A 144,179-nucleotide genomic window follows, 5' to 3' on the forward strand; every position below is an offset into this window, starting at 1 on the left:
GTCCAGTTTTCCCAGCACCATTTATTGAAGAGACTGTCTTTTTTCCACTGGATATTTTTTCCTGTTTTGTCGAAGATTATTTGACCATAGAGTTGAGGGTCCATATCTGGGCTCTCCACTCTGTTCCACTGGTCTATGTGTCTGTTTTTATGCCAGTACCACGCTGTCTTGGTGATCACAGCTTTGTAGTAAAGCTTGAAATCGGGTAACGTGATGCCGCCAGTTTTGTTTTTGTTTTTCAACATTTCCTTAGCAATTCGGGGTCTCTTCTGATTCCATACAAATTTTAGGATTATTTGCTCCAGCTCTTTGAAAAATACCGGTGGAATTTTGATCGGAATGGCATTAAAAGTATAGATTGCTCTAGGCAGTATAGACATTTTAACAATGTTTATTCTTCCAATCCAAGAGCATGGAACAGTCTTCCATCTTTTTGTGTCTTCTTCAATTTCTTTCATGAGTGTCTGTAGTTCCTCGAGTACAGGTCCTTTACTTCTTTGGTTAGGTTTATGCCCAGGTATCTTATGGTTCTTGGTGCTATAGTAAATGGAATCGATTCTCTAATTTCCCTTTCTGTATTTTCATTGTTGGTGTATAAGAAAGCCACTGATTTCTGTACATTGACTTTGTATCCTGCCACGTTACTGAATTGCTGTATGAGTTCTAGTAGTTTGGGGGTGGAGTCTTTGGGGTTTTCCATATAAAGAATCATGTCATCTGCGAAGAGAGAGAGTTTGACTTCTTCCTTGCCAATTTGGATACCTTTTATTTCTCTTTGTTTTCTGATTGCTGTTGCTAGAACTTCTAATACTGTGTTGAACAAGAGTGGTGAGAGTGGGCATCCTTGTTGTGTTCCTGATCTCAACGGGAAGGCTGCAAGCTTTTTCCCATTGAGGATGATATTTGCTGTGGGTCTTTCATAGATAGATTTTATGAAGTTCAGGAATGTTCCCTCTATCCCTATACTTTGAAGCGTTTTCATCAGGAACGGATGCTGGATTTTGTCAAATGCTTTTTCTGCATCCATTGAGAGGACCATGTGGTTCTTCTCTCTTCTCTTATTGATGTGTTCTATCACACTGATTGATTTGCGAATGTTGAACCAACCTTGCAACCCAGGGATGAATCCCACCTGGTCATGGTGGATAATCTTTTGAATGTGCTGCTGGATCCTGTTTGCTAGGATCTTGTTGAGAATCTTTGCATCCATATTCATCAGTGATATTGGTCTGAAATTCTCCTTTTTGGTAGGGTCTTTGCCTGGTTTGGGGATCAGGGTAATGCTGGCTTCATAAAAAGAGTCTGGAAGTTTTCCTTCTGCTTCAATTTTTTGGAACAGCTTCAGGAGAATTGGTGTTATTTCTTCTTTGAAAGTTTGGTAGAATTCCCCAGGGAATCCGTCAGGTCCTGGGCTCTTGTTTTTTGGGAGGTTTTTGATCACTGCTTCAATCTCATTACTAGATATCGGTCTATTCAGGTTGTCAATTTCTTCCTGGTTCAATTTTGGGAGTTTGTAGCTTTCCAGGAATGCATCCATTTCATCTAGGTTGCTTAGCTTATTGGCATATAACTGTTGGTAATAATTTCTGATGATTGTTTCTATTTCCTTGGTGTTAGTTGTGATCTCTCCCTTTTCATTCATAATTTTATTAATTTGGGCTTTCTCTCTTTTCTTTTGGATTAGTGTGGCCCATGGTTTATCGATCTTATTGATTCTTTCAAAAAACCAGCTTCAAGTTTCATTGATACGTTCTACTGTATCTCTGGTTTCTACCTCATTGATCTCTGCTCTAATCTTGATTATTTCCCTTCTTGCATGTGGAGTTGGTTTGATTTTTTGTTGATTCTCCAGTTCTTTAAGGTGTAGAGACAGCTGGTGTATTCTGGATTTTTCAATGTTTTTGAGGGAGGCTTGGATGGCTATGTATTTCCCCCTTAGAACCGCCTTTGCTGTATCCCATAGGTTTTGGACTGAGGTTTCTTCATTCTCATTGGTTTCCATGAATTGTTTAAGTTCGTCTTTGATCTCCTGGTTGATCCAAGCATTCTTAAGCAAGGTGGCCTTTAGCTTCCAGGTGTTTGAGTTCCTTCTGAACTTTTCCTTGTGATTGAGCTCCAATTTCAAAGCATTGTGATCGGAGAATATGCAGGGAATAATTTCAGTCTTTTGGTATCGGTTGAGTCCTGCTTTGTGACCCAATATGTGGTCTATTCTGGAGAAGGTTCCATGTGCACTTGAGAAGAATGAGTATTCTGTTGTTTTAGGGTGGAATGTTCTATATACGTCGATGAGGTCCATTGGTCCAATGTTTCATTCAATGCTCTTATTTCTTTATTAATTTTCTGCTTCGATGATCTGTCTGTTTCTGAGAGAGGCGTATTAAGATCTCCTACTATTATTGTATTCGTATCAATATGACTCTTTATCTTGATTAATAGTTTTCTTATGTAATTGGGTGCTCCCATATTGGGGGCATAGATATTCACAATTGTTAGATCGTCTTGGCAGATAGTCCCTTTAAGAATTATGTATGGTCCTTCTGTATCTCTGACTACAGTCTTTAGTTTAAAATCTAATTTATCTGATATGAGAATCGCTACTCCGGCCTTCTTTTGAGGCCCATTGGCATGAAAGATGCTTCTCCATCCCTTCACTTTCAGTCTGGTGTATCCTTAGGTTCAAAATGGGTCTCTTGTAGACAACCTATGGATGGGTCCTGTCTTTTTATCCAATCTGCAACCCTGTGTCGTTTTATGGGCGCATTTAGGCCATTCACATTGAGAGTGATTATTGAGAGATAGGTTTTTATTGACATCGTGTTGCCTTTGAAGTCTTTCTGTCTATAGATTGTTTCTGTATTTCTGTTCAATGATATTCTTAGGATTTTTCCTCTTTTATAGGACCCCCCTTAATATTTCCTGCAGTGTCGGCTTGGTGGTCGCATAGTCTTTTAAGCCTTGCCGGTCTTGGAAACTCTTTATCTCTCCATCCATTTTAAATGTCAGTCTTGCTGGATAGAGTATTCTTGGTTGCATGTTCTTCTCATTTAGTACTCTGAATATATTTTGCCAGCCCTTCCTGGCTCTCCAGGTCTCTGTGGAAAGGTCTGACGTTATTCTAATGGGCTTTCCTCTGTATGTAAGAAGCTTCTTTGTCCTAGCTGCTTTTAAGAGGGTCTCTCTTGAAACATAGTTCCCCATTTTAACTATAAGGTGCCGTGAGGACTTTCAAGAATCTAAAATCTTGGGAGGAAATCTTTCTGCCTCTAGTACATGAACATTGTTTCCATTCGTGAGATTGGGAAAATTTTCATAGACAACTTCTTCCACTATATCTTCTAGACTTCTTTCTTTTTCTTCCCCTTCAGGGATTCCAATAATTCTGACTTTGGAATGTTTCATGGCATCATTTATTTCCCTGATTCTGTTTTCGTGGCTTCTGAGCTGTTTGTTCCAGGCTTCCTCCTGATCCTTTCTCTCTATCTGTTTGTCCTCCAGATCACGAATTCTATCTTCTGTCTCAGTTACCCTAGCTTTTAGAGAATTTAGATTGGATTGGAACTCATTGAGAGCATTTTGAACATCATCCCTGGTGGCTTTCAGTTCTGCCCTAACATTGTGAACATCATCCCTGGTGGCTTTCAGTTCTGCCCTAATCAATTCTGTTTGGTCATCCATGGCTTTCTCCAACCTAGCTATTGCCTGGATAATTGCTAGTCTGAATTCCTTTTCTGACATATTGTCTATGTCGATAGCCATTAGCTCTGTTGCAGAAGGCCCATCCTCTGTATTTTTCTTCTGTTGGGTATTCCTCCTCCTAGTCATTTTGGTAAGAGATGACTAAACAGATGCAGCTGGACTTATCGATTGTGGTGCAGTCAATGTGCACCCTGGAACGCTTCTGTGCAATCAGAATTCCCCACCCAAATGAGAGAAAAACGAGAAGAAAAAGAAATAGAGAAGAAGAAAGAAAAAAAAGGGGAACGAAAAAAGGAAAAAAAAGAGAGGGAGAGATAGGAAAAAAAGGGAAGATACAAGAGAAGGCTCAGCCCAAATGGGCCACAAGGTAAGATTTGTGGAGTATACAAACAAAAACAGACAGACAAAAAGAGTGATAAAAGTATATGACAAGAGAAAAAATATGTATATATAAGCAAAAAAAAAAAAAAAAAGGGAAGAACCTCATCAGAAAGAACCCCAAGTATAAGGTTTATATATTATCAGGACAAACACAAATTCACAGAAACACTGACAGAAGGAAAAATTGGGAGAATGGTTATAGATTCTCAGTGTGGGTGAGGAAGGTTATTTTTATTCTTCCTGAAGGTATCTTGATGTTTTTGTTAAGGGACTCAACTTTCCTAAGTTACAGGGGGATTAGAAACTGGTTTGCCTATAGGGGTAGCATTGATTGGGGAAAGGGGATTACCTTGAAGTTTAACTCTATATGTATAGTAGAAAATAAAAATTAAAAAAGAATAAACTAGACTAAACTAAGTTAAAATTAAAAAAGAATTTAAAAAATAGAAAAACAAAAGAAAAACACGGGTGTATGTATCAAAAAGTTCAGGTTAGAAGGTTATTAAAGAATTTGATGTACTGGACATCTCAGTGTGATGGTAAATAGGTTAAAAAATTATCTCTATGTATAAAAAAAAAAGAACCAGAATATTGGTAAAGAGTTAAAAATAAAAGTTGTATTTATGAAGTAGTGGTGGTTGTTCTCTTGTAGTCTTTTTTTTTTTTTCTTCCTTCCTGGTTGGTTTTCTGGGAGAGGGGCCTGCCACGTGGGTTTTCAAACAATGATGTTCCCTGAGTTAGGTCCTCCTGCTCCCCTCAAGGGGGTGAGCTCTTTTTTTTTTTCAGGAAACTGTTTTTTTCAGCCTTTTGTTCTCTGGGGGTTTTTATGTTCTTTCATCTGCTTTCTCTCGCCTTGACAGCTTTTGATGGTTTTTGGAGGTTTAGAGGAGAGCAAACAGCACCCCAACCTCCCTCTCAGAGAGAAGCCTCAGACTGTTTTGCAAAAGCTGCTGGCAGAGTCGGTTCTGAGTCACTGTCCCTGGGGATGCAGGAGCTCCTCGTTGTACCCAAAACCAGGGCAGCGGTGGCTGTCTGGGCAGCTCCAGACCGTCAGAGAGGTTCGGAGCAGAGATCGCACACTGAGGAGATTTTCCCGCTGTCCCGGGCTGGGAATGTCTGGTTTTTCGGGCTGCCAGAGCTCCAGGCTAGCGCCTATGAGCACCTATCCCAAGGGAGGGTGTGGGATGCGCGCGTTTCAGGATTGCCGTCTGGCCGGGCTCCCAGCCCCTCTCGGGAGCCAGACCCCACTCGTTCTCGGGCGCGCTGGCGTTCAGGTGCACTGGCTGCTCAGGGACGGAGACCTGATTTCTCCGCCGCACTCTCTCTGGCTCCGCGCCAGGGGAGGCTGTCCTGGGTCCGGGGACTTAGGTCCCTGACCCTAACTGCCCAGGTTCCCACTATTACCCCCCGTGATCCTTTGCTGTTTGTTTTTTGAGTGCTTTCAACCAGACTCCAAGTTAATGCTGGTCTCCAGACGCAGAGCACTCTGGTGTTGGGGTGTTACTTTCCGATTGGTCACCTCTGGTGGCTCCCTCCCCCTTTTGTTTATCTTCCGATATCAGTGGGACGTTCCCAGTCTGCTTTACCTGCCACTGGCGTCTTCTGCTCCTGTAGAGATCCAGATATGTATAATTCTGATCTCAGGCTGATTTCATGGGTGGTCGGAGTTCTTTGGTAGGTAATCAGCTCACTTTAGGGTACAGGTTGAAATGGTGCCTCCTCCTACTTCCCCGCCATCTTCTAAAGTCCCATAATTCTTGATTTTAACTATAAGGTGTCGTGGGGACTTTTGAGAATCTAAAATCTTGGGGGGAAATCTCTCTGCCTCTAGTACATGAATGTTGTTTCCATTCGTGAGATTGGGAAAATTTTCATAGACAACTGGTTCCACTATATCTTCCAGACTTCTTTCTTTTTCCTCCCCTTCAGGGATTCCAATAATTCTGACGTTGGAACGTTTCATGGCATCGTTTATTTCCCTGATTCTGTTTTCGTGACTTCTGAGCTGTTTGTTCCAGGCTTCCTCCTGATCCTTTCTCTCTATCTGTTTGTCCTCCAGATCACTAATTCTATCTTCTGTCTCAGTTACCCTAGCTTTTAGAGAATTTAGATTAGATTGGAACTCATTGAGAGCATTGTGAACATCATCCCTGGTGGCTTTCAGTTCTGCCCTAACATTGTGAACATCATCCTGGTGGCTTTCAGTTCTGCCCTAATCAATTCCATTTGGTCATCCATCACTTTCTCCAACCTAGCTATTGCCTGGATAATTGTTAGCCTGAATTCCTTTTCTGACATATTGTCTATGTCGATAGCCATTAGCTCTGTTGCAGAAGGTCCATCCTCTGTATTTTTCTTCTGTTGGGTATTCCTCCTCCTAGTCATTTTGGTAAGAGATGACTAAACAGATGCAGCTGGATTTATCGATTGTGGTGCAGTCAAGGTGCACCCTGGAATGCTTCTGTGCAATCAGGGTTCCCCACTCAAATGAGAGAAAAAAGAAAAGAAAAAGATATAGAGAATAAGAAAGAAAAAAAAGGAAAAGAAAAAAGGAAAAAAAAGAGAGAGAGAGAGAGAGAGAGACAGGAAAAAAAGGGAAGATAAAAGAGAAGGCTCAGTCCAAATGGGCCACAAGGTAAGATTTATGAAGTATACAAACAAAAACAGACAAACAAAAAGACTGATAAAAGTATATGATAAGAGAAAAAATATATATATATAAGCAAAAAAAGGGAAGAACCTCATCAGAGAGAACCCCAAGTATAATATTTATATACTATCAGGACAAACACAAATTCACAGAAACAGTGGCAGAAGGAAAAATTGGGAGAGTGGTTATAAATTCTCAGTGTGGACGAGGAAGTTTATTTTGATTCTTCCTGGATGTATCTTTATGTTTTTGTTAAGGGACTCAACTTTTCTAAGTTGCAGGGGGATTAAAAACTGGTTTGCCTATAGGGGTAGCATTGATTGGAGAAAGGGGGTTACCTTGAGGTTTAACTGTATATGTATATTAGAAAATAAAAATTATAAAAGAATAAACTAGACTAAACTAAGTTAAAATTAAAAAAAATTAAAAAATAGAAAAGCAAAAGAAAAACACGGGTGTATGTAGCAAAAAGTTTGCATTAGAAGGTTATTAAGGAATTTGATGTACTGGACCTCTCAGTGTGATGGTAAATAGGTTAATAAAATTATCTGTATGTATTAAAAAAAAGAAGAACCAGAATAGTGGTAAAGAGTTAAAAATGAAAGTTGTATTTATGAAGTAGTGGTGGTTGTTCTTTTGTAGTCTTTTTTTTTTTTTCTTCCTTCCTGGTTGGTTTTCTGGGGGAGGGGCCTGCCACGTGGGCAATGATGAGATTCATTTCAGACAATGATGTTCCCTGAGTTAGGTCCTCCTGCTCCCCTCAAGGGGGTGGGCTCTGAGGAAACTGGTTTTTTTTTTCAGGCTTTTGTTCTCTGGGGTTTTTATGTTCTTTCATCTGTTTTCTCTTGCCTTGACAGATTTTGATGGTTTTTGGAGGTTTAGAGGAGAGCAAACTGCACCCTGACCTCCCTCTCAGAGAGAAGCTTCTGAATGCTCTGCAGAGCTGCTGGCAGAGTTGGTTCTGAGTCACTGTCCCTGGGGATGCAGGAGCTCCTCCTTGTACCCAATACCAGGGCAGCAGTGGCTGTTGGGGCAGCTCCAGATCTCCAGAGAGGTTCGAAGCAGAGATTGCACACTGAGATTTTCCCGCTGTCCCGGGCTGGGAATGTCTGGTTTTTTCCGGATGCCAGAGCTCCCGGCAAGCCCCTGTGTGCACCTCTCCCAGGGGCGGGTGTGGGACGCGCGCTTTTCAGGAATGCCATCTGGCCAGGCTCCCAGCCCCTCAGGGAGCCGGACCCTACGCGTTCTCCAGCACGCTGGCAGCTCAGGGACCGGGACCTGATTTCTCCACCTCATTCTCTGGCTCAGCGCCAGGGGAGGCTGTCCTGGGTCTGGGGACTTAGGCCCCTGTCCCTAACCGCCCCAATTCCCACAATTTCCCCCGTGATCCTTTGGTCTTTTTTTTTGAGTGCTTTCAACCAGACTCCAAGTTAGTGCTGGTCCCCAGATGCAGGGCACTCTCGTATTGGGGTATTACTTTCCAATTGGTCACCTCTGGTGGCTCCCTCCCCCCTTTTGTTTATCTTCCCATATCAGTCCGAAGTTCCCACTCTGCTTTACCTGCCCACTGGCGTCTTCTGCTCCTGTAGAGATCCAGACGTGTATAATTCTGATCTCAGGCTGATTTCATAGGTGGTCGGAGTTCTTTGGTAGATAATCAGCTCACTTTAGGGTACAGGTTGAAATGGCGCCTCCTCCTACTTCCCTGCCATCTTGACTCTCCTTGTTCTTTTTTTTTTGTCCTTAGTTTTTCCACCTTATCATTTTGTCCAGATAAGAGTATATGAAGGAGCAAATAAAATACTAAAAGGGTCACAAAGACCACAGGAAAATGTGCTTTAACCAAATCAGAGGAGATGCCAAATCCTGGGGGGGAGAAAGGTGATAAAAAAAAAGGGTTTTGAAGGGACGGGGGTGGGAGGTTGGGGGAACCAGGTGGTGGGTAACAGGGAGGGCACATATTGCATGGAGCACTGGGTGTTGTGCAAAAACAATGAATACTGTTATGCTGAAAAAAAAATAAATTAATTAAAAAAAATTCAGAAAAAAACATTAAAAAGGAGAACAAATAAAGAAAAATTATAAAAAAGAAAAAAATATATAGACTGGTGACTAGAACAGGGTCACCCACTTAATTTTGGGAGTATTTTGGTCTCTTAGAAAGAACTACCTCCCCAAATTTTAAAGAATGAAAAACGTATATAAGGGTAAACACAATGAAGGGATGGAATATGCCTATAAAGATGAAAATTTTTTTTTTAGATTTCTAAAAAAGGAGTTGATAAAGTAAGTTGGTTGGGAGAATAAAGAAAAAGAAAGTGGAGAGAATTTGCTTGGGCTGGAGACTAGAACATGCCTAGAGCTAGATTTAGGGTATATTTTGATCTATTAGAAGAAGGTGTACCACAATTTTTTAGAAGAAAAAAACCTATGTGTATACAAAAAATAAAGTTAAATACAATGAAGGGTAAAATATGACTATAATAATGAAGGTTCAAAAAAGATTATTATTATTGTTATTATTAAAGGTATTGTTAGGATAAACTATAATCTCAAAGGGTGGAGAAAGCAGGGTCTTCTACTGTTTTCTTTTCTTTTTTTCTAATTTTTAAAAGATTTTTATTTATTTATTTATTTGACAGACAGAGATCACAAGTAGGCAGGAGGTAGGCAGAGAGAGAGAGAGAGGTGGAAGCAGGCTCCCTGCTGAGCAGAGCGCCCAACTCAGGGCTCCATCCTAGGACCCTGGGATCATGACCTGAGCCAAAGGCAGAAGCTTTAACCCACCGAGCCACCCAGGTGCCCCTTCTACTCCTTTCTTATCGGATTTAGGTCTGTGTCTTAGAAGACATTACATTCCAAAGTGCAAAGAAAACAAAGTAAATATATATATATATATATATATATATATATATATATATATATATATTTACAGTCTTGTGGGATCTATAACTTCTCATTCATGTGTTCTTCCAGTCTGTCTTCTGGGATAGGGGCCTGCTGTTTTGCTTTTCATGTCCTTTGCCTGGGTGGAGTTACAACACTCTTTGTCAGGGGAATGGGCTCAAGGTGAGCTGGTCCTCTGTGTGGCTTTTGCTTCCTGGTGGCTTTCTGTGTGTCTTCAGAGGGTCAGAGCAAAAAATGGCTGTGCAAGGATCTCTGGCTCAGAGCCCCAAGATTGTGGTCCCCCTTCTTCAATAAAACCTCCAGGCCAAACTCCCCACTTCTGTGTGCACCAAACCCACAGACCCCTGTGAATCGCTCCCACTGCCATTCTCTACAGGCAGAAATACCTGGGGTCTGTGAGCGACACTTCAGTCTTTTTGAATGCAAACAGTTGTGGGCTCCCATGTGCACCTCTCTCCACTATTACTCCCAGGTCACAGCTATGTGCCATCCCACTGTTCTTTCCAGGGCCACTGCCACATCAAGAGGTGTTGCCCAGTCATGCAGGCAGCCATTTTGTATCTCCAGGGGAGGTTAAGTTGTCCACATGTTCCAGTCCTCTTCAGGGTGCTCAAGCAAAGACCAGTATCCCTACTGGCCTGGCTCACAGTTTATGGTGACTGGCGCTGAGAGTCCCTTCTGGGCTCACTGACCATAACTAATTTTCCTGCTCCACTGCTTGGGCACTCTATCAGCTGAGGAACACCCATTCTTTCTGTGTCTCCTGGGATCCTGAGACCACAATGAACCACCTAGAATTCTGCACTATTCATTCCCTGGGCCCCTTTCAGAAAGGGATGTCTCTCGCTGGAGCAGATTTCTAAGGGTTCCAATTTTGCACTCCAGTGTTATATCATTTTCTGGTAGCCAGCTTATGGAGGCTCCCTCCTCCCTCCATTTATCCTCTGATATTTCCCCACAATTTCATGGTTTAGCACCTTCTACCTTTCAAAAAGCAGTCATTTTTCTGCTTGTAGAGTTCCAGATATATTTTCTTTTTCTTTTTCTAAAAATTTTCTTTATTTTTAAAATTTCTTCTCAGTGTTCCAGAATTCATTGTTTATGCACCACACCCAGTGCTCCATGCAATATGTGCCCTCCATAATACCCACCACCAGGCTCACCCAATCTCCAGATATATTTTCTTATATCTCAAGCTGAATTTTTGTGTGTTCAGAATGGTTTCACAGACACCTAGTTTAATTTCAGGGACCAAATAAAATGAGGCCCCCTGTTCTGTTGCCATCTTGCCTCCCCTTGCCTTTTTAATGTTTAATTACAGAAATGTTGAATCACTCTATTATTCAACTGAAAATAATATTACATTGTACCTTAACTAACTGGAATTTAAACAAAAGCATTGTATTTTAAAAATTGAGTTGTTTTGTTTTTTTGCTGTTGAATTTTTGTACATTTTTTGATGTTAATCTATTATCAGATATGTGTTTTGCCAATCTTTTCTCCACTTGTTGGCTGCCTTTTACTTGAGTAATATTGCCCTTCGATGCACAAATATTTTTAATTTTGCTGAAGTAATTTTCTTCTCTAGTTGACTGTGACTTTGGCATTTTATCCAGGAAATCTTGGTCAGAAATCCAGTCATGGATATGTACATCTGTGCTTTCTTCTAAGTGCTTACAGTTTTTTTTAAAATTTATTTGACAGAGAGAAAGAGAGAGATCACAGGTAGGCAGAGAGAGAGAGAGGAGGAAGCAGGCTCCCCGCCGAGCAGAGAGCCCGATGTGGGGCTCGATCCCAGGACCCTGGGATCACGACCCGAGCCGAAGGCAGAGGCTTAACCCACTGAGCCACCCAGGTGCCCCAGTGCTCACAGTTTTATTTCTTGTGGTTAGGTCTGTGATCCATTTGGAGTCACATTTGTAGATGGTGGATAGAAGGATCCCTCTCATTTTTTGCATGTGGATATTCTGGTTTCCCAGCACCATTTCTTGGAAAGGCTTATCCATTTACCTTTGAATTGTCCTGGCACTGTTGTCAAATATCATTCAATTTATAAACCAAGTTTATTTCTGAGCTTCCTCCTGTTTCAATGATTTGTATTTCTACTTATGTTGTTGTTGTTGAAAACAGATCATTTAATAATGATAGTGTGGTAACTCTGAAATCTGTATTTCCCCCATCCCTAGGATATTTTTTGTTGAATATAATCTACATACAGTCTTATTTTAGCTTCAGGTGTGCAATGTAACAATTCATCAATTCTATACGCTGTTCAGTGCTCATTGAGATAAGTGTAGTCCTAATGCCCTATATCTATCTCCCCTATCACCCATTCAACTGTGAACTCCTCAAGAGAAGGAACCTTGTCTTGTACTTTTCTTCATTCCCAGGACATAGTTTAGTGCATAGTTTAGTACCATATCATAACTGCTACTTAAGTGTTTGCAAGATGTCGAAAGAAGCAAATGGTTGAGTGATATTAAATAGACATTTTGTACAATGAAGGAGGAAGGGGAAGCAAGACAACAAGAGAAGCACTGTGGTGGCTGGTGGATCTATGATCATGAGGCAACAGAAGAGTGTCTGGATGGGAGAAAGAAAATATTGAAGACACAAAGAATCTCTCCTTCAAATCAGAATTACAGGGTAGTTTGCCTTATTAGTGTGATTCTTATTGAAAGGAGAACTCCTTGTGGGACAAAATAGTTTAATGAGATAAGAGACAATCATGGAATGGCCAGACTGTATCCCAGTTCCAACACTGAAACTAGCTTGCATTTTGTTTTTCTCTCCTAGCTCCAGAGCACCAAGTCTCTGAAGAGAAAGTCTTCATTCTTTTAATGAAAAAAGATTATTTCATTAACGAGACTCATGGGAATTCACCCCTACAGCCACAGAAATTTAAAATACCTCACTGCACCTACTGAATATGTCTCTTCTAATCTCAGGTGATATGAACACATAACTGTCTTCCAGAGTCTTCATGAGTGGGGCCATGTCTCTTCCTTTCCTGGGGGCATAACTTCCAACCTCATCAATCATCCATGGCAGAAACTGGGTCAGTGATCTCACACTGTTCTGTGATATCTTTTGGGTGAGCCACATGTTTTATGGTGGGAGGGACCATTTCAATCCATAGCTATTTTGGGGACACCAAGAGGACAATAAGTAAAGGAGGGTTTAGTGATGCCAGATCCTGCCTATTAAGACTTTGATTCTGTGACAAAACTCTGAATACACTAAGCCATCTTTCCCTGATCTGTCTCTTCCAGATTAGTGCTTAATGACAGGGATGTCATTCCTCAATAGTCTTTCCTCCATTTTCATTGATTGTTCTTACATTGTTGAGAGTATCTGTTTATTGTTATTCAACCATTTGTATTGCAGTTATTTAAAAAAAAATTCAGCAATTAATGAATGTAGACACTATGGTTTATTCCGGGAATAAATGAATGACTATGACATTGTTTCTTCTCTCAAGATACTCACTGTGTAAACAAAGTGAGAGATGTAAAAATAAATAAATGTGATATCATGATGTTGCATTGAAATTTGTAGAAGTATCCAGAAAAGTTGACTCTTTAATTTATTTTTAATTGCCTTAAAAAATTTGACTCTCTCAGGGGAGTTAGTTAAGTCCACAGACAAGCTTATAATGGGACTGAGCCTTGAAGGAGCTGTTGGAATTCTTCCAGGGGGATAATGGGTGTGATCAGTCCAGGAAGAAACATCAAAGGAGGAAATTTAGAGACTAATTAAACTAGAAATTGTGCTGCTATGATTAGAAACCGTTCTTACTCACCACCAAGCTCAGAGTCTACAGTCTTTCATGGTTCATCTCCCCCTCCTATTTCCCCAACTCACTTCTCTTCTCCTTCTCCCAATGTCCTTCATGTTATTCTTTATGTTCCACAAGTAAGTGAAACCATATGATAATTTACTCTCCCTGGTGGTGGGTATTAAGGAAGGCACATATTGAATGGAGCACTGGGTGTGGTGCATAAACAATGAATCTTGGAACACTGAAAGAATAAAATACGATAAAATAAAAAAATATTGATGTATATAATGCAAGAAAGAAAAGAAAAGAAAAGTAAAGAAACACTTCTTAGTGATCTGACCAATAATCAATAGATCAGTAGCAGGGTATGCAAAATGAACCAACATGAACCTGGCCTGGTAGGAAACAGTATGTTAAGAATCAGGCATTTTGGCTAAAGGATTGAAATTTAATGCTGAAATTAGAGAGGCATAAGTGCAGGTTTAAATGTCAGGGGATAGCTATGTGCAGGTCTGCTCTATGGAAAATGGCACAGGTTAATGTGAGGAACAAACTATTGCTGTGTTCAGAGAGTGAGAGGGACATTGAGGAATAGAAGTAGAACCATGAGCATGAGATGGGAGGCAAGTGATGGGTCTCTGAGGGATGGACATCATGGATACAAAAATTCAGATGAATAATATTTTATCGTGTGTATGTAACACATCCTCTTTATCCATTCATCAGTAGATGGACATCTGGACTACATTTTGGCCATCACTGCCATTTGCAATGATATGGATGGGACTAGAGTGTATTATGCTAAGTGAAATAAATCAGTTAGAGAAAGATAAATAATATATGATCTCCTCATTTGTGGAATTTAAGAAAGAAAGTCACTGAACAATGGGAAGGGAGAAAAGAAAAAAAGGAGAGAAAAAAAAGCCATAAAAGAGTCTTAATGGTGGAGGAAAAACAGGGTTGATGAATGGAGGCAGGTGGGTGGGGGTGTGAGGGGATGTGCTAGATTAGTGATGGGTAGTAAGGAAGGCTCTCATTGGGATCAGCATTGAGTGTCTTATGTAAGTGATGAATCACTGAATTCTATTTCAGAAACCAATATTGCACTGTATGTTTACTGACAAAATTTAAATAAATAAATTTAAAAAATCAGATGAATATTTTCATTCATTATTAAGTGTTTACTAGAAACTATGTTGGTCATCTTCTTTTCATTTCTATGAGGTAATTAATACTACAAACAATGACAGACATATTATAGCCATTATTTTATTGAAATCTCAAAAGCTATGAAAAATTTGGTATCACTCTTATTTTACAGTTGAAAACCACCTCTTGAAACATCATTTGCTCATTTGTTAATATTTTTTTTTTTTTATTTATTTTTTTTCAGCGTAACAGTATTCATTCTTTTTGCACAACACCCAGTGCTCCATGCAAAACGTGCCCTCCCCATCACCCACCACCTGTTCCCCCAACCTCCCACCCCTGACCCTTCAAAACCCTCAGGTTGTTTTTCAGAGTCCATAGTCTCTTATGGTTCGCCTCCCCTCCCCAATGTCCATATGACTCTTAATCTCACAAAACAAACTGGGGGTTGCTGGGGGGAAGTGGGATTGGGAGAGGGGGAGGGGGCTATGGACATTTGTTAATATTTTATTGCTCTCTCTGACACACACATATCTTAGACACAATCTGGTGAAGGTCAAACACATATCACTACTTCATAATGCTTTCAACAATGCTCGCCACAAGATAATTGGTTAAAATATTTCTTAAGTAAACAAAAAAAGTCTCAGGAAATTTATAAAGGACAATATTGCTTTGGGTAAATGTTTTGATTCAGGACTAGGACTGCAATTATTTTCAGCATCATGAAAAGTATGGAGTTTTTGAGATCCTTGATATTCTTAGCTAATTTTTCTATATTGGTAGGTAATGTGTAAGCATTAATGAAATAAGCATGTTGAAAAAGCCAATTTCACCACACAAATAACAGAACTACTCTTTCTTTCTTTCTTTCTTTCTTTCTTTCTTTCTTTCTTTCATTTATTCATTTATTTTTGAGAGAGAGAAAGAGAGAGAAAGGACAAGCACGGTAGGATAGAGGGGACATGAGAGAATTTGAAGTAGACTCCTGTCACTGCAAAAAGTCCAATGCGGGGCTTGAACGCACCACCAAGAGATCATGACCTGATCAGAAACCAAGAGTTGGTTGCTGAACCAACTGAGCCCCCCAGGAACCCTTGTGACTTTATTATGCTCTTGTCTCTGTTCCAGCTGTTTTCAGCAGTTACATGGAACAAAGGAATCAAACTTCTGTTTCAAGATTTATTCTCCTGGGGCTTTCAGAGGAGAGAGAACTGCAGCCACTGCTCCTGTGGCAGTTCCTGTCCATGTACCTGCTCACCTTCAGTGGGAACCTGCTCATCATCCTGGCCATTGTCACAGACTCCCGCCTCCACACACCCATGTACTTCTTCCTCTCCAACCTGTCCTTTGTAGACATCTGTTTCACCTCCACCACCATCCCCAAGATGCTGCTGAACCTCCAGATACACAGCAAAGTGATCACCTATGTAGGCTGCCTCAGCCAGATGTATTTTTTCATGCTTTTTGCGGGAGTAGACAACTTTCTCTTGACAGTGATGGCCTATGACCGGTTTGCAGCCATCTGTCACCCACTGCACTACATGGTTATCATGAACCCCAAGTTCTGTGGCAGCCTGCTTCTGGCATGCTGGGTGTTGAGTGTTCTGGACTCTCTATTACATGACTTACTGGTTTTGCAATTGTCCTTTTGTACGCAGTTAGAAATTCCTCACTTTTTTTGTGAACTTAATCAGGTGATACACCTTGCTTGTTCTGACACCTTCTTCAATAACCTGGCAATTTATGTTACAAGTGGACTTCTGGGTTTTATTCCACTCATTGGTATCTTTTATTCTTACTCTAGAATTGTAACCTCTATTTTGAAAATTCAGTCTTCTGGAGGCAAGTATAAAGCATTTTCCACGTGTGGGTCTCACCTCTTGGTTGTCTCTTTATTCTATGGTACAGGCTTTGGGGTGTATCTTAGTTCTGCAGCTTCTCAAAACTTGAGGACAACTGCCATAGCTTCAGTGATGTACACAGTGGTCACACCCATGCTGAACCCCTTCATCTATGGTCTGAGGAACAGGGACATAAAGCTGGCACTCAGAAAGCTCTTGATCAGGAAGACATTCTCTGCATAGAAGGATCCTTTGTTTCAAGATAAAGATGTGAGTAACAGGGCTGAAGACCCCAGATGACCAGATCATGATTTTTGTATCAGTTCATGGAAAGATGATCTACAGTTTATCTTTCTACACAATTCCTTCTTTTAATTTTTTCATACATAACAATGAACTGTTTATTTTTTCAGTTCAAAGTTTTAAAAAAATTGTAGTTAGTTAACAGATTGTGTATATTAGGTTCAGGAATAGAATTCAGTAATTTACCACTTACTTGCAATGTCCAGTGCTCATCACAACAAATGCCCTCGTCAATCCAAATCACCCATTTAGCACATCCACCCCCTATATCCTCTCCAGCAACCCTTAGTTTGTTTTCCGTTTTTAAGAGTCTTATTGTGGTCTATTTTTAAAAAAATTATTCTTAAAATATTTATTTATTTATTTGTTTCAGAGAGAGATAGAAATAGCATGAGTTGGGGGGGGCAGAGTGAGAGGGAGAGAATGTCAACCAGACTCCATGTTGAATGTGGAGCCATTTGCAGAGCTTGATCTCACCACCCTCAGATGATGACCTAGGCCAAAATCAAGAGTCAGTTGCCTATCAGACTGTTCCAACCAGGTGCCCCTTATCTTGCCCAATTTTAAGGTACCAATTTCAGTTCCAATCACAGTCCTAATGGGCTATAGTAACCTGGCCAGCAACATCACCTTAGAGTCTTTGGGTTCAGTTTGGGGGAAAAAGTATTGCATTTGTTGCTATTTTACAATCTTCACTCAGGGGAAACTGGTTCCATCAATTGAAGATCTGGGTCAGTGATTGATCTCAGGTCTGAGAGTGAAATAGAGATTATGACCTATCAGTGCAGTGACACGGTCACTCTTTTCTTCATGATTTTTAGAGGGATTTTGTTTTGTTTTCTTTAGTTACACAAATTGGATGAGCCCTGAGTAAGCTGCCCATCATTTTTGTTTTATGGAGATACCATGAATAATTTGCCATTTTGAGAAATCTCTGTCTCTCTCACAATTTAGATGAGAATGATGAATTCTTACATGACCCATGAATATCAAACCTCAGAGGGTTGTGGGCTGTTGACATTGATTGTTGACATCCCCCAGTTCGGGATGTGCTGACCACAGGACAAATACATTTCAATTTTGAGCATGTTCATGGCAATGATCCTACAGGGGAGAAGTTCTGTAGAGCTTGTCAAGGAGGCCATTACAGCCTCACCAAGTCATTTCTCAATGATCTTATTTTATGACCTCTGAATCCTTATTTTGGGTATACTTTGGGATTGAGGTGTTGAATCACATAACATAGGTTTATCACATCACAACACCCTTCTCTTCCTCTACATCATATAAAGATATTTATGGCATTGACATTCTTAGAGTATGCCAATTTTTTTTCATCCCTTTTTCCATCATGGTAAAATATATATGAAATTTATTATTTTGAACATTTTGAGGCATTCAATTATGTGGCATTAAAGACTTTCTCCCTATTGAGCAACCACAGCCCCTATCCATCTCCAGAAGTTTCTCATCATCTCAAACTGAGCCTTTTGTTCCCATGGAACACGAATTCTCCATTGCCCCTCTGACCAGCCCCTGGCTCCCACCATCTTACCTTCTCTCTCTAAAAGTGGGTCCTATAGGTGCCTCATATAGATGGAACTGTATACTATTAGTCCTTTTGTGTTTGGCTGCTTTCACTTAGCATAATGTTGGTGAGGTTCATACATGTCATAGCCTGTGCCAGAATTCTATTCTTTTTACAGAATAGAATGAATGACAAATGATATTCCACTGTCTGTGGTCACCATGCTTTATTCATGTGTGATTTTGTTGAGGGAGATTGGGGTTGTGTCCACATTTTGGCTACTGTAAATAAAGCTTTATGACAAGTGGTGTCCAAATATCTGTTCTAGTCACTGTTATAAATTCTTAGGGGGCATATAAGTAGGCATATACCCACAGGTGGAACTACTGGATATTATGATAATTCCATGTTTCAGTTTTTGAGGAACTGGCACACGGATTCCCACAGAAGCTGTGCTACTTTTAAAATTCTCATCAGCAAAACATCATCAGGTTCCAATTTCCCCACGTCCTCACCAACTCTTATTTTCTGTTTTAGTTTGAAGATAGCCATCCTAGTGTGTGTGAAGTGGTGTTACATTATTGTTTTGGTTTGCATTTCCCTAAAGATAGTCATGTTACCCATCTTTCATGTACTAAGTATTGATTCTTATATCTTCTTTGGAGAAGTGTCTCTTTGTGGGTGTGAAGTGGTATTACTTTATGGTTTTGATTTACATTTCCCCAATAATTAACGACGTTGCACATCGTTTTTGTGTTAAATATCAGTTCCATATCTTCTTTGGAGAAATATCTATTTGAGATCATTGCCTGTTTTTTTTTCACCATTAATTTTATTTTTTAAATTATTTTCAGTTTTGATTCTGGTGTAGTTAACATACAGGGAAATGTTAGTTTTGGGTGTATAATATAGTGACCCAGCACTTACATAGATCACCCAGTTGTTGGTCAGGGGAAATGCACTCCTTAATCCCCATCACCTACTTCACCCATGTCCCCTATTTTCCCTCTGGTAACCATCAGTTTGTTCTCTAGAGTAAAGAAACTGTTTCCAGTTTGTTTCTCTCTCTCTTTTTCCTTTGCTCATTTGTTTGGTTTCTTAAGTTCTTCATATGAGTGAAATCGTATGGTATTTCTCTATTGCTGACTTATTTCACTTAGCATTACATTCTGTCGCTCTGTCCATGCATTGCAATGGGAAGATTTCATTCTTTTTTATGGCTGAGTAATATTCTATTATATGTATAAGTATATGACAAATTCTTTCACTATTTGTCTGTTAATGGATTCTTGGTTTGCTTCTATGGTTTAGCTACTGTAAATAATGCTGCTATAAAAATGTAATCCTTTGAATACTTTTTAAATAAAATTTTGGTAGTAGTTACCCACCCAGAAGTGTGTTTACTGGATCATAAAGTAGTTCTATTTTTAACTTTTGAGGAACCTCCATACTGTTTTCCATATTGGTTTCACCTGCTTGAATTCCCACCAACAGTGCAAGAGAGTTTCTTTTTCACCAAATCATTGCCAACAGTTCTTTCTTTTTTTTTTTTAAATTTTTTTTTTTTGGTGTCATTTGTGAATATCTTCTCCCATTCCGTGTGTGGCCTCTTTGTTTTGTTTTAACTGTTTCCTTTGCTGTGCAGAAGCTTTTGATCTTTATGAAGTCCCAAAAGTTCATTTTTGCTTTTGTTTCCTTTGCCTTTGGAGACATGTCCTGAAGGAAGTTGCTGTGGCTGATATCGAAGAGGTTACTGCCTATGTTCTCCTCTAGGATTCTGATGGATTTCTGCCTCATGTTGAGGTCTTTTACCCATTTTGAGTTGATCTTTGTGTATGGTTTAAGACAATGGTCGGGATTCATTCTTCTACATATAGCTGAACAATTTTCCCAGCACCATTTATTGAAGAGACTGTCTTTTTTCCACTGTATATTTTTTCTTGCTTTGTCGAAGATTAATTGACCAGACTTGAGGGTCCATATCTGGGCTCTCTACTCTGTTCCACTGGTCTATGTGTCTATTTTTATGCCAGTACCATGCTATCTTGCTGATCACAGCTTTGTAGTAAATCTTGAAATCCGGCAATGTGATGCCACCAGTTTTGTTTTTCTTTTTCAACATATCCTTAGCAATTCGGGGTCTCTTCTGTCCCATACAAATTTTTGGATTGTTTGCTCAAGCTCTTTGAAAAATGCCAGTGGAATTTTGATTGGAATGACATTGAAATTATAGATTGCTCTAGGCAGTATAGACATTTTAGCAATGCTTATTTTTCCGATCCGTGAGCATGGACTGGTCTTCCATCTTTTTGTATCTTCTTCAATTTCTTTCATTAGTTCTGTAGTTCCTTGAGTGCAGATCATTTACAGAATTTTTAATTTTTTTTATTGTGTTGGTTACTCAGATTGAATGGGTCCTTAGTAAGCTGCCCATGAATTTGTTTCATGGCTCACTCAGTTTATAAGAGAATGGTGAACTCTTACATGAACTATGAACACAATATCTCAGATGGTTGTGGACTGCTGACATGACCTGTCTGCCAGTTCAGAATGGGTTGTCCTTAGGACAAATGCATTTCAGTTTGAGCTTGTTCATGGTAACCACGTCTTACAAGATTGTATGACTCTGTAGAGCTTGTCACGGAAGATATTACAGCCTCACCAGGTTATTTGTCAATGACCTTATGTTGAGTTTTATGTCCTCTGAAATCTTATTTTAGGTATACTTTGGGGTTGAGGTATTGAATCACACAAGATAAACCATTACAATTGCCTTATTTCCTGAACTGTGGATTCCCTCTTCTATATCATATGAGGCTATTTATGGCACTGAGAATCTTCTAAAGAATTTTTTCATCATTTTTTGTCATGGTAAGATATATATTAAATATATTATTTTAAAATTTTACAGCATCAGGTGTCTCATGGTTCAGTGGGTTAAGCCTCCTCCTTCAGCTCAGGTCATGATCTAGGGTCCTGGGATCAAGCCCTGCATCAGGCCCTCTGCTCAGCAGGGAGCCTGCATCCCCCACTCCTCTACCTGCCTGTCTGCCAACTTCTGATCTCTCTCTCTCTGTCAAATACATAAATAAAATCTTTAAAAAAATTAAAGTATTCAGTTATGTGGCATTAAGGACTTTCTCCCCATTACACAACCACTATCTGTATCCATCTCCAGAACTTTCTCAACATCTCAAACTGAACCTTTGTCCACATGAAACAAACTCCCCTTGCTCCTATGCCCAGCTCCTGGATCCCACCATCCTACTTTATCTCTCTAAAACAGAGTACTGTATTTACCTCATACAGATGTAATAATATAATACTTGTCCTTTGGTGTTTAGCTTCTTTCACTTAGTTTAATGTTGGCAAGGTTCATCCATGTTGTATCCTGTGCCAGAGTTCCATTGATTTTACAGGCTGAAGGATCTTTCACTGTATGTGTTCAACACACTTTGTTCATCCACACCCTTGATGGACCTTAGGGTTGTCTCCACATTTTGGCTACTGTAAGTAAAGCTTTACAAAAATTTGTGTACAAATATTCATTTACTAATATAAATTCTTTGGGGGCATATAAGTAGGAATAAACACACAAGTAAAACTAATGGATCACATGAAAATACTGTTTCAGTTTTTGAGAAACTGGCACACTGTATCCTGCAGCTACCATGCCACTTATTATTTGTCATCAGGAAAGAACCACTGGGTTCCAATTTCCCCACATCCTTGCCAACTCTTATTTTATGTTTTAGCTTTGAAAATAGCCTTTGTAGGAGAGATCACAAATAAACCAAGGAAGTAGAAAAAATCATCAGAAATTATTACCAACAGTTTTATGCCAATAAACTAAGCAACCTAGATGAAATGGATGCATTCCTGGAAAACTATAAACTCCCAAAATTGAACCAGGAAGAAATTGACAACCTGAATAGACCAATATCTAGTAACGAGATTGAAGCAGTGATCAAAACCTACCAAAAAACAAGAGCCCAGGACCTGACGGATTCCCTGGGGAATTCTACCAAACTTTCAAATAAGAAATAACAGCTATTCTCCTGAAGCTGTTTCAAATAATTGAAGCAGAAGGAAAACTTCCAGACTCTTTTTATGAAGCCAGCATTACCCTGATCCCCAAACCAGGTAAAGACCCCACCAAAAAGGAGAATTTCAGACCAATATCACTGATGAATATGGATGCAAAGATTCTCAACAAGATCCTAGCGAACAGGATCCAGCAGCACATTAAAAAGATTATCCACCACGACCAGGTGGCATTCATCCCTGGGTTGCAAGGTTGGTTCAACATTCGCAAATCAATCAATGTGATAGAACAAATCAATAAGAGAAGAGAGAAGAAACACATGGTCCTCTCAATTGATGCAGAAAAAGCAATTGACAAAATCCAGCATCCGTTCCTGATTAAAACGCTTCAAATATAGGGATAGAGGGAACATCCTGAACTTCATAAAATCTATCTATGAAAGACCCAGAGCAAATATCATCCTCAATGGGAAAAAGCTCACAGCCTTCCTGTTGAGATCAGGAACATGACAAGGATGCCCACTCTCACCACTCTTGTTCAACATAATACTAGATGTCCTAGAAACAGCAATCAGACAACAAAGAGAAATAAAAGGTATCCAAATTGTCAAGGAAGAAGTCAAACTCTCTCTCTTCACAAATGACATGATGTTTTATATGGAAAACCTAAAAGATGCCACCCCCAAACTACCAGAACTCATACAGCTATTAGGTAATGTGGCAGGACACAACATCAATGTACAGAAATCAGTTGTTTTCCTATACACTAAAAATGAAAATACAGAAAGGGAAATTAGAGAATCAATTCCATTTATTATAAGACCAAGGGCCATAAGATAACTGGGAATAAACCTAACTAAAGAGGTAAAGGATCTGTACTTGAGGAACTACAGTGCACTCATGAAAGAAATCGAAGAAGACACAAAAAGATGGAAGACCATTCCATGATCATGGATCAGAAGAATAAACATTGTTAAAATGTCAATACTGCCTAGAGCAATCTATACTGCAATGCCATTCTGATTGAAATTCCACGGTATTTCTCGAAGAGCTGGAACAAAGAGACCTAAAATTTGTATGGAATCAGGAGAAACCCCGTATTGCTAAGGAAATGTTGAAAAAGAAAAACAAAACTGGAGGCATCATGTTGTCCTATTTCAAGCTTTGCCATGAGTCTGAATGTTCAGCAGAATCTTGGGGATGGTGGTCAGGTGAAACAAATATCAGCAAAGGACAGGTTGCAGAAGAAGAAGTACATGGGCGTGTGGAGACGGGAGTCTGAGCAGATGGCCAGGATGATGAGAAGGTTCCCAGTGAAGGTGACTAAGTATATGGACAGGAATAGCCCAAAGAGCATGAACTGAGCCTCTAACTTCAATGAAAATCCTAGGAAGAGAAATTCTGAAGCACATGTTTGATTTCCTGATTCCATGTGGATGAAATACTAGAAGGAAAAAAAAAAATCCAGCATTCAATGATCATCACATTGATAGCAGAGAAATGTGATTGCCTTTCATTTCCAGTGAATGGATTAATAAAACTACCCTGTTTTGCCATGGTTGGTGAATTTGAAATGATTCCTTCCTTCCCTTGCTACCACTGCCATATGGAAATGTAGTCCTAGGTCCAAAGCAGTCATAACCCTAATAGCCCAGTTAGTAAGAGTGCAGTCCATGGACCAGCAGGAGCAGCATTGTCTAGAGCTTTTTGCAGTCTAAGGTCACATTCAGACTTGCTCACAAGTCACAAGATTCAGACTTGCAGAATCCACATTGTGACAAGATTAAGGGGGATTCCCCTGCTTATTCATGACTGAGTAGCATTGTTCTAGAACATCTGTGGCTTTCAGTCCTTCAACTTTTATCTCCTCATATTTTCCCCTACTCCTTCCCTCAAACCTCCTTACTTCATATGTGGACAAGTAAAGGAGGACAATAATGAGTTCTTTTTAATGCCATCTGTGTGGAGTCAATAATTTTCAACCAACAGTCTAACTACTCCAAACACCGTGTATGAATCTTACATTCAGTTTTTTAGTGCAAATATCTTTAACTTTCACAGTGATTTGCATTGCTTATGTGGCCAGATTATATTATTTTGCATAGTCATTTTGTGGCACTCTTTTCTATGTCATTGGAAAGGTCACATTATGCCTTCTTTCATTTTTCTGTAGAATTTCTTTAAATATAATTTTTAAAAGTCTTATAAGTACCACATCTTAGGCTGATACTATATTTCAGCATTTTTTTTGGTTTGTTTTCAAGGTAAGGATTCAGAGATTGAGGGGTCCCTGGGTGACTCAGTTGTTAAGCATTTATCTTTGGCTCAGGTCATGATCCCAGGGTCCTGGGATCCAGCCCTGCATCAGGCTCTCTGTTCTGCAGAAAGCCGGCTTCTCCCTCTCCCACTCCCCCTGCTTGTGTTCCCTTTATCACTGTGTCTCTCTGTCATATAAATAAATAAATTAAATAGTAAAAAGAAAAATAAAAGGATTCAGAGATTGGTACACATGAATAATCACACACCCACACTTCCAAAAGACCTGTCTGGGTACCTGGGTGGCCCAAGTCAGTTAATTGTCCAAGTCTTATTTTTGGCTCAGGTGGTGATTTAAGGGTCATGAGATAGAACCCAGTGTCTAGCTGAGCTATCAGTGTGGGTATTAAGACTATCTCTTCCTCTACTTCTGCCTCTATCCACATGTTCTCAAATAAATCAACAAATCTTTAAAAAAAACCTTAAAAAGAAAAAGCGCCCACAAAATAGTTAAATATTTAATGTCAGAAAATATTGATAGAGTAGGGAACTCCAACTCACAAAAGCATTGAAAATACTGGAGACAACTGTCAGTATCAATATTATCAGGAATCTAAAATATAGTTGATGGTTTCAAATGAGGAAGTGAACATTTGGTTCCTCATTAAATTCCCTTACTACATGTGTGAATCCACAAACAGAGGAGTTCTTTTATAGAGGGAGCAACTTTCTTCAGCTTTGGCCTCTCCTTTGAAGAATGCCCAAAGAAACAATCCCAGAACCCCTAAGATGGGGTTTCTCCTCACCCAGAAGGAATGAAATACACATTGGTTTGATGCCCAATGAAATCCTGGTACCTTGGTTCAGAGTTATGCTGATGCCCCCTGAATGCACCCAACCTCACCTAAAACAATCCCAAGAACATTCCCATGTCTCTTATGTTGATCCAGTAAGGGAGAACCCAAAACCAGAAATTATTTCAAGGTTGAGAGACAAAGAAAAATGACACCCATCCAGAATCTGATAATGTTTTCAAGTTACAAACTTCAGGGTGCTGAGATCTGTCTTGTCAAATTCAGATAGGATCAGTATATAAAAATTACAACAGTTCCAGGCTATATTAATTTGAATATCAAAGTAGGATCAGATGGTGACTTGTTATTTGGAGCCACCAAAATTAATATTCATGTAGGTAACCAAGATAGCACGATTAGTTGTTACTACTCAGGAATCTGAATACTCTTCTAGCTCAGATGCAATAGGTACCTTTATTTTATTATTCTTCATTTTATTTTATTTTATTATATAATTTAATTTAATTTCTTTTCAGTGTAACAGAATTCATTGTTTATGCACCACATCCAGTGCTCCATGCAATACGTGCCCCCCGTAATACCCACCACCAGGCTCACCCATCTTCCCAACCCCCGCCTCTTCAAAACCCTCAGATTGTTTTTCAGATCCATAGTCTCTCATGGTTCATCTCCCCCTGCAATTTCCCTCAACTCCCTTCTCCTCTCCATCTCCCCATGCCCTCTGTGTTATTTCTTATGTTCCACAAATAAGCAAAACCATATGATAATTGATAAGCAGACTCTCTCTGCTTGACTTATTGCACTCAGCATAATCTCCTCCAGTCCCATCCATGTTGATACAAAAGTTGGGTATTCATCCTTTCTGATGGAGGCATAATACTCCATAGTGTATATGGACCACATCTTCCTTATCCATTCATCCGTTGAAGGGCATCTTGGTTCTTTCCAGTTTGGCGACCGTGGCCATTGCTGCTATAAACATTGGGGTACAGATGGCCCTTCTTTTCACTCCATCTGTATCTTTGGGTTAAATATCCAGTAGTGCAATTGCAGGGTCATAGGGAAGCTCTATTTTTAATTTCTTGAGGAATCTCCACACCAGGACAAAAATACACAGAAACAGTGGTTGAAGAAAAAGATGGGAGAATGGTTATAAATTCTCAATGTGGATGAGGAAGGTTATTTTGATTCTTCCTGGATGTATCTTGGTATCTTTTTTAAAGGACTCAACTTTCCTAAGATAAAGGAGGATTAAAAACTGGTTTACCTATAAGGGTAGAATTGATTGGGGAAAGGGGATTACCTTGAAGTTTAACTCTATATGAATATTAAAAAATAAAAATAAAAAAGAATAAACTAAACTAAACTAAAATAAAATTTAAAAAGATTTTAAAATAGAAAAGCAAAAGAAAAACACAGGTATATGTATCAAAAAGATCAGCTTAAAAGGTTATTATGGAATTTGATGTACTGGACATCTCACTGTGATGGTAAATAGGTCTCTGAAAAACAACCTGAGGGTTTTGAAGGGGCGGGGGTGGGAGGTTGGGGAACCAGGTGGTGGGTAATAGGGAGGGCACCTATTGCATGGAGCACTGGGTGTGGTTCAAAAACAATGAATACTGTTACACAGAAAAGAAATAAAAAAAAGTGAAAAAAATGAACTATTATCTTTCAGTGCACTGGCAAAGTTCAATCACCATAAAATAATTTCTTCTAAAAAATTTATCTATAAAAAATGAACCAGAGTAGTGGGAATGAATTAAAAATAAAAGCTGTATCTATGAAGTAGTGGTGGTTGTTCTGTGTCTTTTTGTTGTTGTTGGCTTTTTGGGGAAGAGGCCTGCTAAGTGGTTTTTCAGTCAGTGTTCCTTGAGTTAAGTCCTCCTGCCCCCATCAAGGGGGTGGGCTATGAGGAAACCTGTTTTTCAGGTTTTTGTTCTCTGGAGGTTTTGTTTGTTTGTTTGTCTGTTTTTTCCTTTGTTTTCTCTAGCCTTGGCAGCTTTTGATGGTTTTTGGAGGTTTAGAGGAAAGCAAACTGCCCCCAGACCTCCCTCTCAGAGAGAAACCTCAGTCTATTCCCCTCTGGATGCTCCAGAGCACATAAATTGCCCCTCTTCCACTGGCAGAGCACCTTTCCAGTCAAGGTCTTCGGGGTCAGAGGAACTCCAGCTTGTACCCAGAACCTCTATAGCCATGGCTGTCTGAGCAGCTCCAGACCGCCAGAGAGGTTCCAAGCAGTGATAGCACACTGAGATTTTTCTGCTGGCCCAGGCTGTGAGTGCTCAAACTCTCTGGTCCCAAATAGCACTGGCTGGTGCCTGCAGCACCTCTCTCAGGAGGGGTGTGGGGTGCGACTCAGACTCTGGTAGCGGGGCACACATGGAGAGTGCAAAAGACTGTGGTTCTGCCAGCTGGAGAGGCTCCATGCCCCTCAAGGGATCCACCACCCAGACCTTCTCAGGTGGGCTAGCAGCTCGGGAGCAAGATGGGGCTTCTTTGCTGCACTCTTTCTGCCTCAGCGCCAGGGGTGGCTGTCCTGGGTCTGGGGACTTAAGCGCCTGTCCCTAACTGCCCAGATTCCCACAATTTCCCCCCAAGATCCTTTGCTCTTTTTGAGTGCTTTCAACCAGACTCCATGTTAATGCTGGTCCCCAATGACAGGGCACTTTCATATTGGGGTCTTACTTTCCAATGGGTTGCTTCTGGTGGCTCCATCCCCCTTTTGTTTATCTTCTGATATCAGTCCATCAGTCGGATGTTCTCACCCCACTTTACCTGCCCACTGGCATCTTCTGCTCCTGTAGAGATCCAGAAGTGTATAATTCTAATCTCAGGCTGATTTCATGGGTGATCAGAGTTCTTTGGTAGGTAATCAGCTCACTTTAGGGTACAGGTTGAAACGGTGTCTCCTTCTCCTTCCCCGCGATCTTGTCTCTATCCATTTTGGACTTTATTATAAGAATGCCTGATATTTCCAGAATCCTCCAGCCACTGGGAAACCAGGAAGGAAAAGCAGTAATGACATGGGAAAATTCATGGGGATGGTTATACAGAACCAACACTTACTGGCTCAGATTGAACCGAGTTCTTTACCTGTAGTTTCTCACCTCTTCCATTTTCTGTTAAAGACTCCCCTGAGTCTCCCTTCCCATCTAAAGGAGGCTACTCGGCTGCCAGGAAGTCCTGCATGAACTTGTTCACCCAAACTCCATTAGCACTGGTTCTGCCACTGAATCTTCTGTGTTCTCCTCCTTTCTCAAAAAATGTTCTCATCACCTATTTCACAGAGAAAATTGGAGTCATCAGGATGACACCTTGTGAACTATATGCCATTGGCCATACCACCCAAATATCAGCATACATCCTTTCGACATTCCTGGATCATTACTGCGAGTTTCTGTGTTCCTCTAGGAAGAGGGCTTCCACCTGCTCTTTGGATCCCATCCTTCATACTTTATCAATTATCTTTAAATTGTTGTTCACACATTCTCCCCCTCTCTCTTCCCTTCCCTCTGGGATGATATCGACAGTATTTCTCCCATAGTCATGGAAACATGTTTGACTCTCTTCTATCTAAAAAACATATACTACTTGCCCCCTTTTAAGCTTCCAGCCAAGAGTTGACTTCTCTCTCTGTCTCCATTTCCTTGCCTGAAACTTACTCCTTCCTCCCTCAACCCTTCCAAATATGGCTCCTTTTCCTCATGATGTTGCCCTAACAAAAAACTCTTTTAAAAAAATTATTTTTTTTATTAACAAATAATGTATTATTATCCCCAGGGTCACAGGTCTGTGAATCACCAGGATTACACACTTCACAGCACTCACCATAGCACATACCCTCCCCAATGTCCATAACCCCACCATGCTCTCCCTAACCCCCTCCCCCAGGCAGACCTCAGTTTGTTTTGTGAGATTAAGAGCCTCTTATGGCTTGTCTCACTCCCGATCCCATCTTGCTTCATTTATTCTTTTCCTACTCCCCAAGCCCCCCACCTTGCATCTCCACTTCCTCATATCAGGGAGATCATATGATAATTGTCTTTCTCTAAGCGTAATACCCTCTAGTTCCATCCACGTCATCGCAAATGGCAAGATTTCATTTCTTTTGATGGCTGCATAGTATTCCATTTTATATATATATACCACCTCTTCTTTATCCATTCATCTATTGATGGACATCTAGGTTCTATCCATAGTTTGGCTATTGTGGACATTGCTGCTATAAACATTTGGGTGCATGTGCCCCTTCAGATCACTACGTTTGTATCTTTAGGGTAAATACCCAGTAGTGCAATTGCTGCGTTGATAGGGTAGCTCTATTTTCAACTTTTTGAGGAACCTCCATGCTGTTTTCCAGAGTGGTTGCACCAGCTTGCTTTCCCGACAACAGTGTAGGAGGGTTCCCGTTTCTCCCAATCCTCACCAGCATCTGATATTTCCTGACTGGTTAATTTTAGCCATTCTGACTGGTGTGAGGTGGTATCTCATTCTGGTTTTGATTTGTATTTCCCTGATGCCGAGTGATGTGAAGCACTTTTTCATGTGTCTGTTGGCCATCTGGAAGTCTTCTTTGCAGAAATGTCTGTTCATGTCCTCTACCCATTTCTTGATTGGATTGTTTGTTCTTTGGGTGTTGAGTTTGCTAAGCTCTTTATAGATTTTGGATATTAGCCCTTTATCTGATATGTCGTTTGCAAATATCTTTTCCCATTCTGTCAGTTGTCTTTTGGTTTTGTTAACTGTTTCCTTTGCTGTGCAAAAGCTTTTGATCTTGATGATGTCCCAATAGTTCATTTTTGCCGTTGCTTCCCTTGCCTTTGGCGATGTTCCTAGGAAGAAGTTGCTGCAGATGAGGTCGAAGAGGTTGCTGCCTGTGTTCTCCTCAAGGATTTTGTAAAAGGTATCCAAATTGGCAAGGAAGAAGTCAAACTCTCTCTCTTCGCAGATGACATGATTCTTTATATGGAAAACCCCAAAGACTCCATCCCCAAACTACTAGAACTCATACAGCAATTCAGTAACGTGGCAGGATACAAAGTCAATGTACAGAAATCAGTGGCTTTCTTATACACTAACAATGAAAATACAGAAAGGGAAATTAGAGAATCGATTCCATTTACTATAGCACCAAGAGCCATAAGATACCTGGGCATAAACCTAACCAAAGAAGTAAAGGACCTGTACTCGAGGAACTACAGAACACTCATGAAAGAAATTGAAGAAGACACAAAAGGATGGAAGACTGTTCCATGCTCTTGGATTGGAAGAATAAACATTGTTAAAATGTCTATACTGCCTAGAGCAATCTATACTTTTAATGCCATTCCGATCAAAATTCCACCGATATTTTTCAAAGAGCTGGAGCAAATGATCCTAAAATTTGTATGGAGCCAGAAGAGACCCCGAATTGCTAAGGAAATGTTGAAAAACAAAAACAAAACTGGCGGCATCACGTTACCCGATTTCAAGCTTTACTACAAAGCTGTGATCACCAAGACAGCGTGGTACTGGCATAAAAACAGACACATAGACCAGTGGAACAGAGTGGAGAGCCCAGATATGGACCCTCAACTCTATGGTCAAATAATCTTCGACAAAACAGGAAAAAATATATAGTGGAAAAAGCACAGTCTCTTCAATAAATGGTGCTGGGGAAACTGGACAGCGATATGTAGAAGAATGAAACTCGACCATTCTCTTACACCGTTCACAAAGATAAACTCGAAATGGATAAAAGACCTCAACGTGAGACAGGAATCTATCAGAATCCTAGAGGAGAACATAGGCAGTAACCTCTTCGATATCAGCCACAGCAACTTCTTTCAAGATATGTCTCCAAATGCCAAGGAAACAAAAGCAAAAATGAACTTTTGGGACTTCATCAAGATCAAAAGCTTCTGCACAGCAAAGGAAACAGTCAACAAAACAAAGAGGCAACCCACGGAATGGGAGAAGATATTTGTAAATGGCAGTACAGACAAAAGTTTGATATCCAGGATCTACAAAGAACTTCTCAAACTCAACACACACAAAACAGATAATCATATCAAAAAAAGGGGAGAAGATATGAACAGACACTTCTCCAACGAAGACATACAAATGGCTATCAGACACATGAAAAAATGTTCATCATCACTAGCCATCAGGGAGATTCAAATTAAAACAACATTGAGATACCACCTAACACCAGTTAGAATGGCCAAAACTAGCAAGCGAGGAAACAACGTGTGCTGGAGAGGATGTGGAGAAAGGGGAGCCCTCTTACACTGTTGGTGGGAATGCAAGTTAGTGCAGCCACTTTGGAGAACAGTGTGGAGATTCCTGAAGAAATTAAAAATAGAGCTTCCCTATGACCCTGTAATTGCACTGCTGGGTATTTACCCCAAAGATACAGATGTAGTGAAAGGAAGGGCCATTTGTACCCCAATGTTTATTGCAGCAATGGCTACGTTCGCCAAACTGTGGAAAGAACCAAGATGCCCTTCAACAGACGAATGGATAAGGAAGATGTGGTCCATATACACAATGGAGTATTATGCTTCCATCAGAAAGGACGAATACCCAACTTTTTTTTTTTTTAATTTATTTATTTATTTATTTGACAGAGAGAAATCACAAGAGAGGCAGGCAGAGAGAGAGGAAGGGAAGCAGGCTCTCTGCTGAGCAGAGAGCCCGATGTGGGACTCGATCCCAGGACCCTGAGATCATGACCTGAGCTGAAGGCAGCAGCTTAATCCACTGAGCCACCCAGGCGCCCCCGAATACCCAACTTTTGTAGCAACATGGACAGGACTGGAAGAGATTATGCTGAGCGAAATAAGTCAAGCAGAGAGAGTCAAGTATCATATGGTCTCACTTATTTGTGGAGCATAACAAATAACATGGAGGACATGGGGAGATGGAGAGGAGAGGGAGTTGAGGGAAACTGGAAGGGGAGATGAACCATGAGAGACTATGGACTCTGAAAAACAACCAGAGGGTTATGAAGGGGCGGCGGGGGTGGGGTGGGGTGGGGTGGGAGGTTGAGGAACCAGGTGGTGGGTAATAGGGAGGGCACATACTGCATGGAGCACTGGGTGTGATGCGAAAACAATGAACACTGTTATGCTGTAAATAAGCAAATAAAAATAAATAAATAAATTAAAAAAAAAATAAAGCACTCATGACACCTAAAAAAAAAAAACCAGATCAGTCCCCTTTTGGTGTCTTTGGCAATGCCCAGGTGGCAACGGCCACCTCTTTTGGGTCCCAAATAGCCTGGAGGAGAGCCAATATTTCTTTTCTGTTTTTAATTTCTTTTCCATCTGCTGTTAATAGGCCCCTTTCTTTATAAATAGCCCCACATATATGGAGAGTAGCAAAGGCATACCTACTGTCTATATAGATGTTGGCGGTTTTACCTTTGGCCATCTGCAGTGCCTTGGTGAGTGCAATCAGCTCCGCTTTTTGCACTAAGGTTCCGTGTGGCAGGGCCGCCTTCCACAGCTCCTGTTCAGGAGGAACCACTGCAGCCCCTGCATACCTCTTTCCATCGATTATGTAGCTACTCCCATCTGTGAACAGAGTCATCTTTGCATCCGGGAGGGGAGTGTCTCTGAGGTCAGGTCTTATTCCTGTGATCTGGGTTAGGACTTCCCCGCAGTCGTGTGGGTGGTTAGCCAACTTTTCTGGCAGCAACGTGGCTGGATTTAGCACTGCCAGGGGTCTGAAAATCACTTTCAGCTCGTTGAGGAGGAGAGCTTGATACCCTGTCACTTGGCGTTTGTCATCCACCTGTCTGGTAGGGTCTGGAGGAGGCCTTTGATAGCGTGAGTGTGGTCAAGATGAGATTTTGACCTAAAGTTAATTTATTGCATCCTTCACCATGAGGGCCGTGGCAGCAATTATGTGGAGGCAAGGGGGGAACCCAGCTGCTACTGGATCTAGTTTTTTTGCTAAGATAGGCTACTGGCCTTTGCTAAGGCCCCAGAGTCTGAGTCAAAACCACTTTGGCCACCCCTGCCTTTTCATCTACATACAAGTGGAAGGCCTTGGTAACATCTGGGATGGCCAGTGCTGGGGCACTCAGTAAGGCTGTTTGTAATTTTTGAAATGCTCCTTCTGCCTCAGCTGCCCACTCTACCACAGTGAGTCCTCCCTTAATCAGTTCATAGAGGGGTTGGGCAACCTCCGCAAACCGCGGCATCCACAGTCTGCAGTAGCCCACTGTCCCAAGAAACTCCCTCACTTGTTGGGGCGTGTTTCCTGGACTCAGAGAGTGAACGCACTCCCTTTTGGAGATCACAGCCTAAATAAGCGGCATGGCTCTGACAAAGCTGTGCTTTCTTTGCTGAAAACCTGATACCTTTTTTTTTTCCATTTTATTTATTTTTTCAGCATAACAGTATTCATTCTTTTTGCACAACACCCAGTGCTCCATGCAAAACGTGCCCTCCCCATTACCCACCACCTGTTCCCCCAACCTCCCACCCTTGACCCTTCAAAACCCTCAGGTTGCCCCAACCTCCCACCCCTGACCCTTCAAAACCCTCAGGTTGTTTTTCAGAGTCCATAGTCTCTTATGGTTCGCCTCCCCTCCCCAATGTCCATAGCCCGCTCCCCCTCTCCCAATCCCACCTCCCCCCAGCAACCCCCAGTTTGTTTTGTGAGATTAAGAGTCATTTATGGTTTGTCAGAAAAACCTGATACCTTTTTTCCTGCAGAGTCTGTAAGAGAGCTTTCATCCCCCTGCAAGCATGACTTATAGTCCTCAGCGGCTATTAGCAAGTCATCAACATACTGTAACAGAGTGACTCCCGGGTTGGAGGTTCTGTATTCATGCAAATCCTCATGTAGGGTCTTGTCGAAGATGGTGGGTGAATTTTTGAATCCTTGGGGAAGTCTTGTCCAGGTGATCTGGCCCTGAAACCCTTCCTGTGGGTCAGACCACTCAAAAGCAAAGAGGCATTGAGACTCCCTTGCCAAAGGTATGCAGAAAAATGCATCCTTGAGATCTAAGATGGTATACACAGTTCTTTTGGGGCCTAGGAGGGAGAGTAGGACATAGGGGTTGGGCACCATCAGGTGGATATCTTCAACCCATTTGTTAACTTCCCACAAGTCCTGAACGGGTAGGTACTCCCCAGTTTCAGCCTTTTTGACAGGCAGCGAAGGTATGTTCCATGGAGACTTGCAAGGAACTAGGATCCCGTCTCCTCAGAGGCAGTTAATGTGTTTTCTGATCCCTTCCTTTGCTTCCCAGGGGAGGCAGTACTGCTGGACTCCAACGGCCGTAGCTGTTGCTTTTAACTGTACCACTACTGGAGGCTATCCCTTGGCCAGGCCAGGAGGCCTCCCTTCTGCCCAGACTTCGGGAAACTCGACCTGTAGGGTTTGGAGAAGGCTTCCCTCCCTTATCTCCTCTGGTTTTGAGACTAGCTCCAAAAGGAGATGTTCATCTACTGCTGCCACAAGCATCTGCCCAGTGGGTTGTCCCAAAGTCACAGTCATGTCTCCTTCGAAGAACTGAATGCCAACCCGTAGATTGTGGAGATCTCTTCCCATCAAGTTATACGGGGCATTAGGGAGGACTAAGAATTGATGTTTGACTACTCCCAAGGCCAAATTTAAAGTCCTTTCTGTTGTCCATTTCTGTCTTTCTGTGCCATTTGCCCCTTGGACCCAGACTTCCTCTCCAGATAGTTTTCCCAGATGCTTTAGTAATGATGAAAATTGGGCTCCCATGTCCACCAAAAAATCAACTGATTTCCCCTCCACCTCAATTTTAACTCGAGGTTTGGGGAGGGGCTCCGAATCATGGCCCCTTCAGTCTTTGGTGGCCAGCATTGCCGTTTTCTTCTTAGGGCACTCTCTGGCCCAGGGTCCTTTTTCCTTGCAGTAAGCACACTGATCTGAATCTAAGCCTTCCCACCTGCTTTCTCTGTGTTTAGGCTTTTCTTTCCATTGACCGTCTCCTACCTGCCTTTTTCCTTTTCATTGACCCCCCCTTTTTTTGTATCCTTCCCACCTCATGTAATGCCCAAAACTTTAACTACTTTCATCTTCTTGTGTATTCTTGTTGTTAAACACCTTTCCTGCTATTCCACTAACTCAGTCAGATTCTTCCCTTCAAATCCTTAAATTTTCTGAAGTTTCTTCCTTATATCTGGGGCTAACTGACTGGCAAAGGCAAGATTTACTGCCCTCTGATTTTAACATTTATGTGAATGGATTACCAATATAGATTTGCCCTGACACAGGGCTTTAGTCTTCCCTCCTTAAATACTATGCCTCATTTGAACAGAAACATTTTACAGGAAAAGATTTATTTGTCTTTTTTTTTCCTTCTTGTGAATAAATCCATGAAAACTGATCTAATATGGTCAAATTAAAGCCATTTTCTTTTAAACAACCATCTCATTTAGGACAAAATTACCTTTTTCTTTAACAAAATGTATTCCCATTCCTTATCTTCCTTATGTATCTCCTACTTTTTTACATATAGGGTTATTTCCCTTACTTTCATCAGTCTTAGTTATAGTTAGCAGAATTTTCTATTCTTAGAAACATTTCGGTTTCTAGTGATGGTTAAGTATTAACCAGTTGTGAATAGTTACAACAGACTTCTTAGAAGGCAAATTTATGAATCAGTTAAGCACAAAACATGTTTACCAACAGATTCCAAAAGCATAAACCTAGTTCCAGCAACCAATGCTTTAGCATTTTATCCCATTTGGTTAAGACCTAGATGTCCATAATTTAATTCCATTTGTCATCCAACCAAAACTTTAAAGTTTCAGGTTACCAAAGACTTTGAAAGTTACTTTAACAATTACCCATTAAAACTTTGAGATAGACAACGATCAGAGTTCAGTTATTTCTTTGTTAACAGATTTTAACAAATAGCATGAGCTTATTTGACCTTCAGTAAACTTTGATTGAAGTTTCATGTTTACTGCTGTTAACTTTAAAGACATGTCTATCTTAATTAAACTAACAAACTTAACTTAGTTCAAATACTGATTTACATTTCACCTGGACCCACTCCACTTTTAATGTTTACCTGAGACATGGGTGGGAAGATCTGGAGTGGGAGGTTTTAGGTTCAGGGGCTGCTCTTCTTGCTCCTTAACAGTGAAGAGGGAAGGATCCATGGTGCAGGAAGCACCGAGGATGGTCCAGAGGCCAGTTATGCAGGCCACACCCAAGCTGGTGCAGAAACAGAAGGGGGAGTGCTGCCAGAAGGCAGAGAAAGGATTCCCAGTTTTAGAGAGTTTTTCTGGGTAAACCTTGTCACCAAACTGGGTGGTTTTACCTTGAAAATCCTTGAAATGCTGGGGAACAAGACTTAGGGGTGTCATAGGTCCCTTACTCTCTGCTTGCCCCATTTCTTTAACCATAACAAACAACACAACAGACAACAAAAAGACAAGACAAGGACAACCGCAGACTAGGCCCAGAAGCCCTTTCTCAACCAGATATCAAGTCTAAGGGTGTGCACAATATAATCCCAACTCAAAAACATAATCTGCCACTGGTGGGGATTTTTTTTTCAGTCCCCTGACCACCTAGGGGGACTCAAACCCCCTGACCGCCTAGGGTGATGCAAAACCCTGGCAGGCCCCCTGACTGCCTAGGGGGACTCGAACCCCCTGGCAGGTCCCCTGACTGTGTAGAGGGACTCGAACCATTTGGCATGGCCCCTGACTGCCAGGGGGACTCGAAACCCCTGGCAATCTCCCAGTAGAGGGATGGGGCATCCCCACATCCACTCCAGCAATGGGGAGCAGTGCTGCATCAAGCTTCTCCCCGGTGGGCTATACCCTGGATCTCCACAACGAGACAGACCATATCCTGCAGGATAAAATCTCGAGATCTTACCTCCGGAGGCTTTTCCAGAAATTCTGATGCTGACTCAGTTCTCGTCCTTTAATCCCGGACAAGCCCCCAGAATGTTGGGGTCTGTTATCAAAGGAATGAGACTGAGACAAAGTGAAAGTTATGCAGAGCCTTATTCTTTTTTTTTTTCCCTTTTTATTAATTTTTTCAGCGTAACAGTATTCATTCTTTTTGCACAACACCCAGTGGCAAAGCCTTATTCTATTCCAAGCATTAGAAGTTAGACTGACCAGCCAGGAGAATGAGACTGAGACAAAGTGAAAGTTATGTGAAACTTTATTCTATGCCAAGCATTAGAAGTCAGACTGACCGGCCAGGGCCGCCTCCGAAGAGAGCAACCCCCTCCCGATCTCACAGGCTGGTTTTATAGGGCATAACCACAGAACCAAGGTATGTGACTTCTATTGTTCCGGCATTTACTCTTGGAATCGATACCTGGAACCATACCAGGAACTACTGGGGCGTTTATTCCCAGAATGAAGTCCATGGATGTAAACAACAATATTGCTACCTAGGCAATATGGAGTTGCTCTGGCTAAGCAGGCCCTAATAGTTAAACAAGTTTTAAAATTAAATTGGCCCTAATTATTACTTGCTTCCATGTGTGGGTTTTTAGGTGGCTCATGCTTTGGTGGTGGGGGGCTGAAAACCTCCCACACACATTGTAGATGTTAGTTCAGCCAATGATAGGGAATATACCAAGCAGAAGCTAAAGTAGCACCTCTCAGTATACCTGATGCCATCATACAAGCAGAGGGATCAGGACATACATCCTGAAGCAGATAGATCATTTTTTTTTGTAGCACATTTAACTGCTCTTATCTTCTGTAACTTGGGGGTTAGGAAATTTAGGGAGATAGGACTTCTGGGGAAGACCAGAGTCTCACCTAATATAATCCGATATGCCCTTTTGATCTTACTCTGACATATTCATCTGGCAGGTAAATTTTGTGATTGAAGGCATCTTAAATTTCTTATTTCTTGTTTTTAAAGGAAACTTTTAAACAAGGTTTTAAAATCTATTTGAAAGAGATAGAGAGCATGAGTGAGAGGAGTATAGTGACAGGAGAGAGAATTTCAGGCAGACTCTGAGCTCAGCATGGAGCCCAATGTGGAGCTCATTCTCATGACCCTCATCATGACCTGAGCTGAAACCAAGACTCATCATGTAGCTGACTGAGCCACCAGAAACCCAGAGGAAACTTTAAAATTATCTTTCTGTAGTGGTTTATATCATTTCTAAAATGCTATCTTTTCTAGGTTTATTAAAAAATGTTTTAAATTATATCTTCGTATCCCATGGAAATTTGGAGCTATCATTAACTGACACATTGAGAGGATAAACAAGACTTCATTGTGTGTTTCAAGAAATTCACCATGTCAAAAATGTAAAAGAAGTCACCCATATTTGACCCTCAAGATATGCAAAATCTGGAATTTCTGTGCTCAGAAAAATTTCATCATATAAAGGGTCAGCTGTGGCCCACTGTCTTTGTTACTCTTAGTTGCACCCTTTTCTGAGGCTTCTCCTTCCTACAAAGACTCTTCCAGACTGAACATCTATGAGCAGGAAAACCCAGCTCAACAGATTTTCCTATGAGCAACATTCACAAGAATGGAAATGTTCACACCAGAGTCTGGATTTTGTAATTGCTCTGTTCTGTTTTCTGTGTGTTTAGTTATTTACCCATTGAAAGTTATTATTTTTCTCATTAAGTCCAAGGCAGAAATCAAGAGAGACACAGGTCTCACTTTCATTGAGATTTCAGGGGGGAAATAAAGTGATTTTTTGTAGCTAGAGTTGACTCAGAGGCTGAAAGATATCTATGATACATGTATCTGTAGCTGGATAATTGAAATATAAACTATTTTACAGACGCATCTTATTTCCTTCTCACATGATGATGCAGATAGTTTGAAAACTCAGATGATGACATGTATATTTTAGGCTTTGTGGGCCAGTATATTAGCCAGGGTTGTCCAGAGGAATAGAATCAACAGGACACATACACACACACACTCACACTCACACACACACACACACACGTTTTTATGTAGGGATTTATAATGAGGTATTGGCTCACATGATTATGCAGCTAAGTCCCACAGTCTGCTGTATGCAAGCTGGAGACCCAGGAAAGACAGTGGTGTAGTTTGAAGGCCTGAGAACCTGAGAGATAATGCTGTAGATTACACTGTGTGTCTGACGGCCTAAGTACTGGGTGTGTGGAGGCTAGAAGATAGATGCCCCAGTCAAACCATCAGGTTGAGTTAATTCAACCTTACTCTATGTTTTTATTTTATTTCGGCCTTCAAGGGACAGGATGATGCTCATCCACATTGGAGAGAGCCTTCTGTTTTACTCAGTCCAACTCAAATGCTAATCCCCTCTGGAAACACCCTTACAGATTCACTCAGAATTCATTTTTAACCAGCTATCTGACATCCTGTGGCCCAGTCAAGTTGACATATGAAATTAAGCATCACAGCTAGAATCTATAATGACAATTTAACTCTGACATTGGAGCATGAGAACTGCTATAGACACTCATAAATGATTGATGATCATACTGTGTTTTAATAAAACTTTATTTTTGGAAGTTATGTGATGTTAACATTATGTGATGTTAGCATGGCATGAAATATTCTTCTTCTTTTGATTTTTTTTTCACTTGTTTAAAAGTGTAAAGAATCTTCTTACCTTGTAGGGTGTATAAAACCAGGCAGTGAGCCAGATTTAGCCCATGAGCTGTAGTTTGTTGAGCTATATCCAGGATGTTCTGGGGAGCTCTTTATCCCACATCAGTTAATTCAGACATTTTTCAAAATATGTTTTAAGTACTTATTCTTTTTTTATTATGTTAGTCACCATACAGTGAATCATTAGTTTTTGATGTAGTGTTCCACATTTCATTGTTTGGGCATAATACCCAGTGTTCCATGTAATCTGTGCCCTCCTTAATACCCATTACCAGACTCACCAATCCCCGCTGCCCTTCTTCTCTGAAACCCTCAGTTTTTTCCCTGGAGCCCATAGTCTCTCATGGTCCACCTCCCCCCTTGATTTTCCCCTCTTCAGTTTTCCCTTCCTTCTAATTTCCTCCATGATATTCCTTATGTTCAACAAATAAGTGAAACCATATGATAATTGACTTTCTCTGCTTGACTTATTTCACTCAGCATAATCTCCTCCGGTCCCATCTCTGTTGATACAAAAGTTGGGTGTTCATCCTTTCTGATGGCTGGGTAATATTCCTTTATGTATGTGGACCACATCTTCTTTATCCAGTCATCTGTTTAAGGGCATCTTGGCTGTTTCTACCTTTTGGCTATTGTGGACATTGCTGCTATGAACACTGGGGTGCATATGGCCCTTCTTTTCACTCCATCTGTATCTTTGGGGTCAATACCCAGTAGTGCAATTGCTGGGTTATAGGGTAGCTCTATTTTTAAGTTTGTGAGGCATCTCCACACTGTTTTCCAAAGTGGTTGCACCAACTTGCATTCCCACCAACAGTGTAAGAGGGTTCCCCTTTCTCCAAAACTTCTCCAACATTTGTTGTTTCTTGCCTTGCCAATTTTTAAAGTAGCTGACTCTTGATTTCAGTTCAGATCATTATCTGAGGGGTTGTGAGATCAAGCCCTGAATTGGGCTCTGAGCTCAGTGTACAGTCTCCTTGTCCCAATCCCTCTGCTCCTCCCCTCCTGTCCCAGCTTGTGTGCGTTCTCTCTCTCTCTCAAATAAATAAATAAAATCTTAAAAACACTCATTCTCAAAGTTAGTTTTGTGCAGAGGTGAAAGCATTTTATCTGGGCATCTAGGAATTTATGAGGGTATATATCTTTATGAATTAATAACTAATTGATATATTTATTTACTTTTCTAACACCTTTTATTTACCATTTTAAACATAGAGAGAATTTGGAAAAATGATACAATAAACACTCATATTCTCCAACAAGAGTCAACAATTGTTAACATAGTGCCACATTAAAATACTTTTCTCAATTTATTTCCACACATGATTACATTTTATTGGTAAAACATATGATACTCAGTGGTAGACATCATGACACTTCATTCTTCAATCCTTCTTCAACAAATATTTGAGAATTCAAGGAATGTTCTCTGTATAACCACAATACTATCACTATACCCAAGAAAATTAACAAAAATTTCGCCATAACTTTCAATGTCTGATACATGTTTAAATTATCCCAATTGCCTCCAAAATGTCATGGATAGCTGTTTATCTGAACCAGAACTCCACTAAAATTGACACTGAATTTGTTTGTAATGTTACTTCTTTTTCTTTCTTTAAGTAATGAAATATATTTCTATATTTATTTAATTTTTTAATTTAATTTTATTTTTTCAATGTTCCAAGATTCATTATTTATGTACCATACCCAGTGCTCCATGCAATATGTTCCCTCCTTGATACCCACCACCAGGCTTTCATTTCTTTTAATGTAGAGCAGCCTCTAGTCACTTTTAACAATGGTATTGATTTTAGAAGAGGCCAGGCCAATTGTCTTGTTGAATGCCTGCATTCAGGATTTGCCTGATGGTTTCTTCATGGTGTCATTTAAATTATTTTGTCCTTTGTATTTCATATATTTTGAAAGTTAAGTCTAAAAGGACAGAGAACAGCAAGCTTCTTCTATAAAGGGCCAGGTAGTGAATATTTTTAGATTTGTATCCTTACAGCCTCTGTCACAACTCAACTCTGACATTGTGGCATGAAAGCAGCCTAGACAATGAATGAGTATGGCTGTGTACCAATAAAACTTTATTAACAAAAACAGGCAGATCCCTGCATTTGGCTGCAATGTTATACTTTGCTAATTCACAGCCTAAAGTTTGGATTGGATTTCAATTAGAGAGATTTTTAAATAATTCTTTTTTACTAAAAATGGGATGTTGTAACTTCATGACATATCAGGAGATACATAAAGTCGGTTTGCCCACCACTGATGATATTAAGCTTCATCATTAGTTTCAGATGGTGGCCGTTAGATCTCCATGTTGCCAATGTACACTTTGTCCCTTGTAATTAATTAGTAGTCTGTGAGGTGATTCCTTGAATCTGTGGTCCCACCCTGTTCTCCAAAGACTTTCACTCAATGTTTTTAGTGGCCACTTATGGGATATTGAAAGAATCATGCTCTTCTAATTCTGTTGTATTTTCTGCATATATTCGATGGTCTTTTAACTATGGACTCATGGATAAGTTATTTAAAACATAATCATGTTTCTTTGATGTTAAAATTGATTCAGAATTGGTCAGAGGGAGCCCTCAGGAAGTTTCTTGTGGGTGTAACTGCTCTGGATTTAGATCTGGCTTAGACTGCATGATGAGAGTGAAATAATATGTTATCTATAAATACATCTCACAAAATGTGCAGTAGCCATATACACCTTTTTCCACAACTCAACTTGTAAACATAAAGATGCAGAGACTCTAGTCCCCTAGCTTTGGTTTTATTCTGATGAAACCTTCCCTTCCCACATTTAAATTCTGTGAAATCAGGAATTGGATCTCCTTGATCTATTCCCAGCACATAATTTTGGAATGAATAAATTACTAAGTCTTTAGAAATGGAGAGGGAAGAAGTTGAGGCATGTATGTATGTATGGGGACCAACTGATCTACTTTGTCTGTAACCAAAGTGTTTCCTGGGATATAATATTTCCAGTACTAAAACCAGGAAAGTCTTGAGCAACTGGGATTAGTTGTTTATACTACACGCAGGTATGTGAATATTAGTTTCCCCTCTTATGTCATTTCAGGAAAGTCCTTTGAGGCTGTTTTTCCTTGTTATATATCATTAACCTGAGGAAGAACTTTTGTAGAAGAGGTTTCTACTGGGGTATTGAGTCATAGGTCCTGAATATACTGTGAGTGAACTGAGCATGCAGTATGCACCGGAAAACCACAAGTCTCCAGCAACTGAGTATCAATGTTTACTGCTTACTTTTCTCACAAGTGGCGCCAAGAAGAGTTATTTGTGATAAACATGAAAAAGCATCTTTTATACTCTGCCCAAAGGATGGCAGCCAGCATTTTCTTCATTTTCTAAGGGACAAGTTCACCAGGCTTAGCTGTTCATTATAATTTTCCTAAGAAGGAAGGTATAAACATGATTTTGTGTTAGAAGCTGCATGATGTGCACAGAAAACTACAAAATATTATCAGAAGAAATCTAAGAAGAGAAAAGGTTTTGTAAATCTGAACATACAAATTCTTGGTACAATTCACATTGCCAGGATCTCTCCTCTGCCTTCTGTGATTCTCTAGTGAGGTTTTGCAGGGCTTGTGTGTTTGGAAATACTAGGAATGAAAGCAGACTTTGAAGAAAAGTCTCCGATCCATCCTAATATTTATTTCACTTGACTTTTGTGACTATATTTACACATATTTATTGTTTGTCATATAACAGGGCTGGTGTGGAATGGTGAGGGATAAAGGATGTGCAGTGACTATGTGCAGCGTGTGCACCAGTGGTACATATCTTTATTCCTGATTACTTGGTCGATCACAACATTGTTCTCTGCTTACAGGTACTTTGTATCTTGTTCCTAAGTACAGTTAAAAAGGGGATGGGCCCATGCCACACTAAGTGATGCTCTACATTGTGGGGAAAGAGGACAGTCATGTGCAAGGGTCAACGTGAGCATAGAAAGTGAGTGAAAGTATCAGAAGACCTCCTTTCAAGATAGGGAAGTGTCTTCAAGTGAGTTCAGGTGAAAACCAAGTATAAGTCATCATAGATAGTCACCTGCGGTATACCCAGGTTGTCAGTGAAGTAGGCATGAGCTTCTCAAGAGAACTGGTTAGTGAAGTGCTCTGGGAACACTGGATAATCTTACCACACTGTGTTTGGAGTCATCAGACATGGTCCCACTTGAGAGAGTGTACTTCTCAGACTCAGCTTTCGTTTTTTCAACCCCTTTGAACCATTTCTTGTATTGTTCCCGGACCTGTAGAGACAAAACATGCTTGGATCAGCTCACTGATGGGAGTGAGCATAGGAAGGGTCCTGGGTGGGAATGGGCAGTAGTACCTTCTGGCTCAGGATGCAGTACACCAGGAAGATGAAGACGCCCTGCAGGCCGTTGATGATAGTGAAGAGGTAAGCCATGACATGGGCAGCTGGACCCACCTGAAGGATGCCCAGACACCACGTGCAGCCCAAGATGAGCAGCTGAGCTGTGGCTTTAAATGTCAGCATCCTGGGTAGGAGGAGGAAATGGGTCAGGATGCATCCAGGGCAACACAACCAGGGCAGGTTTCATGTCCACTCCATGATGCTTATGACTGAGTTGTGATCAACTTTGACCTTTATTGTCAATGATTCCCTAAATAGAAACACTATTTGGGTCCAGGATGACATTTGACTAGGGCTGAGGATAAAGGTGACATTCAATAATGTGAGTTTCGAAAAGATCATGTTTCATGAAGATCCCTAATTTTGTTCAACTGACTTTACTGAGAATGTTCTATGGACCTGGCTCTAGGCTGGGGCTAGGGCATTCAAAACAACAAAGAACAAGATTTCTGTTCTCAGAGACCTTAAAATCTGGCGGACAGACAAGAACAAATGATCACTTATAACATTTGCAAAGTGAGGTACTTCTTTCCATCCAGGGCTATTCCACTCCTCACTCTTTCCATGAACTGAGCCAGGATATGCTTTGCCTGGAATAGAGGCCATTGATTCTGTGTAAAGTTGAGGAAAGCAGAGGACATCCCCAAACTCTTAGAGGATGTGATATGAGGATGATGAAGCTGAGTCCACCAGGTACAAGAGAAGAGGAAAACAGAGGGCAGAGGATGCATGAAGGCATGGGCATGGTAGGGCGTGCTGTTATGTTATTTCTTGAAAATAACTGTTATGTTATTTCTTGAGTGTGTTATAAGGATATGAATGTTCACAGGATCTTTTTCATAGATCCCTGATAGCAATCTCTGCATGTCAGAACAAAGTCAATTCTCTCTACAGCTGAAGTAGTTTGTTGTTGAGGGTATGCACAGATTGAATGTTTTTGGTATGGATGTCAGCAGCAAACCACAGAATCTGAGCTGGCTGCCAAGAAGGATTGCTGCCCTTCTCTCTTCCTGTCCCCTCTGGAGTCCTATGAAGGGACACCAGAGCCTTGGAAGCATGAGGACAATGTTCTGTCTGGGGGATGGTGTGCCCCTGTGACCCATCCTCACCTTGTGTTCTGGAGGGTGGACACGTCGCTGTTGAGTGAGGAGAGCTTGTTTTTCACAATCCAGAAGGTCATCAGAAAGAAAACCAAATTAATCTGCAGAAAACCCACAGGCATTTTAACTACATTCCACATTTGGAAAACCTTCGTCCTAGCTCATCCAGCTGTTAACGTGGCAGGGAAGAAGCTTTTGTGTTTCATAACAGTCCTAGAGAAGCAGACCAAACACCCTGTAAATCAGGCCCATGTTTGTCTTGTAACTTCAGTGACCACTTCAATTCAGTTTGCTTGGAAATTCCAAATTTTAGCACTGAAAGTGCTATTTTTCAGGGAACACATGATTCCTGGTTTTACAGTGGGAATTCCCACCTCCTGGGAGCTCCTTATCAGTCCTGGGCCAACTGGAATTGTTGCTCACCCTGCCTGTCACCCTCCTGATACACCTGGTTTTTGAATGACCCTCAGCTGGGCAGGTATGCTGCTCTGATGTCATCCATTACTCACAGAGAAGATGGTGCAGACGGGGCCAAGGAAGGTCCATATGAATCCTTTGTCTGTGTGGAGCCAGCATCTAAGAGAAAGATGGGAAGAGATTCAAGAAGATATTGGCTTTCCTGGATAAAAGATTTATAAATAAATACCCCCAATGTTTCCTCCTCCCTTCTTCATCATTATTATTATTGCTTTTTTTGTGTGTGTAAACATTCAACATACCCTCCTAGCCAATTTTAAGTACACAATACTTAACTACTGTTAGGGAAAACCACTGTGTAATATAGATCTCCTAAACTTATTTATTTTGCAGAGCTACAACTTTGTTTATGCCTTTGATGGTGGCAATAGTTTCATGAGTATTAGCCCCAAACTTAACAGGTTGCCTACATTAATTACATACAGTGTTTTACATGTCAGTCACACCTTAATAAAGTGGTCTTTAAAAAAAAGATAAGTTCCTTTCAAAAATCTTTCTTATGTCTTGGCACCCAGACATACTAGCAGAAATAAATATAATTTTTAAAAATAAAATAGCAGTATTGATATAAATTAATTTATAGGTTTTTTCTTGGATAAGTATTGAGTGTCTTCTCTGTGTCAGGATCTGTGCTTGGCTCTGAAGACTGGCTGGGATTAGGGTGGAGTGGTCTCAGTCCTCAGGGAGACATCAGCGAGGTGGGAGAGTCAACAATTAGTAGACAAAATCAAGGTAATTAATTTTATGATCAAGTATGAAGAGCTATGAGGATATGTAGCTGGATCCATAACTTAGTCTGGGGTATAGGAGATCCAGATAGTCAGGAAGTGTTTCTCTGAAAGAACTGAATTGTATTTAAGGTGAAATATGAGGGATGAGTGGGTATAGACAGGTGAAAATTTTGCACCATGCAAACAGTGAGTGAAAAAACCCAAATTAGACAAAACAGTGAGCCTGTTCCAGCCTTAAGGCTCATGTGTGTTACATAACTTACTACTCACGAGGAGACAGGTACTCAAACACTCACAGATGAGGCATCTCAAGGCCACACAGAGCAAGGACAGAGCTGGACTTTATCCCCAGTGAGATGGGAAGTGTGAAGATGGGGAAAGGGTCAAATGACCCAGCAGGAAGCATCAAAGGGTAGCCTTGAAGGTAGGTGTTGGCTAAGCAGGCAGCTGCTGCTTCCTCTTGAAAGTGGGTTGTACTGGAACACACACCCATCCTTCCCAAACTGTCTATGGCCTTGCTTATGCTCTGAGGACAGAGCTGAGTAATTGCCGCAGAGATTATAGGACCCACAAAGCTGGAAATATTATCTGGCCACTTATGGAAAAAGTTTACTGACCTTTATGCTTAACTCCCTAGGGAGGCCAGATGGCCAGGGCTCGCTGATGCAGCTGAGCTCTCGTGTCATCAGGATAGGCACATAGTGTGAGTGCCAGACTGGATGTGGCTCCAGTTCTGCCACCAACCAGCTGTGTGACCTCGGCCATGTTAGTTAATCTCCTTGTGCCTCAGTTCCTCATATGTTTTGTGGCCCAATACCAGTTTCTACTGCACAGGTTGTTGGGGGGATGATTTGATCTGACACATGAAAAATATTTAGAACAGTGATTGTATATCAGAAGTGATTTCTAAATCTTGGCTGTTGTTACAGTTATTTTGTCATCCAAATGACCCTCTGTTTCCTTTAAAATTAGGATGGAGAAGGAGTTTACACAAATCAGTGCCATCTCGTCATTTCATTTTTGCTTTCTAGATTTAAAAATGTCCCCTCAGTTAACGCAATGAATACTGTATTAATATGTATTTACTAATGCATAAGATGCTATTTATATTACAGACTATAGTCATTAATATAATTTAGTTTTTTATGTAATATACACTTAATATTTAAAATAGTTATATATGAAAGATTAAAAAGTCACCTCATTTATCTTAACTAGATCAATTTGTAGTTATTAAACATCATTAATATTATATTAGTGTATAGTTAATAACATAATGCATGATATTATTTAAATAGATAATTATTAACACATTTTATAGTTAACATTTAAAACATTATATCTTAATGACTTAAGAATGAGCCTGGTTGTGGGTATTATGGAGAGCACATATTGCATGGAGCACTGTGTGTGGTGCATAAATAATGAATTCTGGAACACTGAAAACAAATTTAGAAAAAATAAAAGATTCTAGTCCCAAACTAAAAAAAAAAAAAAAAATAAGAGCAATTCAATGAACACAATCTTCCACCAGGTAGATGTCCTTGGAGTGGTCACTGACTTCTCTGTCTATCATGTTCTGGTGGAATTAAATACCTATTGGTTCTATGATACCCATGGTCATGCTGGAGAAGATGAGGACATGGGAATTTGTGTTTACCGGGTGTGCGTTCCGTACAGGTGAGGCCTAGATGCAGCAGAAATGGCTACAATTATAGCTGGGACTCCATAGCCCACAGGGAACATGAACTTCTTCATGATACTGCTCACACTGGAGTAGTTGACCACCGTCAGGTTACGTGCAGTGAGGAAGAGATTCAGACCCTCCAACAGCATCCAGGTGAAGGAGGCTAGGTAGAGATAGTGTAGGGCACCTGCAATGATGGCACACAGCACCTGGGGGAGGAGAATGGTGTCACCAGGAAGGATCATTGAGGAGGAAGGTGACCCCAGGACCTGTCCCATACCTTGCCATGAAGGAACTCTCATGTATATGGTCAAGTTGTCAGAAGAGGGTTTGTGTTCTAGTTAATTAGTCAATGTGAAATAGGCTACTTACCCTCTAACCTCCCTAGAACCCAATGTCATTTCATTAAGGATATTAAGGTATCAGTGCAGCATGGATCAGTGAACTGAGCACCCCTGGGGCAGCAGGAACTCCTCTGTGACAGTGTCAGTACCTTGATCTCAGTCCGGTCAATGGCGGTGAGGAAGAGCAGGTGGGCCAGGAAGAGGCAGACTGAGAGCTGCAGGTGGAGCGAGGTGCTGGTGTTCTGGATGGTTTTGCACAGCAGGAAGGTGAGGGCTGCCAGGAGGAGGCAGAGCAGAGAGAGGCCCAGCCCCAGGTACGTGATCACAGCCAGCCCGGGATCCTTGTCCTGGAATCCAGCAAAGAGAAGTAAAAAGGACATCACAGTCACATTTCCCTAAATCTTCCATCTAAAATTTTTAAATTTAATTTTAATTTTTGCTGTAGCCAAATCAGGAAAGAAGGAGGTAGGTAAATATATTATGTTATTGGATAAATTCCTACAGGTTTAGAATGCTAGAATTTTATGGAAATCTGAATTGATTAACTCAGGCCTTGGAAGAGTTGAGGAATAAGAGTCCTTACTTAAGGCAGAACACAGGGGAGCACCTGGGTAGCTCAGTGGGTTAAAGTCTTTGCCTTCTGCTCAGGTCATGATCCAAGGGTCCTGGGATAGAGCCCCACGTTGGGTTCTCTGCTCAGCAGGGAGCCTGCTTCCCTCTATCTGACTACCCTGCCTCTCTGCCTACTTGTGTTCTCTGTCTGTCAAGTAAATAAATAAAATCTTTAAAAAAAAAGACAGAACCCAGGAACTCACAAGGGTTTATTTTACTTTACACATCAGATAGGGAAGTCTTTGATGTGGTGATCCAGAGGAAGTAACTCACTGGCTAAAGGAGCAGGCAAGCATAGTTCCTAACTCACCGGTACTCACTGGCTTTCTTGGCCCCTTTGCCTCTGCTATCACCAAATCTTCCTTTCTACAGCTCCTGAGAGCCACTTTCTACAGACTTCCTCTCCTGAAGACTCCTGTGATAAGCAGAAATCTAATTTGTCAATAATAGGTGTACACACACTTTCTTCTGGATTTTCAGTTAAATGCCATTTTAGGTGCTGCTGTGAAGGGATTATGCTGATGGCATTCTGATCCTATGTCTCTGAGAAGGAGTTTATTGTGGGTGGGCCTGGTCTGATCAAGTTAGCTCTTAAAATCTCTGGGCTCTTGGAGAAAAATGAGTTGAAGTTTGAGAGCATTTGTGGTAAGGGAGCTCCTCCTGCTCATCTCTGAATAGAAATGCTGAGACGCTGTGTGAGGGCTGCTGGAGAAGGAATGCATGCAGCCCTGAGGAGCTGAGCAAGGTCCCCTGCTCACCGCTACCCAGAAAGTGGAACCCCAGTCCTATAACTGCAAAGAACTGAATCCTGCCAGCAACCAGGGAGCTCCCAGGAGGACCCTGAGCCACAGAGGACAATGCAACTCTGGTCAATTTCAGGCCTGTAAGACCCAAAACGGACAACTCAGCCCCACCATCCCCAAGATGCCCCAAAGAAACCACAGATATAAATTTCTGTTTATTTAAAGCCCCTACATATGAGGAAACATGTTACGCAGCAAGAGGCACGGAATGCAGCCCCTTCCAGGGCTCTCACCTGCACATCATAGTGGGCCATGAGGACAGCAAAGCTGCTGAGATGGGTGCACTGGCAGGTGGTACTGGTGTCTTCAGTGGTCACTATCCTGCATCCTGTGGTGGACCAATGACCATATTTATCCAGACTGTGCTCCCAGAAGACGCAGAACACCTTTTGCATTGGCCCAGGGGTCACTGACTGCAGGAAGAGAATGTAGGTAGGAAGTGGTGGTTCTGGTGTTCAGAAATGCTTGTCCAAAGCTGGCTTGCAAAGGGCTTTCCAGAGGAATGATGTGCCCATTGGGCAACCCCCTGAAACCTCAAGACCGAGCTAGGCAGCAAGGCTGTGCCCAGGACCTAGGCTCATTCCACACCCACAGCCTATCTCACCAACACTCACGTGGTGAGAGAAGATGAAGGTGATGGGGGAGCTGAGGTTCTGGGTGTCCTTGTGGCTCATAAAGGCAGAGATGACATCTGAGAGCAGGACCGAGGAGACTTCTGGCAACACACCCTTGTGTGCCCCATGCAGAACTGCCTGTTTCTCAGGCTCTAGGACCAGAGGGGCCTCTGCCAGCAACTTGCTCATCCCTGGAGTGGAGACGAGGCCCACCACAGAAGGACCTGCAGGATGAGGCCAATGTTGATACCTTGGGGTGCCAATAGGGCCCCTTCCTCCTCAGATGGACATTTGTGACTCCACTATACCCCCGTTTCCCTTTAATTTTCAGTTTCCTGTTTGTCACATCCTTGGGCATCTTCCTCCCATCTCAGCCATTACCTGAGTCCTCAGATTCATGCACCACATCCCAGTTCAGCATCATCTTCACCTGATTCTGACTCAAGATGACAGTTTTCTCTCCTTGCTCCCGCACCTTCAGGGACAGGTCTATGAGATTCCAGAGTTGTGTAAGGGAGTTAGATTAGTATTTGTGACAGTAGTGGTTGATATAATACCATTCTATGTGTGTACATATGATGTATGTGTAAAATATTTTATATATTACCTAAATCTATAATATAAATACTTTGTATGTAATATAAATACATACAGAAGTCATATATAGCATAAAATATAATGTTGAATATTATATAATTTATAGAATGCACACATAATATATGCATATAATATAACATATGAATGTTCTAGATCTAATATATATTATGTATTAATAATAGTATTATTTGACACACATAATAACAATATTGCACATATTTGGTATACATAATAATTTTATATATGTGTAAAATTTGAATTTATCCAGGGTTATAAGAGAATATTATCAGCAATTATTCAACAGTAGGTTAGATAACCTAGAAGAAATGAGAAAATTCCTAAACAGTCACAAAACTACTAAAACTGACTTTTAAAAAAATTTCTTTTCAGTGTAACAGTATTCATTGTTTTTGCACCACACCCAGTGCTCCATGCAATACATGCCCTCCTTAATACCCACCACCTGGCTCCCCCAAACTGAATTTTTAAAAATTAAGTTTAGTTAGCCAACATACCATAAGATGTCATTAGTAAAACTGACTTTAGAAGAAACAGAAAATCAGAACAAACCCGCAGTAGGTAGAGGCATTGAGTTGTTTATCAAAACCTTCCCCAAACAAAAAGCTCACGTCAGATGGTTTTGTTGCTGAATTCCATTTAAGGATGATATCATCCATTTAAAAGACTAATCCTTTGTAAACTCTTCCATAAAGTAAAATAAAATAAACTAAAATAATATAGGAAGAAATACTACCTAAATAATTCTATGAGGCCACCATTACCCTGCAAACAAAACTAGATAATGATATCACAAGAAAAAAAAAAAACCACAACTATAGACCAATCTTTTAGGAACATAGATGCCAAAAGAGTCAACAAAATATACGGAATAATTTTATTCAAGGGTGCTCAAGAGTTGTACATAGAAAACTGTTGACTGTGTTTATGGATGGGTGACTCAATATTTTTATGATGGCAGTGATCCCCGCAGAGATTTACAGAATCAGTGCAATCCCTATCAGGATTCCAAAGAAATTTTAGATATTTAAGTTTTTGCGGAAATGGAAAAGCTCAACCTAAAATTCACAGGGCATTGCAAATACCCAAATACTATCTTGAAGATGAAAAAAAAGTTGGAGTACTTAATCTCCTAATTTCAAAACTGACTACCAACCTACAATAATCAGAACAGGAGGGCATTGGCATAAGGATAGGCATACAGATCAGTAAAATAGAGTTTAAAGTCCAGAAACAAACCCATACGTCTATGGTTAATTAATTTCCAAAATCTGGTGCCAAGACCCTTCAGTGGAAAAAGAAAAGTCTCTGTAACAAATGGTCCTGACACATCTGGCTATCCACACACAAAAGAAGGAAGCTGGAAACCTACCTCACACAACACACAAAAATTAGTTCAAAACGTGTCAAAGACCTACATTAAAATTTTTTTAACTGGGTGTTTACAACAGAGATTGAGATGTAGTGAAAAGAAGGGCTATCTGTACCCCAATGTTCATAGCAGCAATGGCCACAGGAGCCAAACTGTGGAAAGAACCAAGATGCCCTTTAACAGATGAATGGATAAGGAAGATGTGGTCCATATACACTATGGAGTATTATGCCTCCATCAGAAAGGATGAATACGCAACTTTTGTATCAACATGGATGGGACTGGAAGAGATTATGCTGAGTGAAATAAGTCAAGGAGAGAGAGAGAGTCAATTGTCATATTGTTTCACTTATTTGTGGAGCATAAGAAATAACACGTAGGACATGGGGAGATGGAGAGGAGAAGGGAGTTGTGGGAAATTGGAGGGGGAGACAAACCCTGACTATGGATTCTGAAAAAGAATCTGAGGGTTAGTGGGGTCTGGGATGGGAGGTTGGGTGAGCCTGGTGGTGGGTATTATGGAGGGCACATATTGCATGGAAAACTGGGTGTGGTACATAAACAATGAATTCCAGTACACTGAAAAGAAATTTTAAAAATAAATAAAAATTAAAAGTTTTTTTTAGAATTTATTTTATTTTTAAATTAAAATTCAATTAATTAACATGTAGTCTGTTAGTTTCAGCAGTAGAATTTAGTGATTCGTCACTTGTGTGTAATACCCAGTTCTCATTACATCAAGAGCCCTCTCTATTGCCCATCACCCAGTTATCCCATCAAAAATAAAAATTAAACAAAAACAAAAACAAAAACAAAAACATGTGAACCAATATTCATAGTAGGATTATTCTCAACAATCAGAATGTGGCAATAAGCTAAATGTCCATCAGTGGATGAAGGGTGGAATAAAAGGTGCTGCATCCATATGCAATGGAATATTATACAGCTATAAAAATAACAAAACACCTATAGATGCTACAACATGGATAAGATTTGAAAACATTATGCTAGGTGGAAGAAGACACATATTAAGCAACACAGTGTATGAGTCTCTCTATATGAAATGTCCAGAATAGTCACATCCATAGAGACAGAAAACAAACCAGTGATGTCTAGGGGCTGGAGGGTTGGAGAAATGAGGAATGACTCCTGAGCAGGGGTACAATATTTACTGCAAGGGTGATGAAAATATTTTAGAAATAGAGGCAATTATTGCAATTCTGTGAATATACTAAATGTCACTGAATGTGGGCAACTGCATGGCTCAGTGGGATGAGCACTGGACTCTTGGTTTTGTTCAGGTGATGATCTCAGGGTCATGGGATCAAGCCCCGTCTTGGGCTTGTGCTCAGTGGGAGTTTGCTTGAGGTTTCTCTCTCCCTCTTCCTCAGCCCCTCCCCTCTGCTCTTTTTCTCTTTATAAAATCAATCAATCAATCAATCAATCAATCTTAAAAAAATAAATGCCACTGCATAGTAAGTTTTGCTTGAAATGGTGAATTTTACTGTACATGAACTTTGCCTGAAATAAAACAAAACACTTAAATATCAGATAATATTAAATTCATATTATTCCAAGTTAAATAAATTATTTTCTTGGGGAGCCATTTCTATTTTATCTTAAATTCTTCTTTATCATCAATTCCTCTGTTCATAATTTATTTTTTATTAACATGTATATTATTTATAGTTTTATTCATTTCTTTTTTATTTTTAATTTTTTCAGTGTTACAAAATTCATTGTTTATGCACCACACCCAGTGCTCCATGCAATATGAGCCCTCCTTAATACCTACCGCCAGTGTCACCCAACCCCTCACCCCCTCCCTTCCAAAATCCTCAGTTTGTTTCTCAGAGTCCATAGTCTCTCATGTTTCATCTCCCCCTCTGATTTTCCCCATTCACTTTTCCTTTCATTCTCCTAATGTCCCCCTTGTTATTCCTTACGCTCCACAAGTTAAGTGAAGCCATATGATAATTGACTCTCTCTGCTTAACTTATTACACTCAGTATAATCTCCAGTCCTGATGTTTGATACAGAAGTTGGGTATTCATCCTTTCTGATGGAGGCATAATATTCCATTGTATATATTGACCATATCTTAATTATCCATTTATCTGATGAAGGGCATCTTGGTTCTTTCCACGGTTTGGTGACCATGGCCACTGCTGCTATGAACATTGGGGTATGGATGTTCTTTTCACTACATCTGTATTTGGGGTAAATACCCAGTAGTGCAATTGCAGGGTCATAGGGAAGCTCAATTTTTTAATTTCTTAGGAATCTCCACACTGTTTTCCAAAGTGGTGCACCAGCTTGCATTCCCACCAATAGTGGAAGAGGGTTCCCCCTTCTCCACATTCTAACACTTGTTGTTTACTGTCCTGAAAATTTTGACCCTTCTAACTGGGGTAAGGTGGTATCCCAATGAGGTTTTGATTTGAATCTCCCTGATGGCTAGTGATGATGAACATTTTTTCATGTGTCTATTGGCCATTTGTATGTCTTCTTTGGAGAAGTGTCTGTTCATGTCTTCTGCCCATTTTTTGATATGATTATCTGTTTTGTGTGTGTTGAGTTGGAGGAGTTCTTTATAGATCTTGAATACCAGCCCTTTCTCTGTAGTGTCATTTGTGAATATCTTCTCCCATTCCGTGGATTGCCTCTTTGCTTTGTTGACTGTTTCCTTTGCTCAGCAGAAGCTTTTGATCTTGATGAAGTCCCAAAATTCATTTTTGCTTTTGTTTCCTTTGCTTTAGAGACATGTCATGAAAGAAGTTGCTGTGGCCGATGTCAAAGAGGTTATGGCCTGTGTTCTCCTCTGGGATTTTGATAGATTCCTGCCTCATGTTGAGGTCTTTCATTCATTTTGAGTTTAACTTTGTGAATGGTGTAAGAAAATGGTCGAGTTTCATTCTTCTATATATAAGTATCCAATTTTCCCAGAACCATTTATTGAAGAGATTGTCTTTTCCCCACTGGATATTTTTCCTGCTTTGTTGATTATTTGAGCATAGATATTCATTTCTTGTTTTGTTGAGATACAATTGACATTAGTTTCATATTTACCACATAATGATTAATTATTTATTTATATTGCAAAATGATCACCATAGGAAGCCTAGTTAATTTCTGGCACCACAAACAGTTAAAAATTATTTTTCCTGAGATGAGAACTTCCAAGATTCAACTTTTTTAAATTAACATATAATATATTATTTGCCCCAGGCGTACAGGTCTGTGATTCATCAGGCTTATACATTTCACAGCACTCACCATAGCACAGACCCTCCCTAATGTCCATCACCAAGCCACCCTATCCCTACGCCCCCACCCCCAACAACTCTCAGTTTGTTTTGTGAGATTAAGAGTCTCTTATGGTTTGCCTCCTTCCTGATCCTATCTTGTTTAAATTTTTCCTTCCCAACCCCCCACTCTGCCTCTCAAATTCCTCATATCATAGGGATTATATGATAATTGCCTTTATCTGATTGACTTATTTCACTCAGCATAACACCCTCTCGTTCCTTTCATGTCATTTCAAATGGCAAGATTTCATTTATTTTCATGGCTGCATAATATTTCATCATATATATATATATATATATATATATATATATATATATATATATATACAAACACACACACACACCACATCTTCTTTATCCATTCATCTGTTGATGGACATCTAGGCTCTTTCCATAGTTTGGCTATTGTGGACATTGCTGCTATAAATGTTTGGGTGCATGTGCCCGTTCGGATCACTACATTTGTATCTTTAGGGTAAATACCCAGTAGTGTGATTGCTGGGTCATAGGGTAGCTCTATTTCCAACTTTTTGATCAAGATTTATAGCGACTTTGAAATATGTAACATAGTATTATTTACTATAGTCACATAGTACCTTACATACCATCACTTATTTATTTTATATCTTTTGACCCCCTTCACCCATTTAGCCTATTGACCTACCCCCACATACCTCACAAGCACCCCTCTAACCTCCATTTATGGCAACCACCAGTCTGTACCTATGAGCTTGTGTTTGTGTTTTATTTATTTATTTTTTTAAGTTTCCCCATATAAGTGAGATCACCCAGAATTTGTCCTTCTCTGACTTATTTTACTTAGCACAATTTATTCATTTCTTTTTAACCACTTATTTTAATGTGTTTATGAGTATAATACTGAGATACAAGCATGGTCACACACTCCATTGAGGCTGGGGAACAAATGTGGGAGAACAGGCAGCGCAGAGCCTGGGGCAGACCCCAGTACTTACCTGTGCCTGCAGATGCATTGAAGGTCAGTGTCCCATTGGGCAGGGCCTGGCTTAGGTTTCTCAGGACATTCTCCAGGCCAGCAAGCAGGTTTGTGGCCACACAGTGTTGCTTTGAGCGGGGCAGGGCCTCCAGGTCCTCAGGGGTCTGCAGCAGCTCATCCACCTCCTGTATGACATCCTGGGGGAAAGCAGACACAGAAGTAGTGCATCATGGGCCAGACAGACTGCATGAAGAGGCTGTCCACTTAGCCTCAATGTAAAGGTCTTAGAGACTATCTGGGGGAAAAGGTGACACTGTTTGGGATTTCCTGGGATTGTCCCTGGAATCCAGCCACTCATGGTCAATCCTGTTCATAAATGCCAAGGATGACATAAATCCAGTTTCCAGAAAAGTAAGATGAAATGTTGCTAGTAGGTGCAGGTGGGTGTCTAGCAGTGAGTACAAATACCAGGATGTCTGCTCTTCCCACCCACCCCAGGAGAAGCAGTGCCTCAGGGAGGCCACCATTGTGTTGGGGGTGCCTCTTTCCACACCAAGGCTCTCCTGGGCCTTCATGAGATGCCTCCAACTTGTCTCCCCTGGATTCTAACCTTACCTGGATGGTGTCCTGGACAGAGGCTGGTATGAAATTTCTGCCCAGATCTTCGAATCTTTTAAAGAAGCGGGAGAGTCTCTGGGGAGAGGGAAGATGAGGAAGTCAGAGATCCTCAATGTGGGTGTGGAATCTTGGGGAAAATGGCAGCCGGGGGGTGGGGGCTTTGAGGAAGGATTTCCTGTCTCCTAGTCCCTTCTGGGGCCACTCACCTGGCTCTTGATTCCACGGGGTGGGGTCCAGGTGGGGAAAAAGATGCCTGCAGGGAACAACAGCAGCTCATTAGGTGTGAAAGAATCTGTGTGTGTGTGTGTGTGTGTGTGTGTGTGTTAGAGGAAGGGGCCTGGGGTCATGTCAGACCAGGTACTTTCCCAGGTAGTCACTGGGCTATTCAGGGACCCTAATTTGGGCATAGAAACAACAGGAAGTCCCCACTGACTCCTCCCTTGTAAGTGGGTGCATTTTCTTATTCACACCTAGGTGTGCTATGGGTGAATGTGGTGCCCATATGCTCAGCTGCCCAGATATGGATGGAATTGGCCTGAATTCTCCCTGTCTTCAGCTGTAGTGCTCTCAGCTTCCCTGGGCAGCTTTCACCCAGGGTGGGGACATCATGGCAATCTGTGTCCCAGCCTGAGCATTTGGACAAAGACCAGAATGGGTCTTTTTGGGAACCACATGCAGGGAATATACCACCTTTCCCAACCAGGATGTGTCTGGCTCCCAGTGACAGCTTCTGTTTTAATTTCCTCAGGGTAACTGCTCACCTGTTTTTCCCCAATGTCTCCCACTGCTATTTGCTCTAGATGCGAGGCCCTTCTCATCACCCAATTCTCCACGTGTGTATGGGGGTGCATCCGTGTTATTCTGCTTAGACTCCACACAACATCCTTCTGGGTCCTGGTCATCTGGTCTTCTCTCAGGATTGTGAACTATAATTATTTGGGAGAGGCAGCGTCAGTCTTGTGCAGGGAGACAGACAGAGACCAAGCAGCTGAGAAGGGGGTTCAGGATGCTGAAATTGTTGGCCAGGGAGAGCACAGACCCAGGAAATAGGGCTGGCCCTCCCATCTTCCCCCTGTAGTGTTTCTGGATGGGGTCCCTGGGTCCAACATGGCCCAAAAGATCTGAGAGTTTTCCTGGCATGGCCAAGCCCATGTGGGCTCTGGTGGGAAAGGTCTCATCCTCACAGTCAATGATGATGGTGAAGTGGAGGGATTTTCCCCTAGAAACTGCTGTGAGCTCCTAAAATATCTTGAGTGCCATCCTTTTTTTTTTAATTTCACAAAAGTAAAATGGCAAGGAGCAAGGGGGATTCTTTGAACTTCCATAAGTGACCTTCTACAGAGGGTTCTGAGCCTTGGGGTTCAAAGAGGTACAAATCTCTGGGTAGGTGCTGAGGATGGTTCTCTGATGCCTGGAGAAAGTGTGCTGAGTGACTCCAAACCTCATGGAGGAGCAGATGGAAGACACAAGTGAATTCTTACCTTGACATGTGTTCTCACTCTCATTCCTGAATGTTCTTGCCCCAGAAGCAAGCTCATAACCTGGAATGCATGTGCAGTAGTAGCCCCCCACTGTGTTCCAGCAGTCTGCGAATTTTCCACAGGACACTATCGAGGAGGGACCACACTCGTTGATGTCTGGAAAACAATAGGGCAAAGGGTCACCTCTCAAAGATGTGAGTTCCCATAGGGCAAAGACCCTGGCCTCCAGCTTGACTCAGCCATAGGTACTGGAGAGAATTCAACTTGCCGGTGGCATTTCTGGGGCAGGTCTGAGCTGGAGACAGCTGCTGCAAAAAGCCTGCTCACTACTCCACTCATCTTTGCTCCCTGGCTGGGCATGAGGGCACCTCGATTCAGATACACTGCTGTGCCATCATAGGGGCTGGAAGGAGGTCACCATACCCTTCTGCAGGTGTTGTGGGGTGGACCGAGGCACTAAGTCTCTGCTTGCACTATTGGGGACCTGGGGTGGGCTCCAGTCAGGGTGACGGTGGCACTGAAGACCACTCTCGATGCTGAGTCAGTGAACGGAGTCACAGCTGCACACACAGTGTGCAGAGCAACACTCTTTCCTACCTGAGGGTAAAGCCAGGTGGTCTGGCCACTGCCCTTTGGCAGCTTCCACCTCCCATTACTCACGGTGGCCCAAGATCCCCCTGAGTCCTCATCACCCACTACTTCAGGCCTCCAATGTCAGGTAATTTTGTGATCTCCAAGGTTATTTCTGTGGGAGTTATACTATCTCTCCTTCTGAAGGAGGTTCCCTCTTGTCAGAGACATTGGGAATGTGAAATGAAGCTGCACGAAGTTCCTCACGGCTGAGTCATTGGTGATGTCTTCTTGCATCTTATTTCTCCCTATTTTTTAAACGACTGGAAAGATGTCTGTTAGCCAGGTCCTCTTTGAGTAGCTCAGAGAGCTAGGGCTGGACTCTATCAGCTAAAAATAGCAACAGTTTTATAAGAACCATGGACACAAGAATGAATCAAAATGCAGTCATAAAATATTTGGTCCTATACATTCCAAAACATTCAAGGTTTCTTCTCTGCCCCTGTGGACATTCCTTCTAAGACCCCATACCAGGCTGTTGGTGTCAGCACCAGGACACGACAGGATGTTGGAAGACACACACCTGATGCATTCTTGTTCACCCCCACCTGGGCAATGGAACTGCCCTCCTCTCTTCTCAGATGGTGACAATGGCAAGAGAACTATCTTCAGTGTGGCAGGTTGGGGTGGAGTTGAGTGGGAGTTGACTGAGAAGGAGGTGTAAGTTGTGGAAGGCATGAGGACAGGAAACTCCTCAACCAGACAGACATGATTCCAGAAAGGAACTGAGATCCAGTTACATTAGTAGTAGGATCTCCTTGTCATACTCAGTCAGAAGTCTCCATAAGACACACATGCAAATGCACCAAAGCTGGCTAATAGTCACAACATCTTTTTAAAAAAATCTGATAGCATCTTTCCCCCAAGTACTAAATGACAGATGGATCTTAGAAAATATGAAAAATGAGAAAATATGAAAAATGAGAACAAAGAAAATCTACCTGCAAGTCCACTATACATGGACTACTTGAAGATTGAGGATATTTTTTTCCTCAGCTTTTCAAACATACTAGGAACATTGTCCTTCATTATCAATAAATATGCATCTAAGATGATTTTGAGTAGGTGAAGAATATTTCTTGGTATGAAAATTGTTTATTTCCCCTTTTCTCCACTAATTTTCTTTTTGTGGTGAAATGCCCATAACATATAATATACCATGTTAGCCATACTTAAGGCATGTAATTTTCTTTTTTAATCTTGCATTGTTGAAGAATAAAAACTCTTCTGTTTTAGATGTTGATCTAGGTTCTACAATCTTATTAATTTTGATTTGGATAAATCAATCCTTTGATCCCAATTATGATCATTTAAATAAATGTATTCATAAAATTCATAGAAAAAAACACAGGGGATAAAGTCTTTTAAATCGGTCTCAACACAGATTTTTTGGATTTGACTCCAGAAAACAAAGATAAAGAAGGGGGAATATGCCAAACCAGAAAGCTTTTGTAATGCAAAGGAAACTATCAATAAAATGAAAAGGCAATCTATAATTTAGGAGAAAATATTCACAAATCATATATCTGAAAAGTGATTAACATCCAAAAAAAAAAATAATGGACCCATTCAACACAATAGAAAAAACTTAAACAATCCAATTTAAAAAATGGGTAGAGATCTGAATAGACATTTTCCACAGAAGACTTCCAAATGGCCAACAGGTACATAAAAAAGTACCCAATATCACTCATCATCATGGAAATTCAAATCCAAACCATAAGGTGGTATCATCTCACACCTGTTGGAATGGCTATTATAAAAAAAAGATAAAGAATTGCAAGTATTGGTGAGGATGTGGGCAAAAGAGAACCTTGTCCCTATTGGAGGGAATGCAAATTAGTGCAATGACTGTGGGAAAAAATCTGGAGATTCCTCAAAAAAATTAAAAACAGAACTACTGTATGATCCAACAATTCCACTCCTGAGTATTTATTTGAAGGAAACAAAAACAATAACTTGGAAAGATATCTGCATCGCAGCATTTATAAGTTCATCACAGCATTTATGACAGGCAAGGTAGGGAAACAACACGTTTCTATCAATGCCTGAGTGGATGATGGAAATTGGTGTAGGTACACAGGGGACTATGATTCAGCCACAAAAGGGAAGGCAATCTGGCCATTTGCAACAACACAGATGGCTCTTGAGGGCATTATGCTGAGTCAGATATGCCAGAGAGAGAAGGACAAATGACATATGATTTCACTTATATGTGGAATCTAAAAAGAAACAAACAAAACAGAACTCAGAACAGAGGAATGTAAGTGGGAAATAAAAACTCTGCTAGCTCATGGAACACTACATCCAAAACTAATGATATACTATATGGTGACTAATGTAAAATAATACAACAAACACACACACACACACAGAACAAAAACACACCACCCAAAAAACAAACCGTGTTAGCTCTGCCTGCCTCATGAGGCTACTGTGAGGAGTGAGGTGGGAAACTATGACCATGAAGGGGAAGGAGTTCCCAGTGAGCTTATGATAGAAGGAGACCTAGAGCTTCCAGGCTGCTTCCTCCTGCTGCTTCCATTACTGTCCACTTTCCTTGTGTTATGAGTATAATCACAGTAATAACAGCAGTAACCATGATAATAGCTTGTGTTTGACAGTGTGCTCTGTATTAGTCTTTACTTTTTCTTCACACATATGAATTTTAAATCCCCAATTCATTGACAAGCAAACTGGAGCATAGAGAGGAAAAATAATTTCCTACATGTCAGATGTAATCAGCAGTGAGCTGGATTTGAACCCACGTAGCTCAGCTCTGCTGTGTAAGCTCTCAACACTCTACCTACTGATCATGAAAACCAGATTGTCCACTTCCCTTGTACTCCCCCTGCCCTGTCACCTCTCTCTTTTCCTTGATGAAATGCTGGGTGCTCTTCCCAGTGAGGCTGAGGGCTTGGGAATGCTCCACCATCTCCCAACCCCTGGGCTCCTTGCCCTTCCACCATCCCAAGGCCCTGTACCATCACAACTCTCCAACAGGCTGGTGAAGATCACCCCAGATGACGAAATGAATCCTGGGGAGCAGCGACAGGCAGTGGCATTGACACACGTGGATTTTGGAGGGCACCACTGGGCACAGTCTGTGGGGGCAGAGACTGAGGGGATGAAGACCACAGTCAGAGGATTCAAGAAATGGAGGGAGCCAGATACCAGCTGAGGGTCCAGGGATAGAGAAAGGGGCGAGGGTTTAGGGAAGGGATGGCTGTTACTGGAAGAACTCAGAAAACTCTGGACATTTAGGGAGGAGGAATCAGCTTCTTGTATACCCAGAAAGCATCTATGAGCCTCACTTGTGGAATAAGCTCCCGCACCTACCCATGTTGGTGAGAAAGCCCAGACCCCAGAATTCACTCCCCAGCTTATGTCCCCAGTGGGGTAGGCTGGGCAGACTCACCTTTCAGTTTCTCTGCAGGCCCCAGTGTCAACAGCAGCAGCACCAAGATCCCTGGGACAGAAAAGCAGATGACACAAAGATGAGAGTCAATCCCAGTTTCAACCCATGACTGCATGGTCATTGCCTTCTGCAGCCCATGGCTTCCAGAAGGATCCATGAGCCTCCTCTACTGCACACTGTGCCAAGACTCAGTCTGCATCCCCACCATCTCCCTGGACTCCCCAAGAAGTCAGTCAAGGATAACCACAAGCATAATCTTCTGGAACCCCAGGTGCTACAGGTAAGGGGACAGAATATACATGGACAGCTGATGTCAGTGACACTACATAGAAGTTGAAACATCTGCCAAAGGAGGGGAGAAAATCTTGAAGGAGAAACTCTTCCAATCCATGTGTTTTGCCCTTATATAGGTTCTTTGTTCTCTGGCAATAGCAGAAATCTGCTTGGAGAAGGCCTGCTTTCTCCTCCATATGAATGTGTGCCTTTTCTATTTCACATGGATTATCTTATGAGATAAGAGTGTGGCTAGATGTTCTTTTGTCCAGATGTGGATGGAACTGGTCCAAGCCCTCTCAGTCTGTCAGGCCTGGTGCCCTCAGATTTCCTGGGTGACTCCTAGAGGGGTGGGGGCATCACAGCCACCCAACCTGAGGATTTGAACAAGTCCAGGATGGGCCTTCCTGGAAACCAAGTGCAGGGGAAATGCTATGTACCCAACCAGGAACTGTCATGGCTCCCAGAATTGGCCTTTGTCCTGACATTTCCCAAGTGGATTCTCACTGCCTGCGTAATTCTTGGAATCCCAGCTGTCCTGGCAGACAGCATGCTCCCATCCACGTTAACTCTGAGGCTCCAGCTCCACAGAGATGGGCAAAACCCATACCTGAGCCAGGCCTTTTAAGGGCTTGAGGGCAAGAGTCAAGAGAATGAAGGTGAAGCTGGACAGGCAGGGTCACCTGGACAGTGGCCACCAGGGCTGTGGTAGATAGTGGGGCTGACATTCAGTCAGGCAGCTTTGGGGCAGTGAAGTTTTCTTTCCTGATCCCCATGAAGGAATCTCTGGACTAAAAGATGGTGGTGAGAATCTGCATCTGAGCAAGGCCAGTGGTGGATGAGGGCAAGGTGGCTGGAGAACAGAGCAGGTGCTGATGGGCAAGAGGTGGCAGATGCTTCTGTCTTCTTGGCCCTTGGACTCCCACCAGTGGTATAGACCTGTGGGCACTGCCAAATGGGGCTCACCCTCCATCTTCTGTCTCTGAGTGGTCTGGGTTAACTGGGGCCTGGGTTGGCCTCCTTGGAAGAGGGTCAGGCCTCTACAATGGTCCCCTCTCTTTCCATCTGGTCCAGATGGAAGACTCTTCCATTCACCTAAATCCCAGAGTGTGTGTAGGGTGGTCCACATCACTCTGCCCACCCCCATACAACATCTTCCAGGTCCCAGTCACCTGAGTTGCCTACAGGCCTATAAACTAAAATTGTCAGGGAGGTTCAGGGCAGAGCTTTCAGGGGGAATTAAAGCCGGAAAGCCAAGAAGCCAGTTCACTATGTCAGGAGGTATCTTCTCCAGGTGGGGATGTTGGCTAGGGGAACACTGGCCAGGAAATGTGGGCCTACCCTCGAATATCCCCTCCTTCCTACAATTCTGGACAGGGTTCCTGTGTCCATTCTGGTGTGACCAAGCCTGTGTGGATTCTGGGGCAGGGTGCAGTGGGCTGGGAAGATCTCATCCTGGTCACTACTGATGAAGCAGAAGAAGATGGATATTGCACTGAAACATAACATGCTGTGAGCTTGTGAAGTCTCCTGAATGCCACCCCTTTGTTTTCTGAAAATAAAGTGCCATGTGGGAAGGGAAGATGTTCCAAAATTGTGTGAGTGGCACTTTGTGTAGGTATCAGAGCCATGGGGTTTGGAGAGGCATAGAACTCAGATAGGTGCCCAGAACAGCTCTCTGATGCCTGAAAATGTGATTTTAGTGACCCCAAACCTTATGGATGGGGAGATAGAAGGTTTAAAGTCTTTCTTACCTTGACACATGTTCTCACTCTCATTCCTGAATGCTGTCTCAGAAATGAGCTCCTGTCTTGGGCCACACATGCAGTAACTGTCGTCCATGCTCCGGCAGTCAGCGTAGGCTGCACAGGACTTTCTCAATGGTTGTTCACACATGTTGATGTCTAGAATATAATATAAAGGATCATGTCTCAAAGGAATCAGTTCCATAAGGCAGAGACCCTGGCCTCCAGCCTGACTCAGCCATAGGTACTGGAGAGAATTCAGTTTGCTGGTGGCATTCCTGGGGCAGGTCTGAGCTGGAGACAGCTGCTGTAGGAAGCCTGCTCACTGCTCTGCTCATCTCTGCTCTCTGGCTGGGTCTGAGGGCACCTGGATTCAGATACTCTGCTGTGTCATCATAGGGGCTGAAAGGACGTCAGCATACCCTTCTGCAGGTGTTGTGGGGTGGACTGAGGCACTAAGTCTCTGCTTGCACTATTGGGGACCTGGGGTGGGCTCCAGTCAGGATGATGGTGGCGCTGAAGACCACTCTCGATGCTGAGTCAGTGAACGGAGTCACAGCTAGAGTCTGTCTAGAGTAACACTCTTTCCCACTTGAGGGTAAAGCCAGGTGGTCTGGCCACTGTCCATTGGCAGCTTCCAATTCCCATTACTCAACGGTGGCCCAAGATCCCCCCAGAGTCCTCATCATCCACTGTCCCAGGATCCCAATATCAGGCATTTTCAAGAAGCCCCAGGATGTCTCTGGAGGAGTCTTGCTACCTCCAAACCTGAAGGAAGTTTCTCTTATCAGAGCCCGTCACAGATATGAAATGAGGAAGCAGCATGTAGGTTCTCACAGCTGAGTCACTGGGGGAGGGGGGCTTGGTCTGGTCTCTTACCTCTCCCTCTTCTCTACACATGAGAGGAAAGAGTTTCATGAGACAGGGTCACTGAGTATCTCAGGGACCCAGAGAGCAGGGGCTCTGACTCATCCCTGGCTAAAAATATCACTTGAATGAGAACTAGCAAGTCAAGAATGTATCAAAATGCAAGGACAGAATGTGTCATCCTGTACCTTCCAAACAGGGCAACATGACTTAGAGCCTGAAAGAACTCATGGCATCATGCAGAGTCAGGGCAGGCAACTGGGTCCCCCAGAGCAGAGTGTCCTACCTGAACTCATGGATGCCCCTTCTAAGGCCCCAGGCCAGGCTGTGGGTGTCAGCACCAGGACATGACAGGATGTGGGAAGACACACACATAATGCATTCATGTGCACCCCAATCTGGGCAACGGGACAGCCCTCCTCTCTTCTCAGATGGTGGAAATATCTGGACACTTGCCTTCAAGGTCGTTGGGTGGGGTGAAGTCAAGTGGGGGACAGGTGGGAATGACGAGTGCAGGAGGGGAAGACATGATATGAGAAATCCTCAACCTGACAGGCGTGCTCCCAGGAAGGAGCTGGGATCCAGGCACACCTTCAGCAGGGCTCCTCGCCATGCTCACCCAGCCATGAGCCTCCATGGGTCATACATGCACAAATGCAGGGGATCCATTAGGGATACCTCTCAGCTGTAGAGGGGCTGGGCGGGAGTCCCAACACCACCTTTGATTCCATGGTAAATTAACTTTCCCGCATATATTAAATGACACATGGATACTTAGAAGGACAAAGAAAATGTGAAAAAATGAAAACAAAGAAAACCATGTATAAGTCCATTACACAGACTACTGGTAAGTTTTAGGGTATATTTTTCTTTTCAAAAATATTAGAAAATTTTCCTTTACTTATCAATAGATATGCATCTAAGACTATTTTGAGTACATGAAAATATTTCTTGGTGTAAAAACTGTATATTTTCTTGCTTTTTCCTATTTTCTCATTGTGGCCAAATGCACACAACAAAATTTTCCATCTTAACCATTTTTAAGTATTAGAATTTCCTTTCCTTTTATGATCCTATTTTGTTGAATAGAAACCTCCTCGGGGTCATTATAAAATGTTTTTTGAAGCAAACTTTAGTATCAACTTCCATTATTCTAGTTGTATTTATTTTCATCTTAAAGGAAAAGCAATTTTTGTTTTCTTAAAGATTTTTATTTTGTTTATTTGACGGAGAGAGAAAGAGAGGAGAGAGCACAAGCAAGGGGAGCAGCAGTCAGGAGAGGGAGAAGCAGACTTTTCACTAAGCAGGGAGCCTGATGCAGGGCTCCATCCCAGAACCCTGGGATGCCTCTGATCTGAAGGCAGATGTTTAACTGACTGAGCCACTCAGATGACCCAATTATTTGTTTTTCTGATTTGAGAAAAATTGTTGATTTTCTTTATGAGATTGAAATTTCTTTCTTTCTTTCTTTCCTTCTTTCTCAGTATATTTTAACAACTGTGTTGTTTTGAAGTTAAGGTTATTTCACCAGACCATTATTATATTTATTTGTTTATTATTATTATCACTATTTTTTATCATATCACATGCCATCTTTAATTCCCACCACCCAGTTACCCCATCTGCTCACCCACCTCCCTTTCTGCAACCCTTAGTTTGCTTCCTGCAATCAAGAGTCTCATATGGTTTGTCTCCTTCAATGATTTCTTCCCATTCAGTTTTCCCTCCCTTCCCCTATCATCTTCTGCCCTATTGCTTATGTTCCACATTTGAGTGAGACCATATGGTAATTAGGTTTCTCTGATTGACTTATTTCTTTTTTTTTAATTTTATTTTTTTTATTTGTTTATTTACAGCATAACAGTGTTCATTGTTTTGGCATCACACCCAGTGCTCCATGACTTATTTCTTTTTAAGTTAAAATTATGTTACCTTTATTTAAATGTTTTGAAAAGATATTCAGCTATAACAAGATTTTTAAGAGCATACCCTTCTAATTTTGTATCATTTCTTAGGCAGATACATAGTAATTTAATTCTTGGGTTTTGAAAATATTTTTAAAAGAAAGTTTATTTGAGAGAGAGAGAGAGCGAGGGAGCAGTGGGAGGGGCAGAGGGAGAGGGAGAAGGAGACAAGCTGAGCAGTCTATTTGTCTCCCTCTCTCTTGGGGTTCCATCCTAGGACCCTCAGATCACAACCTGAGCTAAAATCAAGAGTCAGGTGTTCAACTGACTGAGCCACCCAGGTACCCTGAAAATTTACTTAAGTATCCTTAAAAAATACTTAAAAATACTTAAAAAACACTTAAAGATACTTTTAAAATACTTAAAAATAAGTATATATATATTTTTTGCCAGTTGGTTTTATTTTATTAATTTTTAAAATTTCTTTCCAGTGTTCCAGAATTTATTGTTTATGCACCACACCCAGTGCTTCATGCAATACGTGCCCTCCACAATACCCACCACCAGGCTCACCCAACCTCCCATCCCCTCCCCTCCAAAAACCCTCAGTTTATTTTTCAGAGTCCACAGTCTCTCATGGTTCGTCTCCCCCCTCCAATTTTCCCCAACTCCCTTCTCTTCTCCATCTCCCCATGTCCTCTGTGTTATTCTTTATGCTCCACAAATAAGCGAAGCATCTGATAATTGACTCTCTTTGCTTGACTTATTTCACTCAGCATAATCTCTTCCAGTCCCGTCCATGTTGCTACAAAAGTTGGGTATTCATCCTTTCTGGATATGGAGGCATAATACTCCATAGTATATATGGACCATATCTTCCTTCCTTAAGGACCTTATCTTCCTTATCTTCCTTATCTTGGTTCTTTCCACAGTTTGGTGACTGTGACCATTGCTGCTATGAAGATTGGGGTACAGGTGGCCCTTCTTTCATTACATCTGTATCTTTGGGGTAAATACCCAGTAGTGCAATTGCAGGGTCATAGGGAAGCTCTATTTTTAATTTCTTAAGGAATCTTCACGCTGTTTTCCAAAGTGGCTGCACCAACTTGCATTCCCATCAACAGTGTAAGAGAGTTCCCCTTTCTCCACATCCTCTCCAACACATGTTGTTTACCAAATTGTTCATTTTGCTAGGTGGTTTTAAAACATGTTCTCAAATTCCTTGACACCTTTCCCATGAAATAGCGGAATCTGATGATTCTAATTGTGCTGGATAGTTTGGTCAAAAATGCTGGTGCATGACTCCTGAAGCTAAGTCACAAAAGGCAGTATGTAACAAAGGGATTCCATATGGCTCTGTCTTGGGACAGCTACCCCTGGTAACTAGTCACCATACTGTGAGGAAGCCAGCAGCCACCGAGTGGACATGAGAGCAGATGTTTCCAGCTGCCAGTCCTCCTTCCAGCTGCCCCTACTGAAGGCCAAGAGGACTAGAGACAAGCTGTCACTGCTTTGCTGTGCTCTATTTTCAATTTATTTTTGCATATTTTGCAAGACAAAAAGTCAGGGGGATATTAAAAATACTTAAAAATAAGTATATTTAACAAGTATAAGTATACTTTAAAAAGTATACTTAAAGATATTTCAGGGGGAAAATAAATTATTTAAACAGTGCTAAACAATACTATCTTATTTTCTTGCATAGGGCTCTTTAGCTTATTTTTTATTGTTGTTTATTACAGCATTATTATAGTAGCCAATATATGTAGCAACCTGAGTATTTGTCAACAGGTGAGTGGATAAGGGACATGTGGTATATACACAACGGAATGTTACAGAGCCATAAAGTGGATGAGATTATGCCATTTGAGACAATATGAATGGACCTAGAGAGTATTATGTTAAGTGAAATAAGATTGAGAAAGAAAAATACCATATGGTATCACTCATAAATGATATCTAAAAAAAGAAAACCCAAGTGAATAAAACATGCAAAAAACAAAAAGCAGAAGCAGACTTATACATACAGAAAGCAAATTGATGGTCCCCAAAGGAGAGTGGGGCCGGAGTTTGGGTGACGGGGAGTGGGAAATGCAGGCTATCAATTATGAAATGAATAAATCATGGGAAGAAAAGACACACCATAAGGAATATAACAGCAATCTGTTGATTTATGGGGGCAGAGAGTAGCTACGCTTGTGGTGAACATAGTATAATGTATAAATTTGTCTAATCATTATGTTTTACATCTGAAAATAATGTAACATTGCGTGTCAAATATACTCAAATATAAAAGACTTTAGAAATGTTTTCTTTCTTTTTAAAGATACATTTTCACTGAAGTATAATTAACATACAGTGTTATATTAATTTCAGATGTACAACACAATGATTTAACAGTTCTAAACATTTCTCAGTGCTCACCATGGTGAGTGTAGTCATCACTTGTCACCAAACAATATTATTATAGTATTATTGCCTATATTCCCCATGCTATGATCCTCGTCTCTATAACTTATTTATTTTATAGGTGGAAGTTTGTAACTCTTAATCCCATTTATCTATTTTGCCCATCCCCCTGCCACTTCCCCCTGGCAATCACCAGGTTGTTCTCTGTATTTAAGAGTCTGGTTTTATTTTATTTTTATTTTTTTTTCCATTTTATTTATTTTTTCAGCGTAACAGTATTCATTCTTTTTGCACAACACCCAGTGCTCCATGCAAAACGTGCCCTCCCCATTACCCACCACCTGTTCCCCCAACCTCCCACCCCTGACCCTTCAAAACCCTCAGGTTGTTTTTCAGAGTCCATAGTCTCTTATGGTTCGCATCCCCTCCCCAATGTCCATAGCCCGCTCCCCCTCTCCCAATCCCACCTCCCCCCAGCAACCCCCAGTTTGTTTTGTGAGATTAAGAGTCATTTATGGTTTGTCTTCCTCCCAATCCCATCTTGTTTCATTTATTCTTCTCCTATCCCCCTACCCCCCCATGTTGCTTCTCCATGTCCTCATATCAGGGAGATCATATGATAGTTGTCTTTCTCCGATTGACTTATTTCACTAAGCATGATACGCTCTAGTTCCATCCACGTCGTCGCAAATGTGGGAATGCAAGCTGGTCCAACCACTCTGGAAAACAGCATGGAGGTTCCTCAAAATGTTGAAAATAGAACTACCCTATGACCCAGCAATTGCACTACTGGGTATTTACCCTAAAGATACAAACATAGTGATCCGAAGGGGCACGTGTACCCGAATGTTTATAGCAGCAATGTCTACAATAGCCAGACTATGGAAAGAACCTAGATGTCCATCAACAGATGAATGGATAAAGAAGATGTGGTATATATACACAATGGAATACTATGCAGCCATCAAAAGAAATGGTTTTATTTTATATTTTATATTCAACATATATGTGGAATCATGCAGGATTTGTCTCTTTCAGACTGACTTATTGCACTTGACGGTATGCCTTCTAGGCCCATTCATGTTGTTGCAGATGACAAGATTTCTTTTTTGTGAGTGAGTAATATTCCATTGCAGATGGATGCCATATCTTATTTACCATTTCATCTATGGATGAACACTTGAGTTTCCTCCACATCTTGGCCATTGTAAATAATGTCATAATAAATGTTGGTGCATTTGTCTTTTTGCATTAGTGTTCTTGTTTTCTTTGAGTAAATACCCAGTAGTGAAATCACTGGATCATATGGTGTTTCCATTTTTAATTTTCTGAGGAACCTCCATACTGTTTTCCACAGTGGCTGCACCAATTTACATTCCTACTAACAGTGCACGAGGTTTCCTTTTTCTCCACATCCTCACCAATACTTAAAAACACCTTAGTTTTATATCTGGACATGCTTCTATCACTTTATTAGTTGTAAGACTTTGGATAAATTTGATAATTTAAAAAATGATGCTACCCTGAAATCATGAAATTCACAGAAGAAAATGGGAATTAGGCTTTTTGACGTTGGTGTAGGCAGTGATTTTTTTGGACTCGACACCAAAAACAAAGACAACAATAGACAAAAATAGACCAGTGGGACCATATCAAACTAAAAACTTCTGTACAGTAAGGGAAAGCATCAACAAAATTAAAAACCTATCGATGATTTGGGAGAAACTATTTGCAAATTATATCATCACATAAAGGATTAACATCCAAAATATATAAAGAATTCATACAACTCAATAGCAACCTCCCAAATATTATTATTTTTAATCAATTTAAAGACGGGTAGAGGACCTGAATATATATTTTTCCAAAGATGACCTCCAAACAGCCAAGAGGTACATGAAAATGTACTCAACACCACTAATCATCAGGAAAATGCAAATCAAATCTACAATGAGATATCACCTCACACCTGTCAGAATGGCTGTTATAAAAAAGACAAGAAATAATAACTTTTGGTGAGGATGTGGGAAAAGGGGAAATTTATGCATTGTTGGAGGAAATTCAAATTAGGAAGCCATGATCCTGAGGGGACAGGAGTTCCTGGTGAACTCATGCCAGGAGGAAGCCCTGAGCTTCCAGGCAATGGGTATTTCTTCTCTCCTGTTGCTTCCACTTCTCTCCCCTTTCTCTGTGCTATGAGAATAATCACAGTAATAACAGCAGTGACCATGATAATAGCCTGTGTTTGACAGTCTGCTTTGAACTAGTCTTTATCTGTTCTTTATACATGTGAATTTTAAATCTTACTCCATCTATGGGGGGTAGGTACAATGATTGTCCCCAATTTACAGACAGGCAAACTGAGGCAGAGAGGAGAAATAATTTCCTACATGTCAGATATAATCAGCTGTGAGCTGGACTTTGAACCCACATAGCTCAGCTCTGCTGTGTAAGCTCTCAACACTCTACCTACTGATCATGAAAACCTTCTACTTCCCTCATACTTCCCCTGCCCTGTCACCTCTCTCTTTTCCCAGATGAAGTGCTGGGTGCTACTCCCAGTGAGGCTGAGGGCTTAGAATGCTCCACCATTTCTCCTCTCTGATTCCCTGGCTCTCCACCACCCCATGCCCCTATACCATCAAAGCTCTCCAACAGGCTGGTAAAGATCTCCCCGATGAAGAACTGAATCCCAGGGAACAGCGACAGGTGGTGGCATTGGCCCTGGAGAGTTCATAGGGCACCAGGGAGCACAGGTGTGGGGGAACTAGCAGTGGGGATGGAGACTACAGCCAGAAGTTTCACAGAATTGGATGAAGTCAGCTGCCAGCTGAGAGTCCATGAGTAGAGCAGGGGAAGGTAGGGAAGGGACGGTTGCAACCAAGACGAAAAGACCAAAGACTGGACATTTGGAGAGGAAGAAATAGTTTCTCCAGAAGACCATCTTGGAGCTTCACTTGGAGAATAAGCCTCCTTTTCCCCTTGTCAGTGTAGAACCCAGACCCAGAATATGACTTAGCTTATGTCACTAAGCCTGCAGACTCACCTCTACTGTACTGGGCTGCAGCTCCCAATGTCAACAGCAGCAGCAGCAGCATCAAAATTCCTACAGCAGGAAAAAAAAAAAAAACAGTGCGAGAACAAAGGGAGGAGAGTGGAGTTCCAATTTCAACTCCTGGTGGCATGCTCATTGCCTCCTAGGGATCTGGCTTTCACCATGCAACTCACAGCTTTCCAGCAACATCCATAAGACTCTTGTACCTTATATAGGACCTGCCCTATTACCTCCCTTTCCCTAGATTCCATAAGGAGTCACTAATGGACACCATCCTCAGGGAGCCTCAGTGTTACAGGTAAGGGGACAGAATATACACAGACAGCTGATGTCAGGGACACAACTTAGAAATTACAGCCTCTCCTGATGGAGGGGATAAATTTTGATGCACAAAGTCCACAGACTGGTGTGCTCTGCCCATAGCCAGGTCCTTTGTTCTCTGACAATGGCAGAAATCTACCTTGAGGATTTCTCTTAGAGGATTATTACCCCCTGTTTAACCTACATATTTTGGCACACAAGAAGAGCATGGGTTTGGGAGTCAGCCAGCCCCAAGTCTGAGTCCAGCTTACAGTAGTATTGGCGAGGCAGGAAGCCCAGGAAACACAAGAGGGGAAACTGAGGTAAGTAAGGGGTAAGAACTAAGGCGCCAGCAGCCACCGTCTCCTGGCTAAGTGGCCTCTCCAAGTGCAGTGCCCATAACAAGTGAGCCCATAACAAGTTCATAACAAGTGAGCTCCTGGCCATCCTACAGGCATTGAGGGCACAGCCTTTCCCTTTATCTCCTAGGTTGGTCCTGAGTCACTGGACAGGCTTCATGGTATCAAAACCACTACAAGTGTGAAGGGATTACTCTACAGGCAATCACCTGCCCACCTGTTAGTGTCTCTCATTCCATTCATAGGAGGCAATGAACTCTATGAAAAATCTTTCCATATGTCAGTGCCTTCATACTATTTTCTAAAATGTGCCCAGCATTAAAAATAATCATGTTCCACACATCAGATGATAAGAAATGTGACTGTTTTCACAAAAACAAGGGAACAAATTACAACTAACAAGGATAATATATAATATATAAGGAACACTTAGCTTGCTATGTAACAGGTATTATCCCAACTATTGAGGGAAATAAAGAACAATCAGCATTAAGCTGTACTTCCTATTATGCACCGTTATTGCCCTTTCAACCATTCCATGACCCACACAAAACCCATGGACTAGAAGATGATGTTTTTCTTAGTTCATTAGAGTTTTCAGAGAATTTTGTTATGTACCCTTGTGAAAAAAAATAGTATAGGTAGTATGAGGGCTAATTTCATGTATCAATTTGGCTGGACCGAGATATTTGGTCAAACACCTGCTGGGCAGGTGTCTTTTAGATGAGATTAATAATTAAATCAGTAGACTCAGAGTAAAGCAGATTATCCTTCATAATGTGGGTGGACCTCATCTAATCAGTTGAAGACCTCAGGAGAAAAAAGACTGCCCTCCTCCTCTGAGGAGGAAATTCTGCTTTCAGAATGACTTCAGACTTGAGATGTAACATCAAGTCAGTCTGCTGGCCTGCCCTACATAATATCAATTTCCCAACCTCCACAACTGCATGAACCAATTCCTTAAAATGAATGAATCTCTCTCTTTCTCTCCTTCACCCCCTTTCTCTCTCTCTCTCTCTCTCTCATACGCGCGCACGCGCACACACACACACACACACACACACACACACTCATTATATTGGTTCTCTTTCTCTGAAGAAACTGGGCCAATATAGCTGGTAAAATGGCAAATCTCTGTTTGTTTGGCTCCAGGAGTTTTACTGATTTTCTCCTTTGAGACTAGATATAAATGAGCCAACATCCTTCTTAAAATCTCTTCCCTTTGTCCTTTAGAGAGAAAGTGAGAAAACAAAACAGATTATTAAGAACATAGAATATTCTCTAACTGGATAGAGAGTTCCCAGATAGCTTTAGTTATCTGTCATTATTGTTATAATTCTACCTACCTGGCAACAGTAGATTTTTGTTTCTCATGATGCAGACAACTGAGAGCCCAGGCACAGAGGACGTCTTGTCTTGGTCTGTGTGTGTTATAAAGACTTCCTGTTTTAAGTCTGGCTTGGGCTCCAGAGGGACTGCCATAGGAAACCACCGGTCTGGATCCTTTCTTTCCTGAGACTCTGTCTTGTGATTAACTTCTCAGAAACTTCACTCCTATTTTTTAAGTATTTGCATAGCATTCATGGTGTTTGTACTGAAAGCCTCCTTGAAGGTGGTTTTTAAATCTTTGTGGTATAAGAAGATGTGATCCTGTGTATTATAAGAACTTCCCAACATGAGGAATTACTCTGCTCATTTTTCTACCCCATGAAGACTTTGGATCAGAGTCAACAGAATTCATTATTTATTATCTGTTAAAAGACAGTTTAAAAAATTTTTTTTTATTCAATTCATTAATTTTATTTAAATTTAATTAGCTAACTTTTAGTACATCATTAGATTTTGATATAATGTTCAATGATATATTAGTTGCATATAACACCCTGTGCTTATTTATTTTAGAGAGAGAGAGAGAGAAAGCAAGTGAGAGAGAGTGTGAGTGGGGGGAAGGGCAGAGGGGAGGGTAGGGAAGAATCTCAAGCAGACTTGTTGCTCAGTATGGACTCCCCTGCAACGTGGTATCCTATTCCAAAACCCAAAGATCATGGCCTGAGAAAAAATCAAGAGTTGGATGCTTAACTGACTGAGCCCCCCAGGTGCCCCTAAAAGACGATTTTATTGAGGTATAATTGCCATACAGCACTATATTAGTTTTAGGTATACAACATAATGATTTGATATTTGTATATATTGTGAAACAATCACCACAATATATCTTCTTGATATCCATTACCATACATAGTTGCAAATTTCATGTGTGTGCATGTGCATGTGTGTGTGAGTGTGTGTGATGAGAACTTTAAAAAAAATTATTTTACTTTTTCAGTGTTCCAAGATTCATTGTTTATGCACCACACCCAGTGCTCCATGCAGTATGTGCCCTCCTTAAGTGATGAGAACTTTTAAGATCTTTTCTGTTAACAACTTTCAAATCTCCATGACTTATTTATTTTGTACCTGGATGAATAATATTCATATATGTATATATAAAATTCCATTGTATACATATGGACACCACATTTTCTTTATCCCTTCATTCATGCCATGAAAATGTGCTACATTCCACTGGCATCCATGATTTTTTTAAAATTTAATTTTCTTTTTTCAGTGTTCCAAGATTGATTGTTTATGCAGCACACCCCATGCTCTAGGCAATATGTGCCCTCCATAATTTCTGATGAGAGATGAGCCAATATCTGAAGAGTTTGTTCCCATAGGGATAAGGTATCATAATCTCTCATTGCTTTCAAGGTTTTTTTCTTGGTCTTTAGTTATCAGAAGTTTGATTATACTGTATTTTGGCCCTGATTTTTTTAAGTTAATTCTGCTTGGAGTTTCTTCAACCTCTTGAATCTATGTTTTTGTCTTTTGGACATCTGAGAAATTTTAACCATTTTTTCCCTCTGAAGAATTTTTCAGTTCCATATTCTCTATCTCCCTCAGAATTCATTTTCTATTCTGCTAAAATAAATTGAATGTTTATTACTTTTTCTTCTGGCAGCAATGAAAATCACTAGGGGAATTCATTTTAAAAAATTTTAAATTCAATTAGCCAACATATAGTACATCATTAGTTTCAGATGTACAGTTCAATAATTTATCAGTTGCATATAACAGTCAGTGCTCATGATCTAGTTACCCCATTCCCCACCCACCACCCCTCCAGCAACCCTCAGCTCGTTTTCTAGAATTAAGAGTCTTTCATGGAATTCAACTGCAGAAATATTAGATTTTTGGTGGTAGTCCTCTAGGTCCCAGATGCTGATAATGTTTTTTTGTAGTTTATTTTGTCTTATTCAGATTGCATAAATTATATTGTTTTGTCTTCAGATTTACTGATATTTCCCTTCTTTTGTCCCCATTCTGCTAGTAAGCCTGTCCAATAGAGTTTTCATTTCACTTTTTGTATTTTTCATGTTTAGATTTCCATTAGGTCTTCGTAATCATCTGTTTCTTTATCCAAGTTCTCTTCTTTTCTAAGACTTTTTATTTTTTTTTCATTTATTTCAGAAAAGTTTGCTTGTAATTACTCATTAGAACATTTTTTTTATGGTGGTTGCTATAAGATATTTGTCAGATAATTCTAACATTTGTGTCATCTCAAGTTGAGGTTTTCCTGGTTGTTGGTATGACACTGATTTCTTAAATTGTATCCTTGGTCTTTATAGTATTGTGTTTTGAAACTGGATTTTATTAAACTCTTCTGTTTTGGAAGACTCTTCTGACATTATGCTGGGAGTTGGGGGAAGAGTGGCCATGTTGTTGCTGGCAAGTAAGGGTGGGAATGAATTCCCTCTCAGCCTGCTGATGCTCCTGTGTTGGAGGGGTACTTTGTTCCTGGTGGAGTTGGAAGTTCTCCCTCAATGCCAAACCTCTGTGTCCATCACCCTGATGTGGGATTGCAGGGATGCCTTGTTACTGCTCCCCACATGGCCTCTTCTGACACAATGGAAGTCCCAGCTCCTTCTCTGACACAAACCCAAGGGATGGGAAGGAACGCTTCATCACAGCTGGGCAAGGATAGAGGTCTGGGCTTCCAGACTTGATCTTTGCTGAGGAAAAGAAGTGTGGGGTCAGTTTTTCTCCGCTGTTTGGTTGGAATTGGGCAGTTACTGCTGAAATATTTTCTGTTTTGCCAGGTGCTCCCTTTCCTGGTCCTTTGGATAGGAAGAACTGTATTTTCTCGGGGACATTTTTTTGTTGTCTGCACCTGTTGACATTTCTGGGCTGCCAGTCTCTTCAGTTCCAAGCCTGGGATAGATGAAGCCAAACAGAAGCTTGTGGGACTCGCCACAGCAGAGTTTTTTGGGTCCCAAGTTCCCTGTTCTATCTTCCTTCACTGTATCTTTGAGTGGTGTTTTTGTCTTGTATAAAATTGTTTATATATAATTTAGCTGAGGTTATGTTTTTAAAATAAAGTTCTTCCTACTATGTACATTGTTCTCAACTTACTCTTTAGTGAACAATATTTGGAGAGGTTTTACATGTCACTATATATAGATCCACGTCTTTCTTTTCAGCTGCTGTTGTATATATGTAGATTAGAAATATATTTTGCTTTTCTCCTTTATAATGCATATTTAGATGGTCTCCTGTTTCCCATCTCTAAAATAATGCTGCAGTGAATGTCTCAACAATACCATAAGGAGAACATTTTAAAATTTTCTTAGACTAGGTGGCTTATATACTGGGTTACAGAGCATATATATTTTACACTGTAATAAATTCTGCAACTCTTCTATGTAATGAGATTGTATCAAATTACCCAGGTGCCATAGGAGAGGATCAATTTTCCACAAGGAATCAACACTACTGCTATCACATATTCTTTAATTTTTCATTTTTAATATGAAAAATTTTGTTGATCTGTGGCGTAAGTGACCCCTAGGCTCTTGTTAATCATTTATCTCATTTAGAAGGAAATTAATAGAAGAAAGACACAGGAATTTAAAATTGTCAGGAAAGCATGTCCAATATATATTGTGGACAGGAAAAAATTCAAAGACTTCAAGAATACAAGTCAGTCTCTCTGAAGGATGGACAGGTTCTTTTATTGATAGAATGACACAACCAGTCTAGATGATCTTCAAAAGACATTTCAACTTTTTAATTCTAAGTTTCTATTTAATTATTAGGAGGTTTAGGTTCTACAGATAAATTATGTATTGTCAAATGCTTTCATTTATCTAAATATATGAATTCGTATCTCATTAACAGTGTTGCAATTTTTATATGTCTTTGCATTTTTACAGTCATCTCTGTGAATTATATACTGCTATATTTTGCATGCCTTATTTTATACACTGTATTTTTCTTTTTTTTAAAAGATTTTATTTATTTGACAGAGAGAGATCACAAGTAGGCAGAGAGGCAGGCAGAGAGAGAGGGAGAAACAGGCTCCCTGCTGAGCATAGAGCCCAATGCAGGGCTAGATCCCAGGACCCTGAGACCATGACCTGAACCAAAGGCAGAAACTTAACCCACTGAGCTACCCAGGCATCCCCACTTTATTTTTCTTACTGACTATAAGGCATTAAGAATACATATGTGTGTATATATGAACCTATATCTATATGTCTTTTGTTAAATAATTCAAAAATTTTAAATTTTTTAAAAATATTTTTATTTATTTATTTATTTTCAGCATAACAGTATTTATTGTTTTTGCACCACACCCAGTGCTCCATGCGGTATTTGCCCTCCCTATTACCCACCACCTGTTTCCCCAACCTCCCACCCCCTGCCCCTTCAAAACTCTCTGGTTGTTTTTCAGAGTCCATAGTATCTCATGGTTCATCTCCCCTTCGGTTTCCCTCAACTCCCTTCTCCTCTCCATCTCCCCATGTCCTCCATGTTATTTGTTATGCTCCACAAATAAGTGAGACCATATGATACTTGACTCTCTCTGCTTGACTTATTTTGCTCAGCATAATCTCTTCCAGTCCCGTCCATGTTGCTACAAAAGTTGGGTATTCATCCTTTCTGATGGAGGCATAATACTCCATCGTGTATATGTACCACATCTTCCTTATCCATTCGTCCGTTGAAGGGCATCTTGGTTCTTTCCACAGTTTGGTGACCGTGGGCATTGCTGCAATAAACATTGTGGTACAGATGGCTCTTCTTTTCACTCCATCTGTATCATTGGGGTAAATACCCAGCAGTGCAATTGCAGGGTCATAGGGAAGCTCTATTTTTAATTTCTTGAGGAATCTCCACACTGTTCTCCAAAGTGGCTGCACCAACTTGCATTAATGCCATTCTGATAAAAATTCCACCGGTATTTTTCAAAGAGCTGGAGCAAATAATCCTAAAATTTGTATGGAATCAGAAGAGACCCCGAATTGCTAAGGAAATGTTGAAAAACAAAAACAAAACTGGCAGCATCACGTTACCTGATTTCAAGCTTTACTACAAAGCTGTGATCACCAGGACAGCATGGTACTGGCATAAAAACAGACACATAGACCAGTGGAACAGAATGGAGAGCCCAGATATGGACCATCAACTCTATGGTCAAATAATCTTCGACAAAACAGTAAAAAATGTACAATGGAAAAAAAGACAGTCTTTTCAACAAATGGTGCTGGGAAAACTGGACAGAGATATGTAGAAGAATGAAACTCGACCATTCTCTTACACCGTACACAAAGATAAACTCGAAATGGATAAAAGACCTCAACGTGAGACAGGAATCCATCAGTATCCTAGAGGAGAACATAGGCAGTAACCTCTTCGATACCAGCCACAGCAACTTCTTTCAAGATATGTCTCCAAAGACCAAGGAAACAAAAGCGAAAATGAACTTTTGGGACTTCATCAAGATCAAAAGCTTTTGCACAGCAAAGGAAACAGTCAACAAAACAAAAAGGCAACCCACAGAATGGGAGAAGATATTTGCAAATGACAGTACAGACAAAAGGTTGATTTCCCACTGCAAAAATGTAAATGTGGTTTTGAATCTGAGGTCCTTGGAATTTTGAGATAAACAATTCCTTATTAAAATTAAGGTTACTCCACACAAAACATATAATCATATCAAAAAATGGGCAGAAGATATGAACAGACACTTCCCCAATGAAGACATACAAATGGCTATCAGACACATGAAAAAATGTTCATCATTACTAGCCATCACAGAGATTCAAATTAAAACCACATTGAGATACCACCTGACACCAGTTAGAATGGCCAAAATTAGCAAGACAGGAAACAATGATTGTTGGAGAGGATGTGGAGAAAGGGGAACCATCTTACATTGTTGGTGGGAATGCAAGTTGTTGCAGCCGCTTTGGAGAACAGTGTGGAGATTCCTCAAGAAATTAAAAATAGAGCTTCTATATGACCCTGCAAAATTTTTTTATTGTATCACATGCATTCAGACTCTGAATATGGTGTCTTCTGTCAACATAAATATTCCCCCCCCCAAAAAAAACCTTGTCACCTGCTTTATATTTGGAGAAGGGTAAAGGAAGAAGAGAAAATATTCATTTGAATTCGGGGGGCAGCTAAATTGGAAGGGAAACCACCAACAATTTTAGGCCTCTAAGGTTATTCTGGTAAATAAGGGAATACTACTTTGAAAAGTCAAGAGATAAATATTACCGCAGAGCAAGAACATCCATTTTCACAGGGATAAAAGAATAAAGAACAACAAACACAATTGCAACAGATGGAGTTTTAACAGAGGAAATAAGGCCAAATTTCTCCTTTCAAGTACAAAATTTTAATTAAGTTATGTTAATAAATCAAAATTATATTCCCTCTTTTTAAAAAAGTCTTATTTTTAAAGTAATCTATCTCTCTTTTTAAATCCAAAATAATTTATTGTTATTAGATTCAACAAACATGAAAATCTCCATTTCAGTAGATATAGAAGAAACATAACCAAAAAGGAAAGAAGAATTACAAAGATTTGCAAAACTAAACATGTTTAGAAGTGTATACACAGGCAATTAATATGGAGATTATTAATACAATTATTATTGTTATTTCACAACAATACTGAAGACTGTGAAAGGAAATAGTGATGTTCCATATGAAATGTCTCTTCACACAATTTATTTATTTATTTTTTTACCCAATGTGGTGGTTGAAGTGACCAGCCCAAGATCAAGTGTCACATGCTCGACCGACGGAGCCAGCCAGGTACCCCTAGTCATAGTCCCTCTTGATTCACCCTTTTCTTGTTCTTAACAGAAGCCCTAGGAACCAGAAGAACAGATTGTAATCAGATACAATCCAGCCGCCCCTTCCAAACTGGACTCTGATGGCTAATAGACTGGCCTATCTCAGGACTTCCCCAGAGATGGGACTCTGCAAACAAGTTGGAAGGTGGGACAGACACTGAAGATGCATCAGTCAAATAGTCACCTGCTGTAGAGGGTCCTGGATGACTTGCACACCCTGTTCACTGTACGGCTTTGGGGGGTATCTTGGAAAACCCATGCCACTTGATGATTCTGCATGTCCATGCTCACATGGATAATGAACAGGGTAAATATCAATCCTATTACAATTGTAATAAAGATGAGCTTGAGGATGGTATCACCATAAACTTAGAATTTCATTTTGGTCCAGGTTTTCAATTATTGACTATACTCATTTTGCTTTAATATTGTCTAGGAGATTGCCCCTCATTTTCTAATATTCTAATAATTTTAATAGATTTAATATACTTGGAATTTGTTCAATAAATAATTTGTCCTAAATGAATAGCCTGTTGTCCCGACACCATTTATTGAGGAAATCTGTGACTTCCCTGACTTCACATGCAATGCTTCACACACTGATTTGAAATGTCATTTTTATGAAATGTTACATTGCTATACATGACGTGTCCTTTATTTTGATTCATAGACTCAATTTCTATTCCTGGAACAATACCACGCATTAAGAAATGCCATGGTCTTGTTTTTATGGATGTTATGAGGCAATTTCTGTGTTTTATGTCCAATAAATTTAAATCTGGGCTTGAATAAAGGGACAAGTTACTTAGAAGGACTATTGCAGCAGGGAGAAGTTTCTGATCTCAGAAATCGACGAGCATCTCAAAATACAGAAAAATATTTTTATTTTATAGGGTAAAGGAGGAACCAGACAGAATAAGCAGCATTTTTGGAGGGGAAGCTGGACAAATAAGGGGAAATTATCAGTGTGTTGTGACAAAAAGAGGGTCTTGCTGTGGTCAGCCAATTCCCAGGAAAGTTTGATGGGGAGGGCATGTTCCACTTTTTTGGTACTTGCTCAGATTTGAGGGTAAGCAGAATTCAGGGGCCTGTAGGAAAGAGAGAGGCCTGATTAATGTTTGGTCGAGATAAAGTAGAGAGTAGAAATAGGCCATTGTGAGCACCTGTTCACCTATTCTTCAAGTGAACTGTCACTTCTGTCACATTTTTTCTTCTATGTACACTTTATGGCTAGTTGACTAAATTCCACAAAAGTGTCTTGGGACTTTTATTGTGATTGCACTGACGGATGAATTTGGAAATAATAACTTTTTTTGTTTTTCTTTTTAAAACTATTTTATCCATTTATTTGTGTGAGAGAGAGAGCACACAAGAAGAGAGCAGGAGAGAGCGAGGAAGGGCAGAGGAGAGGGACAAGCAAACTCCCACTGAGCGGGAAGCCGGACATGGGGCTGGATCCCAGGACCATGGGATCATGACCTGAGCTGAAGGCAGATGCTTAACTGACTGAGCCTCTCAGGCACCACAGAATTCGTAGTCTTTGTGGAACTGAAAAATTGTAACTAAGAGTAATTGTGCCTCTGTATTTTTTTCTAGTTTAATTTTTTCTTTTTTTAATTTAATTTTATTTTTTCACTGTTCCAAGATTCATTGTTTATGCACCACACCCAGTGCTCCATGCAATACATGCCCTCCTTAATACCCACCACCAGGCCCTCTCAAGCCCCCATTCCTCCTCCCATCCTAAACCCTCAGTTTGTTTCTCAAGTCCAGTCTCTCATGGTTTGGAAATAATAGCTTCTTTTTAATATATTTTTAAAAAATATTTTATTTATTTGCCAGAGAGAGAGACAGAGAGAGAGAACCCACAAGCAGGCAGAGAGGCAGGCAGAGGCAGCAAGAGAAGCAGGCTCCCTGCTGAGCAAGGAGCCAGATGTGGGACTTGATCCCAGGACACTGGAGTCATGATCTGAGCCAAAGGCAGTGGCTTAACCAACTGAGCCACCCAGGTGTCCCTGGAAATAATAGCTTCTTAATAATATTAAGACTTCTCCACCCCACCAACATAACTCTCTAGATTATGATTTCTTATTTTACACTTGACAGTTTTCTTCTTGAGAAAGTACATGCATTTCTTGTAGGATGGTTCTCAGGTACTTAGAGATTTAGTTTTAAATTTTATTTTATTTTTAAAATTAATTAATTAATGTTTTAATTTTTATATTTTATTATGTTATGTTAGTCACCATATGGCATATAATTAGTTTTTGATGTAGTGTTCCATGATTCATTGTTTGAATATAACACCCAGTGCTCCATGCAATACGTTCCCTCCTTAATACCCAACATTGGGCTTTTGCATTTTAAAGTTGTTTTTCCTTCGATAGGAAAACCATTGCATCTTGAATGTTGACCTTGCTATCTGGATGTGATTGGACTGTCAGTATTTTCCAGTGAATTCTCTGAAGACTTCTCAGCAGACAATCATGCCTTCTCTAAATAATGACTGCTTTATTCTTTCTGGTACCTCTTCTTTCTGGTACCCCTTCTTTTTTCTGTACCTCTTCTTTTGTCTGTTACTCTTCTTTTTTTTTCCATTCCATGGGGTTGAGCTTGGAGGTAGCACAAAGAATTCAGGTATGAATTCAGGTAGCACAATTCAGGTATGGATGTTCAAAGTATTTTAAAATGAGTATTTAACATGGATACCATGAGATTGTTCCCCAAGTCCTGCTTCCTAAACAAAGGTAAATATCCTATGGCTACTCACTCAGAATCCACAGCTTAAGAAGAGATACCAGATGTTCCATATACATCAGGAATTTCAAGAAGTGTTGTGGGCAGAGAACTAATTAAGATTTAGAGTTGGAATATGTCATGCTTTATATTTGCTTTTTAGCAATGGTATTCTTACCTTTAACAGGACTCTGAGGGCACCTTATTTAAAACATTTTAAAATTAATTAATCAATTAATTAATTTATTTATTTTTAAAAGATTTTATTTATTTATTTGACCGAGAGAGACAGGGAGGCAGGCAGAAATTGTGGGGGAAGCAGGCTCCCTGCTGAGCAGAGAGCCTGATGCAGGGCTCGATCCCAAGACCCTGAGATCATGACCTGAGCCAAAAGCACAGGCTTAACCCACTGCACCACCCAGGTGCCCCTAAAAATTTATTGTTTAAAAATTTATTTATTTTTTTGAGAGAGAGAAAATGAGAGAGAGAGAGAAAGAGAGAGAGAGAGCGAGAGCGCATAAGGGAGGGAAGGTCAGAGGGAGAAGCAGCCTCCCTGTTGAATAGGGATCCCCAGGTGGCTCTCAGTCCTGTGACTCCAGGATCATCATCTGAGCCAAAGGCAATTGTTTAACCAACTTACCCACCCATGTGCCCTAAAACTTTGTTTTTGATAATAAGTTAAAACATGAATACATTTTGTTAAAAACATAACACCACAAACACAATAGATATCTGATTGATCTTCACCTTGACCTAACCTCCCTTAAATAAGTATTCTCTAATATCAATAAATTGTAATTTGTTCTGCCAAACTAGAATCTATAACTTAATTATGAAATTTAGATAAGAGTATATCTGTATAAACATTAAACTGTGAATAATTCTAAGGTTTTAGAATTATAAAGTATTCTGTTATGGATACCTAACCACTTGTACATGGAGATTTTTCCATGTCAACATAGGTAGAAGTGATTTGATCTTTGTGTCCGTGAACTGACATTCCTTAAAACCAAAATAACTTCTCATTTCCTATTGATGGTTCACTCGAGTGGCTTGTGCTTTTCTGCCTTCCAATGCTTCAGTAAACACACTTAGGTCATCATGCTCTTTGGGTTCTTTGGGCTTTGAGGCTTTTAACAGCAGAGAAGATGGGAGGCACTCCCCTGGATGAAGAAGAAATTCCTTAGCTGGGTCTCAGTTCTTTGCGGTTGATTCCTGGAAGTTGGAAACCTTAGAATCTGGAAACTGGAAGTTTGTGATTATAGGAATCTGGGTACCAGAACCCTTTGCTTCCTGTACCTGGAGATCCAAGACCATTGATCTGCAGTAAGTGGAATTGAAATTTCAGTATTGGGTGGCCACGTCCAGGAACATGGTGAGTAATCTAAGGCTTGAGTGTTGGGAAGTCTATGAAGCTGGGAAGTAGGAATTCTGCATGTGGGATATATGAGAAATGGGAAGAATGGGCTGGAAAGGAATTGGAGAGAGTTAGAGAATGAGGGAGACTTTTGTGGTCCAAAGGGATGAGCCAGAATGGTTTAGGAGTCCTGATGAGAGAAGGTGAGGGCCCGATGGTGAGAAGAGGGGTGGAGTCGTGGAGGAGCTAGGTGGGAGAAATCAGAAGCTGTGCTGGAAAGAGTCAGGGAGAATAGTGAGAGGGCTTTGAAATGAGGAAGCTAAGATATATGATATAAAATAGTTTGTCTACAGTGTAATAAACAGCAAATATCTGAGCAAACAGCTGAATATTTGAACTCAGTCCAATACAAACTGAATTTCCCAGCTGCTAAAACATCCTAAGAATGTGCTAGAAGATCAGTCTGGGATTTCTGCTTGGGACTTAGTTTTGTAGGTTTTTTTGTGGGGAGGGGCTTGTTTTTTGGGGGGTATTTGCATGTTGGGAACAGTACTGTATACTGTCTGCTTCAAGAAGCAGTTGGGGACTTCCACATAGTGAAGTGAGATCATATTGCCATATTGCGGGTGACTGGATGTTGTTCATGCCTCTTCTTTACTTAGATCCAAAGGAAAGTCTATGTCTTGTGGAGGATTAATGGTTTCTAGGGAAAAAGATTGCTTGGAAGGTAACTGATATGGAAAATATAAACACACCAAAAAAAGTTGTGCATTGCCCCCATAATCCGGAGAAGGCCCTTCTAGATGTGAACACTTTAAAGTGAAAAGTAGATAGTTATCCACGTCATGTGAATTTCTTTCTTGTGCTTTGCAGCAACTAAGAATTTTCTTTCTATTTTTCAATCACAAATATGTGACTTCTCTTTTTAAATAATGTTATCAGTGTATATATACAGCAAAATAGGAAAAATCTCCCCCATATCCCATGGCTGCCTCCTTCAATATACAGGCATGATGTACACTTTGAAAGGTACTCATTAACGTTCCTAAACATTAATCTGCATACATCATAATTTCTTGAGATTCTTATGAAACCTATGAGAAGAGAAGTGTTTTTAGAATGAAGTCAGGTAGCATAGTTGAAATATAAAGAAGATGAATAAAACTCAGGTAGAAAGTTAGCAAGTTTTCCAGGGAATGTTGAGTCATAGAAGCCAGACACACAAGAGGAGTATTTCAAAATGGAGGAGGCAAACAGCATTCAGTCCTCCCAAGATTACCCAGCGCTGCCAAGAAACCTAAGAGGACCAGAAGATATTTAAAAGTGGAGAACATTGGAGGCCTAAGAGATAGCTCTTTTGGTAGAATGATGGAGGTAAAATCTAGGTTTGAACATCTGGAGGAAGAAGAAGGAGGAATCAAACATATAACATTAATACTTCAGACTCAGAGATTTAACAAGTTGCAGTGCAGGTGGAAAGGATGTTATTGAGGACATGAGACCAAATATATTAGAAAGAAAGTGTGTAATCAGTAATGTCAAGTTACTGAGAAGTTAGAAGTGCAGGTGGAGGGATTAGCCATAAAAGGTAGGAAGCATATTTTGTCTATCTGTGGTGACAAGGTGGAATGAGGAAACAATGAACAAGATGCCAAATGACTGGTGTTTTTGAGAGTTCAAAATTAACCTTGTTTCTTACTGCTGACTCCTGTTTTCTATATGAAGAAGTCAGCAAGAACATCTGCTGGGAAGAGGAAAGAGTTTGAAGGTTGAGATTTTGATGAGTAGAGCATTTGGGAAGTAACAGTTTTTAAAGAAAGACAAGCAAGTGGGGCAGAGATGGGCAGATGACTTTCCAGGGTGGGTGGGGGCACTGAAGATGGGAAAAAGTAAGGGAGGCTGGAGACCTCACATAATTGACATAAACCCTCTGAGTCTAGCTTTCATTCCAGAGTGACCTGGAATAAAGAATGGGTGGTGATAGTGCATTTTGTGCATTACTGCTCCAGATCATTAATTCCTAATTATTTAGCTGACCAAACCTCCCTCTCTGCTTTTAAGTGTCTGTCTTTTGTATCTTCAAACCAAGTACAATTAGAAGCCATATGCAACATGTAACACAAAGTGGATGCTCTAAAATTTTGGGGAAAAAGGGCAGTCTTTTGCAAGGGTCAATGTGAGCACAGAACCTCAGTAAGTGTAAGTATAGGAAGACATCCTTTTAAGACAGAGAAGTGACCTCAGGTGTGTCCAAGGGTAAACTAAGTGTGAACCATCCAAGGGCATTGCCTGCTATATACCCAGATTGTCCAATGAGGCAGGCATGAGCTTCTTAAGAGGCCTTGGTAGTGAAGTGTTCTGGGAACATGGCATAATCTTACCACACTATTTTGGAGGCATCAAACATGGTCCCACTTGAAAGCATGTACTTCTCAGACTCAGCTTTTGTTTTCCTGATCCCTTTGAACCATTTCTTGTATTGTTCCTGAACCTGTAGAGTAAGAGAATGCCTGGGTCAGCTCACTGATAGGAATGAGGATAGGAAGGGTCCTGGGCAGGAACTGGGAAGTAGTACCTGCTTACTGAGGATGAAGTACACTAGGAAAATGTAGACGCCCTGCAGGCCGTTGATGATAGTGAAGAGGTAAGCCATGATGTGGGCAGCTGGACCCACCTGCAGGATGCCCAGACACCTTGTGCAGCCCAAGATGAGCAGCTGAGCTGTGGCTTTAAATATGAGCATCCTGGGTATGAGGAGGAATGAGGTCAGGATGCATCCAGGGCAACACAGCCAGGGCTGGTTTCATGTCCACACCATGATGCTTCTGACTGAATTGTGATCAACTTTGACCTTTGTTATCAATGATTCCATAAATAGAAACACTATTTGGGTCCAGGATGGCATTTGACTAGGGATAAGGATAATGGTGACACTCAAGAATGTGAGTCTCAAAAAAATCATGATGTTTCATGAAGATCCCTAATTTTGTTCAACTGACTTTACTGAGAATGTTCTGTGCACCTGGCTCTAGGCTGAGGCTAGGGCATTCAAAACAACAAAGAACAATATTTCTGTTCTTACAGACATTAAAGTCTGGTGGAAAGACAAGAACAAATGATCATTTATAACATTTGCGAAGTGAGGCACTTCTTTCCATCCAGGGCTGTTCCTGTCCTCACCCTGTCCATGAACTGAGCCAAGATATGCTTTACCCGGAATAGAGGCCATTGATTCTGTGTAAAGTTGAGGAAAGCAGAGGACATTCCCAAACTTTTAGAGGATGTGATATGAGGATGATGAAGCTGAGTCCACCAGGTACAAGAGAAGAGGAAAGCAGAGGGCAGAACATGCATGAAGGCATGGGCATGGTAGGGCGTGCTTTTATGTTATTTCTTGAAAATAACTGTTATGTTATTTCTTGAGTGTGTTATAAGGATATGAATGTTCACAGGATATTTTTCATAGATCCCTGATAGCAGTCTCTGCTTATCAGAACAAAGTCAATTCTCTCTGTATCCAAAGTAGTTTGTTGAGGTTGTGCACAGATGAAATGTTTTTGGTATGGATGTCAGCAGCAAACCACAGAATCTGAGCTGGCTGCCAAGGAGGGTTGCTGACCTTCTCTCTTCCTGTCCCCTCAGGAGTCCTGTGAAGGGATACCAGAGCCTTGGAGGTGTGAGGACAATGTTCTGCCTGGGGCATGGTGTGCCCCCATGACCCATCCTCGCCTTGTGTTCTGAGGGTGGACACGTCGCTGTTGAGTGAGGAGAGCTTGTTTTTCACAACCCAGAAGGTCATAAAAAAGAAAACCAAATTAATCTGCAGAAAACCCACAGGCATTTTAACTACACTCCACATTTGGAAAATCCTAGCTCATCCATCTGCTAATGTGGCAGGGAGGAAGTCTTTGTGTCTTATAACAGTCCTAGAGAAACAGACAAAACATCCTGTAAATCAGGCCCATGTTTGTCTTGTAATTTCAGTGACCACTTCAATTCAGTTTGCATGGGAATTCCAAATTTTATCACTGAATGTGCTACATCTCAGGAAACACCTGATTCCTGGTTTTACAGTGGGAATTCCAACCTCCTGGGAGCCCCTCATCCGTCCTGGGCCAACTGGAATGGTTGCTCACCCAGTCTGTAACCCTCCTGATTCACCTGGTTTTTGAATGACCCTCAGTTGGGCAAGTGGACTGCTCTGATGTCATCCATTACTCACAGAGAAGATGGAGAAGATGGGGCCAAGGAAGGTCCACATGAAGCCTTTGTCTGTGTGGAGCCAGCATCTAAGAGAAAGATAGGAAGAGATGCAAGAAAACATGGGCCTTTATGGATAAAGTATTGATAAATAAACATACCATTCCCCTGCCTCCTTCATCATTGTTATTAATTAGTATTATTTTACTGTTGCTGTTGTTGTGTAAGATCATTGAACATAAGATCTACCCTCATAACAGAATTTCAGCATAAAATACAATACTATCAGCTATAGTCACAATTCTTTATAATTGAAATCTTGACCCTATTTATCTTATTATACTGAAACTTTGTATATGCCTTTGATACCCCATAGAACAATAAGTTCTATGGATGTATACTTATCCCCCAAAGCATTAAGTTGTATACATTCAGTATGTTCAGATTATTCCATGTGAAGCATTCTGTAATAATGTTGATTTTAAGAAACATAAATTCCTTTCAAGGAGCTCTTTTAAGTCTTGGCCTTCAGAAATATTGGCAGAAATAAGAGAAATTAAAAAAATATTTTTTCAATTTTTTCAGTGTTCCAGAATTCATTGTTTATGCACCACACCCAGTGCTCCATGCAATACCTGCCCTCCTTAATACCCACCCCCAGGCTCAGTCAACCTCCCACCTCTCTTCTCTCCAAAACCCTCAGATTGTTTCTCAGAGTCCACAGTCTCTCATGGTTCATCTTCCCCTACAATTTCCCCCAAATCCCTTCTCCTCTCCATCTCCATATCCCTCATGTTATTCCTTATGCTCCACAAATAAGCAAAACCATACATGAATTTACTCTCTCTGCTTGACATAAGAAATAAATGAATTTTAGCCAGCATTTCTGAATTTCTTAAAAAAGCTCCTTGAAAGGAATTTATGTTTCTTAAAAACAACTTTATTACAGAATGGTTCATGTGGAATAAGCTGAACATACTTAAAAATGTTGGCAGAAATAAGTGAATTTTTCCTGCAATTGCGCTGTTAGGTATTTATCCTAAAGATACAGATGTAGTGAAAATAAGGGCCATCTGTACCCCAATGATCATAGCAGCAATGACCACAGTCACAAAACTGTGGAAAGAACCAAGGTGCCCTTCAGTGGATGATGGATAAAGAAGATATGGTCCGTGTATACTATGTATACATCAGAAAGGATGAATACCCAACTTTTGTATCAACATGGATAAGACTGGAAGAGATTATGCTGAGTGAAATAAATCAAGCAGAGAGAGCCAATTATCATATGGTTTCACTTATTTGTGGAGCATAAGGAATAACATGGAGGACATGGGGGAAGGTGAGGAGAAGTGAGTTGGGGGAAATTGGAGAAGGAGATGAACCATGAGAGAATGTGGGCTTTGAGAAACAAACTGAGGGTTTTGGAGAGAAGAGAGGTGGGAGGTTGGCTGAGCCTAGTGGTGGGTTTTATGGAGGGCATATATTGCATGGAGCACTGGGTGTGGTGCATAAACAATGAATTCTGGAACACTGAAAAGAAATTAAAAAAATAAAAAATATATAAGAAAAAGGAATCAAACCAATAAAAATATATTTTGGACAAATATGAAGTGTAACCTCTGTGTCAGGATCTGTAGTTGGTGCTGAAGACCCAGATGTGATTAGGTTAGAGTGGTCACAGTCCTCAGGGAGACACCAATGAAGTTGGAGTATCAACAATTAGAGAATAGACAACATCAAGATGATGAACTTTATGATCATGTATGATGATCTGTGAGGTTTTGTAGCTGAATACATAATCTACTTGGGGTATAGGAGATTCCAATAGTTGGAAGAAGTTTCCCTGAAGGAACTGAAATTTTTTGCTTTGTATTTGAAAATATTTATTTAAATTCAATATAGTGTATACTGTATTAGTGGTTGTAGAGGTAGAATTTAGTGGTTCATCAGTTTCATAAAACACCCAGTGCACATTACTTCAAGTGCCCTCCTTAATGCCCATCATCATACTCCCATGCATCTCCCCTCCAGCAGCCCTAGGTCTGTTTCCTATAGTTAAGTGTCAGAGAGGGTCAAGTGGACCCAGCAGGAAGCATCAATGGGAAGCTTCGAAGGTAGGCATTGGCAAAGAAAGTAGCTGCTGTCTACTCTTGTAAGTGGGTTTTACTGGAACACACACTAAATCCTCCCAAACTGTCTATGGCCTTTTTTATGCTCTATGTTATGCTCTGAGCTGAGTGGTTGCCACAGAGACCATAGGACCTACAAAGCTGTGAATATTGATTATCTGGCCATTTATGAAAAAGTTTGCTGACCTTTATGCTAACTCCCTAGGGACGCCAGATGGCCAGGACTTGCTGATGCAGCTGAGCACTTGTGTCATCAATATAGGCAAATAGTGTGAGTGCCAGACTGGATGTGATTCCAGTTCTGCCACCAACCAGCTGTGTGACCTCAACCACGTTAGTTAATCTCCTTGTGCCTCAGTTCCTCATCTGTCACATGGTCCAATACCAGTTTCTACTTCACAGGTTGTTGGGGGGGATGATTTGTGCTTACACATGAAAAATATTTAGTACAGTGATTATACATCAGAAGTGATTTTTGAATCTTAGCTATGGTCAGAGTTATTTTGCCATCCAAATGACCATTTGTTTATTTAAAAATTAGGATAGAGAAGGAATTTACACAAATCATTGTCTGCCTTTATGTCAATTTTTTATGCCTTTATGTCAATATCATTGTCTGCCTTTATGTCAATGTCTGGATTTTAAAATAACCCCCTCAAGTAATACAATGAATATTTTATTAATAGGAATATATGAGATTCAATTAATGTTTACTAATACATAGTAATTAACCAATTACTAGTAAATTAGTCATTATTAATTGATTAATGACTAGTAAATTAGTAAATGACTAATACATAGTCATTTATGTAATATACACTGAATATTTAAAATATTTGAAGAATAGAGAACCTAGAAATGGACCCCCAACTCTACGGTCAATTAATTTTCAACAAAGTGGAAAAGAATATCCAATGGAAAAGGGAGAGTCTCTTCAGCAAACCGTGTTGGGAAAATTGGATAGCCACATGCAGAAGAATGAATGTGGACCAGTTTCTTACACCATACACAAAGACAAGCTCAAAGTGGAAGACAGACCTAAATGTGAGACAGAAATTGATAAAAATCCTAGAGGAGGACACAAGTAGAAACTTTTTTGATCCCAGCCATAGCAAGTTCTTGCTAGACACATCTCCAAAGTCAATGTAAACAAAAGCAAAAATGAACTATTGGGACTTTATCAAGACAAAAAGTGTTTTGCACAGCAAAGGAAACAACAAAACTGAAAGGCAACCTATGGAATGGGAGAAAATATTTGCAAATGTCTTATTAGATAAAAGGCTAGTAGCCAAAATCTACAAAGAACTTATCAAACTCAAAACCTAAAAAACAGAGAATCCAGTCAAGAAATGGGCAGAAAACATGAACAGGCATTTCTCCAAAGAAGACATACAAACAGCCAACAGACACATTAAAAAAATGCTCCACATCACTTGCCAACAGGGAAATACAAATCAAAACCACAATGAGATACCACCTCACACTGGTCATAATGTCTAAAATTAACAACTCAGGAAACAACAGAGTTGGTGAGGATGGGAAGAAAGGGGAACCCTTTCACACTGTTGGTGGGAATACAAGCCAGTGCAGCAACTCTGGAAAACAGTATGGAGGTTCCTCAAAAAGTTAAAAATAGAGCTATCCTATGACTCAGTGATTGTACTACTGGGTATTTATCCAAGGGATACAAACATAGTGATTCAAAGGGGCACTAGTATCCCAATGTTTATAGCAGCAATGTCCATAATAGCCAAACTATGGAAAGAGCCCTGATGTCCACTGAAGGATGAGTGGATAAGTTAGAGGTGGTATACATATATATACAATGGAATATTGCTCAATCATTGAAAAGAATGAAACTTTGTCATTTTCACCAACAGGGATGTAACTTTAAGGTATTATGCTAAGTGAAATAAGTCAGTCAGAGAAAGACTAATACCACATGATTTCAGTCATATGTGGAATTTAAAAAACAAAACAGTTGAACATAGGGTAAGGGAAAAGGAAGTAAAGTAAGATAAAAGTAGAGAGGGAGGCAAACCATAAGACTCTTAACTACAAGAAACAAACTGAAAGGGGGGAGACAAGATAGCGAAGTAGGAGGTGCTGTTTCACCTGGTCTCCTAAAGTGAGCTGGTTACCTACCAAAGAACTCTGTTCACCCATGAAATCATACTGAGAGTAGAATAATACACTTCTGGAACTCTATGGGGGCAGAAGATGCCAGTGGACAGGCAAAGTGGAGTGGGAATATTGGACTGACATCGGAAGATAAACAAAAGTGGAGGGAGCCACCAGAAGCGACCCATGGGAAAGTAATACCCCAATATGAGAGTGCCCTGTGATTGGGGACCAGCATTAACTTGGAGTCTGGTTGAAAGCACTCAAAAAGAGCAAAAGCTCTTAAGGGGAAATTGGTGGAATTGGGCGGTTAGGGATTGGGACCTAAGCCCACGGACCCAGGATGGCCACCCCTGTCATGGAACCAGAGAGTACAGCGAAGTAGCCAGGTCTTGGTTCCTGAGCCATTGGTGTGCCTGAGAGCATCAGGGTGGCAGCGCCTATGAGGGAATCTGTTGTGGATGTCAGCCTGCACTCTCTAGAACAACAGCTTTTTGCACTCTGCACACATGCTGCGTGACCAGTGTCTAAGTCACACTCCACACCCTTCCCTGAGAGAGGTCCATGCAGGTGCTAGCTGGTGCTCTCTAGGACCGGGAGATTCTGAACACTCCCAGCCTGGGCCAGCATGAAAATCTCAGAGGGCTATCTCTGGCTGGGACCTCCCTGGCCAGGTAGCTGTTGCTATTGTGGTTTTGGGTACAAAGAGGAGTTCCTGTGACCCCAGAGAGTGTGACTGGGGAAGTGCTCTATCAGTGACAGAGGGGGAACTTATGTGCTCTGGAGCACCCAGAGGGGAACAGACTGAGGCTTCTCTCTGAGATGGAGGTCTGGGTGCAGTTTGCTTTCTAGAGGAAAAAAAAAAAAACTGCCAAAGAACTGCCAAAAGCTACCAAGGGGAGAAAAGAAAGAAAGAAAGAAACAAACAAACAAAGAAACCCTCCAGAGAACGAAAGCCTGAAAAACCGGTTTCCTCAGAGCCCAACCCCTTGATGGTGGTAGGAGGACTCAACTCTAGCAGGACTCCCTGAACAACCACCTGGCATTCCCCTTCCCCCGAAAGCCAGATGAAAAAAAAAAAAACCCAAAACAAACAAACAACAAAACAAAAAACAAGAGGACAACCACCACTACTTCATAGATATAACTTTTATTTTTAATTTGATCCTACTATTCTCATTCTTTTCATTTTTTAATATAATTTTTAGCCTATTTACCATCACAATGAGATATTCAGAACATCAAATTCCATAATAACCTTTTAACCTGAACTTTTTTGATACATATACCTGTGTTTTCCTTTTCCTTTTCTATTTTTTAATTTATTTTACTTTATTTTTTAAAAGTTTCATATAGAGATAAGTTTCAAGGTAATCCCCTTTCCCCAGCCAATGCTACCCCTATATGTAACCCAGTTTTAATCCCCCTTTATCTCAGGAAAGTTGAGTCCTTTAACAAAGATATCAAGATACATCCAGGAAGAACAAAAATAACCTTCCTTGCCCACAATGAGAATTTATAACAACCCTCCCACCCTTTTCTTCTGTCCGTGTTTGTGTGTACTTGTTTTTGTTCTGGTAGTATATGAATTTTATACTTGGGGTTCATTTTGAAGGGATTCTTTCTTTCTATATTTTTTTTGTCATCTACTTTCTTGATCTTTTAGTTTGTCTGTTTCTGGTTGTATACTTTATAAATCTAAACTTTGGGACCCATTAGGGCTGTGTCTTCTCTTTTATATTTTCTTTTTTTCCCCTGTCTGTCTCTCTTTTTAAAATTTTTTCTTTCTTTTTATCAGGGACTCTTGGTTGCTCAGAAACATTCCAGAGTCACCTTGCCTGCATCATGGTTGATTCATTCAGCTACACATCCATTCAGGCATCTCTCCTAAAATGACTAGGAGGAGGAATGCCCAACAGAGAAAAAAATTCAGGGCCCTCTCCATCAGAGCTATTGGATATAGAATAAACAGTATGTCGGAAAGGGGATTCAGGCTAACAATTATCCAGGCAATAGCTAGGTTGGAGAAAGCCATGGATGACAAAGTGGAACTGATTAGGGCAGAAGTGAAAGCCACCAGGGATGATGTTAATGCTCTCAATGAGTTCCAATCCAATCTAAATTCTCTAACAGCTAGGGTAACTGAGGCAGAAAATAGAATTAATGATCTGTAGGACAAACTGATAGAGAAAAAGGATCAGGAGGAAGGATGGAACAAACAGCTTTGAAGCCACGAAAAAGGAATTAGGGAAATAAATGACTCCACGGAATGATCCAATGTCAGAATTATTGGAATCCCTGAGGGGGAGGAGAAAGAAAGAAGACTAGAAGATATAGTTGAACAAATTCTGCATGAAAAATTTCCCAATCTGGCAAATCGAACCAGCATTCGTGTACTAGAGGCAGAAAGGTCTACCTCCTAGATCATAGAATCTAGAAAGGCCTCAAGACACTGATTGTGAATATGATGAATCATAATTGTAGACAGGAGCTCTTGAAAGCAGCTAGGGGGAAGAGATTCCTAAGGTACAGAAGAAAGCTAATCAGAATAACGTCAGACCTGTCCACAGAAACCTGGCAAGCCAGAATATATGTATTCAGGGCACTAAATGAGAAGAACATGAAGCAAAGAATACTTTCTCCAGCAAGACTGGCATTCAAAATGGATGGAGAGATAAAGAGCTTCCAGGACCAGCAAGGTTTAAAAGAGTGCCAAGCTGGCACTGCAAGAAATATTAAGGGGAGTTCTATAAAAGAGGAAAAACCCAAGAATATAATTGAAAAGAAATATATGGAGACAATCTATAGAAACAAAGACTTCAAAGGTAACAAGATGACAATGAAAATGTATCTCTCAATAATCTCTCTCAATGTGAATGGCCTAAATGCACCCATTAAATGACACAGGGTTGCAGATTGGATAAAACGACAAGACCTATCCATATGTTGTCTACAAGAGACCCATTTTGAACCTAAGGTTACATCCAGACTGAAAGTGAAGGGATAGAAAAGCATCTTTCATGTGAATGGGCCTCAAAAGAAGGCCGGGGTAGAGATTCTCATATCAGATAAATTGAATTTTAAACTAAAGACTGTAGTCTGAGATACAGAAGGACACTACATCATTCTTAAAGGGACTACCCACCAAGAAGATCTAACAATTGTAAATATTTTTGCCTCCAATATAGGAGCAGCCAATGACATAAGACAACTGTTAATCAAGATAAAGAGTCATATTGATATGAATACATTAATAGTAGGAGATCTTAACACACCACTCTCAGTAATAGACAGGTCATCCAAGCAGAAAAATCAAGAAACAAGAGCATTGAATGACACATTGCACCAGATGGACCTCATAGACATATACAGAACATTCCACCCTAAAACAACAGAATACTCATTCTTCTTGATTGCACATGGAACCTTCTCCAGAATAGACCACATACCATGTCACAAATCAGGGCTCAACTGATACCAAAAGACTGAAATTATTCCATGCATATTCTCAGATCACAATGCTTTGAAACTGGAGCTCAACCACAAGGAAAATTTTGGAAGGGACTCAAACACCTGGAAGCTAAAGACCACCTTGCTTAAGAATGCTTGGATCAACCAGGATATCAAAGAAGAACTTAAACAATTCATGGACACCAATGAGAATGAAAACACTTCGGTCCAAAACCTATGGGATACAGCAAAGGCCGTCCTAAGGGGGAAATACATAGCCATCCAAGCCTCCCTCAAAAAAAATAGAAAAATCCAGAATACACCAGCTGTCTTTAAACCTTAAAGAACGGGGGATTGGGAGGGAGACAAACCATAAATGACTCTTAATCTCACAAAACAAACTGGGGGTTGCTGGGGGGAGGTGGGATTGGGAGAGGGGGAGGGGGCTATAGACATTGGGGAGGGGAGGCGAACCATAAGAGACTATGGACTCTGAAAAACAACCTGAGGGTTTTGAAGGGTCAGGGGTGGGAGGTTGGGGGAACAGGTGGTGGGTAATAGGGAGGGCACGTTTTGCATGGAGCACTGGGTGTTGTGCAAAAACAATGAATACTGTTATGCTGAAAAAAATAAATAAAATGGGAAAAAAAAACGGGAGAAGCAACAAAAAATTAAACCAACTCCACACACAAGAAGGGAGAGATCGATGAGATAGAGACTAGACAGACAGTAGAATATATCAATAAGACTAAAATCTGGTTTTCTGAAAGAATCAATAAGATCCATAAACCACTGGCCAAACTAATCCAAAAGAAAAGAGAGAAGGCCCAATTAATAAAATTATGAATAAAAAGGGAGATATCATGACTAACACCAAGGAAATAGAAACAGTCAACAGAAATTATTATCAAGTTATATGCAAATAAGGTAAGCAACCTAGATGAAATGGATGCATTCCTCAAAAACTATAAACTCCCAAAATTGAACCATAAAGAAATTGAGAACCTAAATAGCCCAATATATCATAACAATATTGAAGCAGTGATCAAAAACCTCCCCCAAAAAACAAGCGCCCAGAACCTGACAGATTCCCTGGGGAATTCTACCAAATATTCAAAGAAGAAATGACACCTATTCTGAAGCTATTTCAAAAAATTGAAGCAGAAGGAAAACTTTCAGACTCTTTTTATGAATCAAGCATTACCCTGATCCCCAAACCAGGCAAAGACCCCACCAAAAAGGAGGATTTCAGATCAATATCCCTGATGAATATGGATGCTAAGATTCTCAACAAGATCCTAGCTAATATGATCCAACAGGACATTAAAAAGATTATTCACCAGGAGCAGGTGGGATTCATCCCTGGGTTGCAAGAATGGTTCAACATTTGCAAATCAATCCATGTGATAGAACAAATTAATAAGAGAAGAGAGAAGAACTACATGGTCCTCTCAATTGATGCAGAAAAAGCTTTTGACAAAATCCAGCATCCGTTCCTGATTAAAGCGCTTCAAAGTATAGGGACAGAGGGCACATTCCTAAACTTCATAAAATCTATGAAAAACCCACAGAAAATATCCTCAATGGGAAAAAGCTGAACCAAAGCCCTCCTGTTGAGATCAGGAACATGAAAAGGATGCCTACTTTCACCACTCTTGTTCAACATAGCATTAGAAGTCCTTGCATTATCCTCGAAATGGATAAATGATTCAGTGTGAGACAGGAATCCATCAGAATCCTAGAGGAGAATATAGGCAGTAACCTCTTCAATACTGGCCACAAGAACTTCTTTCAAGATATGTCTCCAAAGGCAAAGGAAACAAGTGAAAATGAATTTTTGGGACTTCATCAAGATCAAAAGCTTCTGCACAGCAAAGAAAATAGTCAACAAAACAAAGAGGCAACCCATGGAATGGGAGAAGATATTCACAAATGACAGTATAGACAAAAGGCTGATATCCAGGATGTATAAAGAACTTCTCAAACTCAACACTCAAAAAACAGATAATCATGTCAAAAAATGGGCAGAAGACATGAATAGACACTACTCCACTGAAGACATACAAATGGCTAACAGACACATGAAAAATGTTTATCATCACTAGCCATCAGGGAGATTCAAATCAAAACCACATTGAGATACCACATCATGCCAGTTAGAATGGCCAAAATTAACAAGACAGGAAACAACGTGTGCTGGAGAGGATGTGGAGAATGTGGAACCCTCTTACACTGTTGGTGGGAATATAAGTTGGTGGAGCCACTTTGGAAAATAGTGTGGGGATTCCTTAAGAAATTAAGAATAGAGCTTCCCCATGACCCTGCAATTGCACTACTGGGTATTTATCCAAAAGATACAGATGTAGTGAAAAGAAGGGCCATCTGTACCCCAGTGTTCATAGCAGCAATGGCCACGGTCGCTGCTGTGGAAAGAACCAAGATGCCCTTCAATGGATGAATGGATAAGGAACATGTGGACCCTATACACTATGGAGTATTATGCTTTAATCAGAAAGGATGAACATCCAACTTTTGTATCAACATGGATGGGACTGGAAGCGATTATACTGAGTGAAATAAGCCAAGGAGAGAGAGTCAACTATCATATGGTTTCACTTACTTGTGGAGCATAAGGAATAACATGGAGGACATGGGGAGATGGAGAGGAGAATTGAGTTGGGGCAAATTGGAGGGGAAAACAAACTCGAGAGACTGTGGACTCTGAGAAACAATATGAACGTTTTGGATAATACTAAAACTTCAAAAACTTCAAAAAATATTTAAAGTAAAAACTTAAAAAATATTTAAAGTAAAAGGAAAGAAACAAAGTGAAGTTGCTGGAGGAGCAGAGGATGGAGGTATGGGGTAATTGTGTGATGTGCATTAAGAAGAGCACCTTGTGTAATGAGTACTGCATGTTGCATGCAACTGATGAATCATTAAATTCTGCCCATGAAACTAAGAAAAAAATTTTAAGCCTCTCTATCCCACAAAAAATGAAATAATTATATCTTTTTAAAATTTATTTTTAATTTTTTAAAATTTATTTTCAGTGTAACAGTATTCATTGTTTTTGCACCACACCCAGTGCTCCATGCAATACGTGCCCTCCCCATCACCCACCACCTGGTTCCCCAACCTCCCACCCCCCGCCCTTTCAAAATCCTCTGGTTGTTTGAAATAATTAAATCTAAAAGATTTAAAATAGTCACCTCATCTATAATCACTGTATTTTTTAAATAATTATTAATATTTTATATATAGTTATTAAAATAAAACAATTTAGACTATACAATTATAGTATACTTCATAATTAATATTTGAAATAATCAAATCATATCAGAGAAAGACAAATAGCATATTATTTCATTCATGTATGGAATTTAAGAAACAAAACAAATGAATATAGTTGGAAATAGAAAAAAGAGGGGCAAACCAGAAAGCAGATTCTTAACTATAGAGAAAAAATTGTGGGTTGATGGAGGGAAGTAGGTAGGGAGTTTGGTTAAATGGGTGATGGAGATTAAGGAGGGCAATGGTGATGAGCACGGGTATTGTATGGAAGTGGTGAATTACTAAATTCTAACCTGAAACTACTATTAATGATGTATGTAAACTGACTGGAATTTAAATTAAAAAAATTGAAGAAGAAAAAAATAAAATGGGATGAAACTAATGTAGTGTAAGTTGGCTAATTGAATTTAAATAAAATTAAAAATGGAATGAAAATTAAAGAAACTAAAAAAATCATTACATCTTAAGGACTTAAGTAAAAACAGTTACTTCAATGACTGCAATCTTCCATCAGGTAGAAGTCCTTGGAGTGATCACTGACTTTTTGCTGTCTATCATGTTCTGGTAGAATTGAATATCTATTGGTTCTATGATGGCCATGGTCAATCTGGAGAAGGGAAAGATAGGGGGAATTTGCACTTACCGGGTGGGTGTTCCATAAAGGTGAGGCCTGGATGAGGCAGAAATGGCGGCAATTATAGCTGGGACTCCATGGCCACGCCATGAGCTTCTTCATTACCCTGCTCACACTGGAGTAGTTGACCACTATCAGGTTGTGTGCAGAGAGGAAGAGGTGCAGACCCTCCAGCAGCATCCAGGTGAAGGAAGCCAGGTAGAGATAGTGTAAGGCACCCTCGAAGATGGCGCACAGCACCTGGGGAGGAGAAAGGTATCATGAGGTGGGACTGTCAGGGAGGAGGGTGGCCCCAGGACCTATCCCATACTTTGTCATTGGAGAGAACACTTATATATATGGTCAAGTTGTCAGGAGAGGATTTGTCTTCTAGTTCATTAGTCAATGTGAAATAGGGTACTTACCCCTCTAACATCCCAGGACCCAAGGCTATCTTTATCTATGCTCCATGAACTAATCATCCCATAGGGTGCTGTGGCTCCTCTGTAACAATGTTGGTACCAGTCAATGGCCATGAGGAAGATCAGGTGGGCCAGAAAGAGGCAGATTGAGAGCTGCAGGTGGAGTGAGGTGCTGGTGTTCTGGATGGCTTTGCAGAGCAGGAAGGTGAAGGTTGCCAGGAGGAGTCAGAGCAGAGAGAGGCCTAGCCCCAGGTAGGTGATCAGAAACATCATGGGATCCTCCTCCTGGCACACATCAATGAGGGGATCACAGTCACATCTTTAAAAGCACAACTAGAATGGCAAAACTTAAAAAAAATTATGGTACCAAATGTCAGCAAAATGGAACAGTTGGAATTCTCATACAATGCTCTCTCAGAATATAAAAGGTAACAACTGTTTTGGAATGTAGCTTGGGATTTTTAAAAAATAAAGTTAAACACACGCTAATGCTAAAATACACCTATCATAGGATTCAGCAATTCCATTTTTGGGTATTTACCCAATAGAAATGAAAATAAGTGTCCACAAAAACAATATTTAAGAATATTCATATCAGCTTTATTCAACATAGCCCTAACTGCAAACAATGCAAATGGCCATTAACTAGAGGACACATAAATAATTTGTGGAATAGTTATATATTGGGATGTTATATAGCAATAAAAAGAATGAAGTGTGGTTACACACAGTAACTTGGGAGAATCTCATAGAATGCTGAGCAGAAGAAATCAGACAAAAATGAGAATAATTCTACTCTATTGAATGACTCTGGGAGAGTCAAAAGTAAACTATAGCAATAAAATGAAATCTGTGGTTTTCTGTGGGTAGGCATGGGAACACTCAGAGGTACGAGGAGCTTCCTGAGGTGATGGAAGGGTTCTATAGCTCAGTGAGAGTTGTAGTACAGGGTGTTTACAACTGGGAAAACTCGTGATGTGTACACTTACAATCTGATTTTTATTGCAATAATATTTACCCAGTAAAGTCAATTTTTTTTATTTTTTATTTTTTTATAAACATATAATGTATTTTTATCCCCAGGGGTACGGGTCTGTGAAATGCCAGGTTTACACACTTCACAGCACTCACCATAGCACAAACCCTCCCCAATGTCCATAACTCCACCCTCCTCTCCAAACACCCCTCCCCCCAGCAACCCTCTGTTTGTTTTATAAAATTAAGAGTCACTTATGCTTTGTCTCCCTCCCCATCCCATCTTGTTTCATTTATTCTTCTCCCACCCCCCTAACCCCACATGTTGCATCTCCACTTCCTCATATCTGGGAGATCATATGATAGTTGTCTTTCTCCGATTGACTTATTTCACTAAGCATGATACCCTCTAGTTCCATCCATGTCATTGCAAATGGCAAGATTTAATTTCTTTTGATGGCTGCATAGTATCCTATTGTATATATATACCACATCTTCTTTATCCATTCATCTGTTGATGGACATCTAGGTTCTTTCCATAGTTTGGCCATTGTAGACATTGCTGCTATAAACATTTGGGTGCACGTGCCCCTTCGGATCACTACATTTGTATCTTTAGGGTAAATACCCAGTAGTACAATTGCTGGGTCATAGGGTAGTTCTATTTTCAACATTTTTGAGGAACCTCCATGCTGTTTTCCAGAGTGCCTGAACCAGCTTGCATTCCCACCAACAGTGTAGGAGGGTTCCCCTTTCTCCGCATCCTAGCCAGCGTCTGTCATTTCCTGACTTGCTAATTTTAGCCCATTCTGACTGGTGTGAGGTGGTATCTCATTGTGGTTTTGATTTGTATTTCCCTGATGCTGAGTGATGTGGAGCACTTTTTGATGAGTCTGTTGGCCATTGGGATGTCTTCTTTGCAGAAATGTCTGTTCATGTCTTCTGCCCATTTCTTGACTGGATTATTTGTTCTTTGGGTGTTGAGTTTGCTAAGTTCTTTATAGATTTTGGATACTAGCCCTTTATCTGATATGCTGTTTGCAAATATCTTCTCCCTTTCTGTCAATTGCCTTTTGGTTTTGTTAACTGTTTCCTTTGTTGTGCAAAAGCATTTGATCTTAATGAAATCCCAATAGTTCATTTTTGCCTTGCTTCCCTTGCCTTTGGCGATGTTCCTAGGAAGACGTTGCTGCGGCTTAGGTTGCTGCCTGTGCTCTCCTCAAGGATTTTGATGGATTCCTTTCTCACAATGAGGTCCTTCATCCATTTTGAGTCTATATTCATGTGTGGTGTAAGGAAATGGTCCAGTTTCATTCTTCTGCATGTCGCTGTCCGATTTTCCCAACACCATTTATTGAAGAGGCTGTCTTTTTTCCATTGGACATTCTTTCTTCATTGTCAAAGATTAGTTGACCATAGAGTTGAGGGTCTATTTATGGGCTCTCTATTCTGTTCCATTGATCTATGTGTCTGTTTTCAATGCCTGTACCATGCTGTCTTGATGATGACAGCTTTGTAATAGAGCTTGAAGTCCGGAATTGTGATGCCACCAACTTTGGCTTTCTTTTTCAACATTCCTTTGGCTATTCGAGGTCTTTTCTGGTTCCATATAAATTTTAGGATTATTTGTTCCATTTCTTTGAAAAAAATGGATGGTATTTTGATAGGGATTGCATTAAATGTGTAGATTGCTTTAGGTAGCATAGACATTTTCACAATATTTATTCTTCCAATCCAGGAGCATGGAACATTTTTCCATTTTTTTGTGTCTTCCTCAATTTCTTTCATGAGTACTTTATAATTTTCTGTGTATAGATTCTTAGTCTCTTTGGTTAGGTTTATTCCTAGGTATCTTATAGTTTTGGGTACAATTGTAAATGGGATTGACTCCTTAATTTCTCTTTCTTCAGTCTTGTTGTTGGTGTACAGAAATGCAACTGATTTCTGTGCATTGATTTTATATCCTGACACTTTACTGAATTCCTGTACAAGTTCTAGCAGTTTTGGAGTGGAGTCTTTTGGGTTTTCCACATATAGTATCATATCATCTGTGAAGAGTGATAGTTTGACTTCTTCTTTACCAATTTGGATGCCTTTAATTTCTTTTTGTTGTCTGATTGCTGAGGCTAGGACTTCTAGTACTATGTTGAATAGCAGTGGTGATAATGGACATCCCTGCCGTGTTCCTGACCTTAATGGGAAAGCTTTCAGTTTTTTTCCATTGAGAATGATATTCGTGGTGGGTTTTTCATAGATGGCTTTGATAATATTCAGGTGTATGCCCTCTATCCCTACACTTTGAAGAGTTTTGATCAGGAAGGGATGCTGTACTTTGTCAAATGCTTTTTCAGCATCTATGGAGAGTATCATATGGTTCTTTTTCTTTCTTTTATTAATGTGTTGTATCACATTGATAGATTTGGGGATGATGAACCAATCCTGCAGCCCTGGAATAAATCCCACTTGGTCGTGGTGAATGATCCTTTAATGTACTGTTGAATCCTATTGGCTAGTATTTTGGTAAGAATTTTTGCATCTGTGTTCATCAAGGATATTGGTCTGTAGTTCTCTTTTTTGGTGGGATCATTGTATGGTTTAGGGATCAAGGTGATGCTGGACTTATAATATGAGTTTGGAAGTTTTCCTTCCATTTCTATTTTTTGGACAGTTTGGTAGAATTCCCCTGAGAAGCCGTCTGGCCCTGGGCTTTTGTTTGTTTGGAGATTTTTGATGACTGTTTCAATCTCCTTACTGGTTATGGGCCTGTTAAGGTTTTCTATTTCTTCCCGGTTCAGTTGTGGTAGTTTATATGTCTCTAGGAATGCATCCATTTCTTCCAGATTGTCAAATTTGTTGGCGTAGGGTTGCTCATAGTATGTTCTTATAATTGTCTGTATTTCTTTGATGTTAGTTGTGATCTCTCCTCTTTCAGTCATGATTTTAATTATTTGGGTCCTTTCTCTTTTCTTTTTGATGAGTCTGGCCAGGGGTTTATCAATCTTATTGATTCCTTCAAAGAACCATCTCCTAGTTTCATTGATTTGTTCTATTTTTTTTTGTTTCTATTTCATTGATTTCTGCTCTGATCTTTATGATTTCTCTTCTCCTGCTGGGTTTAGGGTTTCTTTCTTGTTCTTTCTCCAGCTCCTTCAGGTGTAGGGTTAGGTTGTGTACTTGAGACCTTTCTTGTTTCTTGAGAAAGGCTTGTACCGCTATATACTTTCCTCTCAGGACTGCCTTTGCTGTGTCCCACAGATTTTGAACCATTGTGTTTTCATTATCATTTGTTTCCATGAATTTTTTCAATTCTTCTTAAATTTCCTGGTTGACCCATTCATTCTTTAGAAGGATGCTGTTTTGTCTCCATGTATTTGGGTTCTTTCCAGCTTTCCTCTTGTGATTGAGTTCTAGCTTCAGAGCATTGTGGTCTGAAAATATGCAGGGAATAATCCCAATCTTTTGATACCGGTTGGGACCTGATTTGTGACCCAGGATGTGATCTATTCTGGAGAAGGTTCCATGTGCACTAGAGAAGAATGTGTATTCTGTTGCTTTGGGATGAAATGTTCTGAATATATCTGTGATGTCCATCTTGTCCAGTGTGTCACTTAAAGCCTTTATTTCCTTGTTGATTATTTGCTTGGATGATCTGTCCATTTCAGTGAGGGGAGTGTTAAAGTCCCCTACTATTATTGTATTATTATTGATGTGTTTCTTTGATTTTGTTATTAATTGGTTGATATAGTTGGCTGCTCCCACGTTAGGGGCATAGATACTTAAAATTGTTAGAACTTCTTGTTGGACAGACCCTTTGAGTAGGATATAGTGTCCTTCCTCATCTCTTATTATAGTCTTTGGCTTAAAATCTAATTGATCTGATATAAGGATTGCCACCCCAGCTTTCTTCTGATGCCCATTAGCATGGTAAATTGTTTTCCACCCCCTCACTTTAAATCTGGAGGTGTCTTTGCGTCTAAAATGAGTTTCTTGTTGGCAACATATTGATGGGTTTTGTTTTTTTATCCATTCTGATGCCCTGTGTCTTTTGATTGGGGCATTTAGCCCATTAACATTCAGGGTAACTATTGAGAGATAGGAATTTAGTGCCATTACTAGCCTGTAAGGTGACTGTTACTGTATATTGTCTCTGTACCTTTCTGATCTACTACTTTTAGGCTCTCTCTTTGCTTAGAGGACCCCTTTCAATATTTCCTGTAGAGCTGGTTTGGTGTTTTCAAATTCTTTCAGTTTTTGTTTGTCCTGGAAACTTTTTATCTCTCCTTCTATTTTCAATGATAGCCTAGCTGGATAGAGTATTCTTGGCTGCATGTTTTTCTCGTTGAGTGCTCTGAATATATCATGCCAGCTCTTTCTGGCCTGCCAGGTCTCTGTGGATAAGTCTGCTGCCAATCTAATATTTTGACCATTGTATGTTACAGACTTCTTTCCCCGGGCTGCTCTCAGGATTTTCTCTTTGTCATTAAGACTTGCAAATTTTACTATTAGGTGACGGGGTGTGGACCTATTCTTGTTGACTTTGAGGGGGGTTCTCTGCACCTCCTGGATTTTGATGCTTGTTCCCTTTGCCATATTAGGGAAATTCTCTCCAATGATTCTCTCCAATAGACCTTCTGCTCCCCTCTCTCTTTCTTCTTCTTCTGGAATCCCAATTATTCTAATGTTGTTTCGTCTCATGGTGTCACTTATCTCTCGAATTCTCCCCTCGTGGTCCAGTAGCTGTTTGTCCCTCTTTTGCTCAGCTTCTTTATTCTCTGTCCTTTGGTCTTCTGTATCACTAATTCTTTCTTCTGCCTCATTTATCCTAGCAGTGAGACCCTCCATTTTTTATTGCACCTCATTAATAGCTTTTTTGATTTCAACTTGGTTAGATTTTAGTTCTTTAATTTCTCCAGAAAGGGCTTTTATATCTCCAGAGAGGGTTTCTCTAATATCTTCCATGCCTTTTTCAAGCCCAGCTAGAACCTTCAGAATCGTCATTCTGAACTCTTGATCTGACATATTACCAATGTCTGTGTTGATTAGGTCCCTAGCCTTTGGTACTGCCTCTTGTTCTTTTGTTTGTGGTGATTTTTTCCGCCTTGTCTTTTTGTCCAGATAAGAGGATATGAAGGATAAAATAAAATACTAAAAGGGTGGCAAAGACCCCAGAAAAATGCGCTGTAACCAAATCAGAAGAGACCCCAAATTGTGGAGGCGGGTGGAGAAAGGGAATAAAAAAAGGTTCAGAAAAAAAAAAAGAAAAAAATTTAAAAAATAGAACAAATAAAGAAAAAATATAAAAAAGAAAGAAAAAATATATATTTAGATACCCTAGTCAAAAAGGGTAAAAAAGAAAAGGGTAAAAGTTTTAAAAAATTTAGCAGAAGAAGAAAAAAGAAAGAAAAAAATTGAAAAAAAAATTGAATTAACCGCAAGACTAAAGAATCATGGGGAGAAAGCTGTGAGTTCCGTGCTTTGCTTTCTCCTCCTCTGGAATTCCGCTGCTGTCTTAGGTATTGAACCTGCTTTCCTTGATAGATGAACTTCATCCTGGCTGGATATTTTGTTGATCTTCTGGGGGAGGGGTGTTCAGCGTGGCTTGGTAGATTTCTAGCTAAATTCAAGGGACCGGTTGAAACAGAGTCCCCCACTCTTCTGCCATCTTGGGAATCTTACTGTATTACATGACTTACTGATTTTCTGACTCCCTTTTTGCACAGAGTTGGAAATTCTTTTCTTTTTTCTGTGAACTTAGTCAGATGATCCAACATACTTGCTCTGATAACTTCCTCAATGACCTAGTGGTATATCTTGCAAGTGGACTTCTGGGTGTCATTCCACTTACTGGTATCCTCTTCTCTTACTCTAGAATTATAACTTCCATTTTGAAAATTTCATCTTCTGAGGGCAAGTATAAAGTATTTTCCACCTGTAGGTCTCACTTATCGGTTGTCTCTTTATTCTATGATAGAAGTTTTGGAGTATATATATATATATATTTTAAAGATTTTATTTATTGGGAGGAGGAGTCAAGATGGTGGAGAAGTAGCAGCCTGAGACTACATCAGGTAGCAGGAGATCAGCTCGATAGCTTATCTAAACATTGCAAACACCTACAAATCCAACGGGAGAGCAAAGAGAAGAAGAACAGCAACTCTAGAAACAGAAAATCAACCACTTTCTGAAAGGTAGGACTGGCGGAGAAGTGAATCTAAAACGACGGGAAGATAGACCGCGGGGGGAGGGGCCGGCTCCCGGCAAGCGGCGGAGCAACGGAGCACAAAATCAGGACTTTTAAAAGTCTGTTCCACTGAGGGACATTGCTCCAGGGGCTAAACCGGGGTGAAGCGCACGCGGGGCCAGCGTGGCCCCAGGCCCCGCAGGGTCACAGAAGGATCGGGGGTGTCGGAGTGTCGGAGAGCTCGCAGGTTTTAGAACGGAGAAGCCGGCTGCAGAGACAGAGCCGGGGACTAAACTCTCAGCTCGTGGTTACCTTGAACTGGTCGCGGGCTGGGTGAGCTCAGAGCGCGGCTAGAGGCTGGGGATATGGGAGTGATTGGGTGCCGTCCTCTGGGGGCGCACTGAGGAGTGGGGCCCCAGGCTCTCGGCTCCTCTGGGCTGGAGACTGGGAGGCCACCATTTTCATTCCCGTCCTCCGGAACTCTACGGAAAGCGTTCAGGGAACAGAAGCTCCCAAAAGCGAACCCGAGCCAATTACTTAGTCCGGCCGCCGGTAAGGGCGGTGCAATCCCGCCTCGGGCAAAGACACTTGAGAGTCACTACAACAGGCCCCTCCCCCAGAAGATCAACAAAATATCCAGCCAGGACGAAGTTCATCTATCAAGGAGAAAGCAGATTCAATTCCTAAGACAGCAGAGCAATTCCAGAGGAGAAGAAAGCAAAGCACGGAACTCATGTCTTTCTCCCCATGATTCTTTAGTCTTGCGGCTACTTCAATTTTTTTTTCTTTTTTCAATTTTTTTTCTTTTTTCTTTTTTCTTCTTCTGCTAAATTTTTTTTAAACTTTTACCCTTCTCTTTTTTAACATTTTTTGACTAGTTCATCTAAATTTATATATTTTTTCTTTCTTTTTTATATTTTTTATTTGTTTTATTTTTTAAATCTTTTTCTTTCTTTCTCTTTTTTTTTTCTTTTTTTTTCAGAAGCTGTTTTTATCCCCTTTCTCCCCCCCACAATTTGGGGTCTCTTCTGATTTGGTTACAGCGCATTTTTCCGGGGTCTTTGCCACCCTTTTAGTAGTTTATTTGCTCCTTCATATTCTCTTATCTGGACAAAATGACAAGGCGGAAAAAATCATCACAAACAAAAGAACAAGAGACAGTACCGAAGGCTAGGGACCTAATCAACACAGACATGGGTAATATGTCAGATCAAGAGTTCAGAATGACGATTCTGAACATTCTAGCCGGGCTCGAAAAAGGCATGGAAGATATTAGAGAAACCCTCTCTGGAGATATTAAAGCCCTTTCTGGAGAAATTAAAGAACTAAAATCTAACCAAGTTGAAATCAAAAAAGCTATTAATGAGGTGCAATCAAAAATGGAGGCTCTCACTGCTAGGATAAATGAGGCAGAAGAAAGAATTAGTGATATAGAAGACCAAATGACAGAGAATAAGGAAGCCGAGCAAAAGAGGGACAAACAGCTACTGGACCATGAGGGGAGAATTCGAGAGATAAGTGACACCATAAGACGAAACAACATTAGAATAATTGGGATTCCAGAAGAAGAAGAAACAGAGAGGGGAGCAGAAGGTCTATTGGAGAGAATCATTGGAGAGAATTTCCCTAATATGGCAAAGGGAACAAGCATCAAAATCCAGGAGATGCAGTGAACCCCCCTCAAAGTCAACAAGAATAGGTCCACACCCCGTCACCTAATAGTAAAATTTACAAGTCTTAGTGACAAAGAGAAAATCCTGAAAGCAGCCCGAGAAAAGAAGTCTGTAACATACAATGGTAAAAATATTAGATTGGTGGCAGACTTATCCACAGAGACCTGGCAGGCCAGAAAGAGCTGGCATGATATATTCAGAGCACTCAACGAGAAAAACATGCAGCCAAGAATACTCTATCCAGCTAGGCTATCATTGAAAATAGAAGGAGAGATCAAAAGCTTCCAGGACAAACAAAAACTGAAAGAATTTGCAAACACCAAACCAGCTCTACAGGAAATATTGAAAGGGGTCCTCTAAGCAAAGAGAGAGCCTAAAAGTAGTAGATCAGAAAGGTACAGAGACAATATACAGTAACAGTCACCTTACAGGCTAATAATGGCACTAAATTCCTATCTCTCAATAGTTACCCTGAATGCTAATGGGCTAAATGCCCCAATCAAAAGACAGAGGGCATCAAAATGGATAAAAAAACAAAACCCATCAGTATGTTGCCTACAAGAAACTCATTTTAGACGCGAAGACACCTCCATATTTAAAGTGAGGGGGTGGAAAACAATTTACCATGCTAATGGGCATCAGGAGAAAGCTGGGGTGGCAATCCTTATATCAGATCAATTAGATTTTAAGCCAAAGACTATAATAAGAGATGAGGAAGGACACTATATCCTACTCAAAGGGTCTGTCCAACAAGAAGATCTAACAATTTTAAATATCTATGCCCCTAACGTGGGAGCAGCCAACTATATCAACCAATTAATAACAAAATCAAAGAAACACATCAATAATAATACAATAATAGTAGGGGACTTTAACACTCCCCTCACTGAAATGGACAGATCATCCAAGCAAAAGATCAACAAGGAAATCAAGGCCTTAAATGACACACTGGACCAGATGGACATCACAGATATATTCAGAACATTTCATCCCAAAGCAACAGAATACACATTCTTCTCTAGTGCACATGGAACCTTCTCCAGAATAGATCACATCCTGGGTCACAAATCAGGTCTCAACTGGTATCAAAAGATTAGGATTATTCCCTGCATATTTTCAGACCACAATGCTCTGAAGCTAGAACTCAATCACAAGAGGAAAGCTGGAAAGAACCCAAATACATGGAGACTAAACAGCATCCTTCTAAAGAATGAATGGGTTAACCAGGAAATTAAAGAAGAATTGAAAAAATTCACGGAAACAAATGATAATGAAAACACAACAGTTCAAAATCTGTGGGACACAGCAAAGGCAGTCCTGAGAGGAAAGTATATAGCGGTACAAGCCTTTCTCAAGAAACAAGAAAGGTCTCAAGTACACAACCTAACCCTACACCTGAAGGAGCTGGAGAAAGAACAAGAAAGAAACCCCAAACCTAGCAGGAGAAGAGAAATCATAAAGAACTGAGCAGAAATCAACAAAATAGAAACCAAAAAAAACAATAGAAAAAATCAATGAAACTAGGAGCTGGTTCTTTGAAAGAATCCATAAGATTGATAAACCCCTGGCCAGACTCATCAAAAAGAAGAGAGAATGGACCCAAATCAATAAAATCATGAATGAAAGAGGAGAGATCACAACTAACACCAAAGAAATACAGACAATTATAAGAACATACTATGAGCAACTCTACGCCAACAAATTGGACAATCTGGAAGAAATGGATGCATTCCTAGAGACATATAAACTACCACAACTGAACCAGGAAGAAATAGAAAACTTGAACAGGCCCATAACCAGTAAGGAGATTGAAACAGTCATCAAAAATCTCCAAACAAACAAAAGCCCAGGGCCAGATGGCTTCCCAGGGGAATTCTACCAAACATTTAAAGAAGAACTCATTCCTATTCTCTTGAAACTGTTCCAAAAAATAGAAACGGAAGGAAAACTTCCAAACTCATTTTATGAGGCCAGCATCACCTTGATCCCCAAACCAGACAAGGATCCCACCAAAAAAGAGAACTACAGACCAATATCCTTGATGAACACAGATGCAAAAATTCTCGCCAAAATACTAGCCAATAGGATTCAACAGTACATTAAAAGGATTATTCACCACGATCAAGTGGGATTTATTCCAGGGCTGCAGGGTTGGTTCAACATCTGCAAATCAATCAATGTGATAGAACACATTAATAAAAGAAAGAACAAGAACCATATGATACTCTCAATAGATGCTGAAAAAGCATTTGACAAAGTACAGCATCCCTTCCTGATCAAAACTCTTCAAAGTGTAGGGATAGAGGGCACATACCTCAATATTATCAAAGCCATCTATGAAAAACCCACCGCAAATATCATTCTCAATGGAGAAAAACTGAAAGCTTTTCCGCTAAGGTCAGGAACACGGCAGGGATGTCCATTATCACCACTGCTATTCAACATAGTACTAGAAGTCCTAGCCTCAGCAATCAGACAACAAAAAGAAATTAAAGGCATCCAAATTGGTAAAGAAGAAGTCAAACTATCACTCTTCGCAGATGATATGATACTATATGTGGAAAACCCAAAAGACTCCACTCCAAAACTGCTAGAACTTGTCCAGGAATTCAGTAAAGTGTCAGGATATAAAATCAATGCACAGAAATCAGTTGCATTTCTGTACACCAACAACAAGACTGAAGAAAGAGAAATTAAGGAGTCAATCCCATTTACAATTGTACCCAAAACTATAAGATACCTAGGAATAAACCTAACCAAAGAGACTAAGAATCTATACACAGAAAATTATAAAGTACTCATGAAAGAAATTGAGGAAGACACAAAAAAATGGAAAAATGTTCCATGCTCCTGGATTGGAAGAATAAATATTGTGAAAATGTCTATGCTACCTAAAGCAATCTACACATTTAATGCAATCCCTATCAAAATACCATCCATTTTTTTCAAAGAAATGGAACAAATAATCCTAAAATTTATATGGAACCAGAAAAGACCTCGAATAGCCAAAGGAATATTGAAGAACAAAGCCAAAGTGGGTGGCATCACAATTCCGGACTTCAAGCTCTATTACAAAGCTGTCATCATCAAGACAGCATGGTACTGGCACAAAAACAGACACATAGATCAGTGGAACAGAATAGAGAGCCCAGAAATCGACCCTCAACTCTATGGTCAACTCATCTTCGACAAAGCAGGAAAGAATGTCCAATGGAAAAAAGACAGCCTCTTCAATAAATGGTGCTGGGAAAATTGGACAGCCACATGCAGAAAAATGAAATTGGACCACTTCCTTACACCACACACGAAAATAGACTCCAAATGGATGAAGGACCTCAATGTGAGAAAGGAATCCATCAAAATCCTTGAGGAGAATGCAGGCAGCAACCTCTTCGACCTCAGCCGTAGCAACATCTTCCTAGGAACAACGGCAAAGGCAAGGGAAGCAAGGGCGAAAATGAACTATTGGGATTTCATCAAGATCAAAAGCTTTTGCACAGCAAAGGAAACAGTTCACAAAACCAAAAGACAACTGACAGAATGGGAGAAGATATTTGCAAACGACATATCAGATAAAGGGCTAGTATCCAAAATCTATAAGGAACTTAGCAAACTCAACACCCAAAGAACAAACAATCCAATCAAGAAATGGGCAGAGGACATGAACAGACATTTCTGCAAAGAAGACATCCAGATGGCCAACAGACACATGAAAAAGTGCTCCACGTCACTCGGCATCAGGGAAATACAAATCAAAACCACAATGAGATATCACCTCACACCAGTCAGAATGGCTAAAATTAACAAGTCAGGAAATGACAGATGCTGGCGAGGATGTGGAGAAAGGGGAACCCTCCTCCACTGTTGGTGGGAATGCAAGCTGGTGCAACCACTCTGGAAAACAACATGGAGGTTCCTCAAAATGTTGAAAATAGAACTACCCTATGACCCAGCAATTGCACTACTGGGTATTTACCCTAAAGATACAAACATAGTGATCCGAAGGGGCACGTGTACCCGAATGTTTATAGCAGCAATGTCTACAATAGCCAGACTATGGAAAGAACCTAGATGTCCATCAACAGATGAATGGATAAAGAAGATGTGGTATATATACACAATGGAATACTATGCAGCCATCAAAAGAAATGAAATCATGCCATTTGCGATGACGTGGATGGAACTAGAGCGTATCATGCTTAGTGAAATAAGTCAATCGGAGAAAGACAACTATCATATGATCTCCCTGATATGAGGACATGGAGAAGCAACATGGGGGGGTAGGGGGATAGGAGAAGAGTAAATGAAACAAGATGGGATTGGGAGGGAGACAAACAATAAATGACTCTTAATCTCACAAAACAAACTGTGGGTTGCTGGGGGGAGGTGGGATTGGGAGAGGGGGAGCGGGCTATGAACATTGGGGAGGCGAGGCGAACCATAAGAGACTATGGACTCTGAAAAACAACCTGAGGGTTTTGAAGGGTCAGGGGTGGGAGGTTGGGGGAACAGGTGGTGGGTAATGGGGAGGGCACGTTTTGCATGGAGCACTGGGTGTTGTGCAAAAAGAATGAATACTGTTACACTGAAAAAAATAAATAAAATGAAAATAAAAAAAAAAAGAAAAAAGATTTTATTTATTTATTTGACAGAGAGAGATCACAAGTAGGCAGAGAGGCAGGCAGAGAGAGAGGAGGAAGCAGGCTCCCCACGGAGCAGAGAGCCTGATGTGGGGCTCGATCCCGGGACCCTGAGATCATGACCTGAGCCGAAGGCAGCGGCTTAATCCACTGAGCCACCCAGGCGCCCCTGGAGTATATATTATTTATGCTACTTCACAAAACTACCATAGTCTCAGTGACATACCCAGTGGTCATGCTCAGGATGAACCTCTTCATCTAGGTTTGAGGAACAGAGACATAAAGCTGGCCCCAAGAAGGCTCTTTAGCATAAAGACATTCTCTGCATAGAAGGATCCTTTGTTTCAAGATGAAGTCTTTGGCAATAGGGTTCAAAACCCTAGAAGACCTAGATCATGATATTTATATCAATATGTAGCAAAAATAATGCGATTTCTAATTTACATACTTCAGTCCATAATTTTTCAAACATAAGCAACTATTTCTTCTATGTTTCTTTTTTAAAATTTAATTTAATTTTTTCTGTTCCTCTGTGTGGCTTTTGTTTCCTGGTGGCTTTCCGTTTCTCTTCAGAGGGTCAGAGCAAAAAAATGGCTGTGCAAGGATCTCTGGCCCAGAGCCCCAAGATTGTGGTCCCCCTTCTTCAATAAATCCTCCAGGCCAAACTCCCCACCTCTGTGTGCACCAAACCCACAGACCCCTGTGATTCGCTTCCACTGCAATTCTCTCCAGGCAGAAATACCTGGTGTCTGTAAGTGACATTTTTCAGTCTTTTTGACTGCAAACAGTTGTGGGCTCCCATGTGCACTTCTCTCCACTATTACTCCCAGGTCACAGCTATGTGCCATCCCACTGTTCTTTCCAGGGCCACTGCCACACCAAGAGGTGTTGCCCAGTCATGCAGGCAGCCATTTTGATCTCCAGGGGATGTTAAGTGGTCCACATGTTCCAGTCCTCTTCAGGGTGCTCAAGCAAAGACCAGTATCCCTACTGGCCTGGCTCACAGTTTATGATGACTGGCGCTGAGAGTCCCTTCTGGGCTCACTGACCATAACTAATTTTCCTGCTCCACTGCTTGGGCACTCTATCAGCTGAGGAACCCCCATTCTTTCTGTGTCTCCTGGGATCCTGAGACCACAATGAACCACCTAGAATTCTGCACTATTCATTCCCTGGGCCCCTTTCAGAAAGGGATGTCTCTCGCTGGAGCAGATTTCTAAGGGTTCCAATTTTGCACTCCAGTGTTATATCACTTTCTGGTAGCCAGTTTATGGAGGCGCCCTCCCCCCTCCATTTATCTTCTGATATTTCCCCACAGTTTCATCGTTCAGCACCTTCTACCTTTCAAAAATAGTCATTTTTCTGCTTGTAGAGTTCGAGATATACTTTCTTTTTCTTTTTCTAAAAATTTTCTTTATTTTTAAAATTTCTTCTCAGTGTTCCAGAATTCATTTTTTATGCACCACACCCAGTGCTCTATGCAATATGTGCCCTCCATAATACCCACCACCAGGCTCACCCAACCACCAGATATATTTTCTTATATCTCAAGCTGAATTTTTGTGTGTTCAAAATGGTTTCAGAGACACCTAGTTTAATTTCAGGGACCAAATAAAATGAGACCCCCTGTTCTGTTGCCATCTTGCCTCCCCCTTGCCTTTTTAATGTTTAATTACAGAAATGTTGAATCACTCTATTGTTCACCTGAAAATAATATTACATTGTACCTTAACTAACTGGAATTTAAACAAAGACATTGTATTTTAAAAATTGAGTTGTTTTGGTTTTTTGCTATTGAATTTTTGTACATTTTTTGATGTTAATCTATTATCAGATATGTGTTTTGCCAATCTTTTCTCCACTTGTTGGCTGCCTTTTACTTGAGTAATATTGCCCTTCGATGCACAAATATTTTTAATTTTGCTGAAGTAATTTTCTTCTCTAGTTGACTGTGACTTTGGCATTTTATCCAGGAAATCTTGGTCAGAAATCCAGTCATGGATATGTACATATGTGTTTTCTTCTAAGTGCTTACAGTTTTATTTCTTGTGGTTAGGTCTGTGATCCTTTTGGAGTCACGTTTGTAGATGGTCGATAGAAGGATCCCTCTCATTTTTTGCATGTGGATATTCTGGTTTCCCAGCACCATTTCTTGGAAAGACTGTCCATTTACCTTTGAATTGTCCTGGCACTATTGTCAAATATCATTCAATTTATAAACCAAGTTTATTTCTGAGCTTCCTCCTGTTTCAATGATTTGTACTTCTACTTATGTTGTTGTTGTTGAAAACAGATTAATAATGATAGTGTGGTAACACTGAAAACCGTATTTCCCCCATCCCTAGGAATTTTTTTAGTTGAATATAATCTACGTACAGTCTTATTTTGGCTTCAGGTGTGCAATGTAATGATTCATCAATTTTATACGCTGTTCAGTGCTCATTGAGATAAGTGTAGTCCTAATGCCCTATATCTATCTCCCCTATCACCCATTCAACTGTGAATTCCTCAAGAGAAGGAACCTTGTCTTGTACTTTTCTTCATTCCCAGGACATAGTTTAGTGCATAGTTTAGTACCATATCATAACTGCTACTTAAGTGTTTGTAAGATGTCAAAAGAAGCAAATGGTTGAGTGATATTAAATAGACATTTTGTACAATGAAGGAGGAAGGGGAAGCAAGACAACAAGAGAAGCACTGTGGTGGCTGGTGGATCTATGATCACGAGGCAACAGAAGAGTGTCTGGATGGGAGAAAGGAAATATTGAAGACACAAAGAATCTCTCCTTCAAATCAGAATTACAGGATAGTTTGCCTTACTAGTGTGATTCTTATTGAAAGGAGAACTTGTGGGACAAAATAGTTTAATGAGATAAGAGACACTCATGGAATTCCCAGGTTGTGTCCCAGTACCAACATTGGGACCAGTTTGCATTCTGTGTTTCTCTCCTAGCTCCAGAGCACCAAGTCTCTGAAATGAAGTGAGAAAAAAATAATATTTCATTAATGAGACTCATAGGAATTCATCCCTACAGCCACAAAAATTTAAAATACCTCTGCTGCACCCACTGAATATGTCTCTTCTAATCTCAGGTGATATGAACACATAACTGTCTTCCAGATCCTTCATGAGTGGGGCCATGTCTCTTCCTTTCCTAGAGGTATAACTTCCAACCTCAGCAATCATCCATGGCAGAAACTGGGGCAGTGATCTCACAGTGTTCTGTGATATCATCTGGGTGAGCCACATATTTTATGGTGGGAGGGACCATTTCAATGCATAGCTATTTTGGGGGCACAAAGAGGACAATAACTAAAGGAGGGTTTAGTGATGCCAGATCCTGCCTATTAAGACTTTGATTCTGTGACAAAACTCTGAATACACTAAGCTATCTCTTTCCCTGATCAGTCTTCTCCAGAGTAGTGCTTAATGACAGGGATGTCATTCCTCAATAGTCTTTCCTCTTTTTTCATTGATTGTTCTTTCATTATTGAGAGTATTTGTTTGTTGTTATTCAACCATTTGTATTGAAGTTATTTAAAAAATATTTTTTCAGTAATTAATGAATGTAGACACTATGGTTTATTCCGGGACTAAATTAATGACTAAGACATTGTTTCTTCTCTCAAGGTACTCACTGTGTAAACGAAGTGAGAGGTGTAAAAATAAATAAATGTGCTATCATGATGTTGCATTGAAATTTGTAGAAGTATCCAGAAAAGTTGACTCTTTAATTTATTTTTAACTGCCTTCAAAATTTGGCTCTTTCAGGGGAGTTAGTAAAGTCCACAGACAAGCTTATAATGGGACTGAACCTTGAAGGAGCTGTTGGAGTTCTTCCAGGGGGATAATGGGTGTGATCAGTCCAGGAAGAAATAGCAGAGGAAGAAATTTAGAGACTAATTAAACTAGAAGTTGTGCTGCTATGATTAGAAACACTTCTTACTCACCACCAAACTCAGAGTCTACAGTCTTTCATGGTTCATCTCCCCTTCCTACTTCCCCCAACTCACTTCTCCTCTCCTTCTTCCAATGTCCTTCATGTTATTACTTATGCTCCACAAGTAAGTGAAACCATATGATAATTTACTCTCCCTGGTGGTGGGTATTAAGGAGGGCACATATTGAATGGAGTGCTGGGTGTGGTGCATAAACAACGAATCTTGGAACACTGAATGAATAAATTAAAATAAAATAAAAAATTAAAAAAAAATACTAGTGTATATAATGCAAAAAAGAAAATAAAAGAAACACTTCTTAGTGATCTGTCCAACAATCAGTAGATCTACTAGTAGCATTGTATGCAAAATGAACCAACATGAACCTGGCCTGGTAGGAAACAGCATGTTAAGAATCAGGTATTTTGGCTAAAGGATTGAAATTTAATTCTGAAATTGGTGGGGCATAAGTGCAGGTTTTAAATGTCAGGAGGTAGCTATGCACAGGTCTGCTTTATGGAAAATGGCACAGGTTAATGTGAGTAACAAATTATTGCTGTGTTCAGAGTGTGAGGGGGACATTGAGGGATAGAAGTAGCACAATGAGCATGAGATGGGAGGCAAGTGGTGGGTCTCTGGGGGATGGACAACATGGATACAAAAATTCAGATGAATAATATTTTATTGTATGTATATAACACATCCTCTTTATCCATTCATCAGTAGATGGACATCTGGACTACAGTTTGGCCATTGCTACCATTTGCAATGATATGGATGGGACTAAAGTGTATTATGCTAAGTGAAATAAATCAGTCAGAGAAAGATAAATAATATATGATCTCCTCATTTGTGGAATTTAAGAAAGAAAGTCACTGAACAATGGGAAGGGAGAAAAGAAAAAAAGGAGAGAAAAAAACAAGCTGTAAAGGAGTCTTAATGGTGGAGGACAAACAGGGTTGATGAATGGAGGCAGGTAGGTGGGGGTGTGAGGGGATGTGCTAGATTAGTGATGGGTAGTAAGGAAGGCTCTCATTGGGATCAACATTGAGTGTCTTATGTAAGTGATGAATCACTGAATTCTACTCCAGAAACCAATATTGCACTGTATGTTAACTGACAAAATGTTAATAAATAAATGAAAAAAAAATCACAAAGAACATGGAGGATATGGGGAGATGGAGAGGAGAAGGGAGTTGTGGGAAATTGGAAGGGGAGATGAACCATGAGAGACTATGGACTCTGAAAAACAACCTGAGGGTTTTGAAGGGGCGGGGGGTGGGAGGTTGGGGAACCAGGTGGAGGGTAATAGAGAGGGCGCGTATTGAATGGAGCACTGGGTGTGGTGAAAAACAATGAGTACTGGGGCGCCTGGGTGGCTCAGTGGGTTAAAGCCTCTGCCTTCCGCTCAGGTCATGATCCCAGGGTCCTGGGATTGAGCCCTGCTTCGGGTTCTCTGCTCAGCAGGGAGCCTGCTTCCTCCTCTCTCTCTCTGCCTGCCTCTCTGCCTACTTGAAATCTCTGTCTGTCAAATAAATAAATAAAATCTTTAAAAAAAATGAGTACTGTTACGATGAAAATAAATAAATTAAAAAAATCAGATGAATATGTTCATTCATTATTAAGTGTTTACTAGAAACTATGTTGGTCATCTTCTTTTCATCACATCTATGAGATAATTAATATTACATAAAATGACAGACATAGCCATTATTTTATTGAATTCTCAAAAACTATGAATTTGGTATCACTCTTTTATTTTACAGTTGAAAACCACCTCTTGAAACATCATTTGCTCTTTTGTTAATATTTTATTGCTCTCTCTGACACACACATATCTTAGACACAATCTGGTGAAGGTCAAACACATATCACTACTTCATAATGCATTCAACAATGCTTGCCACAAGATAATTGGTTAAAATATTTCTTTAAATAAAAAAAGTCTCAGGAAATTTATAAAGGACAATATCACTTTGGGTAAATGTTTTGATTCAGTATTAGGACTGCAATTATTTTCAGCATCATGAAAAATATGGAGTTTTTGAGATCCTTGATATTCTTAGCTAATTTTTCTAGATTGGTAGGTAATGTGTAAGCATTAATGAAATAAGCATGTTGAAAAAGCCAATTTCACCACACAAATCACAGAATTTCTTCTTTCTTCCTTCTTTCTTTCTTTCTTTTTGATTCATTTATTTTTGAGAGAGAGAGAGAGAGAGAGAGAGAAAGGACAAGCACAGGAGGGTATAGGGGATATGAGAGAATTTGAAGTAGACTCCTGCTACTGCAAAAAGTCCAATGCGGGGAGATCATGACCTGATCGGAAATGAAGAGTTGGTTGCTGAACCAGCTGAGCCCCCAAGGAACCCCTGTCACAACATTTATTTTAATTCTGTGCTCACTGTTTGTGACTTTATTATGCTCTTGTCTCTGTTACAGCTGTTTTCAGCAGTTACATGGAACAAAGGAATCAAACTGCTGTTTCAGAATTTATCCTCCTGGGACTTTCAGAGGAGAGGGAACTGCAGCCACTGCTCCTGTGGCAGTTCCTGTCCATGTACCTGCTCACCTTCAGGGGGAACCTGCTCATTATCCTGGCCATTGTCAGACTCTTGCCTCCACACACCCATGTACTTCTTCCTCTCCAACCTGTCCTTTGTAGACATCTGTTTCACCTCCACCACCATCCCCAAGATGCTGCTGAACCTCCAGACACAGAGCAAAGTAATCACCTATGTAGGCTGCCTCAGCCAGATGTATTTTTTTCATGCTTTTTGTGGGATTAGACAACTTTCTCTTGACAGTGATGACCTATGACTGGTTTGCGGCCATCTGTCACCCAATGCACTACATGGTTATCATGAACCCCAAGTTCTGTGGCAGCCTGCTTCTGGTGTGCTGGCTGTTGAGTGTTCTGGACTATTACATGACTTACTGGTTTTGCAATTGTCCTTTTGTACACACTTAGAAATCCCTCACTTTTTTTGTGAACTTACTCAGGTGATCCACCTTGCTTGTTCTGACACCTTCTTCAATAACTTGGCAATTTATGTTACAAGTGGAATTTGGGGTTTTATTCCACTCATTGGTATCCTTTACTCTTACTCTAGAATTGTCGCCTCTATTTTGAAAATTCAGTCTTCTGGAGGCAAGTGTAAAGCATTTTCCACGTGTGGGTCTCACCTTTTGGTTGTCTCTTTATTTTATGGTACAGGCTTTGGGGTGTATCTTAGTTCTGCAGCTTCTCAAAACTCAAGGACAACTGCCATTGCTTCAGTGTTGTTCACAGTGGTCACACCCATGCTGAACCCCTTCATCTATGGTCTGAGGAACAGAGACATAAAGCTGGCACTAAAAAAGCTCTTGAGCAGAAAGACATTCTCTGCATATAAAGATCCTTGTTTCAAGATAAAGAAGTGAGTAACAGGGCTGAAGACCGTAGATGACCAGATCATGATTTTTTTATCAGTTCATGGAGCGATGAAGACAGTTCATCTTTCTACACTATTCAATCTTTAATTTTTTCATACACAACAAGCAACTATCTGTTTATTTTTTTCAGTTTGAGATTTTTAAAAAAATTGCAGTTAGTGAACAGATTGTGTAATATTAGGTTCAGGAATGGAAATCAGTAATTTATCCCTTACTTACAACATGCAGTGCCCATCACAACATTCAGCTATCTGTTTATTTTTTTCAGTTTGAAGTTTTAAAAAAATTTAGCACATCCACCCCCCATATCCTCTCCAGCAACTCTTAGTTTGTACTCCTTTTTTAAGAGTCTGATTGTGGTCTATTTTTTTTTTCATTTTATTTATTTTTTCAGTGTAACAGTATTCATTGTTTTTGCACAACACCCAGTGCTCCATGCAACACGTGCCCTCCCTATTACCCACCACCTGTTCCCCCAACCTCCCACCCCTGACCCTTCAAAACCATCAGGTTGTTTTTCAGAGTCCATAGTCTCTTATGGTTCGCCTCCCCTTCCAAATTTTTTTTTTTAATAAACATATAATGTATTTGTATCCCCAGGGGTACAGGTCTGTGAATCGCCAGGTTTACACACTTCACAGCACTCACGATAACACATACCCTCCCCAATGTCCATAGCCCCCTCCCCCTCTCCCAATCCCACCTCCCCCCAGCAACCCCCAGTTTGTTTTGTGAGATTAAGAGTCATTTATGGTTTGTCATTTAGCACATCCACCCCCCATATCCTCTCCAGCAACTCTTAGTTTGTACTCCTTTTTTAAGAGTCTGATTGTGGTCTATTTTTTAAAAAAAGTTTTCTTAAAATATTTATTTATTGATTTATGCTTTCAGAGAGAGATAGAAATAGCATGAATTGAGGGGGGCATAGAGAGAGGGAGAGGATCTCAACCAGACTCCATGTTGATTGTGGAGTCATTTGCAGAGCTGGATCTCAACACCCTCAGATGATGACCTAGGCCAAAATCAAGAGCCAGTTGCCTATCAGACTGTGCCAACCAGGTGCCCCTTATCTTGCCCAATTTTAAGCTACCAATTTTAGTTCCAATCACAGTCCTAATGGGCCATAGTAACCTGGTCAGTAACATCACCTTAGAGTCTTTGGGTTCGGTTTGGAGGAAAAAGTATTGCATTTATCGCTATTTTACAATCTTCACTCAGGGGAAAGTGGTTCCATCAGTTGAGATCTGGGTCAGTGATTGATCTCAGGTCTGAGAGTGAAATAGAGATTATGACCTATCAGTCCAGTGATATGGTCACTCTTCTCTTCATGATTTTTGGAGGGATTTTTGTTTTCTTTAGTTATACAAATTGGATGAGCCCTTAGTAAGTTGCCCATCATTTTTGTTTTATGGAGACATCACGAATAATTTTCTATTTTGAGAAATCTCTGTGGCTCTCACAGTTTAGATGAGAATGATGAATTCTTATATGAACTATGAATATCAAAGCTCAGATGGTTGTGGACTGTTGACATTTTCTGTTGACATCCCCCAGTTCAGGATGCGCTGACCACAGGACAAATCCATTTCAATTTGAGCATGTTCATGGCAACTATCCTACAGGGGAGAAGTTTGTCAAGGAGGCCATTACAGCCTCACCAAGGCATTTCTCAAGGACGTTATTTTATGACCTCTGAACCCTTATTTTGGGTATACTTTGGGATTGAGGTGTTGAATCACATAGCATAGGTTTATCACATCACAACACCCTTGTCTTCCTCTACATCATATAAAGCTATTTATGGCATTGACATTCTTAGAGTATGCCAATTTTTTCATCCCTGTTTTGTTGTGGTAAAATATATATCAAATTTATTATTTTGAACATTTTTAATCATCCAGTTATGTGGCATTAAAGACTTTCTCCCTACTGAGAAACCACAGCCCCTATCCATCTCCAGAACTTTCTCATCATCTCAAACTGAACGTTTTGTTCCCATGGAACACAAACTCTCCACTGCCCCTCTGACCAGCCCTTGGCTCTCACCATCTTACCTTCTCTCTAAAAGTGGGTCCTGCAGGTGCCTCATATAGATGGAACTGTATACTATTTGTCCTTTTGTGTTTGGCTGCTTTCACTTAGCATAATGTTGGTGAGGTTCATCCATGTCATAGACTGTGCCAAAATTCTATTCTTTTTCCAGAGTAGAATGAATGGCAAATGATATTCCACTGTCTGTGGTCACGACACTGTATTCATGTGTGATTTTGTTGAGGGAGATTGGAGTTGTGTCCACATTTTGGCTACTGTATATAAAGCTTTATGACAAGTGGCGCCCAAAATATCTGTTCTAGTCACTGCTAAACATTCTTAAGCAGCATAGTTCTATTTTAAAATCTATCTATTATCTAAATATAGTTCTATTTTTAACTTTTAAGGAAACTCCATACTGTTTTCCGTATTGGCTTCAACTGTTTGCATTCCCACCAACAGTGCAAGAGAGTTTCTTTTTCACGAAATCATTGCCAACAGTTGTTCTTTTTTTTTAAAAATAATTTTTTTAGTGCCATTTGTGAATATTTTCTCCAATTCCGTGGGTGGCCTCTTTGTTTGTTGACTGTTTCCTTTGCAGTGAAGAAGCTTTTGATCTTGATGAAGTGCCAAAAGTTCTAATTTGCTTTTTTCCAGAGGGGGCAGAGGGTGTGAGGTTGGGTGAGCCTGGTGGTGGGTATTATGAAGGGCAGGTATTGCATGGAAAACTGGGTGTGGTACATAAACAATGAATTCTGGTACACTGAAAGGAAATTTAAAAAATTAAGAAAAGCAGACAAGACACATAGTTACATGATTTCATGTATATGAAGTCTCTAAAGTCACCACTTTTAGAAATAGAAACTAGAACAGTTGTTGCCTGAAACCAAGGGAAGGGGGAACAGAAATTTTTCAATGTGTACAGAATTTTAGGCCTGCAAGATGGAAAAATTCTAGAGCTCTGTTGTTAATACTCTTGGGCTGTACACTTAAAGATGTTTAAGGTGAAAATTTTATGGTATCTGTTTTACCTTAATAAAAAAGAATAAAATAAAGTTAAATAATGAATTGTTTGGGTCTTTTTCTATTGAATTTTTTTTACATGTTTTGGATATTAATTAATCATCACATATGTGGTTTGCCAATTTTTTCTTTGTGGGTTGCCTTTGCACTTAGGAAATAGTGCCTTTCAATGCACAAATAATTTGAACATACGGAAGTAAATTTTTCTCTGGTAGCTGTGTCCTTGGTATTATATACTGGAAATCATGGTCAAATCCAGTATCATAAAGATGTACCTTTGTGTTTCCTTCTATGTACTTACAGTGTTATTTCTTGTAGTTAGATCTGAGATCCATTTGGAGTCATGTTTGTAGATCATGGGCAGAAAGGTCACCTTCAAGATTTTGCAGATGGAAATCTTGGTTTCCCATCACTATTTCTTGGAATGGCTGTTCAGTTACCATCGAAATGTCCTGGCAATATAAAAAATCATTTAATCATATACATGAGAGTTTATATAGATGGGCTTTCTCCTAGTCCAGTGATTTCTGTTTCTGTTTATGTTGTTGCTTTAGAAAACAGATTGATTTTTTTATTCTTAAATTTATTTATTTGACAGAGAGAGACACAGTGAGAGAGGGAATACAAACAGGGGGAGTGAGAGAGGGAGAAGCAGGCTTCCCACCATGCAGGGAGTCCGATATGGGGCTCGATCCCAAGATGCTGGGATCATGACCTGAGCCGAAGGCAGAGGCTTAACCCACTGAGCCACCCAGGCGCCCCCAGATTGATTTTTTTTTTTTCCTCCCCATTACCCACCACCTGTTCCCCCAACCTCCCACCCCTGACCCTTCAAAACCCTCAGGTTGTTTTTCAGAGTCCATAGTCTCTTATGGTTCGCCTCCCCTCCCCAATGTCCATAGCCCGCTCCCCCTCTCCCAATCCCACCTCCCCCCAGCAACCCCCAGTTTGTTTTGTGAGATTAAGAGTCATTTATGGTTTGTCTCCCTCCCAATCCCATCTTGTTTCATTTATTCTTCTCCTATCCCCCTACCCCCCCATGTTGCTTCTCCATGTCCTCATATCAGGGAGATCATATGATAGTTGTCTTTCTCCGATTGACTTATTTCACTAAGCATGATACGCTCCCCAGATTGATTTTTTAAAAAGATTTTATTTATTTGACAGAGATCACAAGTAGGTAGAGAAGCAGGCAGAGAGAGAGGAGGAAGAGGGCTCCCCAACTAGCAGAGAGCCCGATGTGAGGCTCGATCCCAGGACCCTGGGATCACGACCTGAGCCGAAGGCAGAGGCTCAACCCACTGAACTACCCTGGCGGCTCTGAAAACAGATTGATTTAAAAGTATAATGTGGTAGAAAAAAAAAGTATAATGTGGTAACTCTGAAAATCATGTTTCCCCCTCTCCCTGGGATTTTTTTTTAATGAAAGTATAAAACATACAGTGTTATATTAGCTTCCGGTGTACAACACAATGATCCAACAATTGCGTATACTGTTCAGTGTTCATGGAGGTAAGTGTAGTCTTAATCCTCTTTATTTATCTCACCGATCTCACCCACCTCCCCTTTGGCAATCACCAATTTTTTTTCCTGTATTTAAATATTTATTTATTTGACAGAGAGAAATTACAACTAGGCAGAGAGGCAGGCAGAGAGAGAGGAGGAAGCAAGCTCCCTGTGGAGCAGAGAGCCTGATGCGGGGCTCGATCCCAGGACCCTGGGATCATGTCCTGAGCCAAAGGCAGAGGCTTTAACCCACTGAGCCACCCAGGCGCCCCTTTTTTCCTGTATTTAAGACTCTGTGTTTTTTTTTGTCTCTTTTTTCCTGGTTTGTTCATATGTTTTGTTTCCTCAATTCCATATATGATTGACATCAAATGGTATTGGTCTTTTTCAGACTGACTTATTTCACTCAGCACTATATCTTTAGCTCCATCTATGTGGCAAACTTGCATACTATTTTGTGTTTTTTTTTGAACCTTGTAAAAGTGTCCATTCATTCTCTATTTTTCAATCTATACTTTTTCAGTTTTCTTTGACTATTATAGTAGCAAGAGTGTACGTATGACATTGTCACAGGATGACTTTTCCACAGGGTGAGCTTGGTCCTGGACATGCCATCACGAAATCTGCACTGACACTCAACTATTTTCATAAAAAACATGTCAGCCTGTAGCCAAAATATACGCATCTCTGCTCTCTGAATGCTGTCTCACTGCCCAGGGTCACGTTTCAATTATCCTCCTTAGCCCCTTATTACTGGTCAGCAAGAATGAAGTACGGGAAATATCTTGACTGTACCTTAACAGTCTAACTGCCACATTGACTGCCCTGATACCCCTTCTTGGAGTGCTCTTACCCCTTTCCCTGACATCAAGTCCCAGGACAATTATAAGCTTGTTTGGGAAGCCTTCACTCATCTCCCCTGGAAGAGTCGATCATGTTGGTGTTCTCTTCATCAGGTGTCAGGGCCACTTCAGGTTAGTGCATTCATTTGTTGTTCTGTCTCTTGCCCTGTTTTAACTGTGAGCCATGTCTTACACTTTTCTTTATCCCCAGGATGTTGCTTAGTACCTACTGTATCCACCCCTGCTGTCCAAGTGTTTGCAAGATGCCCAAGGAGCTTAATGGTTGAGCCATGTTAAACAGACACCGTGTACAATGAAGGAGAAAGAGGTGCAGAACAGGAAAAGCATTGTGGGGCTGGGGAATCCATGATCATGAGCCAACAGAAGAGGGTCCAGATGGGAGAAAGAAGAGATTTAGGGAACATGGAATCTCTCTTCCAAATAAAGAATTGCATATTCATTATGGGGTGCTCTGGCTTAGTGAGACCCTCTACAGGGAGAGGACCTCCTTGTGGGATCAAAGAGTTTAATGGGATAAGAGACAATCATGGAATGCCCAGGCGGTGTCCTAATACCAACACTGGGACTAGTTTGCATTCTGTGTTTCTGACCAAGTCTTTCAATGGGAAGTGAGACAAAGAGTATTTCATTAATGAGACTCCTGGGAATTCAGCCTCTATAGCCACAGAAATTGAAAATGTCTCTGCTGCACCCACTGACCTCATCTTTTCTAATCTCAGGTGATACAAACACATAACTGCGCCTTCCAAAGCCTTCATGAATGGGACCATGCCTCTTCCTTTCCTGGCGGCATAACTTCCAACCTCATCAATCATCCATGGGAGAAAATGGGTCGGTGATCTCATGCTGTTCTGTGATAACATCTGGGTGAGTCACAAGTGCTGGGGACATGTGGTATGGTGGGAAGGACCCCTTTTGTTGGTGATTATTGTTGGGGGATTGACAGGGACAATAAGTTAAGGAGAGTTTAATAAAGCTAAGGCCTGCCTGTTCAGGCTTTGAGTCTGGAGAGAAACTCTGGCTACAGTAAACCACCTCTCCCTGATCTGTCTTCTCCGGAGTAATGCTTAATCATAGAGACTCCATTTCTCAACAGTCTTTCCTCTGTTTCATTGCTTGTTCTTTCATTTTTGAGAGGGACTGTTTATCATTATTCAGCTATTTGTTATTGTAGTCTTTCAACAAACATTTTTTCAGTATTTAACATACAGTAAACACTGCCATTTATTGTGGGAATAAATAAGACGTTGTTTCTTCTCTCAAGGTACTCGCTGTGTAAACGAGGTGAGAGATGTAAAAATAAGTAAATGTGGTGGCGTGAGGTTGCATTGAAGTCTGTGGAAGTATCCCAAAAGGTTGATTCTTTATCTTTGAATATTTTTTTTTCAAAAAGTTAACTCTTTCATGGGAGTCAGTGAAGGCTTCATAGACAAGATTATAATGGAACTGACCATTGAAGGAGGTGTTGGAATCCTTCCAGGGGGACACTGGGGTGATCAGTCCAGGAAGAAACAGCAGAGGAGGAAATTTAGAGATTAATTAAACTAGAAGTCATGCTGCTATGATTAGAAACACTTCTTACTGATCTGACCAACAATCAGTAGCAGGATATGCAAAATGGGTGAATAGGCAACTGGCCTGGTAGGAAATCATATGTTAAGAAAGAATCAAGTGTTTTGGCTACAGGGTTGAAATTTAATGCTGAAATTAGTGAAGCATGAATGCAGGTTTTAAAGGTCAGGGGATATCTATGCATAGGTCTGCTCTGTGGAAAACTGACATAGGTTAATGTAAGGGTCAAACTGTTACTGTGTTTAGAGTGTGACAAACATTGAGGGATAGAAATAGCACCATGAGCATGAGATGGGAGACAAGTGATGGGTCTCTCAGGGGGTGGACATCATGGAAACAAAAATTCAGGTGATTTTTTTTTCATTCATTATTATGTTTTTTCTAGAAACTGTACCAGACATCTTCTCTTTATCATTTGTATGCATTAGTTAATACTACAAACAGTGTCAGACATATCATGTCATAGTCATCATTTTATTGAAACCATTCAAAAAGTATGAATTTGTTATCAGTCTTTTATTTTATGGATGGAAGTGTCACTGACAACAGTGATACTGCTTACAGAAAACATGTAATGGAACCCAAGATGTCAGCGTTCAGTGTTTCCAAAGATTTTGCACTTCATTAATAATTTTTTTTTCTTCAATAATAATTTTAAGTTTTATTCAACTTTAGTTTTTGAACAGTTGTACATTTACACACACAACAAATTGCTGTGATAGTTTGGAGAGTTCTCACAAGCTCCCTTCCCAGTTTCTAGTCTCATCATTACATTGTATCTGTTACACATGTTATGTGTAATCCTCTTATCTGCTGAGCTTCCACACACGTGAATTTTCTCAGGCCTCCTTTGTTCTTGAAGTAATTGATAGTTTTGAAGAGTCCTAGGTTGGTGTTCTATAAAATTATCCTCTTTTGGACTTGCCTCATTGTTCTTTTCTTCCTGAGTAGGCTAGGACTATGGGTGTGGGATAAGAAGACCAGAGAGATAAACTGCCATATTCATCTCATGATATCAAGGGTACACACTATCAACACGACTGACCCTCATTGGTGTTGCTGCTGATGCGCTGGCTGCATGGGGTTTTCCAGATTTCTCTACTGTGGTTACTTTCCCCCCTTTGTTTCCATACCGTACTCTTGTAGGGACTTTACTAAGTGTAGCCTCATTCCTAAGTAGTGGGAATTATCCTCCACCTCCTTGAAAATGGAATATCTATGTACATCATTGGTGTTCTCCTGCCCTCTAGTGGGCATCTTCTCCATTTTCTCCCACCTATTTACATTGGTGTGCACTCCTTGATATTGATAAAATAGTCTGTGTTTTAACCCAGTACTATTTCATTTTGTTGCTCCATTTGTTCCAGCTTTGGCAATAGAGAACTCCTTCAGTCAGCTAATATGTCTCTTTGGCATGTCTCTATTCTTGGCTTTTTAGGGTAGCATTTCATTACTGTCTTACAGTAAAAGAAACTTCAGCTTCAGCTTCGGCTTCCTGTATTTTCCCTCCAGAGCCCTAGAATCAGTGATTCCTGCAAGGAGTCCTGTTTCATTTTATTGGATCATGGGATTGGCACCAAGGTCTGGGTGCCAGGTGTGCTTGCTGCTACCAGGGTCTCTATAAACCCTCAACTGATGTGGTGAGGAAACATATGAGTGTATACTCTATCTATATATGCGTGTGCGCCCGCACGCACACACGCACCCATAGAGATAGAGATAGAGATAGAGATAGAGATAGAGATAGAGATAGAGAGAGATAGAGATAGAGATAGATAGAGATAGAGATAGATAGAGATAGATAACTCTCTGTAACCATGTTAAGCTAATGCAAGTTCATACTGATGGCTCCTGCTCCCATTTATTGCCATATGGATCATCCTAGCCTCTCTACCTTGCTTATGTGTAAACTCCCACAACAAATGGGCCACAATTTACTCTCCATTTCTTTATATGTTCAATTTCAGTTCACATGTGTAGAGTATCAGCATCGTTAACAGTTCTCTCTGGGATACACCTGTATTAACTATAGTAGATCTTTCCGTACACTTTCACCTCCAGTTTCACTGACTCCACTCAGTCTCCCGATCACATATTTCTGCATTTTTGCCCACATGCTTCATTGAGATTTTTTCCATGCAATTGTAATATAGTTAGATTGTTTTTTATTTTTTTCACATGGAACATTCCATTCTGGGATTCCCTCACTCCTCTGTGTTTTGTGTGTTTGATTTTTTAATTGTTTATTTAAATTTTTTTTTATTTTTTAAATTTCTTTTCAGTGTACCAGAATTCATTGTTTATGCACCACGCCCAGTGCTCCATGGACGTGCCCTCCATAATACCCACCACCAGGCCCACCCATCTTCCCACCCCCCGCCCCGTCAGGACCCTCAGATTGTTTTTCAGAGTCCATAGTCTTTCATGGTTTGTCTCCCCCTCCAATTTCCCTCAACTCTCTTCTCCTCTCCATCTCCACATATCCTCCGTGTTATTCCTTGTGCTCCACAAATAAGTGAAACCATATGATAATTGGCTCTCTCTGCTTCATTTATTTCACTCAGCATAATCTCTTCCAGTCCCATCCACGTTGATACAAAAGTTGGGTATTCATCCTTTCTGATGGAGGCATAATACTCCATCATGTATATGGACAACATCTTCCTTATCCATTTGTCTGTTGAAGGGCATCTTGGTTCTTTCCACAGTTTGGCGATGGTGGTCATTGCTGCTATGAACATTGGGGTACAGATGGCCCCTCTTTTCACTCCATCTGTATCTTTGGGGTAAATACCAGTCGTGCAACTGCAGGTCATAGGGAAGCTCTATTTTTAATTTCTGGAGGAATATCCACACTATTTTCCAAAGTGGCTACACCAACTTACTTTCCCACCACAGTGTAAGAGCGTTCCCCTTTCTCCACATCTTCTCCTCCAACACACGTTGTTTGGTGTCTTGTTAATTTTGGCCATTCTAACTGGTGTAAGGTGGTATCTCAATGTGGTTTTGATTTGAATCTCCCTGATGGCTAGTGATGATGAACATTTTTTTTTCATGTGTCTGATATTGGGGAAGTGTCTGTTCAAGTCTTCTCTCTATATTTTGACATGATTATCTGTTTCGTGTGTGTTGAGTTTGATTTGTATTTGTAACATTGTTGAACCATGTATTAGTCTAATGGTTTTTCTTGTTTGAACAGAAATCGTATTACTTCTTCCTTTCTAATTTTCATGCCTTCCCTTCCCTTCCTTTCCCCTTCCATTTTCCTTCCCTTTCTTTTCCTTTCCTTTCCTTTCCTTTCTCCTTTTTCACCTTCCTTCTTCCCTCCCTTCTTCCCTCCCTCCTTCCCTCCTTTCCTCCTTCTCTGTCACCTTCTCCTTCTCCTTCCTTCCTTCTTTCTTCTTCTTTCTTTCTTTCTTCTTCACTGGTTCATTGTTTTGTCTGTAATTTGGAATGCTGTGTGTAAAGAAGTTATAAAAGCAGGCATTCTTGCCTTGTTCTTATCTTAGGGTTGCTTTCAGGCTTTCAGTAATAAGAATAACATTGAAGGTGGGTTTTCATATGTGACTTATATCACATTGAGGAAGTTTCCCCCTGTTCTTAATTTTTCCAGTGTTCCTGTTATGAAAGAGTGCAGAATTTTGTAATTTTTTCTACATCAGTTGAGATAATCCTGCCTTTTATCCTTCATTCCGTTAATGTGGTGTATTACAGGGAGTTAAACCATCCTTGCCTTCCAGGAATGCATCCCACTTGGTCATGAGGCATAATCCTTTTATACAGCATGAACAAAAGGCTGCTATATTCAGTTGTAATATTTAGTCAAAGATTCCCATGGAATGTTGATCTGTACTTCTCTTTTCTTGCAATGTCTTTGGCTTCAGTGTAAGTGCAATACTGTCCTCTTGGAATAAAGTAAGAAGTGTTTGCCCTTTGCGATTTTCTGGAAGAGTTTGAGAAGGATTGGTGTTCATCCTTCTAATTCTGTGTGGATCTCGTGATCTTTAATCATGACTACTCCATTGGAATGTTGAAATTATAAAATGCAATCCTCCTAGGAGAAAGAAGCTCTGTGACTCATGGTATAGCATTTCCTCTGCTTTCTAATACAGTTGTGCTTCAGCTACAAGGGGTACAAAGTACTACAATACTGGACAACACTGTCTTTCTCCTTCTCTGAACTCTGTGCTTGCATGCGTGCGTGTGTGTGTGTGTGTGTGTGTGTGTGTGTGTGTGTGTGTAGGGAGTAGAGGAGTTAACATTATAGTAGACACTGGTTAAACATTTAGAGCAAGCCAAAGCTGTCTTAGGCAATAAAAACATGCAGAGTGTAGACCAACTATAGACTGAGGATAGAGAGAGAAAGAAAGAATTATAGAGGAATGAATTTTGTTCCATTTGTATATATTACAGAAAATTTGTGCTGTTGTCAACATCATATATATATACACTAATATTTGTATCTATGTACATATATATACACACATACATGCACACACATATAGGTACATATATATGTACACACACACACACACACACACACACACATAGAATGACAGTGTCCATTGCCTTAGAATATTTCCAAAGAAGTAGGAGACTTTGACATCCTCTCTCTCTTCTCCTACATCCAGCACCTGTTCTTGTTGTGTTACCTACTCTGTTCACATCTTTCTCTTGATGTTGCCCTGTGGATTTGGTGAGCTCCTGTCTAAGGCTGTTTGCACAGGCTCTTTCTCTCCTTACGTGTTTTTCTCAAAATTATGTGCGTAGTTCAAGAATCCACTATCCTCATCTTTCCTGCTCAAAATCCCCTTATCAGAAAAGATACAACGGAAAGTTTTCTCTTCAGTGTAGCATTAACTTGCCTTGCATTATTTTACTTATTAGTGAAAACCACCACTTGAAATGTCATTTGCTCACTCATTAATATATATATATTTTAATATTTATTTTTATTTGTTTATTTACAGCATAACAGTGTTCATTGTTTTGGCATCACACCCAGTGCTCCATGCAGTACGTGCCCTCCCTATTACCCACCACCTGGTTCCTCAACCTCCCCCCCCCCCCGCCGCCCCTTCATAACCCTCTGGTTGTTTTTCAGAGTCCATAGTCTCTCATGGTTCATCTCCCCTTCCAGTATCCCTCAACTCCCTCTCCTCTCCATCTCCCCATGTCCTCCATGTTATTTGTTATGCTCCACAAATAAGTGAGACCATATGATACTTGACTCTCTCTGCTTGACTTATTTCGCTCAGCATAATTTCTTCCAGTCCCATCCATGTTGCTACAAAAGTTGGGTATTCGTCCTTTCTGATGGAGGCATAATACTCCATCGTGTATATGGACCACATCTTCCTTATCCATTCATCCGTTGAAGGGCATCTTGGTTCTTTCCACAGTTTGGCAACCGTAGCCATTGCTGCAATAAACACTGGGGTACAAATGGCCCTTCTTTTCACTCCATCTGTATCTTTGGGGTAAATACCCAGCAGTGCAATTGCAGGGTTATAGGGAAGCTCTATTCTTAATTTCTTCAGGAATCTCCACACTGTTCTCCAAAGTGGCTGCACTAACTTGCATTCCCACCAACAGTGGAAGAGGGTTCCCCTTTCTCCACATCCTCTCCAACACACGTTGTTTCCTGTCTTGCTAATTTTGGCCATTCTAACTGGTGTTAGGTGGTATCTCAATGCTGTTTTAATTTGAATCTCCCTGATAGGTAGTGATGATGAACATTTTTTCATGTGTCTGATAGCCATTTGTATGTCCTCATTGGAGAAGTGTCTGTTTATATCTTCTGCCCATTTTTTGATATGATTATCTGTTTTGTGTGTGTTGAGTTTGAGGAGTTCTTTATAGATCCTGGATATCAACCTTTTGTCTGTACTGTCATTTGCAAATATCTTCTCCCATTCCGTGGGTTGCCTCTTTCTTTTGCTGACTGTTTCCTTTGCTGTGCAGAAGCTTTTGATCTTGATGAAGTCCCAAAAGTTCATTTTTGCTTTTGTTTCCTTGGCCTTTGAAGACATATCTTGAAAGAAGTTGCTGTGGCTGATATCGAAGAGGTTACTGCCTATGTTCTCCTCTAGGATTCTGATAGATTCCTGTCTCATGTTGAGGTCTTTTATCCATTTCGAGTTTATCTTTGTGTACGGTGTAAGAGAATGGTCGAGTTTCATTCTTCTACATATCGCTGTCCAGTTTTCCCAGCACCATTTATTGAAGAGACTGTCTTTTTTCCATTGAATATTTTTTCCTGTTTTGTCAAAGATTATTTGACCATAGAGTTGAGGGTCCATATCTGGGCTCTCCACTCTGTTCCACTGGTCTATGTGTCTGTTTTTATGCCAGTACCACGCTGTCTTGGTGATCACAGCTTTGTAGTAAAGCTTGAAATCGGGTAACGTGATGCCGCCAGTTTTGGTTTTGTTTTTCAACATTTCCTTAGCAATTCGGGGTCTCTTCTGACTCCATACAAATTTTAGGATTATTTGCTCCAGCTCTTTGAAAAATATCGGTGGAATTTTGATCGGAATGGCATTAAAAGTATAGATTGCTCTAGGCAGTATAGACATTTTAACAATGTTTATTCTTCCAATCCAAGAGCATGGAACAGTCTTCCATCTTTTTGTGTCTTCTTCAATTTCTTTCATGAGGCTCACTCATTAATATTTTATTGCTCCCTCTGACACACACATATCAGACTCAATCATGATACAGTTAAACACACATCACTAATTTATAATACTTTCCACAGTGCTTGCCATAAGATAATTGGTTAAAATGTTTGTTAAGTGAACACAAAACATCTCAGGAAATTTATAGAGGACAGCACTGCTTTGGGTAAATGTTTCAATTCGGAACTGCAATTTTTTTCAGTAACTTGGAAAACATGGATCTTTTGAGGTCCTTGAAATTTTAAGATGGATAGGTAATGTATGAGAATTAATGAGTGAAGCAATTTGAAAACAAAAATTTCAGCAGATAAACCTCAGCATTTCTCTCTCTCTCTCTTTCTCTCATGTATCCTGATAGATGAGAAAGAGAGATAGATGACATAGATTAGAGAGAGAGTGTGACAGAGAGAGAGTTGAGAGAGAAAGGGGGGGTGGAGAGAGAGAACACAAATGGGTAGAGGAGGAGAGGGGGAGGAAGAGAATCTGACATAGTCTCTGCTCCCACCAGAGTCCAGTGTGGGGCTTGAACTCACTAACAGGAGAAATGACTTGAGCTGAAATCAAGAGTTGGTTGTTGAACTGAATGACCCCCCCAGGAACCCCAGTCACAACATTTCTTTTAATTCTGTGCTCACTCTTTGTGACTTTATTGTGCTCTTGTCTCTGTTCCAGCTGTTTTCAGCAGTTACATGGAACAAAGGAATCAAACTGCTGTTTCAGAATTTATCCTCCTGGGACTTTCAGAGGAGAGGGAACTGCAGCCACTGCTCCTGTGGCAGTTCCTGTCCATGTACCTGCTCACCTTCAGTGGGAACCTGCTCATCATCCTGGCCATTGTCACAGACTCCCGCCTCCACACACCCATGTACTTCTTCCTCTCCAACCTGTCCTTTGTAGACATCTGTTTCACCTCCACCACCATCCCCAAGATGCTGCTGAACCTCCAGACACAGAGCAAAGCGATCACCTATGCAGGTTGCCTTAGCCAGATATACTTTTTCATGGTTTTTGTGGGAGTAGACAACTTTCTCTTGACAGTGATGGCCTATGACCGGTTTGCAGCCATCTGTCACCCAATGCACTACATGGTTATCATGAACCCCAAGTTCTGTGGCAGCCTGCTTCTGGCGTGCTGGCTGTTGAGTGTTCTGGACTCTCTATTACATGACTTACTGGTTTTGCAATTGTCCTTTTGTACGCTCTTAAAAATCCCTCACTTTTTTTGTGAACTTAATCAGGTGATCCACCTTGCTTGTTCTGACACCTTCTTCAATAACCTGGCAATTTATGTTACAAGTGGAATTCGGGGTTTTATTCCACTCATTGGTATCCTTTACTCTTACTCTAGAATTGTCACCTCTATTTTGAAAATTCCATCTTCTGGGGGCAAGTATAAAGCATTTTCCACGTGTGGGTCTCACCTCTTGGTTGTCTCATTATTCTTTGGTACAGGCTTTGGGGTGTATTTTAGTTCTGCAGCTTCTCAAAACTCAAGGACAACTGCCATAGCTTCAGTGATGTACACAGTGGTCACACCCATGCTGAACCCCTTCATCTATGGTCTGAGGAACAGAGACATGAAGCTGGCGCTAAGAAAGCTCTTGAGCAGGAAGACATTCTCTGCATAGAAGGATCCTTTGTTTCAAGATAAAGATGTGAGTAACAGGGCTCAAGGCCCCAGATGACTCAGATCATGGTTTTTGTATCAGTTCATGGAAAGGTGATCTACAGTTTATCTTTCTACACTCTTCAGTCTTTAATTTTTCATACATTACAAGCAACTATCTGTTTATTTTTCAGTTTGAAGTTTAAAAAATATTGCAGTTCCTGAACCTAATATTACACTGTCTGTGTAATATTAGGTTCAGGAATAGAACTCGGTAATTTATCATTTAGATACAACATCTAGTCCTCATCACCACAAATGCCCTCCTCAATCCCAATCACGCATTTAGCGCATCCACCCCCCATATCCTCTCCAGCATCCCTTAGTTTGTTCTCCGTTTTTAAGAGTCTGATTGTGGTCTATTTTCTTAAAAAGTTTTCTTGAAATATTTATTTATTTATTTATTTATTTATTTATTGAGCAGAGAGATAGAAATAGCATGAGTTGCGGGGGGCAGAGGGAGAGGGAGAGAATCTCAACCAGAGTCCATGTTGATTGTGGAGCCATTTGTGGAGCTTGATCTCACCACCCTCAGATGACTACCTAGGCCAAAATCAAGAGTCAGTTGCCTATCAGACTGTGCCAACCAGGTGCCCCTTATCTTGCCCAATTTTAAGCTACCAATTTCAGTTCCAATCACAGTCCTAATGGGCCATAGTAACCTGGCCAGCAACATCACCTTAGAGTCTTTGGGTTTGGTTTGGAGGAAAAAGTATTGCATTTATTGCTATTTTACAATCTTCACTCAGGTGAAACTGGTTCCATCAATTGAAGATCTGGGTCAGTGATTGATCTCAGGTCTGAGAGTGAAATAGAGATTATGACCTATCAGTGCAATGATATGGTCACTCTTTTCTTCATGATTTTTAGAGTGATATTTTGTTTTGTTTTGTTTGTTTTCCTTAGTTACACAAATTGGATGAGTCCTTAGTAAACTGCCCATCATTTTTTTTGTTTTATGGAGATGCCATGAATAATTTTCCATTTTGAGAAATCCCTGTGGCTCTCACTGTTTAGATGAGAATGATGAATTCTTACATGAACTATGAATATTAAAGCTCAGATGGTTGTGGACTGTTGACATTTTCTGTTGACATCCCCCAGTTCAGGATGCGCTGACCACAGGACAAATCCATTTCAATTTGAGCATGTTCATGGCAACTATCCTACAGGGGAGAAGTTCTGTAGAGCTTGTCAAGGAGGCCATTACAGCCTCACCAAGGTATTTCTCAAGGACCTTATTTTATGACCTCTGAACCCTTATTTTGGGTATACTTTGGGATTGAGGTGTTGAATCACATAGCATAGATTTATCACATCACAACACCCTTGTCTTCCTCTGCATCATATAAAGATATTTATGGCATCGACATTCTTAGAGTATGCCAATTTTTTTCATCCCTTTTTCCATCATGGTAAAATATATATGAAATTTATTATTTTGAACATTTTGAGGCATTCAATTATGTGGCATTAAAGACTTTCTCCCTATTGAGCAACCACAGCCCCTATCCATCTCCAGAACTTTCTCATCATCTCAAACTGAACGTTTTGTTCCCATGGAACACAAACTCTCTCCACTGCCCCTCTGACCAGCCCCGGGCTCCCACCATCTTACCTTCTCTCTCTAAAACTGGGTCCTGTAAGTGGCTCATAAAGTGGTAACTGTATATATACTCTTTGTCCTTTTGTGTTTGGCTGCTTTCACTTAGCATAATGTTGGTGAGGTTCATCCATGTCGTAACCTATGCCAGAATTCTATTCTTTTTACAGAATAGAATGAGTGACAAACGATATTCCATTGTCTCTGGTCACCACGCTGTATTCATGTGTGATATATTTGATGGAGATTGGGGTTGTGTCCACATTTTGGCTACTGTATAAAAGCTTTATGACAAGTGGTGTCCAAATATCTGTTCTAGTCACTGCTATAAATTCTTATGGGGCATATAAGTAGGCATATACCCACTGGTGAAACTACTGGATCCTATGATAATTCCATGTTTCAGTTTTTGAGGAACTGGCACAGAGTTTCCCACAGAAACTCTGCAACTTTTAAAATTCTCATCAGCAAAACATCACCAGGTTCCAATTTCCCCACGTCCTCACCAACTCTTATTTTCTGTTTTAGCTTTGAAAATCGCCATCTTAGTGTGTGTGAAGTGGTGTTACATTATGGTTTTGGTTTGCATTTCCCTAAAGACAGTAACATTACCCATCTTTCATTTCCTAAGTATTGACTCTTATATCTTCTTTGGAGAAGTGTCTCTTTGTGTGTGTGAAGTGGTGTTACGTTATGGTTTTGGTTTGCATTTCCCTAAAGATAGTCATGTTACCCGTCTTTCATGTACTAGGTATTGATTCTTATATCTTCTTTGGAGAAGTGTCTCTGTGTCTGTGTGAAGTGGTATTACTTTATGGTTTTGGTTTACATTTCCCCCCAAATTAATGATGTTGCACATCGTTTTAGTGTTACGTATCAATTCCATATCCTCTTTGGAGAAATATCTATTAGAGTCCATTGCCTGTTTTTTCATCACCTTTAATTTTATTTTTTAAATTATTTTAAGTTTTTATTCTGGTATAGTTAACATACAGTGTAACGTTAGTTGCGGGTGTACAATATAGTGTTTCAGTACTTCCACAGTTCATCCAGTGTTGGTCAGGGGAAGTGCACCCTTAATCCCCATCACCTACTTCACCCATGTCCCCCATTTCCCCTCTGGTAACCCTCAGTTTGTTCTCTAGAATAAAGAGTCTGTTTCCAGTTTGTTTCTCTCTCTCTTTTTCATTTGCTCATTTGTTTTGTTTCTTAAGTTCTTCATATGAGTGAAGTCATGTAGTATTTGTCTTTCTATGGCTGACTTATTTCACATAGCATTACATTCTGTAGCTCTGTCCTTGCATTGCAAAGGGGAAGATTTCATTCTTTTTTTAATGGTTGAGTAATATTCTATTATATGTATCATTATATGACATTTTCTTTAGCCATTCATCTGTTAATGATTTCTTGGTTTGCTTCTATGGCTTGGTTACTGTAAATAATGCTGCTGTAAAAATGTAATCCTTTGAATTAGTTTTTTAATTTTTTAATTTTGGAGGTAGTTACCCACCTAGAAGTGTGTTTACTGGATCATAAAGTAGTTCTATTTTTAACTTTTGAGGAACCTCCATACTGTTTTCCATATTGGCTTCACCTGTTTGCATTCCCACCAACAGTGCAAGAGAGTTTCTTTTTCACCAAATCGTTGCCAACCGTTGTTCTTTTTTATTTTTTAATTTTTTAATGTCATTTGTGAATATCTTGTCCCATTCTTTGTGTGGCCTCTTTGTTTTGTTGACTGTTTCCTTTGCTGTGCAGAAGCTTTTGATCTTGATCAAGTCCCAAAAGTTCATTTTTGCTTTTGTTTCCTTTGCCTTTGGAGACATATCTTGAAAGAAGTTGCTGTGGCCAAAATCGAAGAGGTTACTGACTATGTTCTCCTTTATGATTCTAATGGATTCCTGCCTCATGTTGAGGTTTTTCATCCATTTTGTTTTGACCTTTGTGTACGGTGTAAAAAACGGTGGAGTTTCATTCTTCTACATATAGCTGTCCAATTTTCCCAGCACAATTTATTAAAGAGTCTGTTTTTTTTTCCACTGTATATTTTTTCCTACTTTGTCAAAGATTATTTGACCATAGAGTTGACGGTCCATATCTGTGCTCTCTACTCTGTTCCACTGGACTATGTGTCTGTTTTTATGCCAGTACCATGCTGTCTTGCTGATCACAGCTTTGTAGTAACGCTTAAAATCAGGCAACGTGATGCCCCCAGTTTTGCTTTTCTTTTTCAACATTTCCTTAGCAATTTGGGGTCTCTTTGATTGCATACAAATTTTAGGATTGTTTGCTCAAGCTCTTTGAAAAATGCTGATGGAAGTTTGATCGGAATGGCATTGAAAGTATAGATTGTTCTAGGCAGTATAGACATTTTAGCAATGTTTATTTTTCCGATCCGTGAGCATGGAATGGTTTTCCATCTTTTTGTGTCTTCTTCAATTTCTTTCATTAATGTTCTGTAGTTCCTTGAGTGCAGATCATTTACAGAGTTTTTAACTTTTTTTTATTGTCTTGGTTACTCAGATTGAGTGGGTCCTTAATAAGCTGCTCATGAATTTGTTTCATGGATCATCCAGTTTATATGAGAATGGTGAACTTTTACATGAACTATGTACACAATATCTCAAATGGTTTTGGACTGCTGAAATGGCCTGTCTGCTGGTTCAGAATGGGTTGACCTTAGGGCAGATCCATTTCAGTTTGAGCTTGTTAATGGTAACCATATATTACAAGATTGTATGACTCTGTAGAGCTTGTCAAGGAAGATATTACAGCCTCACCAGGTTATTTCTCAACAGCCTTATGTTGAGTTTTATGTCCTCTGAAATCTTAGTTTAGGTATACTTTGGGGTTGAGGTACTGAATCACACAAGAAAAACTATTAAAATTGCCTTATCTTCTGAACTGTGGATTCCCTCTTCTATATCATATGAGGATATTTCTGGCACTGACAATCTTCTAGAGAGTTTTTCATTGTATTTGTCATGGTAAGATATATATTAAATATATTATTTTAAAATTTTAAAGTATCAGGTGTCTGGGTGGCTCAGTGGGTTAAGCTTCTGCCTTCAGCACAGGTCGTGATCTCAGGGTCCTTGGATCAAGCCCTGCATCAGTCCTTCTGCTCAGTGGGGAGCCTGCTTCCCCCCCCCCACGACCTGCTTCTTTGCCAAATTGTGATCTCTCTGTCAAATAAATAAATAAAATATTTAAAACAAATTCAAGTATTCAGTTATGTGGCATTAAGGACTTTCTCCCCATTACACAACAACTGTCTATATCCATCTCCAGAACTTTCTCAACATTGCATATTGAAATTTCGTCCCCATGAAATACAAACTCCCCATTGCCCCTATGCCCAGCTCCTGGATCCCACCTTCGTTTTTTTTTTTTTTTTTAAATTTTATTTTTTTTAATTGGTTTATTTACAGCATAACAGACTTCATTGTTTTGGCATCACACCCAGTGCTCCATGCAGTACGTGCCCTCCCTATTACCCACCACCTGGTTCCTTAACCTCCCAACCCCCCGCCCCTTCAAAACCCTCTGGTTGTTTTCCAGAGTCCATAGTTTCTCATGGTTCATCTCCCCTTCCAGTTTCCCTCAACTCCCTCTCCGCTCCATCTCCCCATGTCCTCCATGTTATTTGTTATGCTCCACAAATCAGTGAGACAATATGATACTTGGCTCTCTCTGCTTGACTTATTTTGCTCAGCATAATCTCTTCCAGTCCTGTCCATGTTGCTACAAAAGTTGGGTATTCATCCTTTCTGATGGAGGCATAATACTCCATTGTGTATATGGACCACATCTTCCTTATCCATTCATCCGTTGAAGGGCATCTTGGT

General features: G+C 40.4%; 3 protein-coding genes and 2 pseudogenes across 3 annotated transcripts; 3 read left to right on the forward strand and 2 right to left on the reverse strand.

The window, feature by feature from the left end:
- The first annotated feature begins 15,715 nt into the window (after positions 1–15,715).
- On the forward strand, positions 15,716–16,654 carry LOC123932164 (olfactory receptor 7A10-like). Its single transcript, XM_045989926.1, has one exon. It carries the CDS (start codon positions 15,716–15,718, stop codon positions 16,652–16,654), a length of 939 nt encoding a protein of 312 aa, XP_045845882.1.
- A 26,541-nt stretch (positions 16,655–43,195) lies between these two features.
- LOC123933177 (adhesion G protein-coupled receptor E2-like) lies at positions 43,196–75,512 on the reverse strand. The gene is made up of 20 exons (XM_045992187.1): positions 75,377–75,512; positions 73,363–73,422; positions 65,146–65,295; positions 63,119–63,169; positions 62,685–62,819; positions 59,071–59,226; positions 58,351–58,515; positions 57,796–57,842; positions 57,587–57,664; positions 56,991–57,168; positions 51,103–51,210; positions 50,722–50,945; positions 50,341–50,520; positions 48,842–49,039; positions 48,322–48,557; positions 45,963–46,029; positions 45,463–45,554; positions 44,309–44,477; positions 44,115–44,225; positions 43,196–43,364 (listed from the first exon to the last, which is right to left on the reverse strand). The coding sequence occupies exons 1-20, from the start codon at positions 75,510–75,512 to the stop codon at positions 43,314–43,316; spliced, it is 2,592 nt and encodes an 863-aa protein (XP_045848143.1). The 3' UTR covers positions 43,196–43,313.
- Positions 75,513–87,587: 12,075 nt separating this feature from the next.
- Positions 87,588–116,271, reverse strand: LOC123932165 (annotated as a pseudogene).
- A 6,140-nt stretch (positions 116,272–122,411) lies between these two features.
- Positions 122,412–123,375, forward strand: LOC123932166 (annotated as a pseudogene).
- Positions 123,376–137,751: 14,376 nt separating this feature from the next.
- Positions 137,752–138,690, forward strand: LOC123932167 (olfactory receptor 7C1-like). The gene has a single exon (XM_045989928.1). It carries the CDS (start codon positions 137,752–137,754, stop codon positions 138,688–138,690), a length of 939 nt encoding a protein of 312 aa, XP_045845884.1.
- Positions 138,691–144,179: the final 5,489 nt, after the last annotated feature.

The sequence above is a fragment of the Meles meles genome, chromosome 20, assembly GCF_922984935.1.
Source record: "Meles meles chromosome 20, mMelMel3.1 paternal haplotype, whole genome shotgun sequence".
NCBI lineage: Eukaryota > Metazoa > Chordata > Mammalia > Carnivora > Mustelidae > Meles > Meles meles.

What these genes read in the sequence shown, in the direction of transcription:
- LOC123932164 (XM_045989926.1), top strand. Translation starts at nt 15,716, where the DNA reads ATGGAACAAAGGAATCAAACTTCTGTTTCAAGATTTATTCTCCTGGGG.
- LOC123933177 (XM_045992187.1), bottom strand. Translation starts at nt 75,512, where the DNA reads ATGGCAGTCCCTCTGGAGCCCAAGCCAGACTTAAAACAGGAAGTCTTT. An exon ending in CAAAAATCTACTGTTGCCAG is followed by an intron (nt 73,423 to 75,376) that starts GTAGGTAGAATT and finishes TTCCTGCTGTAG; the next exon opens with GAATTTTGATGCTGCTGCTG. An exon ending in GAGTGAGAACACATGTCAAG is followed by an intron (nt 58,516 to 59,070) that starts GTAAGAATTCAC and finishes AAATAATTATAG; the next exon opens with TTCACAATCCTGAGAGAAGA.
- LOC123932167 (XM_045989928.1), top strand. Translation starts at nt 137,752, where the DNA reads ATGGAACAAAGGAATCAAACTGCTGTTTCAGAATTTATCCTCCTGGGA.